The 123,958-nt window shown below is 55.6% G+C and overlaps 8 protein-coding genes across 15 annotated transcripts; 3 read left to right on the forward strand and 5 right to left on the reverse strand.

The window, feature by feature from the left end:
- Nucleotides 1-51,899: 51,899 nt before the first annotated feature.
- On the forward strand, nucleotides 51,900-52,727 carry LOC309449370 (gap junction beta-5 protein-like; the record flags this gene model as incomplete). The annotated part of the gene is made up of 1 exon (XM_082071443.1): nucleotides 51,900-52,727. One exon carries the CDS (start codon nucleotides 51,900-51,902, stop codon nucleotides 52,725-52,727), a length of 828 nt encoding a protein of 275 aa, XP_081927569.1.
- A 6,164-nt stretch (nucleotides 52,728-58,891) lies between these two features.
- On the forward strand, nucleotides 58,892-59,736 carry LOC309449371 (gap junction beta-3 protein-like; the record flags this gene model as incomplete). Its single annotated transcript, XM_082071444.1, has 1 exon — nucleotides 58,892-59,736. The coding sequence occupies exon 1, from the start codon at nucleotides 58,930-58,932 to the stop codon at nucleotides 59,734-59,736; it is 807 nt and encodes a 268-aa protein (XP_081927570.1). The 5' UTR covers nucleotides 58,892-58,929.
- Nucleotides 59,737-61,982: 2,246 nt separating this feature from the next.
- Nucleotides 61,983-65,147, forward strand: GJA4 (gap junction protein alpha 4). 2 transcript variants are annotated; one of them, XM_082071460.1, is made up of 2 exons: nucleotides 61,983-62,064; nucleotides 62,987-65,147. In XM_082071460.1, exon 2 carries the CDS (start codon nucleotides 63,008-63,010, stop codon nucleotides 64,037-64,039), a length of 1,032 nt encoding a protein of 343 aa, XP_081927586.1. In that variant the 5' UTR covers nucleotides 61,983-62,064; nucleotides 62,987-63,007; the 3' UTR covers nucleotides 64,040-65,147. The 2 variants fall into 2 exon arrangements, with proteins under 2 accessions (XP_081927586.1, XP_081927587.1); XM_082071461.1 differs by lacking the exon at nucleotides 61,983-62,064 and adding an exon at nucleotides 62,079-62,359.
- Nucleotides 65,148-70,583: 5,436 nt separating this feature from the next.
- SMIM12 (small integral membrane protein 12) lies at nucleotides 70,584-71,838 on the reverse strand. Of its 2 annotated transcripts, none has more exons than XM_082071316.1 (2): nucleotides 71,798-71,838; nucleotides 70,584-71,560 (listed from the first exon to the last, which is right to left on the reverse strand). In XM_082071316.1, exon 2 carries the CDS (start codon nucleotides 71,541-71,543, stop codon nucleotides 71,268-71,270), a length of 276 nt encoding a protein of 91 aa, XP_081927442.1. In that variant the 5' UTR covers nucleotides 71,544-71,560; nucleotides 71,798-71,838; the 3' UTR covers nucleotides 70,584-71,267. The 2 variants fall into 2 exon arrangements, with proteins under 2 accessions (XP_081927442.1, XP_081927441.1); XM_082071315.1 differs by having other exon boundaries at nucleotides 71,690-71,820.
- A 2,630-nt stretch (nucleotides 71,839-74,468) lies between these two features.
- On the reverse strand, nucleotides 74,469-81,058 carry DLGAP3 (DLG associated protein 3; the record flags this gene model as incomplete). The annotated part of the gene is made up of 10 exons (XM_082071575.1): nucleotides 74,469-74,687; nucleotides 74,981-75,124; nucleotides 75,275-75,366; nucleotides 75,955-76,379; nucleotides 77,039-77,124; nucleotides 77,229-77,569; nucleotides 78,018-78,252; nucleotides 78,359-78,425; nucleotides 78,882-79,087; nucleotides 80,042-81,058. The coding sequence occupies 10 exons, from the start codon at nucleotides 81,056-81,058 to the stop codon at nucleotides 74,469-74,471; spliced, it is 2,832 nt and encodes a 943-aa protein (XP_081927701.1).
- Nucleotides 81,059-100,532: 19,474 nt separating this feature from the next.
- On the reverse strand, nucleotides 100,533-101,631 carry LOC309449460 (platelet-activating factor receptor-like; the record flags this gene model as incomplete). The annotated part of the gene is made up of 1 exon (XM_082071581.1): nucleotides 100,533-101,631. The coding sequence occupies one exon, from the start codon at nucleotides 101,629-101,631 to the stop codon at nucleotides 100,633-100,635; it is 999 nt and encodes a 332-aa protein (XP_081927707.1). The 3' UTR covers nucleotides 100,533-100,632.
- Nucleotides 101,632-103,273: 1,642 nt separating this feature from the next.
- TMEM35B (transmembrane protein 35B) lies at nucleotides 103,274-104,347 on the reverse strand. Its single transcript, XM_082071539.1, has 3 exons — nucleotides 104,204-104,347; nucleotides 103,797-103,977; nucleotides 103,274-103,705 (listed from the first exon to the last, which is right to left on the reverse strand). The coding sequence occupies exons 1-3, from the start codon at nucleotides 104,309-104,311 to the stop codon at nucleotides 103,575-103,577; spliced, it is 420 nt and encodes a 139-aa protein (XP_081927665.1). The 5' UTR covers nucleotides 104,312-104,347; the 3' UTR covers nucleotides 103,274-103,574.
- A 2,074-nt stretch (nucleotides 104,348-106,421) lies between these two features.
- On the reverse strand, nucleotides 106,422-121,505 carry SFPQ (splicing factor proline and glutamine rich). Of its 6 annotated transcripts, XR_014185946.1 has the most exons (12): nucleotides 120,761-121,504; nucleotides 119,711-119,899; nucleotides 119,315-119,616; nucleotides 119,104-119,199; nucleotides 117,968-118,164; nucleotides 117,598-117,682; nucleotides 117,199-117,316; nucleotides 116,933-116,981; nucleotides 116,732-116,853; nucleotides 107,765-107,809; nucleotides 107,398-107,473; nucleotides 106,422-106,498 (listed from the first exon to the last, which is right to left on the reverse strand). XR_014185946.1 is itself a non-coding variant. In XM_082071455.1 (11 exons), the coding sequence occupies exons 1-10, from the start codon at nucleotides 121,403-121,405 to the stop codon at nucleotides 107,789-107,791; spliced, it is 1,824 nt and encodes a 607-aa protein (XP_081927581.1). In that variant the 5' UTR covers nucleotides 121,406-121,504; the 3' UTR covers nucleotides 106,422-107,473; nucleotides 107,765-107,788. The 6 variants fall into 6 exon arrangements, 4 of the variants coding, with proteins under 4 accessions (XP_081927581.1, XP_081927583.1, XP_081927580.1 ...); XM_082071455.1 differs by having other exon boundaries at nucleotides 106,422-107,473; XR_014185945.1 differs by lacking the exons at nucleotides 116,732-116,853; nucleotides 116,933-116,981 and having other exon boundaries at nucleotides 120,761-121,505.
- Between the last annotated feature and the right edge of the window lie 2,453 nt (nucleotides 121,506-123,958).

Genomic DNA, 123,958 nt, shown 5'->3' on the forward strand with positions numbered 1-123,958 from the left:
GACAAGCAAACATCTACAGTAAGTTGCAAACTATAGAGCAATCCTTCTCGGTTTAAGGATGCCAAATAAAATGCCACTTGCCACCTCTCCAGGAAAGCTCTCTATATTTAAGAATAAACACACAAATAAAGTTGCCACCTGGGAAGCTGTTGATAACCTTTTTCCGGGACAGGGAGCTTAGATTAGACATAATAGCAGTTGTCTGGGTACTTCTTGCAGCCCCACAAATGTTGCTAGAGACTTCATGGCCCTGAGTTTTATTCTCACATTGAGAGTGAAGGGATGGAAAACCCACCAAAAAGTGGAATGAGCCCGTGCTGGAGAGTTCGTGCAGAATATTCTTGCGGTGGGACAGCTTGAGCATCTCATTACCAGACCAGGGTTTCACCTGATAAACCTGTCACTGCTTTCATGTTCTTTTTATTGAATACCTGAAAAACCCTCAAGAAAGCAAATAAGATTAACTCGAAACAAATCTGTGGCACAGAGCAGCAAAATCATGCTGCAGGTTTATTACTGTCATCATTATTAATAAGCTTCTTTTCCTGGTCTGGCTGCTTCTTGTTGTGTTTTTCAATGTTTAAAGCTTTTAAAGTGCCCTGCAGGCCTTGGGGTTAGAGGAGGCGGCTGGTTTCTCGCCCTTTTTTTTGGCTGGATTTCTTTAAGGAAATTTGACTTCTAGATAAGCAACGTGCTCACTGAGCTCTCGCTGCTGGGGTTAAACTTGGTGCCGCAGGTGTTTGGGATGGATGTTGGGGAATGACCTATTAGAGAGCAGCGTAGGGGAAAGGGACCTGGGGGTCCTGGGGACAGCAGGGTGACCATGAGCCAGCACTGGGCCCTTGTGGCCAGGAAGCCAATGGGACCTGGGGTGGGTTAGAAGGGGGTGGTCAGTAGGTCAGAGAGGTTCTCCTGCCCCTCTGCTCTGCCCTGGGGAGACCACACCTGGAATCTTGTGTCCAGTTGTGGCCCCTCAGTTCCAGCAGGACAGGGAACTGCTGGCCCCAGAGCAGGTTGTTGTCCCGGTATCCCAGATGGGAAACTGGATCCCAACAGGTGAAATTAAAGGTCTGAAACTCAGGGTTGCTACGAATCGAACCTGCGCAGTGAAAGCATCGAGCGCGCCGGCTCCCGTCTGATCCTCATCCCGTCATCTCGTGCAAAGGGTTTGTGATTTTGAGTAATGTTTGCGAGGGGTGACAGCAGTAATTACACAGTTTTTTCCTTCCCCCTCCCCTGTTTGTGCTGCTCTCAGTTCATAACCCTGCAGGAGATGATTCTACCCCCCTTTATTGAGCAGAACATCCTCTCCTGGCTGAGCAGCGTTGTAAATCTATCCAGGTGGGAAGCGCAAAGAGAGGACAAGCAGTTACATTTTTACTCTCCTGTTTACATACTGTTTTAATTAGGAGGGAGCGTTTGATTAGCTAAAGAAAAAAAACAAGCTGTGTCAATTGAAATTAATCTCTCTCTAAAAATTTGTTCTTGTGAAAAGGTTTGGTGGTTTGTTCTGAACTGGAATGTGGGCAATGGAGTGAGACAAATCAATTTTCCTACCAGGTCTAATCATGACCAGTGTGAAATTAAGTTGTCACGCAGCACCCCTAATATGCACGTCCAAGTGTGTGTTAGAGGCAATTTGCAGAAAACCTGGTTCTTCTCCATCCCGATGACTTGAACTAGACTTTCCCTTGTTGTAAAGCTCTTAAGGGCAAAGCGCAACGTGACATGTTGGCACCAGGAGCTTCAGAGGAGAGAAGTAGGGCATGTAACAGCAACATAAACTGTTACAAATCAAGAAGCTATTTACGAGCCATTTACTTGCTTAGCCTTAAAAATAGCTGGGGCTGTATGTGAAAACAGGTCTGTGATTGAAATCAAGCCCTAGACATGATGTAATGGGAAATGCAATCAGTTATTCTATAAATAGTCCCGCTGTCCTCTCCACGGATGGGGCAAGAGTAATAAGGGAGCGAAGCAGCTGGGTTTAAGCAGCAGGGTTTAAGCTCAGACTTACTACAGGTAGTTAATAAAGGGGAACGCGTGTATAAAGAATTTCCCCAGTTGCACCCAGGCAGTTTTCTGGACTTTTCTGGCTGAGAACCATAACTGTGCTTTTGCCACAGCGCAGTTAAATAAACCCACTACTACCAATAAAGTTTAAAACCTATAAAATACAGCTGTTCTGTCCCGCTGGGCTTTAAAAGAAATGGTTTCACAGAAGCGGGTCCAGGTGTGTGCTCGAGCCAGAACGGCTCGCGAATGCTTCTTGGAAGAGCTGCTGAAATATTTGGCAGATGTTCCTTTTGGTCTGGGGGATATTGCTGCGGGGAACGAGTGTCTCTGGGCAGGGTAATGCAGAATAATAGGGGCTGTGATGTCCGCCAGCCCGGGCTGCTCCAGCTTCCTTTAAAATCCATTTGAAACCGAGGGAGCTCAACAACCCTGTGGCTGCAGAGAGCGGAGGCTGAGCCGGGCTGCTGCGGTGCAGCGTGGGATTTATGACTTGGGACCATTTTTCAAGTTTAGAATTATTGATTCTTATTTTTCTTTTTTTGGTACCATTTCTTCTCTTTGAAACGCAATAAATCGCCTGAAGCGCCTGGTGTCCCGGGGACCCAAGGCCGTTCCCCTCTGGAGCACCGGGGCTGCTGCAACACGTGCTGTGGGGCTGGAACTGGTTTAGCACGGAGCTGCCGTTTTGACAGAGTCTGTAGGTTTGGCTTTTCTCCTCGTGGCAATCCTGTTTTCATCATCCGCCAGGAAGGAAACCTGGTCTTTGTTAAGAGTCGCTCTAAACGCCTCGCTCTGTTAATGCCAAACCAGTTCTTTTTATGCTGCCTATCCCAATACAAAAGGGTATAAATTCTTTCTATTGAAAACTGCAGATTTTTTACCCAGGAAGTGCTGTCTTGGTAATTTTTGAAAGGTTAGAATCATAGAATCATTTTGGTTGGAACAGACCCTCCAGATCATCGAGTCCAACCATAACCCGACTCTAGCACTAACCCTAAGAACCTCACCTAAACGCCTTTAAACCCCTCCAGGGATGGTTGCAGGATGTTCTGTTGCTAGGCACTAAAACCATGAAGATATCCATGCATTTGGGCTGGAAAAGGGGTAGTTCTGACCAGTTCTCTTGCCTTTGTGAAGTCAGTGTACCAGGCACAGCAATGAATTTGGGGGGTAGAGCTCTGACACCGAATATCTCCAACCAGGAGCCCTGGCTGGGTTGTTAGTGCCGCCGCGCAGTCGCACACCCTCTGCGGTTCTCAATATAAATGGGAATAGCAACGCTTTGCTTTATCTGCTCCACAAAAGGGGAGCTGACGGTCGATTAGCACTGGTGAGCTGTGCAATGTGCTGCGTGCAGCCCGATAGAGACGATTAGAAATTGGATGACAAGACGTCCGTGGACCTCCCAAGCTTATGCCTGGCCAGTGTATGTCAGAAAACCTCTCTGGGCAATGTCTGGGGGCTCAAGAAGATGATAAATATATTAAACCAACCAACCAAACAAAAAAACTCCAAAACAACCCACTTGCTATTTTAAAATCAGGATAAGATGAATTATAATCCTTCACATGGGAAGAAATGTGGGCTGTTACTACTCACTTCTTAAAGAGATAAAAAGTCTGCTGTATCAGTGACTTCAGATCTCTTTATGAATGTTCTCCTGCAATTGCTCGGCTCTCCTATAGTTTTTCAAACATTTTTAGATCCTGAAAGAGAAATGCTGTTTATCACCTCTAATTTCTACAACTGGGGCTGAAAACTAATTAGTAAAATAGACTGTACCATATGCTGCCTTGGTATGTGCTCCTGCTATAACTATTTATATTTTAAGTTGTTTTCTCCTTTGTAAAATTGCTATTGCTTCTCAGATGGCTTGGTTCTACCTATTGATGTTTTATTGTGGAGTCGTATTCCGCTCCTTATGTATCCGCATCTCTTCTTGGCATAAAAATTACCTGAGAGGAAGGGAACATAAACCAAAACTGAATCCTTGTCATTCTTTCTGCACAAATGTGTCTGGTTTATATTCCTGGGGCAACTATTACTGGAAACGTTGAAGATTTTGCAGGTCAGAAAGCAAGGAGCTGTTCACGTTACCAAATGGTGCCTGAACATGGGGACGTTACAGCTGAGCCGTGGGCTGGGGAGGCTGGGGAACTGCTGGATTGGCCAAAAATGCTGCCTTTTGGTCAATCTGACACCGTGTTTGCCAGTTCAGAGACTGGCAGAGCTCAGTGATGCTCCACGGTACATATTTCGCCTAATATTCTATTACTCATTTTAATATTATTATTCCTGTTTCTACACTAAACAACTCTTCTTCCCTACTGTTTCATGTCCTCATTGTGTCTGCTTTCTGGAAAAAAAAAAAGGTTCTATTTGAGAGCAAAGTATTATCTTTAAAATAAACTGAGCAATGACAGCTTTGCAGTCCTGGTTTGCATCTGCAGGACGGCTGATGCTTCCAAACCGCATCCAGTTGTGATTTCCAAGCTGTTGAGAAGGAATTACGACATGGTTGGTAAGTTAATGCTGAGTTTTCAGTGGTGAAGTGAGAGAAGTTCATCCCTTCTGAAATAGGCGGCTCTGCTGGCTCTCTGGTGAGGCCAGAAGATCTAATAGATCTAAAACTAATAGACCAGCCATGTCAAAAATGACAATCTGAAGCATAACCAAGTGTCCTGGTGTGCACCTTGCTGCCTTCTCCTTACCTGCAGGAGTATCGGCTGTTAACGAGAAAGAACATTGAAACAATGGTTCTGGGTAAGCTAAAAATCTATACGTGGGATGGATGCTGTTCCCACTTCCAGGTGACCAAGACATTTAGACCCCAGATTTCCTTCAAGATCACGAGATTCCCACCAAGCCAGCAGGGGTTCTGATTGCTGAATAATGCATCGCAGATGAGAAGATTCTTCCTCTGGATGAGCTGAACTGGTGGATCGTGCCCTGCTTTGATCCTTCGCTTTGCGATCTCCTGGGCTGGTGGCAGGAAGGGTCATTAGCAAGTAGCTGTTCCTTGGCTTTGTGGATATAAATACTGATTCCTCGTTCCATTTTTCACGCCTTACTTCTTCTCCTGCCCCATTCGAAAGAACAAAAGGCGGTTTGAGCTTTCTGAGCTCGGGATTTAAGAGGTTTTTCTTGGTCGGGGCATTGCTGATTTTTCTTCCCTTTGCACCAAAAAAATCTTTTCCTTTTCCCTACAGACATGAAGGGGAGGGGGATAGAGGGGAAGAACTGAAATGAAGGTGAAAGCTGGAGGAGGTTTCACCTGCATGTATACAGTGGAGTGATTTTAATGTTCGGGCATTCTGAGGATCATCCCCAACCATCAATAAGCTCTTGCTGTCTTTGCTTTGCTGTCCTCATTGGCCAAAGGTTCGGCGGACACTGGGGTTCCATAGAGGGCTGGGAAGTGGTTCATCCCCCTCTCCAGCCACATTTCATTTCCATTCGGAATATATATGGAATGGGAGCCATCCGGGACTCAAGGGAGCAGGAAGGATTTATGGCCAGCAGACAGTGTTTAGTACAGATGTGCATAGCAGCAACTATCAGTTGCCAGCAAAACCTCTGGAGATATATATCATAGGAGAAAGTTGTCAGCAATTAATTTTCAGAGGGCTAAACTTCACGCGTTTTTTAATAGAAGAGGAGTCTGAGGGACCACAGAGAGAATAAATCATTTGGGCTCATGGGAGGTTTTTAGCTGCTTTCCAGAGCAAGTGTTACTACTTTTGCACCTTGGCAACAAGTTAAATATTTGCTTTTAACCACTGAGGCAAATATTCTTAAATAAGCAAGACTTAAAACAAACAAATAACATTTAAAACGGCTTTTCTTTGGGACATCCGTTGAATCCTTCCCCAAAAGGAAGATACCAAACACTTGGGTAAAGATCTGCTTGATGCTGTAGGTGATGCTCAGGGGGGGCTGTATAGAGAAGAACTTATTTTGTTGCTTTTTTTCCTCGGACTGTAATTGATAGATATGGGAAGTTTGCTGATGGGATTGGGACTCTTAAAACCAGCTCGTGGTTTTATTTTTCATGGGTGGGATGGATGTGATTTCCTTGCAGCTTAGTCCATCCGCTCAGCACAGACTTCAGTGAGGAAAACCAGTCCCTTCTCTGTAGAGATGGACAGGGCACAATCGCGGGGCTGATTTATTGGTGGTTCGTGGTTGTTGCTGAATCAATAGTGTTTTAATGAGTCTGTGTTAGGAAAGGATAGATTATATTCTTTCCGCAGAACCTCGATTTATCAAAGCTTTTCAGCATTTTGCTTATAGTTAAGCAGATGTTTAAGTCCAGTACTACTATGCGCTATTTAAATGGTATGTAAGGGTCTAACACATGATCTGCGCTGCCAAACAAACCCTGTGTCCTGGTTTTGTTAAAAAACAAGTTTCTCTTGTAGTGAATTTGCCTGTCAGCTAAAACTTCATATCAGCTGCATTTTCCTGTAGAACCAGATCCATGTTTTGGTAAACATAGCAATGGAATGCGAAGTTATTGAGAAGCATGGTTGGACATCTCGCCAGAGGGGCAACGAGAAACAGGTGACCAAGAGCCTGACCAACTGACTATGACACCCCATTCACGTGAATACTTCATATAAAAGTGGGAGATCACGAGGATCTCGTCCCTTCTGCTTATGGCTGACATTAGGAGAGGACCTTGCAAGTCATCCCTGTGAACTGAGGCCAGTGACAGACTGTATCCAGCTCCGGTTGGCTGCAGAGTCCAGTCCAGGACTTTGGTGCCGGCTCTGCAGTTGCCAGGACTTTCAAGATTGGTTTTGTATATTTTGTATTATTTTCTCTATTCTTATTAGTAGCATTAGTAAAACATTTTTAATGTTTCCAACTCTCTTCTCTCTGTCCTTCTTTCCCTCCCGATCGCCTGTCCTGAGTGGGAAGGGGGGAGAGGGAGGGGCAAAAGGGGAAAGCAGGGGGCGAGGGTTAACAATACATCAGCCACGGTTTTATTGTCACCCTGCAATCTAAACCCTCGATACCCTGATACTCAATGGGGTGGCTTTGACTGCTAGTAAAGCTTTTAATTGCCATTAAAGCTGAGAGTTATCTTCCTATATTAATAAAACGTTTCCTGTAGCTACAGGAATCCACAAATCTTCTGTTCAGAGTGGCCTTGACAGCTCCCGCCATTTCTCCCTGGTTTGCATTGTTCTTAAGTGCAGAAGGTAATGGGTGGAAAAGGCGGCAGAGGTGCCATCGCGGAGCCGGGACCTTCCCCAGGTGAGGCAGCTGATTGGGAAGCTCGGGAGATAAAACACCAAGCAGAGTCATTGCGGAAAAACTCCCCTCTGTCATATTTCTCTTTATTACCCTTTCCTCCGCAGCCACGGTGGGATTAGTGATATTTCCATTTGTCTAGTTTATGTATTTTTGTTTTCCCTTCCTCTGAAAAACGATCACAGAATGAAAAGTCTGTCAGGCCTTGGAGTTCAGCAAGACTCTCTCTGGAATTCATTTCGTACCGTGGAGCAGGCGTCTAGAAAAACGCTATTTGATTAAACTTTTGGTTTAATATAAGGAAATGGTTATTTGAGCTTGTTGGTGGGTGTAGGACACAGAGCTGTGTGGAAAATGCAGTATTTTTATTTGTCAAATGCCTGAAGCCTTAAAAACCAAAGCAGCAATAATAAGGAGGAAAGCTGAGGAAACAGAAGTTTTGCTACAGCTGGTTATTTTCTGAATGTTAGAAATTCCACAGCGAAGGAGAAAAGCAATAGGAACAAGTACATTGTCCTTGAATAGAACACAGGTTGGATGAGCTGAGATGTTCAGAGCTCGGGGCCCAGCAGAGCCGGGTTCAAAGGGTCCGGCGTGAAACAGCTCTCGACTTCATCCTCCTCTGCGCAGCCTCTCGAGGCCTTGATCTAATCGAAGGGGTTTGTTCCGACACCTGCTGCAATCACAGCTAAATGCTTTCCCTGTAAAATCAATGCTGATAATGAAGCCTGGGCTGTGCTCTTGTCTTTCCACTCCTTCCCGATTGTGAGACCCTCCATCTCCACCGCTCCTTCCACCAGAGCATCGTCTGTAGCTGCTCCGAGTGACTTTACCCCAACCCCTTTTTGCCTTCCTCTTCCATACAGAATGATTCGCTGCCAGTAAATACCCTGGGGAAAAAGGGGCAGGGGGGAATCCTTCAACTTCAGTTGCACAAAATTAACGAAGCAACCACCAATTAGCACTGATGTGTGTTGTCACTGTGTCTCGCTAAGGAGCAAAACCAGCGTTCGAGCTGAGACCCAGAGCCTCACCCATGGAAAATCATGTTTCACGTTCGGCGGGACTATGGGTGGGGATTATTATCTTGGTTTCTGAAACAGCTGAAATTTGCTTTGAGATCCTCCAGTTGAGGTTGGTGTAGTATCTACAGGCACCTGTTGTTCTGCCTGCAACAACCACCCTCGCACACCGAGCTCTTCTATCAGCAAGAAAACCCCTGCACAAGGTGCAGGATTATAGGGCTCCACATCTGGCAGGGTTGTGGCGACACTTCTATAGCGCTTAACGGAGCCAATACTTGGAAAATTCGGATATTTTTAATTTATGGAGGTAAAACTCCCCCGGGAAAGTGCATTTGCTGTTGTAAAGCTTAGAGGTAATTATACTCTCCTTTTTTGACACTGCGCTGTTGGGAATGAATACCAGCCTTTCCATTTGAGGGTTTATTTGATTATTCTTCTGATTTTGCAAAACATTATTACATTAAGCCGCCACTCCTGAATCCTTATCCTCCCATGGCATTTATGCACGAGAGGGACTGTGCTCCGAAAGGCACAGCAGACTGAAGAATGCTCCACACTGATGGAAAGGCTTCTGTTTATCCCGCGCTTTCGATGTAAGAGCTTATTTTTGGCTTTAGAAGCAAACGCGACCTAGTTTGGATCCAAAATGTAATCTGAGCCTTCATCTGCGCATTTCAGACTGTTACTGAGGGCTGAAAGTGCTCAACTGGGGTTCTGGGGGCTTTTTTGTTTCTGTAGGAGCTGCTTTTATAGCATATATATATATATATACACAGATAATATGCTTCCAGTGGTGGGGACGGGAGTCATTCAACAATGAGGTGACTTTATTTCTCTTTATTTTTGTGATGCAGCCTTTAAGGTCACGAGCATGTGCTGGGTTGAAACTCCTCCCTTGGACTGGAAATACCGACCCTGACACCCCCCAGCCCACATCGCTCCTGTTTTTCCTTCCAGTCTCTACACACTGACCTGACTGCAATTCCATTTCTGCCTTATTCTTCTAATTCGTACAATGCTACATGCCGTTTTTTTTTAGCTTGCTTGCTTTTAATTAAATCTCATCACTCGAAAAATCCCAAGGAGGAACTTGCAGATCTTCAATTTGATTTTTATTTTCATTAAGTTAAAGCTTATATGCCAAGTTTCCAAAAGCTTTTGCTGGATGCACCTTGTTCCCATGCAGTGCTGTCCCGAACAGAGGTGTGGGCAGGAAGAAACAGTCGCCTGTGTTTTACAACCCTGCAGACCCATTTTGTTATTAAGCTCAGGGCAAACAATGAAATACTCTGTTAGGTGGAGCCTGAATAGCATTTTTTGAAACTCTAATCATTATACATCACTTTGGCATAAAAAGCCAGAGGAAGAAGATTCTTCATACAGAGCAAGCAATTCTTCTTGGACCTTATGAAATTAATTCTTTTATATCCCATAACTGCAACTTGTAAGTCAGTGTAATTGGCAGGAGAAGTCCCGCAGTAACGATCGCGGGGCCGGTTATTGTTTCCTCTAGTGCTCCGCTGTGGGAATGCTGGAAAAACAGCCTCCCATTCTGGTGTTTATTGGCAAACGTTTAAATAAATCACGCCAGCTTGTACAATAAGCTTGACGGTAAATAATCTCTTCTCTTGAAATGTTAAGTGTTGCCGGAGGGAGAGCAGCGGAGACGGGCAGGTTTTGTGGTACCCGTGTAGCTGGGATTGGGGTTCACGGTTCAGGATGGATTGGGAGGGTTTAGAAAACCTTGTTCCCTTCCCAGTTTGCCAAAACCCCACTGTGTGACCGCAACAGGGCGTGAATTGATCTCGCCTTGCCTCCCGTATTTTGTTAAAATAACCCATTAATTGCTTCAAGTGCCATTTGCAGCCTCAATGGAGGAAGCTCCTCCAGCAGCACCTGGCTCCTGTTTCCCACACCGGGCTTCCCATTACCCCAGGTGTCTCCAGTAACAACAGCTGCCAACAGCTCCAAAAGCTCTGGTGAGACTGTGCCCTGGCCCTGCTCTGGTCCAGGTGTGTGTCCATCAGCCCCAGCTTCAAGGTGCCTCTTCCAGTCTCACACAAGCTGAGCATCACCCAGGGGCTGCTGCTGACGTTCTGTCTCCCAGGCCCTCTGAAGCTTCCGCCTTCTAGCAACTTGATATATTAAGATATTTTTTTCCTATCTGCCTCTAATTTCTGCCTATTTATCTCCCAGGTGGAGTCTACAGTGACAAGCTAAGCAGAGCGATGCATCTGTAAATGCTAACGGCTCTGACACTTTCCCGCTTGGCTCTGTCTCGAGCTGAGGTTGCAGCGTGGCCAGGGAGAAGGGAAGGATAACAGGGTATTGCTTGACATCAGCGCTTGGTGATGAGACAGTTAAAGTCAAGGGAAATGGCAAAGCAAGAGATCGCTGATGAATGTGGCATCTCCATCCCGCTGCTGCTGCTGGAGAGAGCCCTGCTCCGGGCTGGCTGGGGACGCTATGGCAATATAACGCTTTGGTAGGAAAGCTCGGGATGTATCCTCAGCTGGAACACGCTGATCTCACTTTGGGTGGAAATAAGGTGGTTTACAAGGTCCTCACCAGAAGCACCGTGGCCGTAGCTCCCTCCTGTCTGCTGGTATCGAACAAAACTTGGGTTTGGAGCAGAACATCCCACTCTGGGATTTGTTTGTCCTTTGTTAAATCCAGCATCCAGGGATTCTTCCTCACTTTGCTTTCACAGACCTACTTTCACCTTCCCCTTGACTCTGGGATGCCAATTAAGTAGCCTGACGCAGGTAGGGCTGTGGATGTTATTGATTAGGGCTCTAATTGCTTATCTCTCCATGCTGTCCAAGTGAAATGGGCTGGATGGAGATGCCCTGAGCGAAATAGAGATGTGGCTGCCTGCCACTCGGATTGAGCCGCGCATTGTTCTTCGTCACAAGGGCTGCAGGGCTATTTTTGAGCTATTGTTTCTCAGCGGTGCCAGCTTTGTCTCGCTGCCGTTGTCTCTTCCCCGTTGTGATGAGCCAAGGGTGCACCCCGATTGCCGCTGGGAGCACCTCCCGACCAGCCCGTGCTGCGGCTGGGAGGCCACGTACTGTGAATGATTTGGTAAATTAATCTACTCCCAGCTCAGAACCAATATTTAGCGTTTTCAAGGTATTGCAGGACAGCAAGGGGCAAGTTCACATATATCTTCAAACACAGACCTGAGCCAGTTTTTTGAAAATCCGCATCTCAAAGACATGTTAAAAACATGGGGGAAATGTTTTAAAACTATTAGCTGATCACTTGGTACCCCTGGGAAGAGGTTCTCCCATAATTCTGGGTCGTCTGATGAAGGAGGCTCCGGGCCATTAATAGCCAGGGGCACCGAGAAAACAAGGCGAGCGATTTGTTAGTTGCTGCAGGAAACCTTGCCCCCTGTGAACAAGGGGATGGCTACGGAGTTGTCTAATTGAGCAGGCAAATGTTTACTGATGTTCGCTAAAGGATTTCACATCCATATCTGAAAGAGCTTGGATTGACCTGCGAAGTGAAGAAAAGGCTGAATTTCCCTCACGGTCTCTGCGCACAACCGAACAACCTGGCTGCGGACGGGAAGCGTCACGCTGGCTGCTTGGGCTGAATTTCTATCGAGTGGGCTGATAATTGTGCTGTAAAGAAAGAATCAGGCTGGATGAATTTACCTTCAAGGCCCATGAAGGACAAGATCAAACCAACCTCAGAACAATATAAGTCTTTTCTCTTCAAGCCCAAGTTTTAGTGTAAATGCTGCGAGGGCTTTGTGAACTCAAGACATCAGCCTTGGGATGTTCAAGGCTGACAGGAGCTGTTTTCTGCAAAACAGGAAAGTCTTTCAGTGCTGGGAATTCACTTTCATCACCGTAATGTCAGAACATCTTCCAGGAACACAGCTGGGTCTGTGGTTCATCAAGGGCTTCTCTTCTCCAGGGGGAGATCGGATGCGATGGATGGAGTCTGCTTTCACGTGATTTGGGGTGTTCTCTGGGATGTGTCACCACTTTTTTTCTGCGTTAGAGAAGATCAGGAGAGGGGTCTCGCTGGCAGGTAAGACACAAAACACTTTGTGCTGCCCTTCCTCCCAAGGAGACTCTTCATGTACACTGGGTGCGAAAGAGCAAGCACCTGGGAGACAAGAGCGGATGTCTCCAAGGTGGCTACGAGAAGCAGTGCAGAGAGAACTGAAGACACTAAAACTAGTTTTAGGTAAGCTTTTGGTTTTCAGATCAGATCTGCATATTTATACCCTATCAACACGCACACTTAATCCCCAGTTGCAATGGGACTCGAGCGTTGTCTGTTATTGCAGCTCCATCTCTGTGCAATTTCCTGCTGTTAATGCAGCTCCGTCCCTTGTTTCTATTCCAGACAAATCATGCCAGTTGTCTTTCCCAAGATCATTGTGCTGCCTTAAAATACCCCCGACCTCTGTGTTCGCAAAGCTTGTGAATAAAGAGCTCTCTCTAAGGAGATGCGGAGCCAAGTAGCCACAGCCAAGTGAGCAGGGACCTGGAGGGCATTTCCATCAGTCCATCAGCTGCCGGTCCTGCTGCTCCGAGCACAAACACAGTGGTTTTTGGGTGCATACGGATGTAGAGTCCAACTTCGTTCATGTACTTGGTACTGCCGAGAGATGAAAGTGGGCTGGATGGCAGTAATAGAAAAACCTTTCTGCTTTTTTCCTAAGGAAGCAAAATCTGGAGTGGCAGAGGTGGCTCATTCTGCAGAGCTGCCTCTCTGACAATAAACGCACCGAAGTGTCGGTGTGGGGAGCAGCAAGTCTGTATTCTTGAATCTCTCTGATACGTGACAATACATTGTGCTTCATATGTGTTCAAAAGAAAGCCGTTATTCTCCTGAAGATCTCGTCCCACTTTGCAGAGTCTCTTTATTGTCACAGAGTGAGCGGGGAGGTCAGGCCAGCGGGGCTGGTGTGGCAGAGAACCCGGAGAGCATCCCTGGCCATGTGAACCCAGCGCTGTGCGCTTGTGTTTGAATTTGCTGTAATAAATCCCCCGGTGAGGTCCCATCGGTGAAGTGAACAGCATGGATACATCATTAGGTTAAAAATAGATGTTCGCAGTCACAAAGTCTGCGTTACCTGGTAGTCGGTCGGGTCCCGGCCCTTCCCCGCGCCTGCAGCCGCAGGGCTGGGGGGAGGATTCCTCTGTGCACCGCTGCTGGAACAGCAAAACCCAGGTCTCACCTGGGGGTGTGTGATGTGCCATGATGGGAAAAGGCCCCGATTCCCACTGCGGGCACAGGGCAGAGCAACCAGCTCATTGTCGTGCCCGCTGTGGCCACCCCAGCTGTGCCTGGGGCACCTCGACCCAGCCGTGCTGCTGAGATGCTTTTGCCCCTCTGCTGGGAGATCACTCTGAAGGTCCATTTTACCCCATGCAGAATGCTGGCGGATGCACACGCATGCAGCAGGCATTCGCTAGAGCTGGCAACTTGGAAAAATAGCAGCGTCCTCAGGGAAAATATATATTCCCCTGTTGGTACCTTCCTTCCCTCTGCTGGCAGTTTCTCTGCACATATCACAGCGTTCAGCCTGCTGCCCCTGAGAGCCGGAGAGAAAGATAAAACATTCTCATCACAGCAGCGTTATTTTTCTTTCAAAGTTCTCTCGCACTTTCATATATGGCTGTTGATATTGAAAGCTATAGATGTCACGGATCTCGATATATGGATAGAGACGTACGGCTGAGTGTGACAGCTGGGTGTCTGACTCTCTTCCATTTCAAAATCTGATCCCTCTTCTCTGCCATCAGTTTGATTTTATGCCCCTTCTGGCTCCTTTTCCAGTGGGGCTGGGAGCTGTGTAGAATTTGAGGCTTCACTTCCAACGAGCTCGTCAGGTCTCAGCCCGCAGCAGTGAACTCGTTAGCAAAATCGACACTAGTGAACATCCCTTTGATTAGAGAAGGTGTCAGTATGTGGTGTGTCCTAGGGACTGAGCTGCTCTCCCGCTGCAAAGGCTTTTCTCCCTGGCAATGTGGGGCGGTGTGTTGGGTTTATCACGCTGGCACGGCGGTGGGAATTGCACCGTGTTGTGGAGCAGTAAGAGACCCCACCAGGATCCGGCTCAACTCGGGAGCAAACAAACCTCTTATCCAGACGGCAGCTCGAGGTTGATCTCTTGCACTAGCGTAAAGCAGGAACCATGGGCTTTAATTTGATTGCTGTGACTATATTCTCATACCTGGTGCAATCAGAAATAGCAGCATCAAACTTGACGGGAGGGGTTCTCGGCATCCTTGGCATTGGGAATGGGGGCACAGCGGAGCCGGTGACAGGCACGTCTGCGGTTCGCTCTGCAGCACCATCGTTACCAAAGTATTTCCTGCTGCACGGCTGAAGCAGCAGAATTACTGCACATACAGCTGGAGCTGATGGGGCTCAGCACCCCCCTCCTTGTTTCATGTTTAATTAGCCGGCGTAGGAAGGATGGATTGGCTGGAACAAGGAAGCAGGAGGGAGAAGGAAGGTTAATCTATCCTCTAGCCTTGCTATTCCTTCTTCCTTGTGATCTTGAGAAGCAAGGAGATGATGAGTCCTTTGAAGTGCAAAGCACTCCCCATCCTTCTCCCTGCAATGATCGGTCTCCTCCTCCTCCCAGCCTGGGTCCGCGTGTTCTGCAACGCGCTGCGATGGCCCAGGAGCTGCTCTTACAGGGGCTGAGACGCAGGATTTCAGGACTAAGCACCCTCAAAGCCATGTGCCTGTTCCAACAGTAACCTGAAATACCGGGGTGCTGCCTAGATTTAATGTGAGGAGTTTGGGGTGACCGAAGCTGTGTGGGGCTGCGGGAGGGCGATGCTGCTGGGGCGGGGGAGCTGGGGGGTTACCTGGGCTCTCATCACCACCTCAGGATGTACCAATAGCCATGCAATTCCCCGAGCTGGTGTTTGTGAGGAGAGCGAGCCCGGCTCCCTCCTCTAGTGCTGTTCAATAGCTCCGTTCAGTTTTTCAGGAAACTCTTTCCGAACAACAACGTGGGGATACCAGGAGCAGAACGGGAGGGCTCGCGTAGCACGGCAGAACCAACAGCCCTTTCCCCAGGACCCGTGTTCTCCCCGAGTCATAGTAATTGAATTGTTTTAATATTAATATCTTCTCTGGAGCTCTGCTGATGGGAGGGAAGCAGAGATGTTTCTTCCAAAATAGTCTTAAGCTAATGCAGAAAGTATGAATAAATCTCTCAGAGATTATAGCCCCTGGAAAGCTCCTGTGAATATCAGAAAGACATCCTTACTGCTATGGGAGGTTTGATTGAATTACAAATTTGAGGCAACTCCAAAGCAAAAACTGATTAAGTCTTTTCATTTTCACTCTCTTGTTGTGGCTTTTTAAAGCACTAAAGCTTTTTAATAATTAGAAATCCCCCCGTCCTGTTTGTAAGTAGTTACAATTGGCATTGCCCTGTGTGTAAGTAGTTCTGATTGGCATTGTGTCCACGTAGACGGTCGTACACCAAAGCAGAAACCTTGCCAAGCACAAGCCCGTTCTGAGAAGCATCATCGCTCGTCATCTCCGAAGGAGACCCCTGGTTTGCATTGTGGGAGGGTTGCCCTGGGGTTTGAGGGGGCAGCGGGACAGCGAGACGATGCCCAAGAGGTGGGTCCAGGGGTGAAATGGGGACCGGCGGGACCCACGATGTGGGGGACTGGGGTACAACCTCTCAGGTAGCTCTTGGAAATGGGGGGTTCCTTGCTTGGTGTGGACACAGCAAAGCCCCCGTTCGCCAGCACCAAGCCTTGCACGGGGAGATGAGGGTCCTGCCCGGCCGGATGCTCAGATCTTCCTGCGGGACGTCTGAGCCGTCCCCGCGCCCACGGCCACCGCGTGTTGGATTAACATTGTCGCTGTGCTGCCAGGATCCAACTCGGTGCTTTGTAAAACATTGCCAGTGTAAAGACACCATAGAAATCACCTTATTCAGTTCTCTTCTATTATACTAGACATAAAAAAGAAAACTCATTGTACCACAGAAGCTTCGCATCTCTTGCAGGGCTGTCTATACGAAAAAGACAGCTGTGGTCTTTACCAGCCCTTGACAAGTGATTTTTCCAACTATCAGATGGGAGAACATGCTCTGTTAAGCTTATAATTGATAATATACCACTGTTGAAATATGCCTGTCAGTTCTGCAGGTAGATAAAATGATATCATTGATATTTCATAACAGTTTTTGCAGGCAGCGTCTGAAACCAGGTCCTCCCTGGCAGATAAAAGGTTGGACGGGCAGGTGTGTTGGCAGGATCCGTCCTTCTCCTCGGCACAGCGAGAGGAGCGATCGCAGTCCCGGCCGGGCTCTGTGTGTCCAACAGATCACGGGTGTGTTTGGAGCCTTTCCCCGAGCCCAGCAGAGGGTATGAACATGTCTGTGTCACACGGGGGTTGAAATAGTGAACAGGGAATTTCAAATGATCTAACCCAAATCATAACGCCGACTTTTTAAACACAGAGGGCAATTAATTAGTGGACACTGCTGAACGTGCCACGATTGTTCCCTCCCTCCTCGGGAAGGTTTAGCACAGGCTTTTGAGGAAGATGTTGTGTGAACATCCAGGCTGGACCTCGATTTGAAGGGGGACGAGCCCAGCGGAGGAGGGAGGGATGATGTGGGAGAGATGGAGCAGGGACTGGCGTAATATTGAGATTGATTGACTGCAAGAGCAGTTACATGACATTTCCAACACCTCTTTTACTGTGCCCCACGAATCGTGGGTGCTCGGGGCTGCCAGCCCCCCTCTGCACCCCAGTGATTTGGACAGAGGGTTGTTCATCCACAGCCTCACCCGTTTAAACCCCCAATTAGCACCTTGCACCCAGACCCCACCCGGCTTTAGCACTTTCTGTGCCACGACTTCTTCCCGTTCGTTAGAGGTATTGACTAACATTCGGAGTCCAATCAAAGGTGTGTAGCTACTAGCGAGCTCTGAGTCCTCTTTAGGGTTGGCTGCACTGAGTGAAATTAAAGTTCCCAACATCCCCATTCCCTTCCCCCTTACTAATTAGCCCTCCCCAACTCTTGGAGGTTGACATTTAAAATGAACTCGGCTAAAACGAGTATTTTTGTAGGCAGGGGTTTCAGTGTGGATAATAGGAACACAGAGGTGGGGGAAAAGAATCCTGACTTAGAGAGCAAAGAGGAAAGATGCCCTGGAGAAAGGGGGTGTCCTCGCTCCCCCCACACTTGGGACCCAAGCTGGCACCTGGGTGCATGTGGGGAGGAGCTGTGAAGGTCCCTTGAATTGATGCATTAAGGGGATTGTTGTTTTCCTGCCTCCCTCGTTAAGGTCCTTCATAAGAGATTCCACCCTTCAAGGTACAAAATCCAGTAAGTTCTGGGCTAAGTCTGCAAATCCACAGCTGGCGTTTGTGACTTAACTTACTCTGCTGAGTAAAACGCGGAGCGTAAAGACGCCAGCGTTAGCAGCGCTGTGTGACCAGACTGCCAGGCTCTTAAACCCCCAATTTCCTGGCTTTTGATGGGTTTAAATCAGGATGGGTCTAACAATAATGAGAGTTGGTGCTTCTGTGCCACTTTATCTTAAAAGCGCTGTACAAACATTAATTAATTACAGACACAGAGGGTGTCTGTGAATGTGTAGCCGCAGACATGCGGTTTCAGAGCCGGGCGCAGCTTTAGGCAGGAGCTGCACAGCGTGCGGGGCTCAAACCACATCAGCTCTGCGGCAGCCGCTGGGGTGGCAGCTGGGGGGGGGTGGCCCCAAAAGGTGACTAAAGAGACAACCTGTGCCCCGTGTCTGCCTGTGAACACGGCACCGGCGCAGCAGGGCCGCAGCACCGCGGACAGGCTTTGTTCACACCGGTTCAGTGACATCTCCCCAGTTAAAAGGAGGCTGGAGGCTGGTGATGCTGTAGGGGACCAGGTGCTGTGTTCCTTTGTCCTGGCAAAGTGGTAAGTGTGGTATCTTCCTGCATCTCAGTCCGGGACTAATAAAAGGTATCTGCTTGCTATCCCTGGCTAGAGCCATGATAAACTTAGGGGGTTAGCTCCTGGTTTGGGTCAGTTTGCTTTGGATAGGCAAGACAGGGAATGAGTAACTGAGTCCTGCCTGGATTCTTGGCCTCCTTATGTCTGTGTTACTCTTCTGGGGGATGATGTGGTCCCTAAAATTTACAGGCGATGCAGGGGTGAAAACTTCCCATCTACTACTTCTCCAGATCAAAACAAGCACCCCAATGGTGCATGGAACCTGCTGCTGGCAGTTAGAAACTGCGGCTGCACCAGAACTGCTCTCAAGCAGGTTCTGCCTGGTCGGAATGCGATGGTGTGTGCTGGGGATGCTCTGCAGCTGTGGAGGAAGACAGGCTCTGTCTTCACAACCTTTCCCCAGCTCTGACCACATGCTGGACATGCAAAAGATGCCTGTTGCCTTGGAAACCGGTTCTTTCTGCATGTGCTGCAGTGAGCGGGGAAAGTTTGCCTTCATCAAACCCCCATGGTGAAGAGAATAAGCTCCAGTGATGCTGTCCTAGGGACAGCAGCCTGATTGCTGCTGCTTGCTTTGTTCACATCCCTTTAAGAAAAGGGACAATCTCCCTCCTGCCCCTTGCATGGGAGATCTCTCCTCATTCCTTTTGAGTCTGATCGGTGTCCGAGGGCAAAGGGAATTACTTCGGTCACAGATGCAGCGCTGAGCACCCAAACCAAACGTCCCCTCCGCAAAGCTGGGCCTGCAAATGCCACTATCCATGCAGCGACAAACTGGGACATCATCCTCGGTCACAGCATTGACCTCTCCAAACCAGATTTACCAAACCAAACCAGTGACCAAAGCCTTGAGTTGTGATCCAGAAAAGGTGGGCAAGTGTCCTGAACGTTTTTGCCATTCTCCTGTGCTTGTTTTGAGTGCCTCAACCTCTGAAGTCATGTTTGAATTGAAATTTAAATTTAAATTTAATGTGAGTATTTTTACAACTAGAAAGCAATGAAGAATGAATAAATACTCTTTGCTAAACATTTCATTTGAAAAATGCACTAAAACCCACTGAATTAATGATTCAGTGATTGAGGCTGTGAATTTTGGTTGATCGTCATTTTAAAAGCTGTACTTGTATAATTTTGCAAGCGGGGGAATATCATAAAATGTTGCAGTTGTTTTGCTGTCACAATGATACAAGACAGGCCCTGCACAGATGCCGTTGTTCTGGTACACGGGTGCACGGTGCTGGTACAAGTCCAACATGGATCCACCTGAGCATCCTCCACCATGGCAGGTGGTTTTGGTGGAGCTGTCACCCATGGAGCTGGTTTAGGTGTCAGTCTGCATTTGCTTGTTAACACCAGGCATTAATTACCTGCATCTGTTTGGAAGCTGCTCGCCGTGACTCTATCTAAATATTGGTGACAAAATTCAACGTCCACAAAAATCTCTTGATTCCTGGTTTTGGTGTGAGCGGAAATTCAGAGCTGGTTCCCTGCGACTTGCAGTGGGTTTGCTGCAGTCACCGGCTGCCTTTCCAATGAGCGCCTCAGTTCACTGCCTGCCGCTCGTTTTGAGGAGAATCCCCTTCCTTTTTGAACAAACGTAGATGCAGCTTATGGAGCTGATGCTCAGCCGCTTCCTTTGGTTCAGTATAAATCCCAGGAGAGGTCAGCGTTTTGCTTTAAAACCTTTGAGCAGCTCAAACAAGAGGGATGGATGAAGAGAAATGTTTGCACAATCTCTTTGCAAATCAGATCTTTAACATCGCGCGTTGCTCTGGAGAGGCGGAGAGGAGAGATAAGGCCAGATTTTGACTTTGAGCTCGCGAGGCGAAGCCGTCCTCCCTTGTCAAATCAGTGGGAGCTTGTCCTGCGATGGAACCAGGGGATCTGGAGTCCTGAGACATCAAAACAAACGGCGCCACGATCTTTTTCTCAGGCCGACTCCAGGAGGTTTCGTCTCGTGCCAAGCGCACGCAGGGTGTGAGCGTTTTGACATGTTCTCCTAATCCCGGAATTTATAAAGCGCTTAGCGACACACACAGAAGTGATTCATTACTGCAGCGGGGCCATGTGTGCAAAGCAGGGAGAGTGATGGGCGGCCACCACGGCCCCTCACCCCAACACCCCAGCCACTGCTTTTGGGGTTGTTTCTGGGGATATTTCCCAGCGCAGAAGCATCAGGACCATCAGTACCTCCAGGTGTGGGCTCATCACATCTCCGTGCTCTGTCTTCTTGTGTGGAAAAGGGAGGAACATGCCAAGGGATGGACCCCGGAGCAGCCCTGGGGTCTCAGTTTCATCCATGGCACATGGGTCCTGGGGCGCTGTGGGTGCTGCATGGAGGTCAGGGCAGCATTCCACGTTTTCCTCTTTGCAAAACTACTGATTCCTCAGCATCTTGGAATTCCCCAGATGTCTGTAAATGTGAAATACAGGCCCCTTCCTAACGCTTAGAGGCACTACTGTCCAGTGCTGGAGCCTGATTCCACAGGTAGTGAATCAGTTGTGGGTTTTTGGGGGTTCAGGCGGAGGTTTGGAGGTGCAGAGGCTCTGCCCTGTGTCTGTAGGATCTAAAATGCCTCCACAAAGCTGCTGTTTGGTAACCAGCCAGGGGGCTTCACCCAGCAGGTGGCTGGTAGCCAACCCTTGGTGCAGGAACCCAGCGTAACGCACGCTCATTATCTCTGCCTTGCTCAGAAAGGATATTGTGATTTTAATAACTTCTTGGATCCTTTTTTTTCTCCGGTAGCTCTTGTTGCCTTGGATACAGGCTCTGGAGAGGCTCAGCCCCGCTAAAGATGGTAGATCATTTAAATGGAATAGAAGATGAGGTGCGGATTTGCAAACTGCTGTTGGTGTCGTGGCGAGCTGGCTGGGAGCGCTCCAGCAAAGCTGAGCTTCCCTGGGACGTGCCGCTTGGTTAGAACAGGCCTTGTTCATGGGAACGTGACACCAGCGCTGCTTTTGCACGAGCTGAGATGCAGCGTCTGGTGTGACTGTGTGACAGTGCCAGTCCGGATACAACACAGCCCTGAGGTTTGGTACGTGGTGTCGCACCCATTCCCAGGGCACCGTCACCAGAGCTGGACCTTGGCACCTTTGGGGCTTCCAAGACCTCTGCTCCATCCTCTTCCTCCACAACCACTGCACTGAAGGCATCAGCTTTTTCAGTGTGTGTCTGTGGCTGCGTCCATGAAGAAAAGCCCTCATGCCCAGGGCTTTGGACACCTAATTTGGCTTGTTTTGGCCAAATTTCACGCCGCTGTGGTTTTTGATTTACACACTTTGAAGGTCTTTTGCTGTGCTGGAGGAAGCCCGCTCGTGGTGCCTGTTTTAATCAAATAGCTCTAGCTTTTCTGAGATGCCTTTTCTTCTTTTAATGACTCTGGGGTGTCCAGGCCCATCCTGATGGTAAACAAACTAAATGAATTGCTTTCGCACCCTGGTCCTCATCATAAACAGATTTGGATATGACAGCTGCCTGACAAATCATTAAGATCATTTGATCACTGTCAGAATAAATCAGCCCGACTTGAGACAATGCACTGAACCTCGAATTGCTGCTGGGGTTACTGAGTACGAGATGCTAATGACACTCTGCTCTTGGAAATTATTTCTTAATTGCTTTATAGTAGCTGGCGGAGATGAGAGCCGTGCTGTGTTAGGTGACACATGGAGCAGCTCAACAGCCAGAGGTACCAAACACCGACCATCACCCACATGTCACCCACTGCTCTGCCCAGGGTCTCAATAGGATTGAGGCCAAACCCAACAGCTTCCATGGTCCCTCGGGAGTTTTCACCCTTTGTCCTACCTGGGGGGAAAGCAACAAGAGCAGCAGAGGATGGGGAATCATTTAGGAAGTAGAAGCAGAACAAAGAAGAAAAGAAAAATCATCTTTTCTCTGCTTATAAGAAATCTCAGCTTTCCCGGAGAGAAGAAAAGAAGGGGAGGGAGGTGGATGCACCGCACAAAGAGAAGAAAATGTGCTGAGAAACCACAAGGCGTCTAAAAGCTCACACAGAAACCAAGCCCACTTTGATATCCCCTCTCACTGGAAAGAGTCGAGGCCAGAATAACGCTGCCATGATCGGCCACACAGAGGGATGAGAGAGCGAGTGGATTTGAGAGCTCCCCTCTGGTTCTTAGGACTAAAAAAAAAATGCTTTGTGTTCAATTACAATATATAAGCAAAAAAAAAAACCTTAATAAAATGTCTATTTGCAGGCGCGGATTTGAGCAGCGCCACGTGTGCCCTTCCAAGAACAGGTGGTGAGAGCAGCGGCCGTGGAGCGGGAGAGGAGCCGCCTTCAAGGTGCGAGAGCGTTCCTGCACATTCCTACAAAGGGGTTGGGTTGGTGATTATTTGGGTTTGTGGATAAGGGGAAACTGAGGCACAATCGGGGCGTCTTCCCACGTGAGCACAGGGTAACCCACCCTCCAGGCCAGAGCTGCGTGACCGAAGCATCGCCTATGCCTTAATTTCATCTCTCCTCCCATTTGTCCAACAGTTCAGCTTGAATAGCCTTTATTTTACGCCTGTTTAAGTTAATTTTATAATTAGCGGAGGGAAGAGGCATTTTGGCTGAGTGGCCGTTTGTAGCTGGGTACGAGCAGCTGTAAATTACGTCTGGTTCCGGAGCCGGGAGCAGATGCGGCCGTGCCAAATGGTGCATTTACATGGAGGCAAATTGGTCCTGCTCCTTCCCTAAGCGCTGCGTGGATGTGACCCGAGTCTTTGATGGGAGCAGAAAAAACCCAGCAAACTATCTTCCCTTAAATGTTCATCCAAATATATGGCAGAGCAGTTACTGCTGAACAGATGAAATATAGAGCCTCATCAAAGTCAACTTTTTTAACGGGGAAGTGTTTATTATATACCGTGCGTTTTTTTTCCACCTGCTGGAAAAATAAAGTGTTCGAAATGAACATTTTTTTAAACTGATGAAAAAAATCAATGCTACAAAAATAAGTGCTTTAATTTTTCACTGAATATGTCCCCGTTTTTCATCTTCTGGATTACGTTTTCAGTCCTTTGACTTCTCTGCCCATCGCGGTGTTTTTTGCGAGGCTGGGGACAGTGGGGGGTCAGCAGGTTGTCCCCTCTCATGCACACGTGGCTCCGTGTTGGGATCTTGGGTTCCTCTGGTCCACATTGGCCACTGATTTATTTTCTTCTAGGTCCAACGTGTCTCCAGAACAAATCTGGTGAAGAGCAGATTCTGCCTCTTCCCCGTCCCCACCCCTGCGTGATGATGCTGAACACACACCCATGATCTCATTTAAATGGACGCATTAATCCTGCAGCAGCAGCTTTGGCCGAGGCTGCGTTACTTGTAACCGGAGCCTAATTCTGCTCCCAGCTCCTGCGATTTATCTTTATTCCCTGCATATGCAACGAGGTATAAAGCAGCCCCTGCTGCCATCAGCATCACCTGGGCTTGATTTGTTTCAGCGGAGTGCTGTTTGTTCTTTTATCATAAGCAAAATGCACGTTTGAGTGGGATTAAATCTAAACTCCAAATGCTTAATTCTGACTGGAATGCAAATAGTCCCTGTGGACCGCGGCCATGGTTCCAGACAGCAGGGTGAGGATGGCAGTTGTGTTATGCCTCAAAAATATTCTCTATTGCAGAACAAAAGTGGGAAGAGAGGCTTGAAATGATGTGAAAATAACACTGTTTGAATTAACGTGTCAGCCCTGATGGATGCTTGTGCTACCCAGAGTTTTGAAAGGGCTCTGACGGGTAAGGTATTACCAGGTGAGATTTACCTACAGCCCCTGACTTCTAGTCAGCAAAATCTGAGATGAAAACCTATCCTTCACTCTGCACTGACTGCCAGAGAATATTGAATCAAGATAAAGACCTAGAGGGCCACACACCCCAAGGTATTTTGGCATCTAAGTCCCATTAATTTCCATGCAAGTGTTGGCATTTTCAGATATTATCTTTAATTTAGTCAAGTGAAGGAGGGTCAGTCCTTATCCCCGGCTCAGCCAGGGGACGGGTGCGGGGCTGTGGGAGCCCCATCCTGATGGGAAATGGGGTCCTGGAGCTCTGGGGACAGCGGCTGGGGGGGCTCTGGCTGCCTCCTCTGCTGTGCCAAGGGTAGGTTTGCAGCTTGTCTTCCCTATCGTCATTCCAAAGCTGTATATACGTTTTATTGCACACTTACCTTCCTCCCAGAGCGAGAGAATGACCTACATATACAGGTGTTAAAGCCTGGAGGATGCTGGACTTCATAAAATGGGTTGTATAAGGGTTTGAATCAGCAGTGCCCTGCTACATTCAAACAGACACTCATTCTCAATGGGGACTGCGCTTACGTGCACATCTGTCCTTCCTCGCACATCTGTCCTTCCTCCTCCTCTCCATGGCACTAACGCGCAGAACAGCCCCTTCCCAGCACCAAAGGAAGGGAGCGAAATGAAGAAAAAGCAGGAGGCAAAGATCACAACGTACACACGGACAAATCCTGTCTCCTGACCTCTGCAGAGGCCGCGGTTCGGGGCAGGTGAGGATGGATCGGGTGACAAAACTGCGGCCGGTGCCGCTCCGGATGGGCAGCGCTGGGGGAAAAACAGCTTTTGAGATCCTGAAGAGCCACCTCGGGGCAAATGGGGCTTCTGGTTATCTTCCCTTGGACTCTCAGCGTGAGATCAACTTTCCTTCCTCTTCCTTCCTTTGTGGCACAGGTGGGGACGTGCACTGCCAAGAGGATAAAGATGGAAAGCATCGAGTGTTCTTCAGGGCTGCAGATGTGCCGTGGGGAGGGGGCAGCTCACGGGAGGTCCAGGCTTCGCTCCCCGCTCAGCTCGAGTGCATTCTCCCCTAAACTCCTGTAAGTCACCAATGACTGGACTCTCCTCATATTCACTGAGAGAGCTGGAAAGGAAATCGGTTTCTTAACCCCGATGATTTTACAGCGGTGTAATTTCTTTTTCCCCTGAGCTCTTTGTGAAAACACCCCTGAGGCTTTTCAGCTTGTTTTCAGGAGGAGGGAAGGCGCAGATCACTCGTGGTTTGGTGATGTGGAGCGGTTGTGAGTGGCCAAAAATATTAACTCACAAAAAAAGATGTGCTTGCTTTTGTCTCCTGGGGTCTGAGGAATCCCAGATTGTGACTGTCCAGCCCTTGCTCATCGCTGCCACAGCTCCGAATGGTCAGAGCCTCAGCAATGGCACCACTACACAAGGGGGAGAAAGAGGAAAATGTGCGTTCGCATTAAGGACAGAAAATCCAAAAATAATACTGACAGTGGATGCTTTTTCTTGCGAGGGAGGAAAAACACCCTAAGAAAAAACGGCTCTGTGTTCTGCGTAAAGCTCTTCAGAGGCTGAGGCGAATCTTCTCTGTTTGAACATGCAGCATTGAAAAGCCGGCGCTTTCTCCCCAGCAAGATAAGTCGGGATTTTATGTGAAACTTGCGGTATCTACACTGGGCCAGCTGTGAGAAGCTGGGTCCCTCTGAGCCGGGCGCAGGCAGCGCAGGCAGCGCAGGCAGCGCAGGCAGGGAAAGCTCTGCCCGCTGCAGCAGCCCTGCAGCTTTTCCCCCACCTGCTCCCCTATCCCAGCTGCAAAAACCCGTTAATCCAAGCAGCACCCTGGGTCCTGGCTTGTTTGGAACCAACACGAATTTCCAACTCGCTCCCACTCTGCTCATTTTCGCAGGGCGTTCGTGAGACATGGGAGGCCGCGGGGTCGCGACCTCCATCAATCAATAGAAGCAGAGATTTCTTTGTAGGCCGTCTGGCATCAAGGTTAAAACTCAGCTGTGTACTTTAAGATTTTTCTTTAACTTCTCAGGATTTTTTAGGAGGTTTTTGATCATTTATACGTAAGATCTGAGGATTTTGCTTCCTAGTGGCTAGTTTGCTGCCATGTATCTTTAAAGCGTGTGCTAGATGGGTGCCGTTTTCTTTGTACAGGAAAGGTGAGAGTGAAACAGTGCAGCTGATTTCTGACCCCTTGGGTGAAGACTAAACCGCACGCTGAGTTTTTGGCGGCCTGGGGACGGCAGCTCGTGCAGAAGCCGGTTGAGCAGCCTGGCCGGAGCCAGCGCTGGCCGCAGCTCGGCTGGTTTTACGCAGCCGCTTTGCCGCAGTTCTGCAGGTGCAGCTCTGTTCTGGGCCAGGGCGGGAAGACGAATGGCTCGTGCTGTTCAAAGAGTCCAGTTCTTGCTTAGGTAACTTTAAACTCAATCACGCCTGGCTTTGCTTGCAATCTTGCGACGCCTTGCAAACCCGGCGCTGCCTCATTTACCCTCTGTCATGCTGACTTACTTCCTGCGCCAGCACGCGGAACAGCACGTGCTCGTTTTCGCGAATTTGCTGCCAAAACACGGTAGGATTTCAGCGTGAGGAATGAGTGCAATATGGGAGGAAGCCCAGCAGAACATGACCTAGCAGTGGCAGGATTTGGGATGGTTTTCTGGTGGAATCGGTGTGCCAGGCTGCCGTGGCTCGGTGCTCCATGCCCGGGGCACACCGGGACCCTCGCTGTGCCGCGCTTGCAAAAGAGAGGGATGAGATGGTTGCAGCCCCCCAGAGCAGCTTTGCAGCCTGTAGTTTGGGGTGACATGTACCAGCATAAAGTGGCCGTGTGGAAAATCCCATCTCGGAGCAGCAGGATTTGGCCTCGTCAGCCAGCTCTTTTCCCAGCACTGAATCTGGGCCATGTTTAAAGCTTTCAGCTTTTGCAGGCAAATACTCTTTGTCTGGTGTCTAAGAAAATCGGGCCCTGATTACTGATTAAACTTAACCACTTGCAGAAATATCGAACGAACGTGAACAAAACTTTGAGCGAAAAAATGATTTCAGGGAAGTGAAAGCCACAAAACAAACCAGTAATAATGTATTATTAATATATTAGTGTCAGCATTAATAGTAATGCAGTGTTTTGCAGCTGGTTTAGTAATAACACTACAGCTTTATGTATTAATAAGTGTAGTAATATTAATGCCACTTTCTGCCATAAATAACATTGATATGAGCAGCGCTTCTCCCCTTTCCTGGGGTTTATTTGTGTCGATGCTGTGCTGGTTCTCTGCGCTTTGCCCAGAAATGGTGCCAGGCTGGATTTCAGGGTGATGGCGCAGACTTGTAAGGGATGGGCCGTGGTGTCTTGGGGGTTTGTTTTTGCATCAGAGATGGAGCGTGTTGCAGGCACCCGGTGAGGACTCAGAAAACCGGGGCTTGGAGAGGCTGATCAGCAGCATCTCCTGCTGTCCCATGTCCTGGCTCCTGCTCCTCGCTGGGTGGAAGACCCTGTACATGATGCCATTGGGTACCATGATGCTATTAGCTAAAAATGAAGCTTTGTAGCTTGGTTCTTGGGTCCTCTCCTGGCCTGTGCAAAGCTCTCAGGTCCTGGCTGCTGGGAACTGGCCATCAGAAGCCTTCTGTTTGTGGTCACTGTGTTTTGCAGCAAAGGGCAGGTCAGCTTAGACCTGTTTTTAATGAAGAGCTGGTGAGCCTGCAGGCTCCTTGTTGCTGTTTTTCTTTCTTAATTGGCTCCGAGTGCGTCTGTGTGGATGCGCGTGTGCCTGCCTCCCTCATCAGCAGCACCCCTGGTATTCAGCGGAGTAATTAGAACATCTAAATCTTCCCTATATGTCATCCAGACTTTGTAAAATTAACTGTGATTACTGGCACCAGCCTGCAGACGTGCCGGATCCCACCCCGGCTCCCGATAAGCATAATTGCTCCTCATTGTTCCTCCGGAAAGTCTTGCGCTCGCTGCCATGCACAAGCTCCTTCTTTCTCACTTTTGCATTAGCGCGGAGTTAAATGACTTTGGCTTTTGTGGACTCTGGGAGGATTTATGGGGAGTTGCACTCAACTGAGATCAGAAGTGCGGCTTGATTGCTGAGCAAACAGGAGCCCTGGGCTCCGCGATGGCTCTGCAAGTGAATCCTCCCCCTTCTCCCCCTGCCCTGACCCCTTTGGGTACAGCCGGGAGACCTGGCCCACAGTGGAGCAGTGGTCTGAGCCTCCCCAAGGGCTTCTATGTGTATGTGTGTGTGCATAAATATATATATTTATTATACTGTATAGAAAAATAAAATACTACATATAAAAATTGTAAAATGCAGGACTTTTGGAGGACCCGGTTTATGCCTTGCCCCACAGAACAGCATTATTTGTGCAGTCTGAAGTTGCCTTTTTGAATACAAATGGCCATTCATTCATTCATTAGGCTTTGCCATCTTCACGTGTTAATGACCAGTCGTGGGAAGGTGCCAGTTTGAGTAACAAACTGGGGGCAGGGGAGGCCAAGGAGCAGGTATTGATCATTATTAGTTTCTTGTTCAATGAGGTAGGACATCGACCACTTGGCGTTTCCTTACCACACAGGTTAAGTGGTGTGAAGAAACACAGAATTATTCTTTCTGATGTTTTCTTTCCCCTTCCCAGCACAGAGATCGGCACCACATCTCATCTTCCCAGCCCCAGGGCCGCCCAGGTGTCTGTCGTGTTTCTCTGCCTTTCCTTGTGTCTCACACCATTCCCAATTTAAAAACTTAATAAAAAAGAGCCAGGGATCTAACTTTGCTAATACTTTGCTGACCAGAATCATTAAGGACATCTGAGCATCATGGCTGTTCTTTGCTTCCAGGAGCAATATTGATTGCTATTTTAATTTAAATCGTGGACAAAACCCTTCATTTTCTCCTGAGTTCTCCAGCGTAGCTCACCGTGCAAACTGGTTCTTTGGGGGTGCAGCGTGGGGGGAAAAGAGGGGTGAGGAACCCTGGGCAGCGCCCAGGTACAACTGTAGGTGTCAAGAACCCACCTCGGGAGCACCGACAAACTGGTAATGGAAACTGCTTCCAAATTCAACCAAGAGCAGGCGAGGCTGGCGTCTTCAGCTCTAGTGCTCTGGCGTCTCTCTGCTCTCATTAGATACTTTGCAACTGCACTTATATATGCTTCAAAGGTTAATGTATGTTTGTGAGGAGTGCACTTTGTATAAATGTTAATTAGCAGAGGTGCAATTCAGGGGATTCTTTCCTTGATAAGAAATGCTTTTTTCTGTATTTTTAGCCACTGATTTTGTTAGTACTCGCTCCGCTGTTTATCCGGGAGATGACTGGGGAGAAGAGGCTGGTGGGGGCTGCAGTTCCCCCCCATGAGCAGCAGAGTTTGGGGCAGGTGCCCGGCTGGCACGGGGGCTGCTGCATCTTCTGTGGGGTCCGGGGATGCTCCAGAGTGCTCGGGGATGGGGACACTCGAGCCACAGACTTCAGCTCTAATTTTCACGCGTTACTGAGTGAATGCCCTTCCGTTTGCAACATGGGGGGACAAAATGGGATTGCAATCGGTGAGAAGGGAGAGGCGATTTCCCAGCTCCCATTAACGGGTTATAATTGCTTTGAGAGCAGAGGTTTAATCTCAAGATTTCACGCAGAAGTGCCCCTCTCCGAGCGAGTTTGCAGCGATGTCCATTCTCAGCGCTGTGGCCGGGCCCTTCCCCAAGTGCCACATCTGAAATCTCCATAAAGGTTCTTTAAACCCGCGGCTGCGAGGGGCATCTCCGCAGCGGTAACGCTCCCCCCTTGCCTCAACCTCCATATCTTTGCAACACAAAGGTCAATTGAATTCATTACAGTGTAAAAATGAAGTTCTCTGATTGATTGAAGGTTCCTCTTTAACACTTCAAATGAATGTGTTGGTATTACTTGATGGAATGCTTTAGAGGTCCATTATGAAATACGCTTTTATATGAGAAGCAATTTCTTTACATCATTTTTCTTTTCCTTAATTTTTTGTGGAACATAATTATCCTTTTCCCCCCTCACCTCCTTTTCTTTTTAATCGATTATTTTTTCTCCTTTCGCCTCCCCAGTGGAAAGCAAGCAGCGTTATTTAAAGGGACACGGAGATAAAATACAGTGGTATGATGGATACAACGGCTGAAAAACGAGATGGATCCATCCATCTCAGACTTTCAACGGCTCCCATTACTCACTTGATTTCAGTCTCCCGTTTTCAGGGTGAGCAGAGCTGGAGGACAGGGGGATGCTCCAGCTTTAGCACAGCATGGGATGCTCAATGTACCTTCCCCAAGGGTGGGGGGGGTCCCTGGGGCTGCCAGACCCCTCTCCCTGCACCAGCTGCCACCGCTCCAGCCAGACCCCTTGTGTCCTGCAAAAGGGCACTGGAGTAATTAATTCCTCAGGGCACGGCTGTGACACCCACCTGAATGCCGAGTAATCATCTTCACAGCTAATTCCTCTGCCCTGATTTGCCTTGCAGAAAATTCTGAGTGCGCCGCAAAGAGATTTGCTGCCCATTTGTACAGCACTGCTGAGAAGGGAAAATGGGGACAAAAGGGAGAATGATCCCATTTGAGGCTGGGTGAGTAACGGCTCCCTGCGCCGGGGGAGGCTGCAGCAGTCAGGATAATTCATGATGAAGTCATGATAATGAATGACTACGTCCCGCTAAACCGAGGCTAAATAGGAGTGGATTACTGACACGTGAGGCACGGGCTGATGCAGACCCGGAGTAAACAGCGGCTCAGCGCTGGAAGGGTTGCTCTGCCTTTCCGAGCAGGTTACGGTGACATTGTCCACACGTCGGAGCATCTGGCTGCTGGTTCCTGGTGGTCACAGGGATGTGCCAGGCAAAGCCCTGGCCCGGGGAGCAGGCAGCTCCTTCGGCTGGGTTTCACTTGGGCGTTTCTGGGGGGAGTTTAACACCAAAGCTGTGGCTTGTGCTCCTCGTCGCTTCGCAGTTTCCTCTCTCTGATATTTGGGTTGCAGTGACCTTTCAAGTGGTAGTTTGGAGAGACCATCACTGCACAGGGATGAAACACCCCTGAGAGCTCCTCTCCTTGTAAGCAATCAACAGTGTCGGTGAATGGCTTCAAGTAGCAGGTGAACGGGGAAAAAACAGATGGACCGCAAATACTGTTTGTGCAGGAAAAGCAGAGGTTAATGTGTGCAGGTGACTCATGAGAAGAGATGGTCTTTAAAGCCAGGCTTAAGAGATCAAACCGAACAAGCTCAATGAGCTCATTGATTGATTCTAACCTTAAACAAGAAGAGTTGTGAAGGCAGCGTGGTGGCAGCGGGGGTGCAGGACGTGCCCCGCAGTGGGAACACGTGTACACGTGTGTCTGGGCAGGCGATGCTGCCGAACGCATCGTCCCTCCTGCTTGATCCCAACAGAGCTGGTTTGGGCAGGCGAGTGCTTTTCACAAAGAGCCTTGGTGATGTGCCCATAGAAAACAGAGGGAGACAGCATCCTGAAAGTGTTGCTCTTGCCCCAAAATGGGATCAGGCTGCAGTGACAAGCTCTGCCACCTCCCCGGTGCCCTGCTCCGGTGTGCGGTGACACTGGGTGGAAGAAAACTTGGTCTGCTGTGTGTGAAGGTCGCTGGTCTCTCTGTGCTGTGGTTTTGCTCTGTGCTGGAGCGGAGCCGCTCAGCCCGACGTGCCCAGCACAGATCGTGTGCTGGGGCCCAGGGAACCGAATGAGACAACGTGCTTAATTCCCATATTAAGCAAAAAAAATCCTGGTGTCTGCTGGTGCCCCAGGGGATGGTCAGCACAGACCTCCCTGTCTGACGAGGTGCCAGTTCTCGCGCAGCGCGAGTAATGCTCCTTGTCAGCTCCGATAAAACCTGAAATCTATCATCAGCCCTTTCCTCCAAAGGTTTTGTTACCGGGGAAAGTAATTACAATTTGTCCTTAATTCCAGAAATGTGCCTAGAAAACCGACAGAGAGGAGGAGGGGGCTGGTCCAGGGCGGAACTGCAGCCTTCCGCCACCTCTCGCTACCTCCTGCCACCTCCTGGGGTTCCACGTGGCTGCTGTGGTGGCTGTTGTGGCTGGAAATAGTATAGGGAGGGTGATGGAAAGGTGGCTGCAGGGTCTGCAGTGCCAACGCTGCAGCCACTGGTCCTTCCGCAGCTCCCGGCCATGCTTTGGGGTGAGTTGCCCCCATGAGCATCTCCCTGGGCTGGGCAGCTGGTCCTCACAGTCGATGGATCATGCAGAATTTGTGTTTCAACCCCAGTTGTTGAGCGGAAGGGGAAAAACCTTCCCTCTGCCTCTGGGTCTGATGCAATGAGACATCTGACGCCGAAGATGAATCGAGGGCTGCATCGGAAGTGCCAGATACATAATCCATCCTAAATAGGCTTCATTAGTGGTAACAATTAAAGTTACCATTGTGGATTGGAGACGTTTTTTATTAACTTTGCCCTTGTCTGCAACTCGGACTCACCTCGTAATAATGAGCTGTGTCACTTCTGATCTATTTCTCATAATAGCTCCTTTCTCCTCTAAATCTGGGCAAAAGATGATTTATAGGCAGGGTTATCATATCTCAGTGTCAGCCACCCGGGAAGGGGCAAATGTTGACAAGAGTTTACAGCCTTGGGCGCCTCATGGGTGGCAAAAGCTGTCCTGGGGCTGGGATTTGGGTGATGTCCATGGGATTTAGGTGATGATATCCATAGGCTCAGGTGTCAGCAGGACAGGTGAGCTGGGGCAGGAGCCTTCCTGCGAGAAGCCATGCTCTCCAAAAGCCATCATCGCCCTGCTGGAACAAAAGGATATGAGGATTAAGTCTGGTGCTCACTGCCTGAGCATTTCTCTTTTTCAAGGGATTTATGGCTTGGCGAAATAAATGTTTTATTTCCTATTTTTTGTTTTGGAAGCTGAAAGGGGTTGGGAGGGAGGCGGGTCTCCATGTGGGCAGGGAAAACCCTGTGTTTGAAGCAGCCTGGAGCCCCAAACCCCCGTCAATGACCCACCTGCCTCTAGCTGACATGCCCGCGGTCCCTGTCCCCTCCGAGCGACACAGTCCCAGCCCACAGCAGATGCTCCAGCACCAGAGTGAAGTCCTTTCCCCACGGCTGGTGTTCTACAGAGATATCTTTGCGTGGTTGGAAACCTGCCCCTGCGAACCTGCTCCCATCCCCTCCGCGTCCAAATCTGTGTCTCAGACGAGCTCCAAAGTCTCTGCCAAGCGGAGAGGCAACCACAGGAGAGGCAAAAAGCCCTCTTGACAAGTATGTCCTCCCCTCCTCGCAAAGCTGGCTGTCATCTCATTATATCAATAGTGATTAAGAGCGGAAACTGGCAGTTAATCCCCTGCAAGGTATTTTGATGATTAAATTGAGAGTGCCTGGTGTAAAGCTGTAGCATATTAAATTTGACTGTGGGCAGATAAGAAGGGCGGCAGCACCGGTGACCCTGTGCTCCGGGGCACCACATCGCAGAGCAGCACTCTCAGCCTGGCTGCCTTCCAGTTGCAATAATTCTTCTGTTTGGGGGGTTGGTTGGAGTTCTTTTGGTACGGTTTGTGTTTGTTTGGTTTGGTTTTGTTTTTAATGTGAATTCTGTGTTACAGGCAGAGCCAGGAGAGGTTCCCGCTTGGTGTTTTTGTCCCGTTCCCCAGCCGAGAGCCCGAGTCCCAGCTCAGCAGTGGGACATGGCAGGTAGAGCTGCAGCCCAAGCACATGGTCAGTGTTAGCCCGGGTGGCTTTGGCTCTCCAGCTGGTTTGCTCTGAAAAGAAACATGCAGCAGGAAAGAAAGAAATGGCTCCGTGACAAGTGTGTTTCCATCAGCCCAACTTAAACAGACTGCGATGCTTTGGGACCTTTCCTGATAATTAAAAGCAGCGTGATGGCTCTTTGCTGGTGAGAATTTATTCTGTCACTTGGCCTTAAAGAACTCTCCTTGTCAAGCAGTGTCACACGCTGGTGTCGGGGCTGCGCTCGCTCCGGTGTGGCTGTTTGTGATGGTTCCTGTTTGCTGTATGTACACGCGGGCAGTCAGGGCTGGCTCCTGTCCCTGTCACCGCCTGTCCTTGTCACCCTCTCATCACCTGGCCTGTCCCTGAACAGCAACACGCTGCACTGGGGTCGCATTGGAGGAATTCGCGTCCGTTCCAGGCAAACGCTTCCCATCAGCAAGGCAGCATCGCTGCCAGCAGGCGGTTGCCATGGCAATGCGGTTCTGTAATGGCCCAAGCAGATGATTATTGTTATTTATTATTTTAATCTCACCCTGGTCCCCTCTGCAGGAGCCAGAACAGAGATGGGCAGAGCCTGGGTGCAGGAGGAGAGTGTGGGGGGTGATGTCCCACGCCAGCACTGTCCTTCGGTCGGAGGGGACCCGTGGTGGCGCAGGGCTGGGTGTCAGGGACAGGACCGCGCTCTTCTTGGGATGCTCGGGGGTACCACAGTAGAGTTGCCTCGCCCACGGGGGCTGTTTTGGTGCTACCAGAACACCACGCCAGCCTCGGCATGGGGACATTGGAGCCGTTTGAAGGCAGGCGTCACTTCCTCCATCTGGATTCAGGCTGTTTAAAAGGTTTGTCTCCGTGCATGGTATGAGCACACTGTCCCCAGCCTGCTGCTCGCTCTTTCAGCTCAGGAGGTGCCTGCAGCTGGTCGAGCACATTTCTCCTCCTGTTACTGTTCATTTGTTGGTATCAGAGCAGCAACAGGTGGCCCAGTGTGTCCAGAGGTACAGCCAGAGCGACTTGTGGGTGCTTCAAAGGGCACTGCACACGTTGGTACTACTTGGATTGCAAGCGAAGGGACAAATCTGTGCCAAACACCACGAGTGGCATCACCTCCTGAGTGCCAGCTTGAACAGAGAGAAGGGCTTGAATTTTGGGGCTGAAGTCACGGTGTCACATCAGCTTTCTGCAGATGGGGTGGTAAAGCTTCACCAGCACATTCCCCCCTCACTGGGGGACGTTCACCTGTGTGGGGTGTGCGGGGCACTCACGCCACGAGCTCTCCGCACACCCACGGGCTGCTGTGTTGCTGAGAGCTCAGCACGTCCCACGCTGCGTGGGGACCCCGGTGACAGCCCAAGGTCACCGGGATGTCACAGCAGACCTTGGAATTGAGATTTCATCTTCTCAAGCTGCTCAGTGCTTTGCTCTCAAAGCCATCCTTCATCCTTCCTAAGGGAAGGGACCGCCTCGCCCAGAGGCACACGGAGCTTTTCATATACGCGGTATCAATCTCTGTAAGGAAAGCACTTTTATATTGAAGATCTGATAGAGGAATAAATTCCCATAGAAGTAGAAAGCAGAAGCTAATAGGTTTTTTCACAATGAAAGAATAGATCTGCTGACAAAGGCATTTCCAGGGCATCAAAATAAACTGTATTTTCTGTGAAGACCAGGGCTCTTCCAGAGCTCCTCTGCCAGCAGCCCGGCTGGGAACAGCCCCTGGGACCAGGATCAGGGGTCACCCCATCTGTCACCCACGGGGACCAGTCCTGTGCGTGGTGTATCTTGGGTCAGTTAGGTCCCCCCTTGCTCCTGGTCCTTCTGCCCATCCATCCCCTGTGTGCCCGGGGATGCAAGAGCATCCGACCTGCCTTGCCAGCGCCCATCCGCTCCTGGTCCTCTCTGTTACGGGATTCCAGAGCCTTGCTCTGGTTTTCCTCTGCTTTTTTTATCCCTCTGTGTTCCTCCCGGTTCCCTTTGCTGGCTCTGAATTTGCTCTTTGGGTGAGCACATCGCTGCCCCAGCATGCAGCTCCAGTGTGGTACCTGCCTCCCCTGGGTCCTGCTGCGGTCGGAGCAGCAGCGATGGTCCCAGCTGCATCTTCTGGGAGGATTTTGGCCACAGAGTCCCCTTCACTGGGCTGTCTTGGAGCTGTTTGGACCATCTTTGTCTAGGGAATGCCCTGGTTCCCAGCACCGACAGGTCTTGGCGATGTTGTCTTGGGCAGCAGTTGTAGCACGCAGATCATCCTGCCCAGATAATCCTTCTGCTTAAGCTTCTTATCTGAAAGCGGCTCTTTGGACGCGATGGGCAGAATTAGCCCTCGACCTGCCTCTCCTGCGGGCAGAGCTCCCGCTGGGATAGCCCATCCCGCATCCTCCCGTCCCGCACCGCGCTGCGTGCGTGTCCCCCACCCTGCGCCACGCTGGGACAACCCTGTGTCCCCACGCTCGGCTCCAGGCCCCCTTCTCTCCTCTTCATTTCCCCTTTTGAAAAAATACGCTATAATTTGTCTTTCCTATCCATTGATTTTCCAGTTAAAACTGCTCTCTGCCTGCCCTTGATTCCCACCCTGCAGGAAAATAAGCCCTATAAAAGAAATGGATACCCCTGTTGCTTAAGAGACTAAAATTTACTGAAGACTTATGCGCTCCGGTCCCCAAAGGGGGCGAGGGGAAATGATTTGTTCAATTAATTATAAATGTTTTAATTTAAATGGCTAATGTAGAAGATAGTCAGATATAAAACAGCAAACTACTGAAGTGTTTTATGGGTCCTTAAAGACCACTAAATGCTTGTTCTGATTCTGCTAAGATCACTCAAATGACTTTTCCTCTTGCATTCAGGGCAGGGTGCGGTGGGAGGCGAGGGGGAGAGATTTCCTCTTGTATTTTACATACCTCCAGGCAAGTCATGATAAATGTTTGGCAATTCATTTCTTTGGAGCAGGAATTTGCCTTTGAACACCAGAAACCTTGACCGTGCTGGGGAGAGGTGAGAAGAAAGAACAAAAGAAGAAGAAGTGTTCTGGGTCAAGGTCACCTCTTGCGGCAGGATGACTTCTTGCTCCCACACTCATCACATCCCTGACCTCCTGACCACATCCCCGGTCTCCTGGATATCTCAGCAGCCCCCAGAGCTGCCTCTAATTCCCCAGTGATGGATATTTCATGTACGTTGGTCTGCGGATCCCTGGCTGGAGTAAAGCCGCCGAAGCCCTTCATATCCCGGCGTTAATGAGCTGATTTACACAGGGAGCGCTCCCAGCCTGCCCTTCATCTTGGCAAAAATATTGGCTTGAGAAATGCAGAATTATGAGATTTGCAGTGGAAAGAAACATTGAATGAAAAGAAGGGCTCCCCGAACAGAAGTTTCCTGGGCGAATGAGAGGGAGACAGAGCATGTCTGTGTGTGGCTCGGGGCAGAACGGGCTTTGCAAGCCAGGACCTTGCTGCCACCAGGCTTTTCCTTCTGCCTTTTGCTTCCCACCCCTTCCTTTTGCCTTCTTTTTGCAGTTCAGACTCGCTGCCATTGCATTTCCCTGCCTTTATTTTCCCTCCCAGCAGCTGCCCCGTCCCTTGCCCGCTTGCTGACTGCTGGTGCTGCCACTGATTCCTCCCCGTGGCTCCTATTTTGCTGCTGAAAAGGAGCAGACAGGGACTGGGAGGGGGTAAATTGCCCACTTAATAAATGCATTCTCTCGATTCCTTTTTCCTCTCCAGACTGTCCTGCCCTAAAAAGCATTTTCCTGGAGTTCTCAGTTTGTTGACCCCTCAAGCTCCAGAGCTGTTACCTAAACTAAATGCCTTTTATTTTCATGCTTCAGCAAAATCTCTCTTGCTTCCAGCACAACCCATCTCCTCCCGGGCCACGCAGAAACAATTACAGCAGCAAAAGGCTTCTATAAGTCATAAATATACTTCCTTGCAACGCATCGGCGGGCTGGGCTCTGCAAAGAGAAATGGGCTTGGGTGCTGGTTAGAAATGCCCACGTTGTCTGTCCGGGCGTCCGCTCCTGCTGGGGCGCCCGGTGGGTGCAGCAGGTGATGGGATTTGGGTGCACGGAGCCATGGGAAGCACAGAATCACATCCCACATGTTTCCCAGGGCGATGTTTGGTGGAGTAATAAATACAGCGCTGCTGGGAACAACATGAGCCGCTGCAGCAGGGACCGCGCTGCCCAGCTGGGACTCTAACGCCGTTCCTCTCCGGCAGTGCCTAAATTCTATTACGTGGTGCCCGGGAATTGGCGCTGTTTAGCAGACAGGGCCGCGATCAGCCTGTTCATACCAAACACTTCCCTTGGAAGCATTTGAAGCTCCCCCGTGCCTTGCTCTTCAATATCTGTAAAGGTGCGTGGCCAAGGTGCAGCGACATGGGGTCATTGGGTCTCTGCGGTGGGGAGATGGGTAAGGAGAAAGCTTTTTGTGCTTGTTTTTTACCTCTCCTCGCTCCCAGCCTGCACCTGCAGAAGGGATGTGGTCAGAGCAAGCCTGGAATCTTCCTGCCACCCGCCGTTTGAAATACTGCACCTGTTCTTAAGGATTTCAGTGAGTTGTACGCAAGGAGGTGCAACCGGAGAGATCAGTGCTGGGAAAAGCGACTCGTCCTCGATGCGATACGGGGCTGGATGGCCGGATGAGCTGCATCTCCTGGAGGGCAGACACGGAGCGTTCCGGAGCCGGAGCGTGTGGCTGCTGAGAACGGGGCAGCCGTAACCTGGCTTGTTAGAAAGCAGAAGGTCTCTCACAAATGGATTTCCAATTTCCCATCCAGCTGCTTAGCCGAGAGAGATTTCTTGTTTTATAATTACTTTTTGGGTACTTACAAGATCTGGTATCCAGGCAACTTGACGCCTCTTTAATCCTCTTGCAATTTTTTTTTCCCTGTTGATTTTTGGGTGCTGGAGAAACATCAACCAAACTCTTAGGGCCTTCCCGTCCTTCCCTTGGTTTGCATGTTCACGGACACCGAAGGAGGGTGGGAAGGGTACAGCACGTGTTCACAGGGCCCAGTGGTCTCTTCATCACCATGCAAAGAATGCGGGCAAGTCAGTGCACCCCACAGCAGTTTGCGCATCGATACGCGCTCCAAGGCTTTGACCTCTGTTGGGTAAAGTGTAATTTAATTAACTTTTGCTTGACTGTCTAAACGCTGAAATAATTTGGCAATCTGCGCAAGGTGCTGCTCGATGGTCGGTGCCCCGGCAGCCTGAGCGTCCTTTAGGACAGAGCACTTGGGCTCAACGCTACTGCTTGTGGTCATGGTGGCAACAATTAGGCCATCAATCAATAAACTAATTCTTGTATTTACAGTCATTAGGGACTGCGGAACTAAGCATCTGCTTTTGCTAATGAGTTTAAAAGTTGGCTAAATATGGCAAACCTGCTCTCGCGGAGAAGGAAGCAACAGGAGTTCGATGCGGAATTGGACTCCGGTGAACATAACATCAATTTTAATTAGCAAGCTTCTACGGTTTCCCAACTAAACCAAAATAAGCTGGGAATAGGGAGGGTGCTGCCGGGGCAGGGAGCCTCTCCTGGCCCTCGGGGCTGGTTTGGGGGGCCCAGCACCCCAGTTCCTCACCGGGGCACGGGGGTCCTGGCTGGTTCTGCTGGGGGGAACGAGCCCCCAGGCACCAGCGATCTATGGCCCCGCTGGCTCAGCTACTACACTTGGCTGTCACGTTTATCTTTTAATCTGGCAAGGAGTCATTTATTTACACCTCCAGGCCTAACATGCTGGCTACCATGGGGATGCTCAAGTTTGAAAAGCCCTATCATAGATCTGTTGTAGCTCAGAGGGAAGCAGAAAAGCTTTTCCTCTACCTGCCTCTAAATGACTATAAATGTTTGGGGTTTTTTTCTCAGAGATCACGACTCACAGAGGGCTGGCAACTGATGAGCTGTTTTATGACCTGATTGATGGAGCCCTCCGTCACCTGCCCCCTTCTCAAGGCCACGGCCTCCTCGCTGCGGTCACAGGCATCAGCAGAGCCCAGAAACACCCCCGGATCCTGCATAGGACGTCCCTGGGTACCAGCCACCCAACGTGCCTCCTCACAGCATCATCCCAGAGCCGTGCCGGCCAGGCTGCGGGTCACGCTGTGATTTTCCAGGTCAGCCCTGCTCAGAAGGGGGTGAAAAGCAAAGCTGAAGTTTCTTCCGCAGCACACTTCCCAAAAACGCATCGAAACCAGAGTGGCCGTGCTCATTTAGAACCCGTTTTGTAAGACTCGCTGACTGCTGAAATGCCCCCGGGCAGCGCAGCTGGAATTTCAACAATGCATATAGCAAAATGCTTTCTGTTTTTCCCAAAGCACATTTTTGGGTGAGGAGGACGCTGACCCCCCGGTAGCTCGGGGCCCCTGGTCCTGCTGTGGCCAGGGGCCTGATCCACACGTGGGTGTGTTCAGAGTCTAAACTATTGGCCTAAATCAATGTTCATTTTTCTCTAGGCAGGCTAACAGCATCAGTAATGAAAGCTATCATTTAGGGAGGCGATTATGCAAAGGCAAGTGTATTTTTAAGAAAGCACAGCACGTTTTGAGCAACAAGCCTGGCAAGTTGGACGTTCATAGCCGAGCATCTCTCTAAGGTTCGATGGTGCCAATTGCTCTGGGTCCTGCCACCAAAATACTGCGCCAGGTGCCCCGATGTGCTGCAGAGCGTTAAACCTGGGGATGTTCTCCAACGTCTCATGGGGCGGGGGATGAAACCCTCCCCACCTTGAAAGCCCAACCTGTCCTCCTCTCAAAGCAGCGCTGTTATTTTCCTGATAGATCTATTTCTGAAGAGTACCCGACATCATGTTTTTCAGGAATCTTACATTTCTTGGAGCAGGTTAAAACAGCAGATAAAAGGACCCATTTGAAAAGTCCTTTCTCTTTTTCTTGTGCAGTCTTTAGTGAGTCAGACCGAGGCATTACCAGCTGTCAGGGATGTTTTAAGGCATGGCCTTCTCCGGATAAAAGCAAAGTTCAGTCACAGGTTTTGGCTTGCAGGGAAGATTTCTCTTCCTGAGCCGTTACTCCTGCGCTGCCCCAGCCTGTCCCCATGTCCCTGCCACATCTTACACCCGCTCACAACCACCCGATTGGGACAAGGTTGTGGACAGCCCAATTCTGAGGGTACTACCTTAGCTCCTCTGAGGAAGTTCTGGTGAGTTTAAAAAGAGAAAATCAGTCTAGTTCCATAAGGTGATTGTTCTTGGTACATATAGAAACCTACAGCTCCAGAAAGGCCCGTGCATGGCTGGGGGTGGTTGTTGCACACACTTGCCGTTCAGAGGCTGCGCCAGATGTTTGCAGCTGTGGGTACAGCGATGTGCTGGGGTTTGTGTTCATTGCTTGGAAAGGTCAAACTGGTGGGGGGCGCTGCTGTGGTTTTCCGGTCAGGGACCCCCAAATAGCATCCTTGAAAGGATGAATAGCTGAGAACTGTCTTAAGGAGGCTGGAGTAGGGAAAAACCTCTTTATCTGGGCTGCTGGGCTTTAGGGGGGCTGCTGGTCAGCAGAGCCGCTCTCGAGTCTGGGCAATGGGGACCCCAGCTGGGGATACCCCTGCAAATTGGGGGTGATGGAGGCTGGGGGGCAGCCAGTGGGTCCCTGCAGTGTTCGGGGGGGGGCTGAGTGCCGGTGGAGCTGCTCCAGCCTCCGCAGCCGACACTCTTGATGCTCTTTTAATACATATATTAAAAGGGTGATAATAAGCAAATCTGTCAGTTATGCAAATGAGTGGCAATTGCATCTTGAAGAGCATCCCACAGTTTAATTACATCATAATTGCAATGTAACACTTTAATTACCATATGCATCACAAAATCATGAGCGCTGTTTCTAATCTCCTCGCTAATATTTCAAATCAAACAGATTGCACGGGGCCCAGTATTGCACTGCAATACTGCAGACGAGAAATACCGAATATATCCCAATGCAGCAGAGGCCTGGGGGTCGGGCTGCCGGCTTTGGTGCTGAGCAAGACTCTGGGCATTGTCCAGGAAAGCAGGATTTTCTCTATAACACATTCGCCTGAGCTGATGGAGCCGTTTCGCTGGGCTGGGCTCGATCTCCATCCCTGCCCACAGCAGCCAGGTGGGGTGGCTGCTCCGGTAGGGGGGTGAGGATTTGTAAATGGCTGTGTTGGAAGAAGCAGCTTGATGGAAATGCTGCCCTTGATCCTTCCGTCCCCTCCCAGCACAGGAAAACAAATTTCACATTCTCCTTCTCACCCCCAAGAGAGAAACAATAACAGTTTCTAGAGCACAGCTTTAGCTGGGGACCTGTGAATTTGATCTAAACCAGTTTATTTTGTAAATCTTCCCAGTTTCCATGCTTTATTTTTCCTCCCTTCCAGCTCTTTCTTTCCCCCATAAAGCGACATCTAGTAAGTGACTTAAGAAAAATAACAGATGGGCTTAACAGCGGCCTGAAAATCACAACTGGGGACTCGAGAGGAAGGCTCTGGAGCAGCGATGTGTGCGATGGAGAGACGGATCGGACAGACACATGCTGGGAGGTGAAATCGCTCCTGTTTCTGCGGCAGAGCCAGCGGGACGGGGCTGGGGACTCTCCCACGTCCCCACGTCCAGCCCTTCCCATCGCCGGTCCTTTTGCCGCAGGTTGCAGATTGCTGGTTTGCTTTGCCGCGAGCTGGCAGTGATTTAAAATCATCCTGTGCTAATCCATAGAAATGCTTTTAATCGTGGATTTAATCTTTTAAGCGTGCAGTAATGAAATTACATGCCAGTCAGGAGCACATCAACGTAACGTATGAGGTTTGCGGCCCCACGGGCAGTGGGAGAACATTGGGACGGTGGCCCCATGGTCAGGACACCCAGTCACTTGCTTCGTGGCACCTCCACCATTTCCTTGTCATTATTATTTCCCCCTTTCTTTTTTCCAGCCCCTTGGACATCCCAGGAGGGGATGCACTTCTAGAAAGTCCCGTCGGACAGTGCGAGATGCTTTGATGGGCTGACATTAGTGGAAAATAGTGACACGAGAAGCACATTAACAGATTAAACTTTGTAGCGGGAAGGGGAAAGTGGAGATGAACTGCTAGGTAGAGAGACGACTGGCTTTGGAAATGTGACAATTACTGTACTTAATGTATTTTTTTAACATTAAGAGCTAAATAGGAGCATATATTTAATTCATTAAACCAGTTTGAAGTAGCTCCCTCCATCCCAGTGCAGTTAATCGGTGCTCTATAGAGAAGTATCAGGGAAGAAGTGTCTCCTAATGAAAGGGTCCCTGTAAGGTCAGCCTGCCGCTTGTTAGCTAATCGGAGCCTTATTTGTTTTGCAAATTGCTCTCCCATTTTGAACCGCTGTGCAGTAATTTCCATGGCGGGGAAGCGGGAGAGTTCACGGGGCTGTTTTTGAAGCCCTCAATCTGTCATTGGGAGGAGGTTAAAAATAGCCTGGGAAGGCGAAGGAGTGCGTTTGTTCCAGATGATCCAGCCCCGTCTTCTGCCCGCATGCTCTGCCCAAACACCCGCATCGTTCGGTGCACAGAAACAGGATGTCTGTGCACAGAAACGCGCTACCTGGGATCGTGGGGTCCCTGGGAGCTCTGGTTGACAAACTGTCCCTTTGCATCACGTCCCCGGTGACACACAAGGGGCAGCGGCAGCTCCTGCCTTCCCCCTCCTGCTGCCCCGCGACCCCCAGGCTTTGCTTTTGGGAAACAGGGAAGAAATCTTGCTTTTATTTATTTATTTTAGGTATGTGTAAATTGGGCCTGTCATCCTTTCCTTATCAATTCGTCAGCTCGGGTTCAGCAGCCCTCCCGTGTCCGGGCTGCGGGTTATTGAGAACCCGACGGCTGTCGCTGCCGATTTCGTTCAGATATTTAGAAATCAAGAGCAAAACACAGAAGCTCCATGTGCTCGTGCTGGGCGGCCTCTTCAGCTCTCCAGTGACCGGCCTGAGGCACAGATCTTTGCCTGTGACCTTTTGGCAGCAGTTTTCCCCAGGTTTCAAAGCAAGATGACTGGGAGCACTGGGAGCGGACCCTGGCGGTCCTGACTGTTCCGCTCTTCTGATCGGCGGTTGCTTGCACATAGAGCAGTGCAGCGATTGGGTGGGAGAAAGAACCTCCAGAAGCCTTGGCTTGGTTAATGCCTGGAGCAGTTTGTAAGAACCAAAGCCAGCCAAGTCGGAGACGAGTGGCAAAGGCAGCCTGGGAGCGCCAGCAGCACCCGTCTGTTGCACAAGGAAAGTCTTGTAGCAGATGGGAGCTGTGAGCGTCACCAGGTGAGTTTGGTGTCTCCTTGGCTGTTCCTCAAACGTTCTTGGTCCCAGGGATAGCTCTTCTGACTTGGCTTCACATCACAACAGGTGGAACCAACCACCTTCTTCCAGCACTTGCTGGACCCTGTCTGACCTGGGTACCCACCTTTGCTGTGGGCACTGAATGGATCCAGGCTCTTGGGGAATCATTTTTTCTTGCCATCAAGGCAGCTCTACTTTCTATTCATGGATGGTGCTGGTAGCAACTTCCATCTTCTTCCAGGGCAGTGGGGCACAACCCCCAAGTGACCACTTACCATAACTCATGAGATCTTGTTTTTCTCATGAGGACTAGAGTTTGGGGCAGAATTGTCCAAGCAAAGACCTAGAGTCAGAGTCTCCTCAAGAGAACATGAGGGGATTTTTAAACCCCAATGACCAAAGTGTCCTCCTAGAACCCTTTTCTCATCTTCCCAAGGGCACAACCTCTGTTTAGCACCAAGGCAGGTGCAGGAACGGTCCCTCCGCCGCCCGCCATCATCTGAGCTACGGCACTTCCCACATCAAGCGTGATCCAAGGCTGACCTTCCTCTGCATGCCAGAAGCGGCGGACCTGTACGTATATATATATATATATATACACATAAATATATGTCTCCGTGAGGTGGTCTCAGAGATTGAAAGCCGCCTTGGTGGGGTCGTGCCCCACAGCGTGGGGAGCAGCTCCATCGCTTGCTCGGCGCAGCCGGCCGGGTCCTCGTGCTGCCCGCGCGATGCCGGGGCTCCCGGCTTCAATTGCAGGAGGAGGAAACACTTCGCCTTGATCAGGAGGGATAAGAATAGCGAGCGGCAGGCGGCGGACGGTGGGGTGCGGATGAAAGGCGGCTGGCTCTCATTCTTCCCACGCCCGGGGCGATCTGCCCCTTCTTTTTTCCGAGCCGTAATTGCATGCCATGGCGCAGATGAGTGTCGCACTCCACCAAAGCCGGAGCACGGCGAGGCCAGGACTCCAGGCTCTCCGTCAATGAGCGGGGAGGCAGGGAGGATGCTTTTGATCCCGCTCGTCTTCCTCTGACGTGCTGCAGAATTATTCGGCTCTGAAGAAGGCATTTCTCCAGCTCGAGCTTTCCCTTGCTCTGCAAAGGGGACCACGTGTGGCTCTGCCATTTCGGGCAGAGCGGCTGGTGATGCCGGGCTGTGCCGGTGGCCATCATGGAAGATGCTCGTTGGGCTCTGGGCCAAGTTCGGACCCAAAACCAAGATCCCTGAGCGCTTGGCAGTGTCCAGCCATCACGATGGTGGATGCTTGTGTGGCCCTTCCTGATGGCAGTCCTGGGTTTTGGTGGCTTCTGCTCTTCGGTGTCATGCTGGACACAGCCAGTCACTGGAGAGCTGAAGAGCCCTTTGAGGTGTTGGGCCACCTCGGCACCGAGATTTCCAAAACTAGCGGCCATGGTGGGGCGTTGTGGTCTCCCACTTCCCTGGGGTTTTTCTGGTGCTTCCTCTGGCTCTGCTTTCAGGAATTTAACACAGGCACAGCATAAGGAGGGTCAAACCTCCATCTCCAGCAGCTGAAATCCAGTAATTACCCAGCGTAACCCACCTGGAGAAGCGTTCTCAGCTGGTCAGCAAATCGTGAAGAAATTCACTGCATCCTTCAGAGCAAGAAATTATCCTGGAGAATAATTTATGACTCTGGCAGCTTTACAGGTATAAAAAATAAAATTAAAAGGGTGGGTGAGACTGGAGATTTAAATGACGCACTAGAAAACTTTGAGCAGGTGACATCTCGACCTGAGATAACGGTAACTGGCCTCTTCCTTTTGGATGAAGGGGACCTGACAGCAGTGTAAGGAGGAGATGGAAGGTAAAACCCTGATGCTGGTGATAAGAACAGATGGGGATGGAGGTAGAAGAGCATCAGGGAAGCCTGTGTTGCCTCCGGAGGTTGCTTGCAGGAGCAATGCCCTGCAGCTCCATCCCATTCAGCAGCAGGTGCTGGAGCCCTCTGGGTTGCTGAAGAAGCGATAAGACATAGTGGGAGCCCTGGGGAGATGCCAGGAGGATGCGCTGGGGCGTGCGACAGCCGTGGGTGACCGCAGGAGTGTCACCTCATCTATTCCGGGGCAGGAATCTCACCACTAACCTCCCCTGGTGCGCGGTTCCTCTCCGCATTGGCGTGGTGCAGTTTAGCTGAGCGCAACATCATCCTTACAGCTGGAGGGTATCTTTTTGGGGACTATTTTGTCCTATTTTTAGGAAATGCCAATATGGATTGAGAACAGTTTTTTGGGTCTGGGAGGGAAAAGGTCAGCTTGAACAAATTTCTCAACCTGAACTGAAAACAGAGAGGGGCAGAACAGTTTGCTCGCCGTTTTCCAGACAGACCCACTCCAGCTTCAGATGGCAGCTAATTAAAGTGCTGACATTTTAAGACACGATGATGTGAAACCTCTTGCTTTGAGCCAAGTCTGGGCCCTTTTCAGAGCTCAGCTCATGCGTTTGCTGCCCAGAGTCCCCAAGAGCGGCACAAGCAAATTAAGGATGAAATGATAGGGTGTTTTTAACATAGCATTGGCTCCAGCCGCATCTGTGGGGCTGAGCGTGCTGCCCCAGTAATATCCCCAGGCAGCAGCTTGTCCTGGGGATGCTGTGGTGAGACAAATAAATCCCGATGCAGCCAGGCGAGGGGGTGAGCCGGATGCAGAGGGGCGGATGGACAGACGGATAAGCAGATCTCGGTGGGCTGATGCGGAGGGGTCGATCAGGACACGGCAGGCTGAAGGTGAGCTGGCACAGACATTTTCTGCTCCGTCATCCTGAGTTTTCTGCTCGGCTTTGCCAGACTGTTCCAGGGAAGGCGAGCGGCACGGCGCGTTCTCCCAATGCCATCTAGTGTCTGCTCCGGCAGCCCCAGACAGTTATTTTAAGTCATCAGAGCTTATTTATTGCAGAATGATCTTTGAGGGCCAACAGGCTGCGGCGGCTGATTATTAACAGCAGTACCTGCAGCACGGAAAACTAACTGGTGAGTGCACGGGTTGGGCTTGATTATTGTTCTATTGCTCCCGTCTCGCAGTAAGAGCCCACCCGGGCAGGATGGAGCGCGAGGATGTGGTGACATGTTCAGGGTGATTAAAGTCTTTCAGCCTTCAGCCACTTGTCTTGTAGCCCTGACATCACCTGAGGCTTAATCACTCAGAAAAGTGCTGTCATGTCCTATTGTCGCCGTATTGGGAGCGCGACCTCTTTCCCATTTAGCTGCCATTTCAAAATAATATGACTTGCCAGGGGACAGATATGACTCAGGAGACTGGTAATAGGATATAAAGACTTTGACCTGCGGGTCGCCTGTTTGAATGCCGCCAAGGTCGGCGGCAAGGGCAAAGATGTCGTTTGCGTGATGGTTATTTGGCCAAAAGACGCGAGAGAGATGTACCCAGCCCTGTGTGCGGCAGGGGCTGAGGGCTGGGCTGGACTCTGCTCCCATTTCAGGAGCACCCCAGGACCCTGCACCTCCCCACCTGGGTTTTGGGACCGGGTGGCTGCCCACGGTCCCCTCCAGCTTATGAGTTTGCCCTCCACATTCTTCCTTTACCATCATGGCAGGGCCATGGTCTGCCCAGACTGGAAATGCTCTTAATTCTGCTCTTTAAGTGCCACAGCAGCATCTCCCCTCTGTGCCCCCTCGCAGCACAAAGGTTTTGCAGGACACACGTGCCCCGTCCCTCTTGTCACCCTGTCCCCTCCTCTGCTCACCATCAACTTCCATGGTTTAGGTCGCTGCTAACCCCATCCTCCACCACCACTGACCATGCGAATTTATCTCCTCGGTAACAAACCATCTTACCGAGTCAGTTTGATTCCATGATTAATTAAGCTCTGCCTAGAATTGAGGTTACTCCCTGCAGTTGCACTTGTAAACATGGGCAGATTGATGTGTCCTGGCCATGTTAGGTGGCTGCTACCAGGCTGGGCGGTGGAGGGTTTGCTGCTCTCATCCAGACGGACCCTCGGGGCAGGAGGGTGTCTGAGCAGCCCCCACAAATCTGCAAACTGTGTCCTGGCCGCATGAAGAAAACCTGTGCCGGGGAGGCATTAACATCAGCGGCTCTTGGGGCAGCTCAGGGCTGATGTTGACATGAGGTAGTGAAAGGTGCTTTCAATGCTGGGGGCACTGGAGGGTACTGGGGGTGCTGGAGGGTACTGGGGGTGCAGCACCTAGCTGATCTGGGCCACAGCTCCCCTTGCACCCTGCTACACGGAGGTCCAGCCGCTGCAGAACCGCGGCCACCACAGCATCTGCTCAGGGATGCAGGATGCAGCCGCCTTCACCCACAGCACCGCTCCCCCGGGGCTGCAGCCCCCCGCTCATTAGCACATTGCCCTCCCCACCTGCTGGGCCAGCAGAGCGGTTTAATTGCTATCGGCCTCATTAGCAGTGCCGCCTTCTTGCCATCCTCTCTTTAATTGCAGCCTCCCTCCTTCCCCAGCAGCGCTGCATGAAGTGCTTTGGGTGAGAACCCCCCCAGGGACCTGTTAAAAACAGCGTTTGGAGCCTTTGTCCCCCCTCCCGTCCATCTGAGCCCCCGGCTGCGGCGCTGGGGCTGTGCTGGTTGTTCCTACATCTGCTGGAGATTGGAGGTCGGTTCCATGGTGTGTGTCCCCAAGCCACCAGCACCTGCAGGACCGTCACCACGCTTTGCTGGCACCCCCGTTTTTGGGGGAGCCGGTTTGGCTGCAGCAGCAACAGACGCTCACACGACTTTCGCAGTGGTTTAGCCAACATCCAGCCCGCTCTCGGCGTTTGGTTTTCACTAATCTGTTTGCCTGCCTTTTTTTTAAATTATCTGCAAACAAGGTGCCTTCTTTGAATAGCAGTGGTGCTGGGTAAAGGGAGCAGTGGGCGAGTGGTCTGTGCAAACAACATTTCTGCGCCCACTCTGTACCTGCACCCAGGACCTATTTTTCTCTATTTATCCAGCCTCGATAATGAGATTCCACCCTCCTAACCAGCACCTGCATGCAACAGCACCAAAAGCAGAAGCGATTCCTGCTGAGTTAGTGTGTAAAAGCCTTTGCAATCATCTTGTGCTACAAACCTGAGGGAGGGTTTAAATACAAGGCTCTTTAATAAGATGAAAATAGCCCTTTCCCCACTGGTTTTTCCGCTTGCTCTTCCATGCTGTGGAAGCCCAAGGGTTGTGTCTGGGCCTGACTGTCTGCAAAAATCTGTCAAGGAAGGGACCAAAGGGGAAAACAAAGCTCTGAATATTATTATTATTTTACAAAGTGGAATAATTTTCCTTGCAATTCTAAAATCTTCAAGGAAAAAGCAACGTGCCAGTGGCCCAAGGAAGTGTTTTGCTTTTCTGCAGCAACTTCTGTCTGACAATAGCAAAGCGGATGGGACAGACGGAGATGTGAGCGGTGACGTCCTCGGATGGCGAGCAGGATGGTGCAGCGGCACACAGCACCAGTGTCCAGAAGGAAACCCTGTGCCTCAGTGTGTGCAGCAGGAAAATGGGTACAATCCTATTTACCTGCCTCCTCCAGAGCTGGCTGTGGTGGTTGATTCATGTCAGCAGCTCAGCTGGTGACTCCTGGATGAATGACGCTATATAAATGCAAAGCGTTATTAATATTTCATGTTGTAGTGAAAATGTACTAATGGGGCTTGTTCGTGGAAGATAAAGTGCTGCCATTAATACACCTCTGCCTCCCCAGCACCAAGGACTGGCTGGTTTTGGCTGGTGGAGGGTTCAGCCTTTGGCACCGGGCACACGATGTTCTGCGGCCGCAGAGCCGGGTTCAGCCCCATCAGCTGCTCTGGAGGGACCGACGGCAGCTCCCACCTCTCGTTTCACCTCACGCTCTGGTTTCTTCCATCCTTATTTGGTCTTTTTGTGCCTGCACCAGGTATTTGCCAGGCAGACAGGGCTGATCTCTGCTCCGGCTCGGCCAGGCAGCCCTAACCAGCGTGATGTGGGGGAAAGATGTGCGGCTGCTCACCTCCTGCCCCCAGAGCAGGGGGACAGGGCTGCAGAGGGTGGAGATGAGCTCTGCCTGGAGCCCAGCGCCAGCAGAAACTGCCCAGCGCATCTGGCAGCTCCCAAAGACAGGGGGTTTTAACCCAGAAAGCAGCAAGAGCCCCTTCAGACACCCGCAATTCTGGGGGTTCTTGGGGCAGAACCTCCCCCCAGCCCGGGGGTGCTGCTCCGAGCCCCCCGCTTGGGGCGACGCAGTCCCTGAGAATCCCCTTCCCTGCATAGACCACACAGACACATTAAAGAAAAAAAAAAAGGGCTTATTTGCTTTCAAACTACAGAACTCTTCCCTGGAGCCATCCACAAACAGTGGTAATTTACTTTACAGCTGTTTAGATTTGTTTCTCTACATTTTTTTTTTAAACCCAGCGGAATTGCAAATGAAACGTGTGTTTGCTCCTCAAATGACTCCGGCTGTACCTGAGCTCTCACACCCCGTGCGGCAGCACCTGCTCCTTGGACCCACACCCATCTGTGCTCCGTGCTCCCCATGGCAGCTCGTGGATACGCTGGGATCTGCTGGAACCCCGTCCCTTCCCCCTGGGAATCTCCTCCTCGCTCCCAGGGATGACTCACAGGGCGCCAGTGCCTCTCGCACCGGGCGATGCGTTCCTGCCGCGGGCAAGCACCGAAGGGCAGCACCGCCGGCCTCGGCACAGGGACGTCCCGCAGGTAAGCGGCACGAAAATGCATGAGAACACCCCTGTGCTGCAGCCCCCAGCCCTGGGGAGGCAGCGCCGGGGCTGGGGAAGGTGCATCTGCCGCTCGCCGCAGAGCCCGACGCGATGCCGGGGTGACGGGCGCAGCGGGGAAGGAGAAATCTGGGGTGTGCGTGTGTGTCCCCGGGGATCGCCCGGTGGGACGGGAGCTGTCGGCCCTGCGGGAGCTGCGTGCTGGGGGAGCGGGTGTGTTGCGCGGGCCGGGCTGTGCGGAGCAGTGGGATCTGCTCACCCCTGAGAGCGCTGCCAGCGCAGGGAGATTTGTTATTTTACTGATCAGTAAAAAGTTTAAGGGAAGTCGGTGCCAAACAGCCCTGGGGGTCTCGCTCGGTTGCAGCCCTACAGGTGCATTTATCCGGCGTGATGCAGTCCAGGGTCACATCAGCCGCTCGGGGTCCTGGGGCTGGGACAGGCTGAGATCAGTCTGAGCTGATGAAAATCGGTTCTCGTGGCCGCCCAGCCCTGAGTCAGCCCCTCGGCGTTGCCGGGGCTGTGCAGCCCCCAGCTCACCCCTGTCCCTGCCCCATGGGGTCTGTCACCACGCTGTGCCGTGGCTCTGGGCGCGTGGGCACGGCCGGGTTGGTGCAGCGGGCGAGCGGAGGCGACGGCAGATTCCAGCAATGGGAGAGGACGTGGCGGTGGAGCCGCGGAGCTGCTGGGTGAGTCACACCCCGGCTGCTCCCATTTGCCTGTCTGCCTGGGCCAGGCCTGGCAACGTAAGGAAAATTAATAACAAATACCTGGGTAACAGCGTGAGAGCTGTGGCGGGCGGCACAGGACGGCAGAGCACCGAGCTGGGCAGGGGCTTTGCCATGGCAGAACCAGCAAGTTCTGGTGGGGACCTGCGGAGGGGGACAGTGCCCGGTGGAGACATCGCCCAGACCAGGTGTGTGCTGGGACACATCTCAGTGTGTGTCCCTGTGTGTGAGCAGAGGCCGGAGATGGTCCCCTCAGTGCTTGGGACCTCCTGCAGCTTGTTCATAGAATGGTTTGTGTTGAAGGGACCTTCCCAGCTCATCTTGTCCAACCTCTGCCATGAGCAGGGACATCTTCACCAGCTCGGGTTGCTCAGAGCCCCGTCCAGCCTGGTGTGGATTCACTGTGACTGTATTTTCCCTCTCCCCCAGGCTCGCTAACAGGATCGGGGGACCATGAACTGGGGGGTGTTCGAAGGGCTCCTCAGCGGGGTCAACAAGTACTCCACGGCCTTCGGCCGCATCTGGCTCTCCGTCGTCTTCATCTTCCGCCTGCTGGTCTACGTGGTGGCAGCCGAGCGGGTCTGGAGTGACGACCATAAGGACTTCGACTGCAACACGCGGCAGCCGGGCTGCAGGAATGTCTGCTACGACCACTTCTTCCCCGTCTCCCACATCCGCCTCTGGGCCCTGCAGCTCATCCTGGTGACCTGTCCGTCCCTCCTGGTCATCATGCACGTGGCCTACCGGGAGGCCAAGGAGCAGCGGCACCGCGCGGCTGGCGGGGACGAGTGCCACCGCATCTACCCCAACCCCGGCAAGAAGCGGGGGGGGCTGTGGTGGACCTACCTGCTCAGCCTCATCTTCAAGGCTGGCGTGGACGTGGTCTTCCTCTACATCTTCTACCACTTGTACAGGAACTACACCCTGCCCCGCGTGGTGAAGTGCGAGCTGGCCCCCTGCCCCAACACGGTGGACTGCTTCATCTCCCATCCCACCGAGAAGAACATCTTCACCCTCTTCATGGTGGTCACCACCTGCGTCTGCGTCGTGCTGAGCATCATCGAGGCCGCCTACCTGATTGGGAAGCGGTGCCGCGAGAGCCTCCTGGCCAGCGGCAGGACGAGCCGGCGGCACAGCCGGGACTGCCAGCTCTCCCACGCCGAGCCTGCGGACACGGGGGGACAGGTTTTCCACGGAGCGGACTACAAACCCCCCATGGCCTCCATCCCCCCCACGGCCTCCGCCCCCGACACACTGCCCGAGGAGGAGGATCTTCCCTAGAGCTGCCCGGGGAGCCGGGAGCCCACCCTGAGCCCTCCTCTTTGTTTTGGACCAGCCGTGGTGACAAACCATGGGCCGGGGGCTCCGGTCTGCTGGGAGTCGGGGCAGCCTCTGGAGCTGAGCCCCAGCCATGGCTTTGGAGCTGAGCTGCAGCCGGGCGGGTGGGTTTGGACGCCCAGGGCATTACGGGCTCTGTGCTGCCCCGGAGGCGCTTGTCCTTGCGCTCAGTCAATGGCAAATCTCCTCACCAGGCACCGGACGCAGGCGAGCAAGGAGGACATCTGAATTATCTCCCTGTAATCCCCGCCTTTAAAAAAATAAACGAATTCCTGATTTAAGATGCGCTGCTGGGCACAGGGGGGCACACCCAGAGGTGCGAACATCCCCAGCCATGGGCTGCCGGGAACGGGCTGGGGCAATTTCAACACATCACAGCTTTTCAAAGCAGTTTGGGGGTTAGTGTGAGGGGCTGGACAGGATGGGCACCCTCAGCCCCCCAGGAACCCCTCTCCCCATCCCTCGCCCTCCGGAAGCAGCACCGCAGGTGTCAGGGCCATCTCAGGAGGATGCGATCGTCATTAATAACCCTCATTAGCGGAGTGGGGACCAGAGCACGTGCTTGGTGTGTAGCCACCGTGGCGAAGCGCGGGGTGAGGATCCGGCCGGGCCGGCAGAGCCCGTCGTGGGCTGCGGCGCTTCCTGCCCAGCCGGAGAAAAACACCCCAGCAAAACAGCCGAACGAGGGCGAGGAAAAACACCCCAACCATTGATTAAACAATAACATTAAATGGCAGAATATAATCTTGTTTATTGCTGTAATATGTCGCGTTCTGCCGTGACTCAGGTGGCACTGCAATTTCTAAGGCCATCAACAGTAACTGAACATTAGCCGGGATGAATAATTAACAATAATTTCACGGCAAATGCACTTGTAAGTAACATTAACATTGAACATGCAGCTCGATCTGTTACTGGTTTTGCTTTATTTAGAGGGTGTGATTGTTATTTTTTCCATGCGCGGCGGCAGCCCTGGCACTCGCGGGCTCTGCAGAGGAAGCGGCACGAGGGGGTGAGTTTGGTGTCTGTTGAGGTAGGAGAGACGGAAGCTGAAATACAGGTGCATTTCTTCCACCTCCTTTAAGTGAAGCCGTTCTCATCTCTGTCTCCCCTCTGTCCGTTCTTGCTGGATTATCCATTTGAAAATGTTCTTTACTGAAGCCTTTAAGGTAGAGGATACAAGTTGTTCTCTGTGTACAAGCCATTACCTCTGATTTAAAACGCTGGGGCTGGGCGGTTTGTTTTCAAGTAAGGCTGGCCGCATTGATCAAGGCTGCCCAATTAGCCAAATCCAGAGGTGTTCCCCAGCTGCAAGCGCTAATCACCACAGAGATGAGACCCAGAAAAACCACCCTGCCCGACCGCCCCGCTCCTGCACATCAAAGCAGCAGCTGGAGCCGTTTCCCCTTGCGAGAGACCTGATGATCCAGTTGCCATTAGTTGTTGTGCTGCTTTAGCTCTCCCTGCAAAGCTCTGGTGTCTTGCACCATCCTGGTTTGGGATCAGCAGGACTGGTGTCGGTGGTAAAGCAAATAACCTGGGGGATGTCACGATAAAAGCTGAATATTTCCCAGAGTTTGCGTCGTCATACAGGGGATTGCATTTGCTTGTGAGGTGCTCAGAAGGCCCCCTGAATTTTGGGGAGAGGGGATTTAAAACAAAACCATCGCTAACTCCAGCCCAGCCGTGGATATGGAGGGTTTGTGTGCACAGGTCAGGGGCAGCCTCTCCTTCCCAGCGGGGACTTGTTCCTTCCCTGCCTGCAAAATGTCCGTTTGCTGGGAATTGAAGAGAAATTCCGTGCTTTACATCCAACGTGCCGGAGCGAGCGGCTGCCCCGGCTCCCAGGCTCCCGTGACTCCAGGAGGTCCCCTCCTTGGGGACACGGCCCCGTGGGACAGCCGGGGTGGCTGGGATGCTGTGACGGGCAGGGAGCCGGACATCAAAGGCCCGGCTGGGTCGCAGCCAAGTGCTGCCTCCTGCAATACCCCATTTAAGTCTATTTTAAAGAGATTTTTGAGGTTTTCCTGCTGGTTTGCTCTCTGCCTGCTCTGCTCCTCGTTTGTTTTCCCTTTATGGAGGAACTTGAGGTTCGGCCATTGGACGCCACGGGGTGTTTTTAGTGTTCGCATTGGCACTGGAGCCTTTCAGCTGTCACCCCACTGAGCCGGAGCGGGGTGGCAGCAGGGTGACATGTCCCTGGAGCGGGGTGACATGCCCCAGGCATGTACGTGAGGCTCCTCCAAGGGTTCCCTGGTGCTGAGAGCTGTGGAATCACATCGGTGCCTTGTCCCCATGCCAGGGATGGCAGAGGGGGCGCAGGGACTTGCCTTTTGTTGGGACACCCAAACACCCGCTCAGTGCTGCAAAACACGGGGTGTTGCCCTTCCCCACCCAACCGCCTTAGGGGAAACCTTCTGCCCGTGCCAAAAGGCACCTGAACTTTCTCACCGTGGCCACGTGGCCTCTCCTGCAATGTCAGAATTCCAGGTGAGAGGCTGCTGGGGGTGTCTGGCCCCACTCTTCACCCAGTCCTGACGGGGTTTTACCGTAGTGCAGGGTACTGCTGCTTTTGCAATAACTCAGACCTGCTGGCTGTTCTCACCCTCTTCCCTCTCTCCTGGGTTTTTCATCTCGAAAGCCGCAGCCCCCGGATTCCTGCTGTGCCGGCTCTTACGGCAGCATAGTTCAAATTCCTGCTCCTGCAAAGGCAGCTCCGGGGCGTGGGGGGGTCCTGAGCACCCACTTTGCTCTCAGACAGGATGAGGGTGCCTGTGTATGCCCCTCGTCCAGACTCCCCCCACTCCGCACCCCCAGGCTCCCACCAGGGATTGTTTTGGCTCTCCTGGAGGGTTTCCCCAGCCTGGCAAACCCACACACACTTTGTTTGCCATCCTGGAGCCAAAATGCTCCGTGTCTGCCACGAGTGCAGGGAGCAAACCTCTCAGCACCCGGCGCGGCTCTTAGGCCGTGTCCCCACGGGAGGGGTGGCCCCGTGTCCCCACGGGAGGGGTGGCCCTGGCGAGGCACCGCATGGGGCTCCGGGGTCAGGGAGTGCCTGGGAAAACACGGCGGTGCGCTGGGCCCTGGGGTGTGCCGGAGCGATGCCAGGAGAGCCTCGGGGCAGCCGGTAAACCACGGGCGAGCGGAAACGCATTCCTGCACAGGCCACGTCTGCAGAGGCACGAAATGGGGCTGCTCAGGCAGAGAGGGACAGTCCCCTTAGGGACACATCCCAGGTCCCACAGGAGGCAGCTGGCAGGGGTCCCTGCTGCTATGTTGTGCCACCCAGTCCGTGCCACTCTTTGGGAAAGGTCTCGTCCAGGACGCCCCGGCGCTGCCAGGGCGGTGGCTGCGGGTTGCTGTAGGTTGGAGATACCAATGAGCTGTTGCAAAACTATTACTAAGGCTAAAGCATTTAAAAAGTGGGTTATAATTGCGCAATTTGTGATTCTTAGCAACGGTTGCCAGCTGCCCCGTATCTGGGGGCTGGTGTGAGCCCAGTGCCGGTGCCTGGTCATGCCCGGAGTTGGCAGCGCCCGGAGCCACCGGTGCCGGAGCATCACCTGGCAGGAGCCCCTGGGGTTGTTTGCAGAGGAATCTGGCTCTGTTGATCTCGCTGCAGATCTGACCCACCTTTATTGTTCAATCCGAGCGTGTGTGTGCATGTGCGCAGACGAGCACCTCTACGGAGCTGTTTGCCAGACTCACCCAGTTACTGGGAACAGAACAAATTACTGTTCCCCTCCCAACACACGCTCAGCGCTGCGGACGAAACCTGGGCAGGCAGGAGGGCTGCAGACAACACAGCCGGGAAAGACCTTCTGAAAGGATCCTGGATCTGGCCACCTCCCTCTGTCCCTGTACCGGCTGGGCAGGTATGTCTAGCACAGAGACACCGGGAGCTCACGGAGCTGGTTGTGGGGCGACGGACCCCGCGGTGCCAACGGGGAGCTGGGATATGGTGCATGAAGTGCCACATTGGGACCCCACAGGCAGCACCGGGGTCCCTGGCCCATGGCGCTGCACCCCCATGGGTGGCACAGCATGGCACCCCGAGGAGCAGGAGCGGCCACGCCAGGCCTTGCTCCTCCATCCCACCGCCCTCCTTGGGGACCAAAAGAGGCTGAGACCCTCCCTAGGGGAATGCACGGCTGCGCTTGCACCCCAGGAAGGAGCCAGGTGCGTTGGGACCCAACGCCCTGCACCCACGCCGGGGCAGGACGGGCGGTGACGCAGCGGGCTGGCACGCTGGGGGCTGGCGAGGGTGCCGGGCTCGGCGGGAGGCAAAGCGGCGCTGCAGGCTGAGCCGAGCGCACCGGGAGCGGTGCCCCGCTCCGCCTGGCTCCCCCCGTACCGTATACCCCACCCCGGCACGGGGCTCGGCACGGAGCTCGCACGCCCCGCTTCACCGCAGGTCTATGGCTGGAGCCAGCGCTGGACTGAGACAGGTGGGTGCTGGGCGGGTGGGTGCTGGGTGGCATCACCCACTGGCAAGGGGGCATTGGCAGCACACAGGGGCTGTGGATGCCACCATTGGCACCAACTTTTGGCTGAGGAGGGGAAAGCGGCACCTCTCCCAGTTTTAAAGCGAAGGGCTGGGCAGGAGCGCCGCAATCGCTCCCCGCCCCGGGGAGCTGCCGGGGGTTTGCCGGGGAGGAGGATCTCCCCGTTTCAGACAAGGCGGCGGGCAGAGGTGAGCAGGGCTGCACAGGGGCTGCCGCGGCACCCGGCACACGCTGGCACAGGACCCAGATCGGCCCCGCGCACCTCAGCCACGGTCCTCGGTGTATCCGCAGGTCAGCAGCGTGGGAGCAGGTTTGGGGCTTGCTGTGGGGTGTCCCCATCCAGAGACGGGCTCCGGGCAGAGCTCCAGGCTCTGCTCCTTCCCTGCAGCCCCAGGACACCTCACTGTGCTGCGCAGCCCTCCCTGGACAAGGGGACCCTGAGCACCCGTGTGCCATCGTGCAAGGAACCGCCATGCCCTGCGCTGAGCGCTTCCCAGCCCGCAGCCCCCACTGAGCAGGAAGGAGCCTGAGCCTCGTCCAGGTACGTCTGGGAGGGCGCCGGGTTGGCAGCGGCTCCTGGGGAGTGGGAAGGCGAGTGCACGGCAGGTCCTCACAAAACCAGACTAATTCTTGAAAAGAAGCTAAAAAAGTCTCCTCTGAGCAGCGCTGGGGCTCGGCTCTGTGCTTTGAGGGCTCGGCCCTGGGATGGCGGGGTGCTTTGCTCTGGTCTTCACCCCCACGTTACAAACCCCCCCGTGCTCCCATAGCAGCGCTGTGCATTACTCAAAGCCAACAATGCAGGGCCGGATTCAGCTTGCCGTCCGGTACAGACAGCACTGAGTCAACAGCTGCCAACTCACCTCTGGGTAGAAATCACACGGGCTTTGTAAATCCAGGAGACAGTAAAGCTCCGGGTCAGGCTTAGCTGTGCTCCTCTTCTCGCACCGCGGCAGCCCCAGGCTGAGCCGTGGAGCCAGTTTGGCCGGCACGGGGCCGGGAGCCGCCGGCAGTGCTGCCGGGAGTGGGGTGCTGGCCAGGGCGACGTGCTGGTGACGGGCACAGACTCTCGCTTTCAGCAGCCCCAGCTCCGCCTGTGCTTGACCTGCCTTGGATGGCACCTGCAAGAGAGAAAACGGGTCCCTGGCATGTCCTGGCATCCCAGCTTTGCAGCAGCTGCTTCCCCTTCGGCTCTCAGCATTAGCAAAGCATGGTGGACAGTTTAGCCCATCCTACCCATGAGGCTGAGGCTCAGGGAAGGCTGGGACCATCCCCTGTCAACTCCCTGTGCCCCACTGGTTTGCGCTGCCAATTGACACAAACATGCGTGGTCAGGCCAGGGACTTGGTGGCAGGGACTTGGCCAGGTGGCTCATCCCTTATGGCAAAACCTCCGTCAGAAGGAGACGCAGAGAGGTTGAGTCATCCCCAGCTATCACCAGGAGAGTGTGGGGCTGGGCTTTACTGTCCACGAGTGGAATGGTCTCCCCACCCCAGATGAATGTAACGTGGTGGGGTAGAGTCTGGGAGGTCAATGAGCAGCAGAGATGAGTGGCCTCAGTGCTGTCCCCCACCGCTCTTCACCTGCCACTTCTGCTGCTGTTGCTCCAGGTTGGGTGACTTTGGCCCCTGCCAACCGCCATGGATTGGAAAACGCTGCAGGCGCTCCTCAGCGGGGTCAACAAGTACTCCACGGCCTTCGGCCGCATCTGGCTCTCCGTCGTCTTCGTCTTCCGCGTGCTGGTCTACGTGGTGGCGGCCGAGCGCGTGTGGGGAGACGAGCAGAAGGACTTTGACTGCAACACGCGGCAGCCGGGCTGCACCAACGTCTGCTACGACCACTTCTTCCCCATCTCCCACATCCGCCTCTGGGCCCTGCAGCTCATCTTCGTCACCTGCCCCTCCCTCCTGGTCATCATGCACGTGGCCTACAGGGAGGACCGCGAGAAGAAGAACCGGGAGAAGAATGGGGAGAATTGCCCCAAGCTCTACCCCAACACGGGCAAGAAGCACGGCGGGCTGTGGTGGACCTACCTGCTCAGCCTCTTCTTCAAGCTTATCATAGAGATCCTGTTTCTCTACCTCCTCCACAAGATGTGGGACAGCTTTGACTTGCCACGGCTGGTCAAGTGCACCAACGTGGAGCCCTGCCCCAACACTGTGGACTGCTACATCGCTCGGCCAACCGAGAAAAGAGTCTTCACCTATTTCATGGTCGGAGCCTCCTCCATCTGCATCGTCCTCACCGTCTGTGAGATCTTCTACCTCATCTTCAAGCGGGTTGTGCGGAATGCGCGGAAGTGGAAGAAGTCCGTCAAGCGCTCCGTCAGCTACAGCAAGGCCTCCACCTGCCAGTGCCACCTCAAGACGGAGGAGAAGGACAACAAGTCCCAGACGAGGTGTGTGGCAGCCCTGCGTGCCTCGGCCCCCAATGTGACTGCCGTCTGACAGGGTGCTGGAGGGAAGGAGGGAGGGAGATGTGTCCATGGATGGATGGCCCCAGAGGTGGCCATTGGTGATGCCACCACCAGACTCTTCAGCCAGGACCTTGGTGGCTCTAAAGGGGAGGGGGACACATCCGTGGAATCTTTCCTGCTTGGGGCTGTGGGAACATCCCCCAGGTGTCCTGGTGGTGTGGGCACGGTAGGTGGGTGCCAGCTGCCCATGGGCATTCCTGAGCCTGTCTGTTCTTTCCACAGAGCAGAGGAGCTGTGAGCTCGCCTGTCCCAGCCAGTTCACCTTCCCCTTGTCCCAGCAGCTTCTCAAGCCTGCCAAGTCCCCGAACCCCCGAGGGTCAGCCCGTGTGAAAAATGACCAAACCAAACAAAGTAAAGCCCCCTGAGAGGGGCCCGAGCAGACGCAGGTAAGGTGAGGGCAGCCCCGGAGCTCTGCGGCTGCTCACCGTGACGCCCAGGGCTGGCGTGCCCGGCGTCCGCCCGCTCCTCCCGGCTTGTCACGCATCGTTAGACTTTTATTCACCAGAACTGCACGCTGGCCACCAAGGAAATCAAGGAGGCATCAGCATCAATTATTTACTAAACCTTGATAGATATTAAAATAAATAGAAATTATTTCCATTTAATTTCTCCTTAAGCGGCGCTACGCGGAGGGTCTGGCCAGCTGCGTTCCCAGCTCTGCTCGTGCTCCCCCAGCCCCACGCGCGTGCTGTGGTGGGCGCTGACACCGCCGGGCTCGTGCCGCTGTGAGAGGCCGTGACAGCGATGCCCACGTTGCCAGGAGGGGGACGTGTGACGTGTCTCTGCGCCAAACACGGAGCAAATGCTTCCAGCACGGGCTGCTCCTGTGGGCACTCCTGTGTCACCTGGACAGATGCTCCCGCAGGTGGGACAGCACGAGGTGTCCCAGCGGCCCTGGCACCAGCACAGGTCTGCTTTGGGACACCTGCACAGCTCGATGGGGCTGTGGCTGAAGCCTGCACTGGGTACAGTCCTGGGGGGGTAAAGCAACATGGGAGCTGGCACATCCACGGGTGGGGGAAACTCTGGTTCCTTTGTGGTTTTGGAGCAGCTCTCCAGAGGTGATCATTTCCACTCATCGAGGGCTGGAGGGGCACAGAGCATCTCTGGGGACAGGCACCAAGAGGGGGGCCATGCCAGTTCGGAAGCCACAGTGCAGGGTGGTGAGATGGGGAGGCACTATTCATGGGGACTGGCTGGGAGACGGGCGCTGGGCTCCACAGCACCTTGGTGCCACAGTGTGGGGTGGCACATGGATGTTACCTGAAGGACAGCAATTATTTTATATTAAATAAAGCAATGCTGTTCTGGCTCAGCACCAGCACTGTCTGTGAGGAGGAAATGCCACATTTCAACGCGAGAAAGATGGCAGCTCCCAGTTGTGTGCACATTGGCCTAGTTTCTGATGTCAACAGCCCAAGCCCCCCAGCCCTGGCTGGACCCACGCAGCCCATGCCAAGCATGCCAGCCCTTTGCGGCCACTGCAGGACAGCGACAGGGGTACATGTGAGCCAGCAGGACTCAAGCCTATGCACAAAATATCAGCATCTGCTCACCACTCCTTGTTGCGGTGGCTCCACACGCCCAGACAGCAAAGCTCCGCTTAAACCCGGGTGGCGGGTCCCTGTCCCCGGATCCCCGGCGCAGCTCAGCCCGGCGCCGGGGCAGCTCCGGTGCGGCTCCGGTGCGGCTCCGGTGTGGCTCCAGCACCACCCAGCGCCCGCCGCGCCGCACGGACCCGCTCGGGGACCCGCCGAGCCTCCCCGGGGACACCCCATCTCCCCGGCCCTGCCTGCCATGGTGTCCCCCCAGCGCCCGCGATGCGGCCACCAAAAGCGCGATGGCTTTAGGGGTGCGCAGTGGGTGACATGCTCAGGGTCCCACCCGAGGGTCCGGGCACCCCGGGCAGTCCCTCCCCCGCTCAGCGTCTCTGCCCGGTGACGGAGCCGCAGCCGGGAACGAGAGGGCAGGGAAAATCGGGCTTTCCACCGCCCCGCACCGGCTTCGGCCCCGGCTGTCCCGGTTGTTCTCGTGTCCCGGCTGTCCCCGCTGTCCCGGGGGTCCCGGCCGGGCGGTGCTCCGCACACCCCCCCGCCCCGCCGGGACGGCCCCCTCGGGCGGGGGCAGCGGGGGCGGCCCCGCACACCTGGGACACGGCGCTAAGCCCCGGCCCCCCGTTTCCTGCCCGCGCTCCTCCCCCGGCCCCCCCGGGCCCCGCACGGCCAGAGCCGCCCGGCCCGGCCCGGCCACTCATACCCAGCGCGGCCCGAGCCCGGCGGGACGTGCCGGAGCAGAGGAGGTGAGTGAGCGGGACCCCCGGGCACTGCTTGGGGACATTGTGCTCGGGAACGAGGACACCCCCACCGCTGGCACCCACTTTCTACTCAGAACACCCCCTCACCCCACCACGGCTAGGTGTGGCTTTAACGGCCCATCTGACACCTACGCCTGCTTAATTAGCTGATGATAATTAGGGGCGAGGCTGTTTTCTCTCTCCCAGCCCGCTGCAGGGCTGAGCTCCCGCCGGGGGATGCGGGCTGGGCTCGCCGAGGGTGAAACTGAGACACCCTGGAGCAGGATCGGGTCCGTATGCGGTGAGTGTTCTCGGGGATCCCCCGGCCGGGAAAAGCCCTGAGCAACGAGAACACTGGGGCGCTATCGCCCCACAGCAAGGGAGCTGCCTGGGGACCGTCCCACCGGCTTGGGGTGAGCTCTGGATGGGTGCCAGGGCGGCGGCTGAACCGCGGGGGTTTGTGCTTCCCCTCCTGTGACCCCATTGCTCACTGTCCTTCGGTAGAGCCGGGGCAGGGGGCTGTAGGAGAGCAAATCTGGGCTGCTCCTGCGGCCGTGCCACCTCCCCCAGGCCACCCGCCAGCGAGCCCTTTGCTGTGGGCTGTGTCCTGGGAGGCAGTGACAGCCACGAAGTGCTGCGGGCTGGGTGCTGCTGTGGGCAGGCAAATCCCTGAGCTGCCTCTTTCCCCCCAGCCCCGTGTTTCTTCACTGGGCAATGGGGTGTAGGAGGAGCGCTCCTGGGCTCCGAAATCCTGCCTGGCTCCCTCCCGCAGGTGCGGGATGCTCCTTGGAGGGTTTGCTGGGACCGACTGCAGAGCAGCTGTGTCCCAAGAAAGCCTGGGGTTTAGGTAGCCCAGTCTGCCCTATGTTCTCCAGCGTGCAAACAGAGAATTGACTTGGCTCCTCTCCCCCCCCCTCTCTGCTGGCAGAGGCACGAGATTCACTAGAAGATGGGCGACTGGGGTTTCCTAGAGAAACTTCTGGACCAGGTCCAGGAGCACTCGACCGTGATCGGGAAGATCTGGCTCACCGTGCTCTTCATCTTCCGCATCCTCATCCTGGGCTTGGCTGGGGAGTCCGTCTGGGGGGACGAGCAGTCGGATTTTGTGTGCAACACCAAGCAGCCGGGCTGCACCAATGTCTGCTATGACAAAGCTTTCCCCATCTCCCACATCCGCTACTGGGTGCTCCAGTTCCTCTTTGTCAGTACCCCAACCCTGATTTACCTCGGCCACGTTGTCTATCTCTCCCGGAAGGAGGAGAAGCTGAAGCAACAGGAGAGCGAGCTTCGGGCTATCCACAGCAAGGACCCGAAGATCGAGCAGGCCCTGGCAGCCGTGGAGAAGAAGATGTCCAAGATCTATGTGACCGAGGATGGGCGGCTCAAGATTCGAGGGGCGCTGATGTGGACGTACATCATCAGCGTGATCTGCAAGAGCATCTTTGAGGCTGGCTTCCTTGTTGGCCAGTGGTACCTGTACGGCTTCTCCATGGTGCCCCGCTACGTGTGCAAGAGGGACCCCTGTCCCCATCAGGTGGACTGCTTCATTTCCCGCCCCACTGAGAAGAGCATCTTCATCATCTTCATGCTGGTGATGGGGCTGGTCTCCTTAGTCCTGAACCTCCTGGAGCTTTTCCATCTCTGCTGCAAGAACCTGCTCAGCAACGTGAAGAAGGTGCCGGTGCCAGCTGGCCCGAGCCCGGACACCTTTGCCGATGATATGGCCTCAGGTCCCTACGTGCCCAAGCACTACCCCTTCCTGCCCATGGCCGAGAGCCACACAACATCCTACCAGGCCTACAACAAGCTCTCCAGCGAGCAGAACTGGGCCAACCTCCACAACGAGGAGAACCTCGCGCTGGTTGGTGGCAGCAGAGCCCTGTCCAACCCCTATAGCCCCAGGGATGCCAGTGCCCCCACCCCGGAGGAGAAGCTGTGCAGCCGGCCAGGGAGCTCAGCCTCCAAAAAGCAGTATGTCTAGTGCTGGGCTGGCCCTGGCTGGCTGAGGGGACTGTCCTCGGTCCCTTGTGCCTGCAGAGGTGCTGGTCGCAGGCAGGCAGCTGCCTCCTGCCCATATGGACAAGCTGCGCCCACAGAGACCAGCCTGCCCCTGGGACATGATGCTCGGGAGCGGAGCCTCCACTCTCTCCTGTTTTCCCCACAGACCCTGCAAGGAAGGAAACTGCAGAAAGTTCCCCGGGACGGGCTGTCCCGCGCCGCCGTGGGAAAGGGACAAATCCCTGGGGCCGCGTGGCTGGGAACAGGCTGTCCCTGAGGCTGCTGCGCCTCGCGAGCCGCGGCTTGGCCGGACCCTGGGGCTTGCCGGAGCCCACGCCGGGGTGAGAGCCGGGCGTGCGGCCGTGGGAAGCCGCTCGCTGAGCCCCGTGGGGCTGGGGCAGCGCTGTGGATGGGTCCTGGCCACCAGCCCCGTCCTGTTCCCATGACCCTGTCACAAATCCAGCGGGGCCAGCGGCTCCTGCGCAGGGTTTGCCGCGGGAGCTGCCCCCTTCCCCTTGGGGCACGGGAGGGTTAAGCCAGCGGCAGCTCTCGCCAGGGCTCTGTGGTGACCAGCGCATCCCGATGGCTGCAGGGTCACTGCTCCGGTGACCCAGGAGTGTGACTCCCCCCTCGTCTCCTGGCCCTGGGCCCATTCCCATGTCATGTGTGTCTCTAAGTTATTTTTAACCTGCTGGCCTGAGCAAGGAGCTTTCTGCCTTAAAGGTGCAGTTGTGCAGGGGATCTGGGGAGCCATGGCCAGGCACCCCTGAGCCCTGTGTTTCTTTGGGGAGGAATTACCCGAGCAATGGCTGGATTGGGGGGGTTATTGGTTTTATTACTTTGCACTAGTCATCTCCTGCTGCGGGCTGAGGTGCCGGCGGGATGGAAGAACCAACTGCTGCCACACGAGCAGTCACCATGACTTCCCCAGCCCGTGGATGCTGTGAAAGGGGAAGGTCCTGCTGTGACCAAGGGGCTGTGGGTCCTGCGTGACCCGGGTGTGAGTGCAGGCACTGTCCTCAGTGCCGGCTCCTTTCCCCCGGCAGACTCAGCGTTGCATCTTGTTGAATAAAGTTGGATGAATGACAAAAGGTGAAGCGTGGTGTGACTGTGCCTGCTCCAGCCCTGGCGGTGTCAGGGAGGGGGGTGAGGGTTTGGGCTGAGGGAGGGGGAAGCTGCTGTCCTGTGGGTGATGGGGGTGAAGGGGAGTGTGGGCACCCGCTTGTGCTGCTGGTGCCACCTGCCATTGAAGCACAATCATCCCTGCTCTTCTCCTGGAGAACAGGAGCTGAGGGGAGACCTTCTGCTTTCTGAACTGCCTGAGAGAAGCTTGGAGCCAGGGGGGGTCGGGCTCTGCTCCCCAGGAACAAGCGCCAGGAGCAGAGGAAACGGCCTCAAGTTGCGCCAGGGGAGGTTGAGGTTGGATTTAGGAACAATTTCTTCCCCAAAGGGCTGTGGGGCACTGGAACAGGCTGCCCAGGGCAGTGCTGGAGTCACCATCCCTGGAGGGTTGGACAGATGGAGATGAGGTTCTCAGGACATGGGGTAGTGACAGGGGTGGGTTAACAGTTGGATTTTGTGATCTTAAGGGTGTTTTCCAACCAAAATGATTATGTTATTCTATAGGGTCCTGTCCCCCTGAGCCTGGCCTCAGCCTAGAGACTGTCATGGGCCCACCAAGGCACAGGTGGCCTAAAGCCGAGCTCAGTCCCTCTCCCCCTGCCCTAGCTCTGCCACAGGGGAGGCCGTGGAGCCGCTCACAGCTGCATAATAGGTGGAAATGAGCAGATAAAGACACACAATGTGGCTGGGGCTGGTGTTTAGTTTCTCCAGCCAAGCAGCCCAGGGCTGAGCCCGCTCTCGGCCCAGGGCCTCTTCAGCAAGGGTGGGACGGACTAAAAATACCCTGGAGAATATGAAATATGGGTGATACGGGGTGATATCGCTGCCATCGGCCACTGGAGGAAGTGAAGAGGGAGGCACCCAGCTCTGCTGCTCTTGGTGCAGCGCCTGGGCTGGCAGCCAAGCCCGTCCTTGACTCCCATCCCTGCTGGGGATGGGGGGGGCTGAGATCCCCCGGGGTGGGGGGCTGGGGTCCGCTTGGCGCCCCCATGCCCAACATAAGGGTGCAGATTCCCTTCTGGAGGTCCCCTGCCCTCTCCCGCCAGCTCTGCAGGGCCCCTGCCCTCTCCCACCATCACCCAGTGGGGACCGCCTGGGGCACCCCAGTGCAATGGGGGGCACAGCCCAGCTCCCCCCAGGCAGCAGCAGAGCTGCCCAGCCCCACAATGCTGCTGTTCACTGGGGAGAGGAGCCGGCGCACTCCGGGGAGGAAATGCCCGTGTGAAAGGTAACGGTGCAGCCGCGCCGCGTGTTTACCCGTCGGCAGCGTGTCCCCACTCATGTCCCCTCTCCTGGGCTGATATTTTTGTTGGCACCAAGGGAGCATCACGCTTTTCCGAACGGCCGTGCAAGGTGGAAAACAAGACGGCTGAGACCCCCCTCGCCTGGACACGGTGCCCGGCCGTGGGCTCTGCGCAAACACAGCTCCGCGTCCCTCTATTGTTCCCGTGTTGTGACAAGGCAGCTCGGGGTGGCCGGTGTGACCCCACAGTGCCGGGACCTGCCCATGGCACACGCCAACAACAACAGCGAGGGGCTCACCTGCGCCGTGGGGCCGGGGAGGGGGTGACAGCAGGGCCAGTGCTGGCAACAGCCCCCCCAGAAGGTGGGTGGGTGGCCCTAAGGCAAATAAAAGTTTGCAGCTGATAAGGGCTCGGGCTGGCCCGCGAAGCCCTTTGGCACAGCCCAGGGACAGATAGCGGCCGGCCAGACACGCACGGGCTTTCTCACACCTCCACGCTCCCTCCTGAGTAAACAGACCCCTCCGGTCCCTTTCTGGGAACAGCACCCGCTGTCCCAAAGCCCAGCCCCGTACCGCGACACTGAGCCTGGTGGTGGCACGGGCAGGTTGGAGGCTGCGGTGAGGGGCTCCCCATGGCACACCCAGCTTTCGGATAACGGGCAGCGAGCACAGCCCTGAGTATGTGCCCGCCCCACAGCCATGCGTCTGCAGGAAGGTTCCTGCCTTCCTCCCAGTTAGGACCAGTCCATGCTGGGCTTCCACTGCACTATCCTGCCCTGGGCTGGGGAAGAGGAGCTGTGAGGGCTGCCACGATGTGTCCCGCCTGCAAGGCTTTCCCCAAGGCGCTGGCCAAGAACCCGGGAGTTTATTTTTAAGCTTTCCCAGCATACAGAAAATAGCAAGTGTCTAAATCTGACCCGCATGCAGGAAGAGCCACGGCGGGAGCAAAACCGCAGCTGAGAGGGGAGGAAGGGCAGAGATCTGGGCAGGGGGACACCAGTCAGGACTGCAGCGTGGTCCCCTCATCCTGCTGGGGTTCCCCCGGTGCCCAGGGCTCTGCTGGCAGCTTCCCAGCACCCCATTTCCCCAGGGCCGGGGGGAACAGACACCGGCAGGAGCATCCTCCTGGGGCAGGCATGGACCCCGCACCCCAGCACCTTCTCTCCAGGCAACACCAAACCAGGTCCAATCCTGCCCTTATCAGCACCACTGCCAGCAGTACACAATGAAGGAAAAGCAAATCCCAAATGGGTCCCTTCCTCCACCAGGCCCGTCCCGGTTATATTTAGCCCTCCGCGCACGGGCATGGCAGACAATGCGGCCCTGTGTGAGAACCACGGGCGGGAGGAAACGCGCTCAATAGCCTCGACAACTTCCCGCATCCTGACATTGTCGCTCCCCTCTGGATGCTTCCTCGCATGGAGGCAGCGGGAGCGCAGAGCTCAGCACCCCGTGCCCACCTCGGGATGGGTCCTGCTCCTACCAGTGGCTCAGAGCATCATCCCAATGCAGCACTAGGAGGGCAGGGGCTGTTGCCTGTACAGCCGATGGCTTTTCCTGGCACAGGGAGGCTGATTTGATCTAAAAACAAGGAGCCGCAGTGGTCAAGGGGTGCTGGGGATGGGGATGGAGCCCTGAGCTGTGGCTGCAAGAGGTTATGCCGAGCAGGAGGGAACGTGTCCCACTGTAGCTGTCCCCAGCCAGGGCTTGGGGAAATGCCTCGAGATGCAAACCAGAGCTGCTCTTCGCTCACAGCACAACAGGGCTTCTGGTGGTAACAGAAGTGAGACAGGGAGGTTGGGAAAGGACTCCGCTGTGCTCAGGGAAAGGGCAAAACCAGAGCCTGGGAAAAAACAGCCTCGGTTGGTCGGGACAGGGGAGGGCACAGATGTCCCCAGGGGCTGCGGGGGACACACAGGGGAATGTGCCATTTTCTCTCCAGGGCAGCCAGACGGAGCACTCTCTGTGTCCCAGGTCTGTGGGGACTGAGCCACTCCAGGATGGGACACAGGAGCGTGAGTCCCTGTGGGCCCCAGCGTCCCCCTCCAGCCCCCCGCACCCCTCCACTCCTCCTCAAAAATCGACCCTCTGGGCCTCACAGCATGGGGACCGGTGGCTCTGAGCAGCCCCTGTGCCAGCGCGGGGTCACAGCGTCCCCAGCCCCACGCAGATGGTGCATCCCTGCTCTGATCTAACCGGATGTCCGCCGTGGCTGTCCAGGTGTGCTGAGCTGTGGTGAGCAGCCGGGGGGGCTCTCAGGGCCCTTCCTGAAGCCAGACAAGCCCTGGGATGATGCTCACTGCAAAATGAGCCCAGTGTGGGACTCCCTGCTTGGGGACAGGTTCCCCGGCCCATGCAGCCCCGGTCGTGCGGCTGGCACAGCTCCTCGCCACGCTCCCGCTGCAGCGCCGGGCTGTGCCGGATTACAAACACGCTGGACCAAACCAAGGACTTGCACTTGAGCAGTTCGCGAAGTCTCGGGAAGTCGGGCTTTTTTTTGCCATAATGGTTTATTCAACAAAGCTTCCTCTCCCTCTTCATGAGCCACTGTGGCTGCTCACCCCAGTCCCGAGTGCTCGCCGGCTCCTATTCTTGTCCAGCCGGTGCTTCCCAGGCAGCACATTGTTGGGATTCAATGGGAGGAAGGGTGGGTTTACAGCACCAAGGGTTTAGGAGAAAGGCAATTGGTCTGTGGTAAGAGGCTTCACCCCTGCCTCAGAGCCTGCCGGGATTCCACGGCCCCACAGCAACGCTGGCGTCTGCTGTGGGGATGGATGAGAGTCCCCAGATGCACAGAAACCAGCTGGAAACACTGTGGGACCAGTAAGGGAGCTGTGGTGGAGGGGGGCAGGGGCTGCTCAGCCAGGTGCCATCGGTGCCCGTGCAGCCGCCGTCGGGGCTCAGCCCTTCCCGAGGGCCCGAGGAGCCCCCCCGACCGGCACCGCGTGGGCCCAGGGGAGGAAACGGGGCAGTGAGGTCCCCACAAAGCCCAATTGTGCCCAGCTGGCTCTGGGAACAGGCAGATCAATGGGCTATAAACAGCCAAGGGAGCCGCTCCGTCGCGGGGTGAACAAAGGGGTTTCGGAAGACATTTCCGAGCTGGGTCCAGCTGGTCCCAGCTGGGGGAAGGGACAGGATTGTTCCCACCCGGGTGTACAATAGGGAACAACCATCGTCCGGTGTCACCCCACAGCCAGGCTTGAAAGCAGGAGGCCAAAGGCAGGGGGTAGCTCAGGGGACAGTGCCAGGCTGACAGGGGTACAGGGGCAATGGCACAAGAGGTGCTGTGAGCCCTAGTGCAGCAGGTGACAGGGCTGGGACAGCCTTTGCGCCACCCCGAGACTCCTCCTGCACCGTCTAACCCAGCCGGAGCTGCTCTCACACACCGCAATGGCAAAGGCCTGTGCGTTGCCGGCAGTGCCGCTGTGAGCCCGGCTGCAGGGCAGCGATCCAGCCCCGGGACAGCAGGTCGGGAGGTAAACACGGCCGGGCAGCGCAGCAGGAAAGCTGTCAGCAGGCCCCGAGGAAGCAGGACGGAGCGACGCAGAACGCTGAACTGGCTGCTGACCTCAGGGCTTTGCAGCAGACACGACAGATTTATCATCCCCCGGAGGGGAAGGCTGTGCCGGGGCAGCAGCGAGGCCTCGCTCAGGCACCACGGGAAAAAACAAGCCAGGAGGCAGCGATAACACCGGCTGTGGCCACTTGGCCCCGCACGCTGCCGGCAGAGAGCAGCAGCAGCTACTGGCTGGCCCTGCTCAAGAACTGCTCAACCGTCCTGCTGTGCTGGTGACACCTGAAGCTGGAAGGGACACCACCCACTTGTCCCCAGTGTTTGCTGCCCGCTCAGCAGCCCAGCAGGACCCCCCCATCCCCTGGGCCCCCACCCGGCGCTGCCACAGCCCTTCTTGTCTAGATAAGGAGGTTGACGGGAAGCAGACGACGTGACCAGGGGAGCCGGGAGGGATTTCGGTGCCTCCCCCTCCTTCCTGCCCGTCACTCTGTGCCCGCCGTGCCAGGCCCCTGGGCCAGGCAAGGTCACTGCCCGACCAGGCATAACGGCGAAATTTCTCCCATTGCAGAACGGGCTGCTTGTTGAAAACACGGGGAGCAGAAACACGCTCTGAGCCAGGTGTTGATGCAGAAGACAGAGAGGCCCAAGGACTGACAGAAGTTTATTGTGGCTGTTCCTGTACAGGGCAGAGATCTCCCCATTCTCTACACACCAGTCCAAAGCCACCGCCACGCTCAGAGCACCACGAAGCAGGGCCAGGACTTCCACCTCCCACTGTCCTCCTTCCTCGCTGTGAAGCCTGGGGACGACGCAGACAGGAGTTCCCTGGAGATCTGCACCACTGCACGGGGCGTGATGTGGTAGCGTGGTGTGTGATCAGGGTTCGCAAAGAGCCACGGGAGAGCTGTAAGGACAGAAGGTCCTCCTGCCCCCGGCGGTTAGCCTGACCCCCACCCCACGTCACTCAGGTCCAAGTGTCTTCTGTCTTCACGCCACAAAAGAAACCAAACCTTGAGAGACATGGGTGGAAACAGGTTGAGAGGGCTCCATGCTTCAGGGGCCATGACAGGCTGATGGATTTTGGATCTGCTCCTTCTCCAGCGCCCGGCTCCCTGTGCCACATAGCAGCTCTGGCTGCTGCGTCCTGGACGCATCCATGGGGCGGTTAAACCCTGACCCTCCGGGGGGCCCTGGGAGCGTGAGGAGCAGCAGTGGGCACGGTGCATCACCAAGGTCCAGGCGGGTGCGGGAGGGAGGCTGGGGAAGCTGTGCAGGTGACAGGGGAGTCCCCGGGACAGTCCCTCCAGGGCACCATCTGCCCCAAACCCGCCATTAACTCTTTTCTGGGCGGTTCCTGTTGAGCACGGCCCGAGGGGCAAACTCCAGCTTGTCCTTCAGGCTCACCACCTTGGTCAGGTCCTTGCCCGCGATCTCCTCCAGCTTGCGCTCCTCCCGCTGCTCCGAGATGCTCTTCTCCTCGGCGGCGGGCGGGGGGTCCCCGCGGAGCAGCCGCTCCAGCTGGTGACCCACCAGCCCCACCACGAAGGCCACCGGGAAGGTGACGTACGGGGCCTTGGAGCGCACGGCTGCCCAGAGCACGGACCACATGGCGCCGGGGGCTGCGCCTGGCGGGGGCGACACACGGCGGTCACCAACCGGGCCGGGCCCCGCGGCCTCGGGGCACGCAGCGCCCGGGAGAGGCTCCGGCGGCCAAGGCCGCAGCGGGCGGCTCGCAGAGGGGACTCAACGCTGACCCACAGGGAACCGGGACTCAACCGGGACCCGGCCGGGACCCCCGCGGGGCTCCCCCAGAGCCGGAGCCGCCGCCGGAGCCTCAGCGAGCCCGGGGCGGCCCCGCTCACCTGAGCCCGGCCGCCGCCACAGCCACGCCCCTTCCGGTCACCGGGGCGGGGGGGACAGCGCGCCGTCAGGCGGCCCCGCGGGGCGGTGCTGCCCCCTGGCGGGCGCTGCGGAGATCGCCGGGGCTGGAGGAGCGGCCGGAGCTGGGGGACCCGCGGAGAGACACGCGGAGAGACACGCGGGTGGGACACACGGGGGGACACACGGGGAGACACGCGGGGAGACCCATGGAAGGAGACTTATGGGGAGAACCACGGGGGAAACCCACGGCCAGAGCTAGGGGGAGACACCCTCCGGGAGACCCACGGGGAGACCCAGGTCCCCGTCACCTCCATCCTTGGGGGGCAATGGGGCTGCCAGATAGTGAGCCTTGGGGGGCAATGGGGGCTGCCAGATAGTGAGCCTTAGGGGGCAATGGGGCTGCCAGATAGTGAGCCTTGGGGGGGGGGCAATGCGGCTGCCAGATAGTGAGGCTTTGGGGGGGCAATGCGGCTGCCAGATAGTGGATGGGGCTGTATAGGCACCTATGTGGGTCAGTAGGAGTCTATACAGTCCATAAGGGTCCATAGGGATCTATAGGGGCTGTGTGGGGCCCTATGTGGTCTACAGGGTCCCAGGGGGCGGGGCGGAGCTGCTCGGGGAGCCGAGGAGGCTCCGCCCCTGGTGACGAATGGGCGTGACCGATCAAGGGGGAGAAACTCCCCAGGAAGAGACCCACAGGATGAGACGGGGAGGAGAGAGACACAGGGAGACACCCACAGAAAGACCCACGGGGACCTGCAGACACCCCGACCCGGCCACCCCACGGGGTCACCTGCCCCAGTGAGACCCCGTCTCCCACCCACGATCCCCACCTCTCCCACCCACGGACACGCAGGGGTGGCAGACAGGGAAAGGCGAGCCCGGCGCTGGCCGTGTCCCCGTGGGGAGGTGGCCGCTGGCCCGGAGTAACCAAAGTCATCTTTATTAATTGCGGCGGTTCGTTACAATAAAAAGGGAGCCACGTGTCACGGTCACTGCACGGCGCTGGCCAGGGCGGGGGCCGGGGGGCCCTTCCCAGGCATGTCCCTAAATCTGGGGTGCAGGGGGGAGCGGGGTGGGAAGGGGCTGTGGGTGGCCGAGCGGGCACTGCCGTCCTGGGGGTGTTTAGCACCAACAGACCCCCGGTGATGTGTCCCCCTGCCCAGCCCTGGCTCCCCGTGACATGGGGGGCACGAGCTGGGCCCCTCCAGCTGCCTCCGATTCCGCTGCTCTGCCCGAGGGCCCTGGGCAAGGTTTGGCCCCGGATTTTGGGAGCTGCCCGGCACCCCTGGGCCCTGCCTGGGGGGTGGCTGGTGATGCTGCTGGCGGGGCAGTGGTTGGGGACAGCGTCTTCCCCTTTCTGCCACCAAAAGGGACACTGTGGGGGACAGGATGCATGGAAAGGGACCAGGGATGGGGCAGATGCAACCTCCTGTCCTGCCGTGCTGCTCTGCCCTGGAGGGGACACAGGGGACCCCCTGCCCTGCTCGCAGTCTGTGCGGTGAGCAGCAGGGTCCCAGGGTGGCCCCTGGTGCCAAGGGGTACCGGGTGCATGTCCTGGGGTGTCCCCTCCCCACGGGACACCAGGAGCTTGGGGACAAGGGGTGACCCCCTCTGGGTAATCTCTAGCAGCTCTGTACTCCGGTGGCAGTTCCTAGCCGTGTCCACGCTGCCATCCCACCCGCTGGCACCAAGCTTGGCCCAGGGCAGAGCCACCACGGTCCCCGGCCCCACGGGTGCCAATGGGCTGTGGGCAGGTCTCCCTGCCACTACCACCTCACTTGCACACCGGGGACACAGATCCCAGGCATGGGGGAACAATGTCCCCATCACCGGTTAGTGCCACGCTGCAGAGATGCTCCTGGCTGGCGTGAGGGAAGGATGGATGGAAGGAGGGACAGACTGATGGAGCAGAAGGGCTGAGCGGGATGGGGAGAAGCGCATCGCGATGCTCTGGGCAAGGCAAGCGGGGCGGCTCACCGTGACCGGGGGATTTCTGCTGCTCTGGTGCATCCCACCAGCCAGAACACAGCGCTGGTCACGTGGAGTTTCTGGTTTATTCCTCAGGTTATATTTATATATGTATAGAGGGGAAGGAGCCCCCCATGGCACCCGAGCAGGAGGCAGGCGGGGGAGCCCCTTGTCCCAGCCGTGTCCTGAAGCCTCGTGCTGGCAGAGCCGGGAGTGGGGCTGGGGGGGCTCTGGTTGGGGGGCTCTGGGGACCCATCCCCGGTACGCACCGGGGGGATTGCACTGAGTACAGAGAGGCGGGGGGCCTGCCTGCAGCCCCCTCCCCTCCAACCCGGCGGGGCCGGGAGCTGAGGGTCACCTCTCAGTTGGGACACGGGGGGTGCAGAAGGTCTGGGGGGTGAGAAGGGGACTGAGCTGGGACATGGCCCCAGGGAGGATGGACAGAGGGAGGGAGAGCCCCGGACCCCGGGAGAGGCTGGCAGGGGCATGCGGGCAGGGGGCAACGGGACGGGGCAGAACCGGGCTTGCGTTCACCCGCCGTTGGATCCACGAAAAGGTCTAAGATAGAAAAGAGAAAAGCTGTGAGCGGGGCCAAGAGCTGCCCCGGGGTGTCCCCGCGGCCCCCATCACAGTGAGCTACGGCTGCGCCGTCCAGTCCGGGTAGAAAAGCGGCGGCTGCGGTCACAGCCGGGTCTGCGCCTCGGGGATGTAGATCTCGATGCTGTCCGCGCTCTCGGTGGCCGAGCTCTGGCGGAAGGAGGCAGCTCGCTTGGCTGCCAGGAGCCGCTTGCGGGCCTCCTGCCGCTGCCGGTCCACCGAGTCCAGGGAGCGCTCCTTCACCGGGTGCACCTTGGAGCGCGGCGGCTTCTTTGGTATCGGGGGAGGCACCTTCTTCTCCTCCTGCACAGACAACGGGGGTTTCAGGGTGGGCGTGAGGCTGGGAGCTCCAGGGAATGAGTATCCCGGCAGGACTGGCACAGCCGGACACGTGCACCTCCGTGCACGGCACTGCCATGGGTGCCAAAGCCCCTTCATTAGCCTCATTTTCCCCAGATGTTTGTTTTCACGAGTATTTTCTAGAAGCAGTGGCTGGTGACAGCCCAGCAGCGGCTGTTTGGGCACAGATGTGCTTGGGGAGGAGGGAGGGAGAGGTGACAGGGGACAAGTGCCAGCGGGACAAGTGCCGCCCTTACCTTGGGCTCCACAATCTTCCACCCGTTGGCCTTGAGCTGCTGGAGCTCCGCGAACTTCATGCTGACATCCTCGATGGAGAGCTGCAGGAGGTCCCAAAAGCCGGCCAGGTCTTGGAAGGTGGGCACGGGGAACGCGTTGGGATCCTGCAGGGACAGAGCGTCAGCCACGTCTATCCACGGGACATCGGCTCTGCTGGCCATGTGGCCAGCTCACCCCCATGCTGCTGGGAGGATCTCTGTCCCAAAGTCCCTTTTCCACCGGTTACGGGTATGAGAACGCTGACCAGCACTCACCATGTTCTGCTGGCAGAGGCGGTAGAACTGCTGCACCTTCTGGGACATGAGGAGCTGGGCGCTGCCCACGGCGCTGCGGATCTTCTCCAGGACTGGCAGGGCGAGAGGAGATGGTCAGCGCTCCCATGGGGCACAGAGCCCCTGCCCTGCGCAGTGGGGACCTGCACCCCCTCGGGGCAGTGGGACAGCCCAGACGCCCCCAACCCATGTGGGGTCTCCTCCCTCCTCCAGACCCCTCTGGTCCCTGAGGGTTTCCTGGTGTTTCTTGCCCCCACCCAAACTCTTCAGCCTTGGCAGGGGAGGTGCTGCAGAGTGGGAGCACAGCAGGACCGTGGCTGTGCCCTCCAGTCCCTCCTAGAATCACAGATTCATCTTGGTTGGAAAAGACCCTCAAGATCATGGAGTCCAACTGTTACACCACCCCTGGCACTGCCCCATGTCCCTGAGAACCTCATCTCCATGTCCAACCCTCCAGGGATGGTGACTCCACCACTGCCCTGGGCAGCCTGTTCCAATGCCCCACAGCCCTTTGGGGAAGAAATTGTTCCCCAGATCCAACCTCAACCTCCCCTGGCGCAACTTGAGGCCGTTTCCTCTCATCCTGTTGCTTGTTACTTGGAAGAAGAGACCAACATCCTCCACGCTACAACCTCCTGACCCCACAAGTCTGCCCAACTCACTCTCCTCCGGTAGGTCATAGTCCTCAGCCTCCCTCTCCATCTGCTGGCACCAGCCCTCCATCTTCTCCACCTCTGCCTGCAGCAGTTTGATGAACCATTCTCCATCGCGGTGGCAGGGGGAGGCACGGCCGGAGTCGGGGAGGCTGCGGGAGCCCCGCTCCATCCAGGCGTCCCGCCGGGGCACCTCCACCGTGTCGTACTGCAGCTGGTAGTCCTCCCGGTACGCCCACTGCCCCTGCGTGTGCACCGTCTTGTACACGGCGTACTGCCGGCCGGACTCGGGCTCCGAGGAGTGCCGCTGGAACGGGCGCCCGAACTGCAGGGCTTTGTCCTCGGTGGCCACGGCCAGCCCGGCGAATCCCTCCAGCTCCAGGTCTGCCTGCACGCCCGCCGTCACGCTGTTGGAGCGCTTGAAGCGCGCTCGCCTGGGGACAGCGAGAGCATGTGGGGACACTGGTGGCCAGCAAGGACAGTCCTGCCACCCCATCCTCCCACCGGGTGCCATTGCGGGCAGGGACAAGGGTGCCCACAGAAAGGATGGGGCTGGGGACACTGGTCTGGATCCTGGAGTATTTGGGACCGTGGCAACAGCCCTGAGCAGCTGGAACCCGCCGGTCCCTCATTCCCTCTGCTCTTAGCCCATTTCCATGGCTACTGGCGCTGGACCGCGGATGGAGAGGACCATGCACCGGGGCTGCGTGGGCACGCTGCCGGAGCTCCCCTCCCGTGGGCTGCGCAGGTCTCAGCACACAGTGCTCCCACCCCAGCCAAAACATCGTGTTTACCTGCAGAAAAGCCCACAGGTTTCATCTGCACCTGGGCCAGGTTCGAGCCCTGGCGCTGAGCCCCAGCAAAGAACCTCCAAGCACAGAGTGGGAGCAGGGGAGCCCCATCCCTGGGGTAAAGGGAAGGCCAGATCCTGCTCCAAGAGGGGAATCCAGCTGGGAATGGTGCTGAGCTCTGGGGGCCACAGCCAGATGAGAGAGGGAGGAGATGCTGCAGGACAGTTTAGGGAGCCCCACGGGGACACAGCCCCCCATGCAGCAAGTGTGACAGCTCTCAGCCCAGCCCGACCCCACGGTACCTTTTGTCCTCTTCCACCTGCACCCCAATGGAGTGGAACTCCCTCTGGCTCCGGCTCTCCGTATCGGAGTCCGAGATGGCCTCGACCTGCCGAGGGGCAAAGGGAGAGCGCTGGAGGGCGGCCCCGAGATGCAGCACGGCAGCTCAGCATCACCCACATCGCTCGGGCAGGGGGGAGGAGAGAAGCCCACCTGGACGCCGATGGAGGGACGCCACTTGCGCTGCCGAGCCAAGCTCCTCAGCTCCTCCCGGCCGGGGATGGCCTTGATGATGAGTGTGGAGGGCTTGGGAGCGGCACGGGGCTGGACCGGGGGCAGGTCGAGGGCCACGGCCGTCACCTTGGAGCTCTCCAGGCTCTCGGCTGAGTTGCAACGGGCCGCGGCATCTTTGGACCAGGCGGGGCTGCGGGCAACCTCGCTGGGCAGGTAACTCTCGTGGGTGGACTCGGTGCTGCTCTGCGCCGTGACAGAGATGAGGGGTTTGGCTTTGGTTCCTGGAGGGATGGGAGGTGGAGCTTTTCTGTAACTGAAGGCTGTTGTGGGAGAGGCGCAGGATGAAAAGGCGCGTGAAAACACAGACACTTGCTCATTTCCCGCCGCAAACAAGGACCCCGGGGGAACAGGGTTTTGCACCTCGGCTGCCTGAGGTCTGAGCTGGAGCTCAGAGGGGCTGTTTGGCCAGTTCATCCCCAGAAAGGGATTGGAAAGCACCCCAGACCCACGCTGCTGCAACACCCAACCAGGGGCAGAGGTGGGGAGGAAAGAAGTGGAAGGAAGGAGGGAATGGCAGACAGGTGCTGGGGACACAGAAAAGCCCTGTGACTGGGGCTGAGCCACCAGCGGGATGCTCACACCCTGTGCCGGGGGGTCGCCCAGGGCGGGGGGCAGGAGCAGGGGCAGCAGCACCCTTGGCGGGTACAGGCGGGGAGACACGGGGGTCCCTTGCACGGCCAAGCCCCCCCAAAACCCCCCAGGACTCACAGGTGCTGGGCTTCAGGATGCTGCTGGTGATGGGCGGCCCGGCGGGGGCCGACATGGAGAAGAGCGAGAGGCATTCGTCGTCCTGGGAGCAGCCCGCCTGGATGGCGCGCAGGTAGCTGTGGCTCCGCATGCGGAAGCAGCCGGGCAGGTCCAGCGCCTCCACCGCCTGCGACTCCACCTCGCCGAACACCGACTCGCAGACGGCCTCGAACTGGTGGTTCAGCTCGTCGTTGATCTGGGGAGAGTGGTGGGTGAGGCGGGGGGCAGCGAGTGGGGCAGGAGATGCTCAGAGGAGCATCTGCCACCCCCGACCTTCCCCAACCTGCTCCATGGGACCCTACCTGGCCGGTGGTGAAGGAACGCCCATAGCCCTGTCCCCGCGGGAGCATTCGCGGTGGCGTGCAGCAGCTGGGACAGTTACAGATATATGAATCAGAATAGTGCCTACTTGCAAACCTAATGAGAGACAGCGGGAATAGAAGGGATGGCACCAAAAGCAACACATTCCAGCAGAGCAATCGGAAACGCAGCCGCAACGATGCTCCTGCCAGCCCCTGCTCATAACTGCCCCAAAATGCCATCCTGGGGTACAGACCTGTCCCCCAGCGCTGCGGAGCCACTGGAGGGATACACAGCGAGGCCAGGGGCAAGGAGCCAGCCTGTCACCCACCAGGACTGGGTGACATCCCTGTCATTTCCTTTTGACTGCACCCATCCTCCCCAACCTTTGCTCACCCCAAAGCCCAGCAGAGCCGCGACCCCCCAGCACCCACCAAGCGCAGCTAAAGCTCCTGGAGACCCCCAGCCCATGTTCCCACTGCCACCCGCGGTGCTGAGACGGGGCCAGGAGGTGACAGCCCTTACTTGGTCCTGGCCTGGTCGGCGCTGGAGGAGCGGCGGTAGCTGTCTCGCCGCGCGGCCGCCCTGGGCAATACTTTGGCGCTGGCGTCCGAGTCGGCGCTGTCCTCATCGCCCATGGCCTTGATGTAGCTGCCGCTGCGCATCCGCCGGCAGGGGATCTCGCCGTCCTTGCCCACCGCCGGGTACCCGCTCCACTCGTCCTGCGGCACCTGGGGCAGGAGGCGAGCGTGGGAGGACGCGGTGGCCGGGCTCCCGCCATCGGGACAGAGCTGAGCCCCACACTGGCCGCATGGCATGTGCCGGCCTAAGCCCGGCGTGTGTGCGTGGCCAAAACCCGGCGTGCATGTGCCGGTGTGGCTCCCCTGCCCTCCCCACAGCACCCCGGAGCTGCAGGGACAGAGCCTGGGGGCTCTGCCCTCCCTGGGAAAGCCCTTAAATCCAGGAGAGCCGACTCCTCCTAACAGCCACAGCTCCCTGTACCCCCAAAACCCGGGGCGGCACAGCGGCTCCCACCTCGCAGCCCCCCCGGCAGGCATGGCTGGGCCAAATCCCACCCATGCCAGTGGCTGACGTAGCAGCTGCCGGTCCCACCATGTGCCGCTGGTGCCGGCACCACGGGGTCCTTACTGGGCTGTGGCAGTAGGACAGTGTCCCCTGGGCTCCACGGGGGTGGTGGCAGGGCTGTCACCCTGCCCCAGTGCCCCCGCTGCTGGCGGAGCGGGGCCCCAGCCGCCTCCCATCCCCGGCCAGCACGGCATTGCTGCTCCCTGTCTCCTTCCCCGGGGAAAAGGAGAGAAGAGTTAATTAGTTTTTAATTGGAAGGGGGGTGACCTAGAAGGGAGCCTGGTGACGAGGCAGGCGGTGGCACCCAGCCAGGCACAAGCAGGATAAAAGCTGTGTGGAGGGCCACCAGCAGCCCTGAGCTGACAGAGCCGGTCTGACCCCAAAGCCAGCGGGAGCAGGGCAGGAGGTGGCAGACGGGGACAGTGGGGACCGGCGCAGGAGCCGTGGAACAGGACACAAGTGCTGGGGATATGGAGCGGAGCTGGAGTATCCCCACAGCGACCAGGGTGCTGGGATGGAGGGTCCCAGCCCCAGCTCACCCCGTGGCATCGCCGCCGTGGTCCCCGGGGTGACAGCCCCCACCCTGCCCGGCCCCTCACCTGCAGGTACTGGTACGCTCGGTCTTTGGCCTTTGCCTCCTGAAGCATCAAGGTCTTCTCGGTGCCGCCGGTGCTGGGGTAGGCTTCGCGGGCCTGGCTGACCGTCATGGTGTGCCAGGCACTCCTCTTGAGCGTCTGGCCGTCCAGAGACATGGACATGCCGGCACAGGCCAGGCATTTTCCTTCCCTGCCACCCTTTAGACTCTTCAAGGTCAAGTCTCTGAAGGCACTTTCGGGAGCGTCCACACAGTACTGGGTGCCCTGGTCGGCCGCGTGCCGGCCGGACACCATGTAGCTGCTGTCGCTGTCCAGGTTGTCGTCGGAGCTCCACCAGCCCATCATCTTGGACCGGTGCCGGGAGTCCACCTTGCGGTCCTTGCTCTTGCTGCGCTTGCCGTGGCGGGACTGGTGGTGGTGGTGGTGGTGGTGGTGATGGTGGTGGTGGTAGCCGTCCCCGCGGCCGTCCATCTTGGTGCCGTTATAGTCCCGCTTGGCCGGCGCCTCCAGGGAGTGGGACTTGGCGAAGAGCTTCTGGACGGAGTGGACAAGGTGGCGGATGCGGCTGGGGCTCTCGCTGCGGGGCTCGGCGCCGCCGGCCCGCGGGTACTGCAGCGTGTGGAAGCCGTCGTGGTGCAGCGGCAGCTGCTTCTCGAACTGGTCCAGCAGCGTGGGGGGCAGGCGGTTGATCTTGCTGGCGGGGTGGGCGGTCGCCATGCATTCGTCGCAGGAGTCGTAGGGCTGCTGCTGCGCGTGGTGCATCCTCGGGAAGGTGCTGCTGGCGCTGGCGGAGGGCGGCTCGCTCAGGGGCCCGCCCGGGCACTCGCCGGGGCTCCGCGCTGGGCAGAAGGGATGCTCCAGGGAACAGGGCTCGCTGGGGCTGAGCAGGTACGGCGGGCGGCCCTCAAGGCCGTGCTGGACGTAGCTGGCAGGATGCTGGCAGTTCTCAGGGACGCAGCGGCAGCGGTGGCCGGAGGAGGAGGGCTGTGACTGGCTACGCTCCCCATGGTAGCCCTTCATGGTGTCAGCACCCGCCCCATAGCCTCGGCATCCTGCAGGGTTGTCCCTGCGGGCTCACCTGTGGGGACAAGGACAGGTACAGCGTCATGCTCCCCTCTGCACCCCCCGGGCTGGCGAAACATCAGGGCTGTCATGCAGGAACCAACCAAGGGTACTGGGAAGCTCCCGGGGAAGGATTCAGCCCCAGCTGCGCCCCTGCAAAGCCAAGCTGGGGTGCCCAAAACCTGGCTCTCCATGTGGCAAGGGGGGCACAGCGCTGGGGCCAGGCACCCGGGGTCACCCCCGGCTCGGCTGCTCCGAGAGGGCAGCACAAAGCTGGGACGGGAGGGAGAAGGCAGCGCCAGCAGCGATGCAGGCAGCACGGAGCCTGCAGACGGCGAGGGAGGATGCGCTGCCATCATCAGAAACTTGTTTTCTTCTCTAACACCAAATATTATGAAGTGTTTCTCCATTAGGAAAACGGTTCTGGCTGAGTTTTTCAGCCGTTGCGATTCACAGAGCTGCTAACGAGCTGCCGCGGGGTGTGGGGGGAGCTACGCTCTGATGTCTCCATCCAGCACATCCTCCTTACACAGCCCCGGCCACCACGCCTGACCGTGGATGGAGACCCATGGGCGGCTACCCCACTGGTTGTAGGCAAAGATGACCGTGGGACGGTTCCCATGGTACCTGGGGTCATCAGACACGTGGGGGTTGCAAATGAGGGATGCCGGGAGGGATGAGGACATGCGGGAATGGAGGGGCCACGTGCCCGAGGAGCCCTGGGACAGGAGAGGGGCTGGTGACCCCCCCAGGGGCGCGGGGGTGGGCGGCAATGCCAGCGCTGGCGGCGGGCGGCAGCCGGGGCCGCGGCAGCGCCCGGGGAACGCGTCTGCCCTAATAAGCCTCTGCCGACACCTTCCTCCCGGCTTCACGGCTGGATGGCTCGGTCCTGCGCCTCTCCCCACACCCTCCCCATCTCGGTCTCCTTCTAACAAGGCTCCCTAATTGCTGCATCTCAACACAAGGATGCTGCAGCCTAGTACAAGAAGAAATGCCTCCCCTCCCGGGAGAGCTGCTCTGAGGAGCGGGCACAGCGCAGGAGGGGGCTGCCTCCGCTGCCCCAGGATTGAGCCGGCAGGACAGACAGACAGACAGATTCCCAGCCCCGGCTCTGCCTCTGCGAGCTGAGCTATCATCTCCTCCTCGGGGAGGGAAGCTCTCAGCTGATCCAAATATTGCCGCTGCGGCGGGAAGGAGTCAGAATAGCTGAGCAGCCCGTCACCACGAGCCCGGCGGGCGTTTGTGCTCAGCAAGAGGAGGAATTCAACAGAACTGGGTCCATCACTGCACCGGTGCGGCAGCACCGCGGCAATGCCACAGACATGGGCAGCAGGATGGGGCAGAGGATGGGGATGCACCATGGTGAAGGATGCTACGCCCTGGCCACTACCAGCTCACCAAAGCCACACAGGTGCCTGTGCCCTGGCCAGGGACCAGCCAGTCCCTGTGGCACCCTGGGGATGGAGAGGGGGTCGGGAGTGATCCTGGGGGTCTCAGCACAGGCAGAGTGGCCGAGGGTCCCCATCCCCATGTCCTGGCAGGGATGGCCACATGCAGAGGGCAGGAGAAGCCACCAAGCCCACTCCTGTCCCCAGTTGGAGCCTCACCATGCAATGGCAGCTTGTGTCGCGCAGCCCTGGGAACGTGGGATTTGTGCCACCGAAACGCAGACTCAAAACGGGGGGAAAAACCCAGCCCGGCTGAATTTTGTGCCATTTAACACCAGGGTAATTACCACCAGTGGGAACCTACCGCCCACACAATTATGTGCTAGGATAAACTGGAAGAGCGTAATTACCATTACAAATAACTCACTTCTTGCCTTTATTGCATCTGAAGCCTGGAGAAGCTCCCACCGGCAATTCCCCCTCTGACGTCTGCTCCCGCCATGTCTCCCACCCGTGATGGCCAGTGAAGGGACAGGGGCCCATACCCCTAGTGCCACGGGCCACACCAAAATTCAGCCCCCTCCCTTCAATTCCCATGGGGACATTTGGCAGCAGCGGTTCTGCTTCCGCCTGGTGAGATCCTGCCTTGGTGGTTTTGTGGGGACTGGCCTGAGCCTGAACCCCCGCTGTGGACCCCGTGACACTCAGGGGGTCCTCCAGCTCCAGGACCACCAGTGGGGAGGTGACAGGACCGCAAAACCCCACTGCAATGGCTGGGTCTGGCAAACTACTTTGGTGCAGAGCAAGATGGGATTTGCCAACATTTCCAGGTCAAAGAAGAGCTGAGGTTGACGGCCTCATGCCTGGGGGGTCCTGGCCCCCTGCCCTCCCAGGCAGCCCCCGCCAGGGTCCCGGTGACGCCGTGGTGGCACTTACCGCCCAGCGCTCAGGGGGATGCTGTCCTCATGGCCCCGGTGACGGCGGCTCCTCGCTGCGGGGTCTCCTGGGGACAGCAGGCTCTGGGGGGGGGGGGAGATGAGGAAGATGAAGCCCAGGGAGGAAGAACAAGGGTGTTCCTCCCCAAAACCAGCCAGACCCACCTCCCTGCGTGTTTCTGCAGCAGCCCAGCTGTCCCTCCTGCCCCACAGGCAGCGCCAGCAGCACCGGGAACGGCTCCGCGCGGCCGCCGACACGTGCTTTGCCCAGCTTAGCCCCCAAACCATCCCCAGCCCCATCCTCTTATGCAATTCTCGGCCAGCAGGCACCGGAGCCGGCCCAGCGGCCACCTCGCCGTCGCCTTTGATTTGCTCCGGATCCGGCCACACGCTCCACAAAGCCACCCCGGCTTTCCGGCGTGAGCAAAGGGGTTTTTTCCCAGCCGCTGGCCCGGCAGAGACGCGAGCTCGGCCCGTTCTGCTTTGCAAATTAGCGCGAGGTTTTGCCAGCGCGGGTCCTGCTGGGGATCTTTATGGCTGGGGATGAAAGCAGGAGAGAACAAACACACAGCGTGAGCGCCTGGTGCCGCGCACAAGCTGGAGCCTGGGAGAAAAAAAGCAGCTTTCCCACTTAGGAGCTGAGCAAATCTGATCTATGGTCGTCGGAAGAAAATAAATATGGAATACTGCCAGGTTGTTTCCATCGTGCTTTTAATCTATTTACTTTTTTCCCAGCTCATTGTAAGCGAGAAGGATTGTGGAAAGCAAACATTTTATTTTATTACTAATTGCTCTGTTATTTTATTAGGCTGTATTAGTAAAATTTACTCAGCCTGCGAAAGAAAAAAAAAAAGAAGAGGGGCTTAGTAAGAGATCGCCTAATTTAGTACATAATTTTGCGCCGAGTCATTATTTTCTTAAAAGTTGAATTAGCTGAAAGCAGCTCACCGATGGTTCATTAGCTGTGACAGGCAGGGAGGAGAGCGGCACTGGGGAGAGGTTTGTCACCTGTAGGTAAGAGCTGGGAAGGGAAAGGAGGGAAAGGAGGGAAAGGAGGGAAAGGAGGGAAAGGAGGGAAAGGAGGGAAAGGAGGGAAAGGAGGGAAAGGAGGGAAAGGGAGCGAGCAGGATGCAAAGATCGCAGTAATGTGCTCAATGCAATCAGGAAATCAAAGCCCGTTACTGTTAACGACAGCGGCTGTGAGGAGCAGGAACCAACCAGCCGCTGCTGGAAATTCGGCGTGAGGTGAGATTTTTAAAGTCCTGAAGGACAAATACCAGCTGAAGAATTGCAAATGGGAGTGGAGTAAGAAGTGTGTGCCCAGGCTGCTGAGAGCAACGCGCTGCCCAGGAGCTGGGGAGCAGGGCTGGGGTCCCGGCACCCCGATGCTGGGAGCATCTCCCCAGCTCAGCGCCAGCATGTCCCCCCTTGCCAAGCACCAAACCGTGGTGCCCCAGGGCCAGAACCAGCGCTGCCGCCCCGCTCCATGCACGGGGATGCTGGGGACAGGCCGTTCGACGGGAGGGGCAGGTTATTAAGCACATGATTAATTTTGGCACCGTCCCCAGCTGCCTGACAGCTCCTTCTCCAGGGCTGGGGAGAGCGAGCGCGAGAGGTGCTGCCTCTGCTGATGCAGCGGTTGGTGGGATGAAAAATCCTGCAATGCAGCACTGCTTCTTAATGAGCCATTTGTCTTTGAGTCTTCTTGACTCATTACCATGCCGGGAGAGGGATGGGAGTTGCCCCAAGTCCCCGTCTGAGCAATTACTCCTGGAGCAGAGCGAGGAAATACGGCCCCGACGCGCCCCAGCTGCCAGGGATCCCGGCACGGCCGCCAGCGCCGGGACTCCCCGCCACAACGCAGATGCCACCGCCGCTGCGGGGGAGCGGGATCCCCTGCACAGCACCCGCAGCCCAGCGCTGCACACCCACACACCGTGGTCCCTGGAGCCGAATTCCCCAGGGCAAGAGCCACGTTCCTGTGCTGGGGGGTGCGAGGGAGCCAGCGGAGCCAGGAGCCCTGCAAAGCCCAAACCTGGATCTTCAAGAAAGAGACTCTTCTCCAAAACCCTGTACAAGCGGGGAGTGACCGGGGTGGCAGCCAGAACCCCCAAAAACATTGGCTGAGAAGGAAAGAAATGGCACAGAGAAGGGACCGTGCCAGCAGGTCTGGCCGGGGGGAGCTGGCCCAAGGCACCGGCACCTGCAGCCCCCTTGGCCCCCCAGAAATGCTCATCCTGCCCATGGGACACAGCGCACAGGGAGCTGACTGCTGGGACCCCAACGGCCAGAGCAGCCAGAGCACAGCTGGCCAAGCCCAGAGACCACCCTGAGGGACCCCCAGGGCCACGGGGACCCCAGCCCGCGCCAGCTGGCGCAGGGTTCATGGGCACCGCACTGCATGGCTGAGCACCCATCATCGGTGATGCCCACAGACAGCTTCCCTCCCACGGACACGCTCAACATCTGCCCACGCTGCCCGGGGCCAGCAGCAGCAGACACGCTCCCCGGTGCCCCCGCAGAGCTCGGTGGAAAGGGGGGAAGTGCAGGGGATCCCGGAGAGCTGACGTGAGACCTACACACCTGATGTTCATCCACACCTGATGTTCATCCACACCAAAGGGATGAGCAGGAGCACCTGTGCTCGCCCTGGGGGCTCTGCCGCCATCCCCACCGGGCACCCAGCAGAGCAGCGGGCTCCGGGCACCCCCAGGAGTTTGACCTGCTCCTACCAGGGAACCCTTTCCAGGCATCTGTGGACCATGGCAGCCCCCCAGGCACTGCCGGCTGTGCCAGGACCCCCGGCTGGATGCGGTGCTGGATGAACCCCATTTCCCAACCGTGTGCCGTTTTGCCCTCCCCACCTGCACGCAGCCCAGGCTTAAAAAGCCACTTATCTCCCCAGCCACGCGGTGTAATGACTTAAGCCGGGGATCACTCCAAAGCTGCTTTGGTGAGCTGAGTGCGGCACAGCCTTATCACCAACAATCTCTGCCTGTCCCCACCAAGCTCCTGGGCAGGCTGGTCCTTCATCCCCAGCTCTGCTCCTACCGGGCACTTGGCCATGCCAGGGCTCTCACTGCCACCCGTGTTTCTCTGTGTCCTGCTTTCCCCAGCAAGCTGCACCAACCACTCCAGCCTCAAATAACACCCATCCCAACTGGTTCCCTTTGCAACATCGTCCTGCCCTGCAGCTCTTCCAATAGCAAGTAAAGGATTTCCAGCAAACAGGACCTGGGAACAGTGAGGAAGCAAAGTCCTTGGTCCCTGCACTGGCAGGGATGCTCTGGGCCACCGTGCCCCATTCCCTGGCTGTATCCCACCCCCGGGCACCCTCGGGGCCAGGGCTGGGATGGGCACAGCGAGCCCAGGGCACGGCACAGCCCAGCTTGCCAGCAGAGGACCCAAACTGCCGCTTTAATGGATGGGCTTAATTTGCAAAGCTGATGAAAACCTAAATATTTAAATACATTAATTCTGCACAATGCTCTTAGCGTGTGGGGGCAGAGCGAAGGGGGGTACACGGCTGGTGAGCCAGGGGCACAGCAGGGATGAGGGATGTTCTGGTGGGACCACGGCGGACACCAGTATCCCCATCACGCACAGTGTGGGGACAGTACACAGCAGCAGGCACAGTGGGTGCCATGGGGTGCTCTGCCATGGTCACCGGGGTCCCGCTCTGCCACCAGCCCCACAGCATCCCCTGGGGAGATCTGGGGAAAGGGGAGCGTGGTCCAAACCGGGGAGCTGCAAAGGGCAGCGGGATGGGCCCCCACACAGATTACACCACTGATATTCCTGCTACAAGAGCTTAGAGATAAAAGAGATTTACAGGATTTACCAGCAATACAAATTGAATATTTAATTTTAGCTGCAGGGGAGGAGCGGGGGCTCAGCCCCGGGCACGTGGAGGTGTGCGGGCGGTGGGCCCGGGGGCCACGCTGCCTCCTGGGGAGGCGCCTCCAGTTCTCGGGGGAAAACTGATGGCAGGGCTGTCACCGGGGGTGCCGGGCAGCCCCACGTCAGTGCGACCAGGCACCCTCTGCCCAAACTGCCCCCAATCCCAACCGCCAGCTGCCAACTGTGCGGCACAGCCTCTGCCCCCACATGGGAGCTCCCGTGGGACTGTCCCCGGATGAACCACGTGCGTGGCCCCAGAGCCAGGGATAACAGAACTGAGCACCCTCAGGATGGGGCGCAGAAACTCCCAAGGGGACGTGGCCACCACCTGCGAGGCCAGAGCAGGGGCCACGCAGCAAAAGCCCCCCTTATTCATGGGGATGGGGCTTCCAGATGGCCCCAAGCCCCAGCACGGGTGTCCCCACGGTGCCACCGAGCCAGGCGCCCCTCCTGGCTCACCGCACCACGGCCGGGAGTGCAGCACCGGTGTGGGTGCCGGCGCGGGGCGGGCTGGGGGAGGATGGCAGAAGATGAATGAGGGAGTCGGGAGGCTAATGGCATTGTCTGGAAAGTAGGTCGTGTGCTGAGCAAAAAGATATTTATATCAAAGCTCGTTCCCCCGCAGAAGCTCCCGAGCCGGGCACAGGCAGCACCACAAGCCCATGGCCGTGGCCCTGGCACCCCGTGGTACCCCTGCCCAGCTCTGCCATCCCGGGTGCCACATCCCACCAGCCCCAGGGCCACCCGCTCAGGGGTGGCAGCGCTGGAGGTGAAGCCATCCCGGCGGAGCGGGAGCCACCGCAGCTCTTCCCCTTTTGCTGACCTGGCTGCAGGCGCCAGGTGACGAACGGCACCAGGTTATTTTTATTTTAATGTAACCTTTGCCAAGGTGTAACATTGCTATGGGCGCTCCCCAGATGGGCACAGTCAGCCTGCGCCAGGACGGTCACGGCAGGTCCTGTCCAGCCGCCACCATGTCGCCTGTCCCCTCACACTCGTGTCACCCCTGTCCCGAGCTGCAGCCAGGCCTCAGCCTTCTTGCAGACCACAGCCACCTCCTTTCCTGCGGGGGGGAGGCGCGTGCACCACGTCCCCTCCCTCACACCTCCAGCCTTTCCAGAAAAGCTGAGATATCATCCCAGTGAGCTCAGAGGGAGCTGGTGTCTGCCAAGAGGTTTTGCCCATGCTGATCGTGCTGCCCCAACAGCTGTGGACACGACCCAGCCAACAGCACAGAACCCTCCAGCCCCACGCTGCTGTCCCCATCCTGGTCCCCATCCCGGTCCCGTGCAGCCTTGGATCCTGCACGGCAGCAGGTTCATTTCCCGTAATAGCTGTGTCGGCTGAATTTACAGCTTTGCTGCGAGTTATTAATAATAATGCCCTCACTCTTAAGTAGGGCTTTTCATCTGCCTCAGAGCCCTTTCCAGAGGACGTCTGCAGCATTATCACCGTTTTATTCTCGTTTCAGCGGGCAGGAGAGTGAGACAGAGGAGGGACAGGGCAGCAGAGCTGGGGTACATGGTGTATGGCCCTGGAGAGAGCCTGGCCATGGAAACCCCCAGGGAGGCTGGAACAGGCTGTCCCGGTGGGAGCAGCCACCGCACCAGGGCTCGAACCGGTGATTTACACCAGCGGTGAGCCCGGGCCCGGCCACGCAGATAAATCCACTTCAGGCAGCAATAAACCAGCCTCACCGCATCGGTAATCCGCAGCGCTCCCACCGCGCTGAAAAATGGAAGGGCAAGGTGCTACCGCTGCACGCTCATGCCAATAAATCCCAGCCCTGCATCCGCAGATGAGCGGGGAGGGCTCCAGGGTGGAAATCCCTGGTGGAACCGCGGCCGGAGGGGTGGGTGCCAGAAAACACCCGTGGGAGATGCCAGCAAGGGACACCCAGGCACAAGGGACCAGCCCAGGGGTGGCCCCAGCCCACGGGACCCACAGTGGCCACGTGGGACCAGGGACATCCCCGAACCGCCCCCGCGCTGCCCACCCACCCCGGGCAGCACCGACGTCCCACAGCCGCAGCGGGGCTCTATTGGTAGATTTATTTCTCTGTAAAAGCACTTTGATCTGAAGTTATTTTTTGTTTACTAGCAACAAGGTATTGTAAATACATCTTTGCTGATAATTATAGAGTCTGGGCGCACACCTTAATCTCTATAAAATATCAGATGCTACAATTTGCCTGATTTAATGAGATTGGAGGCTGATAAGCCACTGAGGTAAGCTGTAAACTTAGAGGGGAGGAGGGAAATGATTGCAAATGTGCTAAACCGCCTTCGTCCTCCTCCTCCTGCCGCTGCCACGTGCCAGGCCCAGGAGCGTGTGCCCGCCCGCAGCCCCTGTCCCGCTGCGGGTGCGCCCGTGCGGCGCCGCTGCAGCTTCACGCAGGGATGGGCATTTAGGGCAAACGGAGCTTTTTAGACAGTTTACCTCATTAAAACTCCACGAGCTAAGAGCAGCACCGAGGCCTCCCCGAGCCGCCCGTGGGGCTGCGGTCGGGGGCTCTGCCGCGGCACGCTCTGCACCCCGCGCCGTGCTGGGAGGGCTGGCAGCGCGGCACCCACGGCCCTGGTGCCAGCTGGGTCCCTGTGCATGTGTGCATGCTGCTGTGACAGCAGAGGTGCGAGGACAGCGTCCCCAGGGGCTGCGGGGACACGACTGTGCTGCCCGGGGAGGTGTGCACACTGGCAATCCGCACTGTGCAGGGATGCAGGGATGCATGCATGTCCATGCGTGTCCATGCATGTGCAGCCCTGCCTGGCACCACCAGCCACACCAAGGACAAGGTGGGGCGCCCATGCTGGAGGGGACAGGAGGGGACCTGCCCCGTGGGAGCTGCACACCCAACACCACCCGCCTGCCTGTGCACGGCCGTGCCCTCGCCATGTCCCTCCACAGACCCGGGGGTCTGTGCGGTCCCAGGTGTGCAGGGTGGGGGTCCCCCCACCCGCAGCGATGGGGGGGCCCTGCCTGGAAAGCAGGAGGCTCCTCCCGGTAACGAGCAGCACCGTTTCCACAGCAACCTTAAAGGCCTACAGCTGCTGCCTCGCTAACGAACCTGCACTGGCAGCGGTCCTGGGGGACACCGAGCCCCGTCCCCCTGCCCATCACCCCGACCTCGGACCACAGCAGCCTCTCCCCCACCCATGAATCCCCAAATCACCTCCCCCAGCCAGTGCCTGGACTCACTGCAGCTCCCCCTTCTGCACCAAGACCCCCAAAAGCCACAGACCCCTTGCACCCAGCGGGACAAGCACCGCAACCCACCCCTGCTCCTGCCCAGGCGGGCATGAGGAGCTGGCAGTGACCTACAAACGTCAGGCTGATGGATTAATTAATTTCCTTCTTCCTCAGGCCGTTATCAGATGGAATAAGACATCACCTGAGACTGTTAATTGGGCTAATTATTCCAGTTTCAGATTTTAAATAATTAGTTACTGTTGTCTCCAGCCTTACTTCCACAATTTTCTAAAAAGGTCAGGTGGTTCCCACCTCCCAAATCCCGTGAGACAGGGCAGAGAGGCTGCAGTGGGGGCCCAAGCACACTGAGCCTCCTACACCGGCTGGGGACACTGGGGACAGCACAGTCCCCACCAGTGCCATGGTGGGAACCTGCCTCGTGCTGGCACTGGAGCTGGCAGAGGAGGGACATCCTGTGTCGCAATGGCAATGGAAGAAAACCAGGAGGGAGAAGGGGAGATCAAAGCAAAGGGTGAAGGGTGGGGGGCCAGGAGGAACCTCCCAGCCCCCTCCCTACACCCAAACAGTGACACCTACTTTGGGTCCCTCCACCAGACCAAGCCACAGTAACCCCCCCAGCAGCACCCAGGTGCCCCCGGGTACATAACTGTTCTGTGTCCAAGATTAGACTCACCAGGGGGAAAACCTCAGCTCGGTGTTTTCAATGAATGTGATTTTCCCCGGGAGATTCCTCAGCTGTTTGACATGGAGACAAGCACTGTTCACACAGGAGCGCAGGCACAGGGGCAGCACCGGTCCCACAAAGGGTCACAGCGGGCAAAGCAATAGCCAGTGTCCCTGGGCTTCCCACGGGGACCACCTGTGACCCAGCCAAGGTGCCTGCCCAGGTGACACATGCAGGGCAGAGGGACACACAGAGCCAGCACAGCCTCATCCTCCCAAGGAACACCATGCTTCCTCACAGCCTCATCCCCCGCTATTAATAGCCTTCACTAGCCTCCTCAGGATCCATTTGCATATTTGATTGCAACTCTGAGGCGGGGCAGGGCCCTTCAATCAGCTGTTCCTGCAGCCTCATTTGCATCATTTGACATTTTGTGCTGGGAGCACTGACACCAGCACTGTCGTTGGGCACATGTCTCCAGGGGGTGCAGGTGGGCATAATGTCCCACATTGGCCACCCTGCACCCACCGAGCTGGCAGCACCTCTCCAGCCTGCCCCAGACCTAGCAGGGTGTGATGGAGCCTTGGTGGCCCATGTTCCCAGGTGGCCGCTCTGCCCTGCCCCACTTCCCAGCCCAACTGGTGGCACCCGGTCCCAGTCCGACCTGCGCAGCGGGGCAGGCAGCGGTGGGCAGGCCATGCCCAGCCCCACAGGCAGGGCGTGGGGTGACAGCCACGGCCACAGCTTGGCTGCCCGTCCCGCCAGCTCTGTCTGGAGTTGCCGCACATCAAAGGCTGGGATGTCCCCAGGAGCCTGGGGGGACCCCGAGCCCCAGCACGGCCATCACAGCCCCGGGGAGACCGAGGGGCCAGGATGCTGCCCCTTGTCCTGTCTGGCCACGCAGAGTGATCAGCACCGCGGACAGCGCCCGCCTGCCACCAGCACGGCCACCAGCATGCACCGCCATGGCCACCGCCTTGGCCACTATGGCCACCACTGCACCTACGGCTGCCACCACTCCACCACGGCCACCACCACTGCACCTACGGCCACCACCACACCCAGCGGCACCTGCTGCCCGGCAGCGCCCGCCGCAGACAGCTGCCCCGCAGCCCCAGGCCAGGGACGCGCCAGGCGGCGGCAGGAGGAGCCGGGCGGCTCCAGGGCCCCAGGGCAGCCATGGCCCTGGGCTGTGTCCCGGGACGCCCTTGCTCCCCCCCGGCTCTTGGCATCACTCGCTTAGCAGGAAAAAAACAACCCGAGGTGAGGCGTGGGACTGAGCCTGAGGATGGTGGGGATCGGGTGAGGGCTCTGCTGCTTCCCTCCCTCCTGCCTCAGTTTCCACACCAAGAAAACACAACAGAGGATACAGGTTCATCTCAGTGAGAAGCAAGATGACGGGAGACAAGCATGGAGAGGCACAGAGGGACCCGACTGCCACTGTGACTGTGCCAAGGAGTGAACCAAAGACAGGCAGGGCTCGAAGCACAGATGTCGGCACCGGCTGTGCCGCTCGCCGGCAGCAGGGCCGTCTGGCAGGCAGGCAGAGCCGGGGCTCCCCAGCTCCATCCATGGGCCAACACACCGACACCACAGAGGGGACCTCGTCCCTCACACACACAGAGGTGCAGCCCTGCCCTGCTTCCCACACGCTGGGACACGCTCAGCCTGGCCACCCTGGGACTCTGCTCCCGGGCTTGGGGACAACCAGCACAGTGTGGCCCCGTGCAGAGCTGGGCTGGGAGCAGCGGGGTCTCACCTCCCCCATCCTGAGCAAACACCCGCACGGAGACCACCATGTCCCCAGGGCTGAGCATCCTGTGTCCCCAAGGGTGAGCTCAGCGCAGGCACAGCCCCCATGCACGCATTCTCCGGCCCCAGCAGACACAGCCCCCAGCGCAGGGAAAGGGAGCAGAGAGCTCGGAGCGGGGAGTCCCCATCCCAGCCGGGTGAGCTCCGAGGCTGTGCCGAGGCTTGTCTGGGGAGGGCTGGCCGGGAGCCATATACTGCACACCCAGACGAGGAGGTGGCTCCCGGGGAGGAGGACTTGGCCAGGAAAGGGTTAGGAGCAGCTCTGCGGGAGTGGGGGCTGCCTGGGGGTCTCCCACTCTGCCCAGATAGGGGGACTCGGCTCCCCCCACCAGCGCATCCGCTGCACCGGCACCGCGGGCTCTCCTGGGAGACGGGCTCTGCAAGGCACGGACCCCCGGCACACAGCCAGCCCCGCTCCCCTCCCACCGGGCAGCCCCTTCTGCCCCCACCGCCCCACTCACCCACCGCTGCCGCTAAGCCATGAAGTTGCCCGTCTGTGCTCGGCAGGAGCCGGAGGACGGAAGCGGCGCGGCGGCTGGATTCGCTCTCTTCCTGCGAAACCCCCGCAGGCTGCCCATGCCGCGGCCACCGGCGTCCCCGGGGTCACGGCCACCCACGGCAGTGGCGGTGGCCACGCTCCCAGCGCCTGGGCCGACACCGGCACCTTGCAGGCGGCGAGAGGCGGGGGCGGAGCCGGCGCCCCCGCACGCTGGGGACACACCCACGCGCGCTCCCCGGCGCGCTCCGGCCACCCCCGCGCACAGCCCCGCACCCCCGGGAAGGGGCTGCCCACGCCAGCAGCACCCGCACGCCCACGGACCGCCCCGCTGCATCGCCGTGCGCGGACGGACGGACACACAGCCCTGCACGCCGGGACAGACACACAGCCCTGCACGCCGGGACGGACACACACCACTCCGCATCCCTGTGCACCTGGATGTTCCCACAGCCGTGCACACCTCCTGCAGCGCTGCACTTCCTGCACCCCCCACTCCCACCCACGGCATCCCACACCCACCCACTCCTCTGCACCCCGCAAGCACCTGCACGCAGCCCTCACCCCCACCAGCCCCCGCACCCTGACACCCGCTGGCACCCACCGTGCCTCCCCCGCTCCCAGAGAGGGCCCCGGGGGCCCAGGGCAGACACACCATGACATGAAACACAGAGACCCCTCGGCTCAGCTGCACCAACACCAGCCTGGGTGCATCAACTGCCACGGGGTCTCACCCTGACCCTCTGGCTGTGGACACCAACCTGGCCAAGCCACATCCAAGACATGTAGCATATCCCCATTAACAACCAGTTCACCATCTCCAGGGCCCCCAGTCCCACTGTAGCCCCTCCAGCCCCCTGCAGAGACAGGGGGTGTCCCAGGCCAACGCCACAGCACCAGGGATGGGACACTGGCAGGTCCCCCACTGGGCGTCATGCTGGGATTCAGTACCTGCAGCTTTCGCAGTCCTCTCGCTCCGAAGCGGCACCCCCACACGCCCACGGACAGGCTGTTCTCCCGCTCTGCTCTGCCCACCAAAAACTTCAGCTAATTCCAAGCCCAAACGGCTCCTGGCCCCACCAGGGGAGAGGGCCAGGCAGGCAGCGAGGCTCCCACCACCGCCTGCCGCCCGGAGCTGCCGGTTTAAGGCCAAACAGACCCTCAGTGAAACGCCGAGCGCTGGCAACCACGCCACAAACATCTGCTCTTCCAACGGCATCATGATTCACGGGCTATTAATTGGGGCTTGGCAGCGCTGGGAAGTGTTTGCATCCTCTGGCTTCGCTCAGAGCCACAACTCGCTGCTGACAAGGTCCGGGTGCCGGGGAAGGAGCCAAACCCAGCAATGCACCGGCCGCAGTGGAGCTGTGCCAGGACGGGCACGTGGGGCACGGTACCCGCTCCTGCACCCGTCAGCCAGACGTGCGGGAGCGAGGTAGAGAGAGCCCGAGGAAAAGAGCAGCAGTGGTGCTTGGTGCTTGCCAGGAGCAGTCGGCAGAACCAGCACAGCACCCCCGGCACAGCACCGCGCAGCAGCTCCAGCACCTGCCAGCCCCACACTGTGGCGGGGGGGCCGCCCGCTTTGGCTCCCACCCATGGCAGGGTCTGTGGGTGCTGGTGATGCTCTCACAAGTGCCCAGCTCCAAACAGCGCCGTGTTTCTGTAGGGTCTCCCGGCTGCCTCTGTGTGCGATGCTGAGCCGCTGGCTCCCCGGGGCACCGGCGTCGGCTGCCGGCGCGGCATCAAGGAGAACTGCAGAGCAGCACCCTGCTCAGGCGGCACCAGACAAAGGCTGGGAGAAGCCTCCTCCAACAGGCAAGAGAAATCTGAATTCAGAAGCTGATTAGAAACCATGTCATGGCTCCTTCCCGCTCCAGCATTTGGGAAGGAGTGAGCTCATGGGGGGGGAACATGGAAAATCTAATTAGGATTGAGGACAGGTTGTAGAGGAGCTGACACAGGAGCTGCGGGAGCACAGCTGCTCGCGGAAGGGGGACACCGGGCGCCCACAGCACCCCCAGCCCCGTGGAAACAGGGAAAGTACAAATTAATTCTCCTTAATCTGATGGGCACTTGCTCCGCTGCCACGTGCTGCCGCCACGGCTGGCACAGAGCAGCCTGGCCTGCTCACGGCTCAGCTCGTGTGCCCACGGCGCCACGGCCCCTCCATCCCCCCATGGCTGATGCTGTACGGTCCCTGGGTGCTGGGCAGGGCAGGGGCAGCAGAAGGGGCTTGATCCTGCCCAGTGAGAGGGAGGTGAGTGTGGGATGCTGCACTCAGAGTCTGGCCCTCTCCTTCATCCCGGGGTGCCCCCCCCATGCTGCCATTTGCTGGGGTAGTGGCTGTCACAGGGCCATCCAGACGGCCACAATGCCAAGGGCACAGAGCACTTTGGTGGCACAGGCTTCACAGGCAGCTCTTGGGGACAGCAGAGCCCTGAGGCCACGCTGAAGGGTGCTACGCAGGGTCAGCAGCACCAGGCACTGCTCGGCACGTCCCCGTACCTTCCGCTGGCACCTGCCATGCCCTGTGCCACCTGCACCGCAGGGATGTCCTCCCACCGATGAGGGAGGCGAGCAGCCACTTCCACCCATCCCATCACTGGGGTGTCCCCCGGGACACATCCAACCGTGCACCCCCGGTCCCCAGCCCTCCCCACGTGTCCCCCGGCTGCCGGCACGTCTCGCCTGCTATTCTTAGCTCTCCAGCGCTGCGCTCTCCGGCAATGGCACCGTATATTACAATTATTGCTGGCTGCCAACCTCCTGAAGCAGGCAGCCAGGATCGCGGTGGGGCTTCCACACCCCTGGCGACCTGTCATACGGTCCCTGCCGGGCTCTGGTCTTCACCAGGCTATTTCAGGAAACCCAGTTCGATGGGCAGAAGGAGCACAAGCCACAAGCTGGATCCAGGCTCCTCATGTCACCGCTCGGATCCAGATTTTAGCTTTGCCGCTGATGTCAAGAAGGGCCAAGAATCACCTTTGGCTCCAGATCCCAATTTCTGGCTGGGTGGGATCCAGGGTTTCGGATCAGCTTGTTGGAGAGATGCGAGCATCTGCAAAACCTGGATCTGGAGCCCCAGCCACACAAGACCCCAGCGCAGGGACGGATCCAGCCCCCATGGGGGGACAGACCCACAGACACCCACACACCAGCACAGCCGCTCCTGTACGGGCTCTGCATCCCACAGGTCCTAGCACAGCCCTGCCCCGAACTTGTGATGGGGAGGCTGAAGGAAGGGCCCCCAGGGGCCCCCAGCCTGGGCTCCCCCCTGCTCTCTGCAAGCGCTGGGCACTCGGGAGGGAGATTTGGGCACCAAGGGCTCAGCATCAACTCACCCAGGCTGGATGGGGACACCACGGTTGTCACCTCATTCCCCTGCAGGAGGGATGCCCAGAGCCGGCCCTGGTGCCCAGGCTCAGCAGGTAACAACACCCAGGGCAGCCCCAAACACGGCTCACGCCTGCGCTGTGCCGGTGCTCCCACCACCCCCGCAGCCAGGAGAGGCCCCTCCAGGGATGCTCCACAGTCACTTTGATGGCTATTTTTTCCCTCTTGGCCCTGCAGGCGCTTGAATAATACTTAGAAAGGGCTGCCGTGCCTCCTGCCAGACTCCCGAGGGTGGCTGTGCCCATCTCCCAGTGGCCATGCCCCTGGTCCATCTCCCATCGATGGGGTCCTGGGGGGCTGGGAGCTGCAGACGCGTGCGGGAGGACACTGGGAGCACAGAAGCAAGGAACCCAGATAGATGGGAAATGACATCCATTTCCTAAAGGAGAATCTGCGTTACTAGCCAGATCCTGCCCCAATTTACACCAAGGGAGGCCTTCTGCTCCCAGCCCGGATTCCTGCGGGAGCAGCAGGCACCCAGCAGCCTGGCTCTGTCTCCTGTCTGCTCGGGGCTCCGTGGCTGCCCAGGGAGCAGACAGGGACCCGCTGTGGGCAGTGTGGCCCTGAGCCCCATGGAGGAGGTGACGTGAAGGGCTGGATGTCACGGGATGGAGAGCGACAAACAGTCCCAGAGCCAACTTGCTCTGCAGGTTTGGCACAGGGTGGGTGGACCAGACTGGCTGCCCCAACACAACCCAATCATCCGGGAGAAGGAAGGTGAGGAGAGGAGAGAGACCCAGCCCCAGAGCCCTGAAAAGCTCTCCCTGCCTGCCAGGCTGGCTGTACCATGGAGCCTGGATGTATGGTGAGAGTCACCGCTCGGCTTGTGCTCTGTGCCAGCTCCCAGCACCCACCAGCAGCCCTGGACCCGCACTGGCCCAGCTGGGACACAGCTCCTGCACCCAGTGCCAGCTCTCTCTGTCTCGCAGGGTGGCGAGAGCGGAGACCACCGGGCTGGGGAGGGGTCCTGGACCTGCCCAAGCCTGGCCCGAGCCCTCCGCAGCAGGGGAGCACCAGGATGGCCGGTGTCGCCTGCCGGGGGGATGCTGGAGGGGCTGAGAGCTTCAGCCCCCTCCCCAAAGCCTCACGCACCAGGAGATGGGGGATGCCCGCACCCCTTCCCCGCACCCGCGGGGGGATCCCGAGCAGCCGCACCGGCTGAGCTGAGCCCCGCGGTGCCGGTGAGATGCCCCCAGCCATCTTGCCATCCCCCCCGGCACCTCCCCAGCACCCACTGGCTGACGATGGATGGGTCCCCGGGCGACACGTCCCGGGTCCCCCCGGCCTGTCCGGCACTGCCCCGGCTCCCCGTTGGGGCGATCTCCGCCCGCGCTGGGCACCGCCGCTCCCCCGGGACCGCGGCCCCCGCCCGCCCGCCGGTGCCCCGCGCCCCCCGCCGCTCTTACCCCGCTCCCGCCGCCTACATCCTCCGGCCGCTGCCGGGCGGCTCCCCGACGGCCCGGCCCGGCCGGTACCGGAGCGGCTCGGTTGGGCTCGGCTGGTCCCGGCGCGGCCCGGGCCGGCGCCCCGCGCGTGGGAGCGCGGCGGGCGGCAGCATGCGAGTGGCGGCGGCCCCGCAGTGCAGCGCGGATGGGCGCGGAGCGGCGCGGAGCGGAGCGCGGCGCAGCCAAGACACGGCGGTGGATTTTCCCCGGGAGTCAGAGCGGGCGGCGGCGGCGCAAGATGGCTCCGGTGCTGCTCTGCCGCCGCCTCCCGGCGCCCCGGGACCCCCGGCCCCCGGTGCGGCGGGGGGCAGGCGGGATGGGGGAAAGCGAGGGGGAACACGCGTGGGGCCGGGGAGCTGCTATCGGCGGGACACACAGCGTGGGCTCTGCCCCGCGGTGCTGGGCTGGCACCGGGACAGGTGGTACCACCCCTGGGCATCCTCCTGGGGCACCCTGGGGTCGTGGGGGCACCCTGGGACCCTCCACCCGTGGCCACGGGCCATGCCCGGAGAGTGCTGGGGTACCAGGGCAGCCCCGGGGTACCGGGACAGCCCCAGGACAGGTGCAGTCCTTGCGGGCTCAGCCTTGCCCCACCAGACCCAGGGCCACCAGCTGCCACCCACCCGCCGAGCCCCTCACACCACACCGTATAATTTGCTGATAATAATAATTACGACGCATGTGAGTTACAAGCGCAGCGGAACAATAACCTGATTAAAGCCTCGCTGTGCGCGGTGGCAGGAGCCGCACCGCGGCACGTGCCGGGCCTGGGGAACGAGCCGGCCCCGAAGCCACCCACCATGCTGCGTGGGAACCGCTGCCCCAAGCGCAGGGGGACAAAGCCCAGACGAGTGCATAGAGCAGGTTTTTAAGCAACTGTGTCCTGGCGGTTTGTGTCCATGTCCCAGCACCGTGGTCCTTGGCCAGGCCAGCCGGGTGACCAGGCAGCGCTGTCCCCAGCGGTCACACCATCAGTCACCCAGCGGGACGTGCCGGGCTGGAGGACACGAGTGTTTCCCAGGGTGGCACAGGGCAGAGGGATGGCAGCACATGGCAGGGAGAGCGAGGTCAGATCCAGGCCCTGCTCCCAGCACAGCAGCTCTGCAAAGCCACCCCTGTCTTGGGGTGCTCTGCTCAGCATCCCTGTGGTCCCCATCCCTGAACAGTCCCTTGCCTGGGATACCCCACCAGAGCGGGTCCTGCCCCCACGACTGGCATGCAGAGAGCCCCTCAAATGTCCTGTTGCCCCTGGGGGGTGACCCCCAGCCCCAGCCCTTGCCCAGCCCCGCAGTGCCCCCATTGCTGCCCCTGTGACAGCTCCTGTCTGCCTGGAGGGAGAGGAGCTCTGCTCACATCCCTGAGCAGTTACATAAAACGATTAAAAATTAATGTGCATTTCAAAAGGGGAACAACCAAGAGGTCCAAGACAGCTGGGCCAGGGCCGGGTGCGGAGCAGAGTCACCCTTGTCCACGTCCTGGCTCTGCCGAAAAGCAGCACCACGGCACACAGAGACCAGCCCGGCCCATGGGCACAGGCACATTGAGCCAGAGCAAAGCACCTGAGCGGGCACCCCCAGTCAGGGGGCAGCAGATGTGCCCCAGCCCCTGCCACTGTCCCCTTGTCCCTGTGTGCCCCGTGTGGCTGCGCAGCACCCGCGGGGAGCAGGGCTGCGGTGGCGGCAGAATGAGCCAGGGCTGGGAAAGCACCATCTTCCTCCCACGCAGCCGCCCACGGCCCTGCGCTGGCTCTGCCGCCCCCGCCGTGTGCCAGGGCTCGCCGGGAAGGTGGGCGGCAGGCGCGGAGCTGGGGGCTGCGCTGTGCCCACCGTGCCCACCCACCCGTGAGCAGGGGATGGGGCGGGGGGCACAGGGCTCTGCAGCCCCCCGGGGCCGGAGCTGCCGTGGTGCTAGCTCCTGCTGCAGGAGCAGGGCTGAGATGGGGCTGGGGGACCAGGGGTGAGGGGATGGGGGCTGCCCCACACCCCGCTCTGCCCCACAGCACCCTCCAGCAAAGAGAATGGGGAAGGCTTTGGCTCACTCATTTTTAATCCCAGGTGAGAGCGAGCCCCCCCAGTGCTTGCAAATGCAGAGAGCAGGATCTGTGCGTGAACGGAAACTGTGGGCCCATGAGCGCGTGGGGGTGCACAGAGAGTGGAATGGGGGTGGGAGCTGCGTGAAGCCAGAGCTCCCCCCACGCTGCTCCCCATCCTCATCCTGGCACCAGGGACACCGTCCCACCCCGACTACAGCACCAGGGCAGCGGGGGGCAGGTCCCCGGTGCCCACCCTGCTACGAGGAGGCGAAGGAGGACGTTCGGACGCTGGGCACGGGCGCAGCGGGGGCCGGCGGGGAGAGCGGGAGGCAGCGGCCGATCTTGCGCAGGGTCCGTCCCAGGTCGGCGCGGAAGCGCCGGATGGAGAAGCAGTAGACGAGGGGGTCGAGGCAGCTGTTGAGGCTGAGCAGGGCCACGCTCAGCGCGTGCAGCACATCCAGGGTGGCGGGGGGCCCGCAGAGCGGCACGGGGGGCTGGCTGCCCACCCAGGGGGCCAGCGTGAGGTGGTAGGGGGCCACGCAGACCACGAAGACCAGCAGCATCCCCAGCACCATGGCACGCGCCTGCTGCCGGTGGGAGCCCGGCGAGGCAGCGGCGGGCGCTGAGAGCGCCCGGGCGATGGAGGCGTAGGTGCCCAGCACCACCAGGAAGGCGGCGGCGAAGAAGCCCACCATGGCGTAGGCGTACAGCCGCTGCCGGCCGTGCTGCTCGAAGCAGGCGGTGGCCCCGGCGCGCGCGGGGAAGGTCTGCTGGGTGGCCAGGGTGGGCACGGCGCAGCCCAGCCCCAGCAGCCAGGCCAGGGCGCAGGCCAGCGCGGCCCCTCGGCGCCCCGTCAGCGGCAGCTCCCGCCGCGCCGCCCGCACCGCGCAGAACCGGTTGAAGCTGATGAGCGCCATGAAGGTGACGGCGCTGTAGGTTGCCAGGTAGTAAGCGGCCCCGGCCAGGTGGCATGCAGCCTCCGAGAGCAGCCAGTCCCCCCCGGCCAGGTAGTAGGGGATCCAGAGGGGCAGGGTGAGGTTGAAGAGGATGTCGGCCAGCGTGAGGTTGATGAGGTAGATGCGGATGGCCTTCCTCACCTTGCCGTTCTGCAGAAAGACCAGCAAGGCCACCAGGTTGCCCGGCAGCCCCACGCACAGCACCAGGCAGTAGACAGCTGGCAGCAGCAGGAACTGCACCGGGTCGCTGGGCACACACTCGCCGGGGTGCCCCGTGGGCAGCGGTGCTGAGCCGTTCATCCCAGGCTCCTGCAAAGATGGGGACAGTCAGCAGCAGGGCCGCAAACACAGCCCTCAGGGTACAGGGAAGGGACATTGAGCAGGACAGGACAACCTCTCCAGCTGTTAGTTGCTGGGCACCAGTGGCAGAGCCCCCCGTTGAGGACGCCATCATGTGCCAAAGGGGTGCAGCCTCCAGCAGATCCAGCCCAACCCAGCCGCATCCCCCCACATCGCGTGGGAGCCCCGGTGTCACCACCAGCCGCCCCACCGGGGCTCCTCAGAGCGGCAGGCGCAGCTGCACCGCGGCTGGCGGCAGAGCCACGGCCAGCGGCACCCGGGGGTGCTGCGCCGGCTCCCGCTGGCAGCTGCCGGGCTTAACACCTCCCACGCAGCCGCCTGCCTGCTGGGGCCACCCGGCCCCTCCCCGCACCCCGAATCCTCCCTGAGAGCCCACCCATGCGAAGTCACCCACTGTCCCAGCATGCACTGGAGATGGATGGGGGGTACGGGCATGGGGCTGCTGCCCCCGCACGCCCCAGCCCTGCGCCAGGCAGGTTTGCCAGCCCGCTGTTTGCCAGTCCTGGCCACGGAAACCCACATCGCAATGGCCGTATCCCAGGGCTGCAGCGCTCTCACCTCCCGTCGCCTCCTGCCCACACCTCGCTGAGTCACCCAGCAGGTGTTTTCCAGCACGCAGGGTTCAGATTCGGCACGTGCAGCACCCAACACCAGGTAGAAAGGCGGACGGCATGAGCTGCTGAGCCAGGGTTCGTCCCAATGAGCTTCATTTGCTCTGCAGAGCCAGCGCAGACCCCCAAGGAGACCCTGTCTCCCTCAACAGCCCCCTTTTCCTTGTCCTTCCCCCACCCATTTGCAAGGGGATGCTGCAGCTCACCCACACCAAGCCGGTTACTTACCCCGGGTCGGGCTGGAGCGGCTGCGTCCCCTCCGGCTGCTCCTCGCTGTCTGATCCAACCAGGCTGGGGGAGCGTTTAAGCGCTGGGGGGAGGCAGGGGCAGCCTGGCCACCCCCCCGCCATCCCGAGCCCCCGTGGGGACGGCAGCTGGAGCAGGGACAGCACCTGCGGGTGTATGTAACAGGGGATTCCCCGCTGGAGCCACGCTAAGACCCCCTGCGCCGGCCGACAGGGCTGGAGGCCCCCCCGCCCGCCCCCAGCCCCATCCAGGACCATTTCCCAGGGCCCTTTTCCCACCCACGCAGGGATGAAAGCGGCGGAGGGTCAAGTTTCCGCACCCAGCAGCTGGGGGAAAGGGGGGTGACCCGAAAGGGATCAAAGCTGGAATCTGCCTCCTCCTGGCTCTTTGTGCTTTTGTTGCCTTCAAAGCTGGATTTAGGGGGAACAGCACCCTGCCCCCCCCACCACTTAGCCCTGGGAGCACTTGACTTGCTGCTTTGTATGGCCCTGCAATTTGTGGGTGCTTATTTGGGACATCAAAGGTGCCACCCTGAGGTGGTTCATGTCCCGCTGGGGGCATGGGGGTGTTGTACCCCCTCTGCTCATCCTAAGATGACCATCCCACAGCCATGCCAGCCGCCTTGGTGAGAGGTGCACAGGGTTCAAACGCAATCTTGGGTTTCCAGCCTCAGCGCCCGCGGCTCAGCCTGGGGAGAGGCAGAAATAAACAGAGGAGGCAAAACGTGAAAAACTAGAGGCTTTATTCCAAAATACAAAAGCCCCCAGGAGAGCAGAGCCAGCCCCAGCCTGGCATGGCCATTCCAGGAAGACCAGTCCACTTTGTGCGAGCTTAGCGATGGAGCTGCTAGAGCGGTGCCAGTGACATCGCCACCATCCCACAGCACCAGCCTGGGTCCCGCAGTGTGGGGACAACCAGCACCAGCGTCCCCAGCAGCGGCAGGAGAGGACACACCACGCCGTCCCCAGAAATACTGTAAGAGCACCGCTTCCCGCCAGCCAAGACGTCCGTCCTTCCCGCCTCCGGTCACTCGAACTTTGGCTTGGGGGGGTCGGCGTGCCCGCGGATGTTGAGCAGCAGGAGGAGGCCGAGGCAGAGCGTGGCGGGGGCGCACATGGCCAGGGGCTCCCGCAGCACCAGCAGCGTGTAGATGGCACCTGGGCGAGGAGCAGGGCGTGGGAGCCGCGGTCGCACCCTGCGCGTCCCCCGGGACCCCGCGCGGGGCGGCGGGCGCCCGCTGGCTCTCACCGATCATGACGACGCTGAGGACGAAGTTGCTGATCTCCTGCAGGAGCTGGGGCCCGAAGGCCAGCAGCAGCCCGGCCACCACCTCCACCCAGCCCACCACCTCCAGGTACCGGCCCGGCTCCGGCGTGAACCCGAACTCCGCCAGGGGAAAGACCTGGGCGAACCGCACGAACTCCGACTTCTGGGAAAGGGTGGAGAGGAGCGGAGAAGCCCTGAGCGCGGGGCTGGGGGGCACAGCCCTTCCGGCGGGGTCTGCTCCGCTCAGCCCTGCATCCCAACCTGCCCATTCCCCCCACGGACTCAGCTCTGCACCCCCGGGGGCTCGGTCCTGCACCCCCGGCCCAGCGCGGCCCCAGCCCAGCCCCGGCCGCCCCTCCCCGGCTCGCCGCCCCCCTTGCCCCGCTCACCATGTGCCGGTGCAGCTCGGCCGAGAGCAGCTCCGAGAGCTTCCCCAGGCCCGTCAGCACGAAGAACAGCCCGAGCAGGACGCGGAGGGCGGTGAACGCCGCCGCCATGGCGGGGACGGGCGGGGACGGGGGCGGCCGGGCGGGGCCAGCGGCGGATCGGCTCAGCACGGCTCAGCCCAGCTAAGCTCGGCTCGGGTTTGCTCCGGCCTTTGCACTTTGCCCGGCCCCGGTCCCTGCAGCCCTGTCCTGGCTGGAGCAGGGACAGGCAGGAGCAGGGACCCCCAGCCGTGCGGTGCTGCTGGGGCAGGGGGTGCTTCGGTCGGCAGCTTCACCCCTCAGGGGTTGTGACCCCTCCAGCCACCACCATCCTCCCACCAAACCAGAGCTGGGTGAAAAAAAGAGTGGAAAACACCCCCAAAACATGCAGTTGGGGCTTTGTGGGTGCTGTGAGCTGGCTGAGCTCTGTGCCAGCACCCACAAAGTGCCACTGGCTGTGGGTGGCCGGGGCGATGGCACAAGGGGCTGCAGAGATGCTGGGGCAGGCAGGGACATGGACAGGGACACCAGCAGCCCTGTGGGGTCAGGCAGCGAGCTGGTTAACGATGCAGTGAGCTAGTTAACAAGGCAGCTGCAGCGAGGATTTTCTCCTGGCATGAGGGAGGCCCGGTCGGGTGACGGAGGCGGCTGTCACCCTGTCACCCTCCCCAGGCCTGCGTCACCGCCTGCGCGGCTCAAGGGGCAGCTCAGCCACTGGCACACACCGAGGATCCCAGGACAGGCAGCTCTGGATTGGTGACAGCCAGGGCCCAGGGGAGCCACAGTGACGCTGACGTTGGTGTAATTCAAGCAGAAACATTTTTTTAATGTCAATAAATCATGGAAGAGCAGGAACCGCTTCTCTGGAAGCACCATGGGCACCGCTGGCCCAGCCCAGCACCGACTTCGGCGCAGCCACAGGTCGATGTTGCCGCAGCCACTTGGCTTCACGGCGCACGGCTGCGCTATTTTTACTGCCGGCGGTGATCCTTCCCGGCTCTGCTGAAGAGCCGCAGCGAGCGCAGCCGAGGAGCCGCTCGTGATGATTTGGAGCTTTGCCCTGCTCTGGCTTGTCTGCCAAGGAATGACAAACAGCAACGGCCCAGGCTCCGTTCTCTCCTGTCTCAGAAAGCTTCTTGGGGGAAAAATGGAAAATAACCCAAAGAAAGAAAAAACAAACCAAAAAAACACAATGCAAAACAAAAACCAATCCCCAAACCCCTGCTGACCAAACCCAGACCAATAGATTGCGGCACCTCAGGGACCTGCAGCACAGGGTTGTGGCTTCAGTGAGCTGGTGTCACTGCAGGGAGCATTTGTCATCATTCTTGGGTTTGTGGCTTCAGCCACTCATGGAAACAAACGCCTGCAGAGATCAAATTCCCGCAGTGTGAAAAGCAGCTCGTTTCGACAGCAGGGGAGTTTGGACCCCACCACAGAGCAGAGCCAGGAGGGAGGTTTGTGCAAACATTGCACAACCCTTTCATTGTTCATTGCACAACTCCTTCACTTCTGCCCTGCCCAACCTGGGGCCAGTCACCAGAGCACAAAGCGCCAGCAGCGTGGTGCCCAGCACAAAACCTGTGCCCCACGGCGAGCAGGGGGTGGGAACGGCCGACACCAACCCCGGGGGCACTCACAACCCAGAAAGCAAACCAGGGTTTGCTTGGGAAGGGAGTTGCAGGTGAAGTTCAACGCATTGAATGCTGGAAGCATTCAGGCTGGAACAGCTTCACTGAGGAATCAGCACATGCTGCAACAGTGGAAATTAGGACAAGTTACTGGAAAATAGCAGGATTTGTGGGAAAAAAGGCTGTGTGAGGCTGCAGTAGCTGCAGAGACAAAGACACTGAAACCCGGCCCCGTGCAGCGCAGCTACTGAGGAACGAAGAAACCTCTCTGAAGCCTTTTCAGAATCCGGACAATGCCGCCAAGGAGCCAAATAAAAGAGTGAAATACCTCAGATTATCCTGTACCCGATCGCTTGATTGCAAGAAGAGGGGAACAGCAGCACTGAGCAGCTTTTAAAGCAGCACCAACCGCCCCCCCACTGCTGCTGGGGTCCTCTCCCTCCTCCCTAAACCCCCCCAGCAGGAGAACAGCGTTTCTCTAACTCATCCACACATTACGCTGAACAGATTGCTTACTCACTGCATACCCTTCTGGAGTAAAACAGAAGCCATTTATAAAAAACAATGTTTTATTTAAAAAATTCCATGTTCCTGGCTCCTCTTCAATGCATTCAGACTCCATCTTCTCCTGCAAGTGCAAGGCACACGGTCAGCCAGAACATGAAAAACGCCAGCAGGAATCACACAAAACACCACGAAAAGGGAACCAGCACATCACGGCAGGCCACGCACCTTGTCAAATGTTCTCTAGGATTGTCAACTCTCATGTCAGACTTGAGACAAATGAACAGCACTCCCATTTCCATCCGCTTCACAGATCTGAAATGGCTTTTGTGCTTTACTACCCCAAAAACAAGAGCAGCGGTGACACATCACAAGGATTCCACAGGAGGCCACCAACTGAATCTCACCAGCTTCACATCTCGCAGGTTCACACCTAAGCTGCTACTTACCCACCGCTCGGGAGTTACGGTACTTTGCACGTCCCTCCTCACCCAAGATTTTAAATATCTGAAGTTCCCTCTTGTAGTTCAAAAGTGGCAAATTAGAGGGAAAATGTCATTAATTCCAGCTCTGCAAGTTAGTTTATTTCCCTAAATCACCACCTGCTTGTGCTCTTATATGTGCTTATTCATCTTGTAGGGTATTTAGAGAGCTCGATGTTAATTATTTCAGAAAAACGATCTTTTTAACAACTTTCAGTTGGATTAACATGTGAGAAGCAGCTGCTCTATTGTTCTCTTTTTTCCTTGCTGACAATCGCCCACCCCGTTCACTGGAGCCCGAATGCAGAAACAGTTATTTCGTTTGACCACCTACAGCATTCAGAGGACAGAGTTTATTTGATGCCACAGGGCTGAAAAGCCTCGAACAATGGTTATATCTTGGCTCTACGAAACAAAGGTTCAGAAATTTTATATAAAATTGAGATGAATCAAGGGTAAATGTGAGGCAGGGACTACACAATACACCACAGGATGATGGCTACTGAGCTCTTACAGCAGGACAAGGACACCAACTACTTACTTCTTCACTTGATTATCTTGGTCCCTCCACATACCACTGGGCATCGTGCTGGATGTGCTCATGCTCAGCTCCTGAACTGGAAAAATATTCAGAAGTTATACTCTTGGCGATTTTTAACATCTTTTGTATGAACTCTCATCTACAAAGGCATTTTTAACCGCTGCTGCCAAGATACCAAGCCCAGATGGAGGAATCTGGGCGCTTAACCCCCCAGCAGGTATTAAGCTCTACCTTGCACATTCAATGTAGTCACTTGCACTAATTTCTCAATATTCACCAATTCAAAGGTTCTCAGGGACTGAACATCAAATGTCCAGAAGCCTTTAGCATTTCACCCACTCAGACCAAGACTAGAAGTTGTGCTTACTTCCCATGGATGAGCACTCCGGCTTCATTCAGCTTTCATCTTCACCTAAAGGATAACAACTAAAGTTATTACAGTAACACACACAAAACTCGACCATTTCAAAACTAACTTAAAAAATAAAGTTTTAAGATACATGGACTGATCAGTTATGAGGGGGAATTTACAAATTATTCCAAAATATTAAGTGGAAGAATAAGGGGCAGAAATAGACTAGCCTAACCACTCGTAAAGAGATGAAGGATTATGCAGGTAGTTGACTGAAGAACTGCACCTTGTCTGAGCACAAACCGTAAATCACCAGTCTGAGTACAATGAAGTTTGATTGCAGCCAGAGGTATACTATCCCTTATGTGAAGGCATTAACAATTTTGTCAGGTTACTTCAGCTATTTTACCCTAGTTTGCCTCCTGCAGTAATGCCCTTTCTTCCCCTTGGTGAGGGAGTGCAGTGTCCCCGACTCCTAGCAGCCCTCGGGTTCGATCGCCCTACAAGTGCTTCAGCAGGCAAAGGCAGACACTAGAGATTAGCACTGTCAGTCGACTGCTTTGATTCTCAGCAACGTTCTTCCCCGCTGAAAACCCACCCTTTGGCTCTACAACTATGCTGAGGGCAAACTGCACTGGGCAGCAGCTGGGGATGGAGCCGTGCACACCTCTGGTTGGGAGGCAAATCACACCATGGTCACGATGTGATCTGACCAGGCAGGGAGAAGTTCAAGTTTAGTCTCAAACCCACCACCTGGGTTTTATCATGGCCCTGTAGTATGCACGCTTTTGTTTTCTATGCCAGAGCAACAAACACTATGCATAAGGGATACTATATCTTTGTGCATCCTTTTAACACTCCAGATTCACTTCTAGCCACACTCCTCCCAACCCTCCCCAGTTAGCTTCTCAGTACTGGTGTTCAGAAGCAACATTGATAGAGATGGGGTATTCACAGACCACTGCGGGATTGCACAGCCAAGTCCTAACGTGTCAATCATTATCTAGCAGCAATGACAGAGGTGGGAGAAGGCCAATCCTCCCTTTTTTTTTTTTCTTTCCTTTTCCAGTAAGCAGCTATTTAAGAGCCCCACTAGCTGGTATGGAGAGGAAAAATCTAAGGCTAATTAGCGGATTTCAAACTTGCTAGTAGTAGTGGAAGAAGCCACGTAATTCCCCGGAACAGCATACTTTTTGTGCATCCTTTCCAACATGCTTAGCCTCATTGAACAGAATGGAACGAAACACTGGCCTTCCTGATCATGTCACTGCAGCTGGCAATGATTAACAGAGACATGCAACCCCATTACTGCTCCAGTCCTAAAGCTACTCACAGGCCTCAGTGTTTAGCTCTGGGGAAAACTGCAAGCAAATTAACACTTTGTATGCTTAATGTGACAGTAAAGCCCCCATACACGCTATGCTGTGCTCTCTCCTGACAGCACCAGTACCTGGATCGGAGGGCCTAGCAGGTACGCATATGTATTCTGACACCACACTTCTGAGCTTCTGATAAGCTTTTGAGAAAAAGTTATTTCACACACAGGTACGACCAAGATGAAACACAATGCAAGCACTTCAACGTCATTTCTGGTACCCACTGTTACACACTGACTTAGAGCAGACATGACTATTTGCTTTTCAGTTAGCTACCACACCAAGTTTCATTACTGCAGTCAGAGCTGGTATGAGACCCATGGTTCAGTCACAAATTGCTTGCTCCAAGAATGTAAAAAACCTGCTAGTTCAAGTACGTAGAACGAGGCAGATGTGCCAATAACCCCTCCATGACATTCCTGCAGGTCAAGTATGCAGAACGCGCTGGAAAAACTAGTCAGATCTGAGCATTGGTTTAAGGATTAAGAATTCAGTGTTGCCACATGACAGTACACGTACCGCCATCAGTTTTGCTACTGAATTCTAGTCACAGGTTAGAGGAAGCCATCACAAAAAGCCAAACTGACTTTGTGACAGAGGTGTCACTGCTTGACTAGCTCGAGTTCAGCTACACTCACTGTGGTGTAACCTAAGACCTGTTACAATCTTAAGGTGCAGCTGCTACTTCCAGCTTTCAGCAGAAGGTGAGCAGAGAGCTGCAGCAAAGGGCAGGGCTGTCCAGCAGGTCCCCTGCTCGCCAGCAAGAGTCTTGCCTGGAAGATAACACACAAAAGGGTTCAAATGTGACAATAATATCAGAAATAAGTATGCAAAGCAGGACTTTGCAGAACAAGCGGGAAAACACATCACACCACCTCTGAAATAAACTGAACATCAGGCAAGAGCTAGATCATGTGCTTAAATAACAGACCTGGAAATTCAGGTTCAAGAGCTAATGCAAAAGAGCTGGAGATCAGCATGTCTGGATGTCTGGAAACATGAGCGTGTTAATCCTGAAACACTACATTCAGCATTTCTAGTAATGAAGAGTTTAGAATTACATCCCCAAGACCGATGAAAAACAAAATTGAGCATTACACTACCAAGATGACTCTACGAGGCAGAAATACAGAATCTCATCGCTGTCAATTAAAGGCAGAGGAATATATTATGCTTGTCAATCAAAGATTAAAATAGAGACAACGGAAATGTCCAATAAGCTCTAGGAAACTACTCACAGGGATATTCATTCAAGTACTCATTCATATAGCCTCAAAAATATTCCAAATTAGTCTCCCAACTGACTGTATGAGCAAGTTTAGAGTGACTATCCCGTAGTGCACACAAGGCTAGAGCAGCGATTACTAACGCATTTCCTACTGAGCCAAGACTCTACAAAGGGATGAGCTGCAGATGGGCCGTTTTGTCGCTACAGAAAGTTTAAACAGTCCTTTTCTAGGCACTGACAGCACCTAGTTGACTACTTTAAGAGAGTTTAAGATCACATTCCCTCTTCCCCCCAGAGCTTATCTAAGAATATCTTCATTACATCGGAACTAAGAAAAATCCACACAAGCCGAGTCATATGTACAAAGGAATCGGGTCTGAAAATACGTATCTAAGAATCACAGTAAGTTGCTTATTGACTGAACAAGACAAAGCTTAACCGAAAACCACGCAGCTTCAATGCAAGCTTAACATACAGGTATGACAAGTGCTGCACTGTAATTCCACAGTCAGAAGTGTGATGTCAGAATACCCACAGTATAAGATCACATAGAAAGTCACCAAGTTAGATTATATTGCTTGTTACCTACCTGTAGGCAGTCGGCAATGAGAATCTCGGAGCAAGCAGGAATACTACATCCGGGTCCTAATGTCCATTGCCATTTGTGGTACTACGTTCCTCACAGTTATGAACTGCAGAAATGCTGGCTAAGTGCAGTTATGTAGCAGGCCACTAGTTTTTAAGTGTAAATTGCAGTCTCAAACTCCAGCAAAAAAACTTGCTGCCACAGTAAAGGGTTGCCAAGGAGAAGCCAAGATTTTTCTACCACAAAAATACCACAAAATCTCAAAAGCGGTTTCAGTTTCTCATCAGCTGTATACATGATTAGTGTAATGTGTCTACACCAGATTATTCTGTATTCATTTCTGAGAAAGCATGAAGATACACGTATACCAATACCAGTTTCTGCTTGCTGCAGGTTTGAGAGATTTAAGTGTCAAAATGTGCTCAATTTTGATAAAGCAAGCTAAATTGCAACAGCCAATGTCCTCCAGTCCAGTATAAAAATGTGTTATGTGATGCAGACCCCATCCAAAAACAGGTCTGACCAACACAGCACTTTTCTAAATGGTTTTTAAGATTCAATAGATAAATCTGATTTTATGAAAGAAGTCCAAAACCTCACAGGAACAGATCAAAGAAACTTTCTCACCTCCCACATTTAACAACTTTATCAGATTTTCAAGTTGACATGTTTGTCAGCTTTGAAGACAGCACCTTTAAAAGGTCTTGAAAACAAGTTGGCTAGTTAATTGTATGCTTGTTTAATACACGCAAATCGAAGCAGAACTTGTTTTAGAAATTCTGCTTACGCAGCCACAACAAAGCTAGATTTAACTGACTTTCAGATGTTTTGAAAACTGCCAAATCTTTATAATTACTCAGCATGGTTTTGCAGCTCAGTATTTTTAAGGCCTAGCAACGGTAGCTTACGTACAAAACAGGGGTACCAAAGACAAGCTCTGTAAGGTACAAGGACATCAGCATCCTTCACTCTTCCAAGTTACAGAACTACAAAAGAACATACTTTAGGATATGCACCAGCATCTCTTTAATAAAGAATGACATGTAATCTGAAAAATAAACTGAAAAAATTAATTTAATGTTTATGTTCAGAATTCCCCATCTCAGACACCTTCACGTTTGCGGGTGTCCCATGAACACCCTCCAGAAACCATATGCATTATTTAGTACTACTTCAATGAAGCAAATTGCATCGGTACTGCTGATTTTTAAGCTAAGTATCCAAGTACTCCCAAATATTTGGTCCGCAGTTTAGGAACTGCCAATTTGGAATTTCCTGCAGAGCAATTTTTTGCTGTAGCATGTTATCAACCCCCAAACTTTTATGGGAAAATAAGAAGCATTCACCAAACAAGCTGAATCGCTATTTAGTGAGCTTGATATTCAGTGTTACCTGGTATCAGCATTTCACAATATGCTATTTTTGCATTCAAGAAGTAACAGCACTTGGAGTACTTCAAGAGGGATCATCTGCGCTCTAAAATACTGCAATCTGACACTGAAGTTTTAACCAGAGAGAAAATTTAGCGTAGAATTTAGAATTAGCCAATGCTTAGCACAAGGAATGGAAACATCTTTGGAAGATTAAAGCTGCTCACAGAATGCTCAGTTGTTGGGGAATCATGTGAAGGTACAGGCAAACTAGTTTACCTACACTTTGTGCCAAGCAGGCTGATGAATCCTGCCTTAACACCAAGGTATTTTTACACTGGGAAGTCACGTTCCCAGCTTAGCTGGTATGATGTAGTAATAAGCAAAGCAACTACCTTATCACGGAGTCCAGAATGCTTTGAAATTCTTCTGGGGCTTAATAAAAGGAACAGCAAGCTAACAAATTAATCAAATCTTCTACAAAAGAACCTTAAAGGGAGTTTATTTGCACTGCGTAGTATTAACTATTAAACTCCAGATTCAGATACTACTTTTGATGCATTATCTCCAAACATCAATGATAAAAAAACATCATGCAAGCAAGCTAATTTCTGTATTTTACATACAGGTTTTTACGATTTGCCCACCAGCTACACGATTTAAGAATAGCTCCTGCAGTCTCCATTGTACAAATAAATGTATTCTGAGCTATGCAAATTAGTCCACTCAATTAGCATGAGGACATAAGCAAGTTAACCTTAATCACTCACGTAACACTTCTGGCCTTTTTGCCAAGCAATTTCAGGTAAGTATACAATACGGAGCAAGGCCAGATCCTGTAATCTCAGCTGAAGAGCATGTAAAAATCACATTAACAATCCTTTAGTTAGGAAGTCAGCCAATACAAGTCAATCTAAGAATTTATTTTAAAATAACCATTGCTAGTCTTCTGCTTAAAGTCTTTAAAAGATTCCAAGCAGTAACCGCCAAGGTGGCAAGTGCTACCATCCCACCACCCATTATCCGTAGCTAAAATATGCAATTTGTTACATACTGCACTGCTTGCAGCGTAGCTTCAATTATTGCGTCTTACAGCACTTGCAAGATTTCCATTTGCTTCCTTATTGCAGCACAATTAATGCTCAAAAAACCTGCACCTACTGTAAAGTCAGGCTACTATTTGACCCAATCTTTAGCTAGAGGCATTACGGGAAGAGATCTCGCTCTTCAGTTCCACACCCTGGTCGAGATCGACCTCTATTCAAGACTCTTCCTTTACTGCGGAAGGTGTGGTTTTTAGCCTCGTATGTTTAACCACGAATGGCAAGAAGAGTTACTACATTTAGTTTTCTATTTATTTGAAGCACAGTAAAAAAAAGTCGGTACACTTTGGGAATTCAGTGGCACAAGGTACACTGCCATCAAGTTAGGGATGTTATACATCAAAAAAACAGCTAAATTTGTTTTGAAACACTGCATTACATAATTAAATTGTACTCGCCCAAACAGACCACTTACAAATATTAGGTCAGTAAGTTTCTAACATCCATAAAAACGTAGCTTTCTTACTAAAATGCAAGAATTAAGAAGTTGGTGTCTAAACAAGACAGACAAAAACAAACTGGAATGAAACTACAGGTCACATCTAAAATCGGGGCTTTTTGTTTGGGCCTTCATATTCTTCTCTCCCTCTACCATATCCTGTTGGTGTTCCAGGCCCCATTCCTCTAGGACCCTGGCCACCCACGGGCCCCGCACCTCCCTGCCCAAAGCGTTCAGGACGCTATTGGAACAGAATTAAACAGTTCATTATAGGTAGTTGATGTCCATGTGTGTTAAGTATATATTTTTAGAAGGTTCCGCAGTCAAGGTTCGTCGATACAATCACCATTGAGCCGATCCACAGGTACCGGGAACATAGAAAGGAAAAAAGGGTAATTTAAAAATTAGTTTATTGTAATACATGCCTTGAGGTATGTTCCCACTTGATGCATTCTCATACATCTGTTACAAAGAACAGATCCTCCCTGCAGTGCTAGAAAAGTAAGCATTAGTGCAGATGTGAATGAACAACTTTTCCAAATGAGCTCTAGCAACTTTCAACCAAGTTAATGCAAACAGCTTGCAAACTTCTCTCACCTTTAGTGCAGTAAAAGCTTAGATTACATCACTGTCATTTCCAAATCAGCCTAGCCAGAGCACAAACCTTCAGTTCACTGAGGTATGAGCTGACATTCATAAAATGTCGTTGTAAACAGAATGCCTACTCACCAGTTAATGGCATGTGCTGCAATAGAGACCATGTGCTTTTCGAGATGGGGTTAACACTACGGTCTGCTGACTAAACTGCAGAGGCCTTAGGCAGTAACCAAACCTGAGTGTGAGCACTACTGGATTGCAAGAAGAAAAAAAAAAGTGAAAAAGCTAGCGACCAGTGATTTACCTAACCAACGCAACTGCTCCAGGAAAAGACTTGCATTTGTTAAAATCCCATGTACTCCGGAACTGCTGCTGTATAATATGCAAACCGTGTTCAAAGAGCTGCAATTTATTCACTGTTTCAAGTTAGAACTATGCACAAAGGGTGTTGTGCATCCAGCCAATATCTCCATTCCCACCCCACCTTCACCACAAGCTCTTGGAAAAATCACAGCTTCAGAGAGTTGAAAGGTTTCACACCAAGATGTAAAAGCTAAATTACCCTGCAATAAAGCAGAGACTTCAGGTATTTTTACTAGTACCTCTAGTTGCGCTTACTTCATTCAGCGACTCTATTGGTAGGTGTGATCAGCATTCAGTCTACAGGACTGACAAATTATAAAGTCAAAGATAGCTTTAAACTTTCATTTCAACCACGTTTTCCACTACCAAGTACCAGGACAATGGTAGGTTGTTACAAAAGGTATCTGCAACTGAAAACGCACACTTCCAGTTCTTGACTTCTGAATGTTAGTCTCAATCCTTCCAAGAAAGGAATTTCAGAAATATTATCTAGTTTCTTTCTGCCTTATTCATGGCAGCTTAAGCTCATCTCCAATTCTGTTTAAAAGATATCAGGCAGGCAGTAGTAACTGTGACAGCATTATGTGGCAGAGATCCCCATCCTAAGAAACTCGAGGCATTTAAACCATCTTACTGTCACACCTTTTGACCACATCATGTTTTCAAGTATTACCCAAGTTCAGCATGCACTTGTACCGTGAATTTCAGGAGAAAAACGTACACAGCATTCACCACAGACTGCCTAACTCTTTACGGGAAACTTAGGAACTGCTTAAGTATCAGTAGATTACATAGATACGTTAAGGCCAACGGCACTGTCTACTGAATCAATGATGCTCTGCAAAGTTATAATTCCAAAGATATGGTTCCCAAAAAAACGAAGGATACTTGACAAGCTACTATGGTAGCTCACCACATTAAGCCAGAGGCCTAAACCCACCCAAAAATCATTTAGTTCAGCTTGTGCTACAGAGCGTACACCCTTTCAGGAGGGTGAAAGCATCATATCGCCACCTAAGCCAGCACAGATTTCCATCCTACCCATTAAGCGTTTATTTAATCTCTATCCGTATTGCTTCAGTGTGATAACACCAAGCAGGCTCAAAGCCCGTTCACACATATGGTGTGCCAAAAATAGTGCAGTTTGGAAACATACCTCAGAACATGAGATATGCTGTAGTTTTAACCAACTCTACCTATACGTCATGCCCAACACGGGGAACAAGAATGGGCTGTCATTCCTCTGTGAGAAAGGAGCCACAACATGGCTACAGTCAAGGATCGCTGGAACATGCCTAATGCTAAAAAACAGCATTTCTGCTCTTCTATGGCAAACATCAGCATACAGAATAAGTGATATGCTGTTTACTGTTGATTACTTAAGTTAATCTGCTGCTTAAATAGACATGAGCGCAGATTTTTGGATTAACAGCATACCCATACCAACATGCATCGATCCTAACTAGGCTTGGAAGGGCCAAAATAAATGTGGTGTTACACATTGGGAGGTAGAATAAAAATCTCTCTTGTCCATAAACCCAGAATGTCAATTTACCAAAAACCTAATATATTATATATTTTCATTATAAAATTTGTCAGATTCTCTAGAATTTATGAATCCTTCCAAGCCTAACAGTGATGCAGAAATTCTAAAGTCCAATAAAGTCAGAGTTAATTGCAAATATGCTTAATAGCACATTTGAATTCACTTACAAACACCTTCCGACTGTGTAAGCTACCATAACGGTTAAGAACTAAACTAGTACTACATACTGCCAGACTAGTCTTCATGTTAGACACCTGACAAGAGAAGTCAGCAGTTAACAGTGCAATGGACACAACCATCTGACACTGGTAGAGAACTCAACTCCCAGCCACATTTCCCTTCTGCTGAAGTAAAGCCACCACAGGATACGTTACCATGTCACTTCCCATCATAGAACCACTCATGGCTGCTTGGCCAACTCCTGGATTAGCTTCATAACCTATGCCGCCTCCACCTCCAAGAGGTGGAAATTTCTGGGCTGCAGAAGCATAAGGATCTAAGAAAGAGAAATATATCATCATATTCTGACAATTTTTAAGTTAACCGCATAAAGTAATTACTTAAAAATTCTTTACCTCCCATGTTCATTGTGGTGGCACCACCCATTCTCATGTCTCTCTCCCTCTGCATAGAAGAAACGATTTTTAGCGCAGAGAAGCAACTACTGAAATCTACCTTTCAGGAGCTAAAGTGCACATACAGCCAACTACTCCCATTTCACCTACACAAACACATAGTATTATCTAACCTAAAGGAAGCAAAACGCATCAATCTTGAAAATACTTCAAAAAAATTTCTGAACAGCATAACGTATCCAAAAAACCATCATGAATTCACTTACTGGATCCATGTAACCCATTCTACTGTAATTCTCTTCCCTCTGTCTTCTCATTTGTTCTTCCATCTCCCGCTGACGAATCATCATTTCCTCTTCCCGCCTGCGCCGCTCCTCCTCCTGCCTGATCATCCCAAAGCAGACGGTTAAACCCCAGCAAGGCAACATGTTTGACTCTAAGCAACATCACTCGCGTGAGCAATTTAAAAGGCACAAACGATTCCGCTTAAGCAAAAAAAGATACTCTATGATGCTCAAATGCTTGAGGTTAAACTTACATGCAGCTCATTTTCTCACAGACAAAGTGAAGCAGGAAGGATGTTTCTTGAAAAATAAAAAACTTACATATTAAAGTCACTAAGAAAAAAAGTAATATTAAAAAAATCCCATGAAAGCCAAACCAACCTCAGCTGAATTTCCTTGCGTTTCTGCATTTCTTGATTATGGAGTTCTTCCATCCGCCTCAGTTCTTCCTGACGCCTCATAAGGTCTGCAGAAATTAAGCCCGTCAGCAGCTTTTCACATATTCATGTCAGATTTCAACTCAGATTTGAATGAGATCAGACTCATCCGCACAGCTTCCTTCTGAGTGTCACTATTCTTAACACTACTCCATTTAAATAAAAATTGAAAAACTACCAGTTGCTCTTTTTTAAGCCTGAAATTCTCAGATTAGCAGTAGGAAGCATGAATTTATTCATGAAACCATTAGACAGCCATACATTTAAGCTCGTATTTAAAGCAAAAAGATGGTATAGAACTCAGAGCCAGTTACCTTGACGCAAGAGGTTTGCCTGATGCTCGTGATAAGCATCTTCCATCTCACTTTCGAGTTTATCTTTGGCATCTTTCATGTTTTTTGCCACTTGCTCTCTCTGCTGTTTTTCCATTTCATCTAAAGATTTCCACCTCTGGGAATATTCAAATTCAAAACTGCCAGGCTGAGCAAAACGGGGAGGAGTCTCTCTTTCCCTGCAGAAAGGAAGGTGCTCATTCAGACCAGGGAAACCTGCGAACTGACCGTCAGTACAAAATCGCAAGCAGAACAGAATTCTTAGGGAACAAAGGAGCCCTGAAAATACTACCTCACAACTCCTGAGTCACAAAACTTGCTGTGAAAGAAGGCTGGTAACAGTCCAGCATCTCATAGACCCAGGTTCCAGTGTAAGTTGGGGAATGACCTATTAGAGAGCAGCGTAGGGGAAAGGGACCTGGGGGTCCTGGGGACAGCAGGGTGACCATGAGCCAGCACTGGGCCCTTGTGGCCAGGAAGCCAATGGTACCTGGGGTGGATTAGAATGGGGTGGTCAGTAGGTCAGAGAGGTTCTCCTGCCCCTCTGCTCTGCCCTGGGGAGACCACACCTGGAATATTGTGTCCAGTTGTGGCCCCTCAGTTCCAGCAGGACAGAGGATTGCACTGGATGAGCTTTCAAGGTCCCTTCCAGTTCCTAACATTCTGTGATTCATGGGCAATTAGTTTTTATCAATCACAGAATGAGTTAAAATTTTACTTATGTTTATGATATGAAATGAGAAATTAAGTTTGTAAATCCCCTACGAGATCATCGTGAGATGTACAGTTCTCAACAACGGGATGAGCAAACAGTTGATCAATGATTTTCAAGAGTTTCTACACATACCAAAACACATCTGTTACTGGGCTGCCATTTAGACTTTACTGTTTGGGACACAATACAGCAAATTGCTTGCATAGTACTTAGTGAATATACTGAACAAATCGGTATGTTACATTATCTAAAAACAAATTACTACCAAAAATGCCTCAAAAATGAAAGTACTACTCAAAATTCAAAGCCTGTTTCTGAAAAATTACTCCATCTCCTTCAAAGTCTGGGACAATACTACATATATCATCTATATACTCTTCATATCAAAAAAAACAGTGCCTACTTTTGATACATTGGATTCTTCTGAGCAAGTTTTTCTGGAAGACCATCTTCATCATCCAGTTGCTCCAATGGTTCCACAATAACTGGCCTAGGAGTGCTGAACAAGAAAAATACCCATTTTACTTTTCCATGATAGCCTCTATTCTGAAAAACTAGAAGCTGACAATTTTATTCAGCTTAAAACTAAAGCTCATGAGCAGCAAAATACTTACGTTGTCAACAAAAACACTCCTTCAGTACACCGTTCAAATGCTTTTCTTGCAGCTGGCTTTGATGCAAATTCAACAATGCCTTTCCCTGTTGATCTACCTCGATCATCTACAATCACAACAGCTCTTTCCACTGGACCGAACTGGGAAAAAGCTTCCTCCAGCAACTCGTTGGACACATAGGGCGAAAGGTTCCGCACTGACAGAGCAGCAGCGTGTGTGGCAAAGCGAACACGGAGCTGTCGACCCCTCATGGGGGTATCATCCAGTTCTGCCTTTGCAATTTCTGCAAGAGCTCTAGATTCCTGAGGAAAGTTTAAGATCCAGTTTTAGCAAACTAAGTTGCAAATTACTGTTTTGTGAGAATTAAAGGGATGGACGTACAGTATGGAAGCCTACCAATTTAATGAATCCAAAGCCTTTGCCCTTGTTGATAAAAACCTCTCCTGGCTCCCCATATTTGGCGAACAGTCTTTTAAAGTCCTCGTCTGTTATATCAGCAGGCAAATTCCCAACAAACAAGCGGCAACGCTGTGTATAAGTCTTCTCCCCAGGCCGCCTCAGAAGAGAGAGGTTCGCTTTAAATCCCTACAAAGAAGCAGAGCAGTCGGGGCCATCAGCTGCACGGCCGAGCTGCGGCCTCCACCCGCCGGGAAGCCCCGAGGAACCTCCAGAGCTCCACACGCAGCACAAACCTCGGGCTGCGGCCCAGGGAACCCACAGCCCGGCCCCGATCGCCGCCCCCGACCCGGGCCCTGCGTCCTCCCGCGCTCCCTGGGGTGGGTTAGAAGGGGGCGGTCAGTAGGTCAGAGAGGTTCTCCTGCCCCTCTGCTCTGCCCTGGGGAGACCACACCTGCAATATTGTGTCCAGTTGTGGCCCCTCAGTTCCAGCAGGACAGGGAACTGCTGGAGAGAGTCCAGCGCAGCCACCAAGATGCTGGAGGGAGTGGAGCATCTCCCGTGTGAGGAAAGGCTGAGGGAGCTGGGGCTCTGGAGCTGGACAAGAGGAGACTGAGGGGGGACTCATTCATGGGGATCAATATGGAAAGGGGGAGTGTCAGGAGGATGGAGCCAGGCTCTTCTGGTGACAACCAGTAACAGGACAGGGGGCAATGGGTGCAAACTGGAACACAGGAGGTTCCACTTAAATATGAGAAGGAACTTCTTCTCAGTGAGGGTGGCAGAGCCTGGCCCAGGCTGCCCAGGGGGGTTGTGGAGTCTCCTTCTCTGCAGACATTCCAACCCGCCTGGACACCTTCCTGTGTAACCTCATCTGGGTGTTCCTGCTCCATGGGGGGATTGCACTGGATGAGCTTTGCAGGTCCCTTCAACCCCTGACACTCTGTGATCCTCCCCTCAAGATGGCGCCGAGGGCGCGCGGAGCTGCGCGCGCGGCCGCAGCCGCCGCCATCTTGTGTGGCGGGGAGCGGGGGGAGCGCCGTGACTCACCTCGTCCGAGAGCTTCTCGCCGCCCACCGAGCCCTGTTGCGAGGAGAGGCTCTGCTGGCCCTGGTGCTGCTGCCCGCGGCCCCGCGGCTCTCCGCCCGGCCCGCCGCGGTGCCCCGGCCCGCCCTTGTGCGGCCCTCCGGGCCCCTGCTGGGGCCCCCCCGGTCCCTTGGGCCCGCCGCTGGGCGACTGTCCTTGTCCTTTCTTAGGGCCGCCGGCCGGCGTGGGGCTGGGGCTCGGTTTGGGCTGCGGCTGCCCGCCCGGACCGGAAGGAGTCGAGGAAGGCGTCGACACCGGGGCCTGCTGCTGCTGCGGCGGCTGCCCCGCGGGCAATGCGGAGGACGGAGGCGCTCCCGGGCCCGCCTGGCTGCCGGCGGCCCCCGCCGTGGTGGAGGCAGCTGAAGAGGACGAGGAAGGCGGAGCAGATGTCGACGCGGGCGGCTTCGGAGGCTCGGGCTTCGGGCCTCCGCCCGGCGGGCCGCCCGGGCCCTGCGGGCCGCCTCCCATGGGGCCGCGGTTCTGGCCCATGCCCATGCCGGGCGGCGGAGAGCGAAAATCGTGGTTGGGGCCGCCGCGGCCACCGCCACCGCCGCGCCGGTGGAAGCCGCCTCCGCCGCCGCCACGACTACGGAACCGATCCCGCGACATGGTGATGGCAGAGGGACGAGAAGGGATGCTGCGGCTGCTGCTGCTCACAGCCCGCTGCTCAAAATGGCGGCGAGCTGGGCGGCCTCGCCGCCGCCTTTGTCCGCCCCTAATATAGTTTCCCCGCCCCCGGAAACCACCCCTCCTCCCCGCCAGCCAACCACCGGCCTCAGCGGCGATTACCGATGGGCGGAGCCACCAATAGCATGTTCCTATTCCGCCAACTCTTTGATCTCATTGGCAAGGAACCTGCCCTCTGTCGATTGGCTCATTTGACCGCCGACGTAGCACGGGAATGATCCGTTAACCTCCAGTGTGCTGATTGGGCAGTTTGATCTGTGGGAGGTAAAGTCACGTGGGACGCTTGGCTTGTGATTGGCTGCTTGGGAAGTCACTCAGACGGGAGCCCGCCAGGCGGGCTGGGGCAGCCACGCGTTGCGCGGTCTCGGGTACCGGTCCCGTCACCGGGCCAGGCCGGCTCCGATGGGAACAGAGAGGGAACGGAGCTGCGGGGCCTTACAGCAACCCCGGCTGAGCAGCCACAGGCTTCAGCTAGAAAAATCTCAAATATATTTTTAAGTAAATATAGCTGGTTACTTCAACACGGTCGGCAGCCTTCACTTCTACTTTGAAAGCAAAGTAGATATAAAAAATGTCTTCATTCAAGGGTGGTAGTGCAAACCCAGCTCCACGGTGGGAGGTCATTTTCACTCCATTTAGTTTCAAAACACACAGGGAAACACCAAAAATGAACCCAGGGTGTACACACAGCCCCAAGATGGGACACAGCTCTGCGCTGCCTGCTGTGCTGGGAAGAAAGTGGATATCAAAAGTGTAAAATAATGCACTCCCAGCAGAAAAATAAGGCACCTGTAAAAACTCATAGCGGTTCTGGTCGCTATATTCCATGTTTTAATACATAAAACAGGTCAAAAGTACTATAATGTCACTTTTTTCAGTGGTGGTGTGCTGCAGACGTGCTCACCACAGAACGGGATGTGTTTTTACCTTATGAGAGTTTCAGTCCATCAATCCATCCGATCCCAAACTCCCACTGATGTTTCACGCTCAGTTTCGGGTCTGAAGAACCAACCACCAAGTGAAACCCACATGAAATCCACACCTTTGCTTTATTTACACACAAACTGCAACTGTCGCATTGTTGTGACAAAGTATCCATCAATATCATAAATATTTGTGAAGCCCTGGGCAGTCAGAGGCTAACTTCATTCTTAATGAAATGAATTGCCTTGTGGCTTTACCTGTTTCAAATATTAAAATACTACTACTACTAATAATAATAATCTGCTATAGATGGATCTTTTCACCAAACTGGTGTCACGCTGGCTGTGGGACCTCGACCGCTTCCAAGCGCAGCACAAGGGAAGCTCCAAGCTCTGTTTTAAAATGGATTCTCTCCGAGATGTCAGCCCCTCTCTGCCAGCAGTAAATGTTTCCGCCACGAGGTGTCTCAGAGGTTAAAGCGCTGGAAAAAGAAATATGGGACCCGCTCTTCCTGCACACAACCTGGCCCTGCCTTACTCTCACTCCTGCTCAGGAAGCAATAAAAAATATTGAGTGTACAGGGTTGCTTTTGCCTTTGTTGTGTCTCAAAATACTACTATCTACTTTTAGAATATAACACCAGTGTTACAACTTGTGAAGATTTTTCATGTTGTACAACTGATCTACTAAAGTGATTTGAGCCACAGTAAGAGTGGCCTGTGGCTGAAGAGAAAAAGACCTGTAGCGGGCTTTAGAGTATTTGAAAGAGAGAATCAGGCCTCGAGGTGTCTGAAGTTACGGTGTCTCAGCTGCCATTGAGTGCGGGTTAATCATCAGGTACGTAACTATCTCAGCAGGTGGTTGATTTAGGTAATTTTTCCCTAAACCACTTCCTATAAACATAAACAAAAGACTGACAAGAAGAAATTTGTGTTATCTCTACATTATTAATAGCAGATTGCAGGAGGAAAGACCAGCATGTGTCCAACCTGCTAATTAGGAATAATTACCACATGAGGTTCTGTAAGTGTCCCATGTACAAACAGTACAACTGCATGAATCACAGTAACGTACCACCGCTAAAGAAGCAATTAAATGTTGTGAGGAGATGCTGTGCCTGTGTTCCCTGGACATTTTCAACGTAGAGGGCAACAATTTAATGGCTGTTTGCACAAATTCAAGTGTGTCACACAACTAGAGATGGTTGGGAATTATAAAAATCAGGAAGCAAAGGAGTGGAGAAGGAGATGGGAGCAGGGAGGCACCCCAGGCGTGCAGGCTGGTGTCCTTACCCCTAATTCTGGTCCAGGATCAACCTGTCTGCCGCAGCAGGGATTTCTGCAGCATGGTTTCATTATTCTAGGGCTCAACACAGTTTAATGAATAACAGCATTACCTTTTACAGAATAAAGGAGAAAGTAAAATGCCTACGGCAAAATTCGGTGCCTAAAGCTGAGGCAGGATGAAAGCAGCGGGGAACAGCGGCCGTTCTGCTGCACAGCAGAGCTCGCAGCAACTTTCTGTGGCACTGGATGATGAGACTTCTCCCTC

This window comes from Streptopelia decaocto (genome assembly GCF_964273445.1).
Source record: "Streptopelia decaocto genome assembly, chromosome: 23".
NCBI classification, from domain to species: Eukaryota; Metazoa; Chordata; class Aves; order Columbiformes; family Columbidae; genus Streptopelia; species Streptopelia decaocto.

Coding starts and splice junctions, on each gene's coding strand:
- GJA4 (XM_082071460.1), top strand. CDS start 63,008: ATGGGCGACTGGGGTTTCCTAGAGAAACTTCTGGACCAGGTCCAGGAG.
- SMIM12 (XM_082071316.1), bottom strand. CDS start 71,543: ATGTGGTCCGTGCTCTGGGCAGCCGTGCGCTCCAAGGCCCCGTACGTC.
- TMEM35B (XM_082071539.1), bottom strand. CDS start 104,311: ATGGCGGCGGCGTTCACCGCCCTCCGCGTCCTGCTCGGGCTGTTCTTC. Junction 103,978..104,203: donor CCGAGCTGCACCGGCACATG/GTGAGCGGGGCA, acceptor ACCCTTTCCCAG/AAGTCGGAGTTCGTGCGGTT. Junction 103,706..103,796: donor CCTCAGCGTCGTCATGATCG/GTGAGAGCCAGC, acceptor CTCCTCGCCCAG/GTGCCATCTACACGCTGCTG.
- SFPQ (XM_082071454.1), bottom strand. CDS start 121,405: ATGTCGCGGGATCGGTTCCGTAGTCGTGGCGGCGGCGGAGGCGGCTTC. Junction 119,900..120,760: donor GCGAGAAGCTCTCGGACGAG/GTGAGTCACGGC, acceptor GCTTCTTTGTAG/GGATTTAAAGCGAACCTCTC. Junction 117,317..117,597: donor CGCAAGGAAATTCAGCTGAG/GTTGGTTTGGCT, acceptor TGGGATGATCAG/GCAGGAGGAGGAGCGGCGCA.